The 135,745-nt window shown below is 43.1% G+C and overlaps 2 protein-coding genes across 3 annotated transcripts; both read left to right on the forward strand.

Annotated features, from left to right (window-relative positions):
• Window positions 1–562: 562 nt before the first annotated feature.
• On the forward strand, window positions 563–103,095 carry LOC149284487 (actin filament-associated protein 1-like 1). 2 transcript variants are annotated; one of them, XM_089496680.1, is made up of 19 exons: window positions 563–789; window positions 58,611–58,739; window positions 65,941–66,024; window positions 70,217–70,314; window positions 71,929–72,040; window positions 73,345–73,443; window positions 78,157–78,368; window positions 80,145–80,324; window positions 83,921–84,016; window positions 86,323–86,416; window positions 87,590–87,742; window positions 89,233–89,444; window positions 90,838–90,983; window positions 92,509–92,587; window positions 93,081–93,192; window positions 94,802–94,966; window positions 97,280–97,458; window positions 99,436–99,564; window positions 101,475–103,095. In XM_089496680.1, exons 1-19 carry the CDS (start codon window positions 774–776, stop codon window positions 101,496–101,498), a joined length of 2,319 nt encoding a protein of 772 aa, XP_089352806.1. In that variant the 5' UTR covers window positions 563–773; the 3' UTR covers window positions 101,499–103,095. The 2 variants fall into 2 exon arrangements, with proteins under 2 accessions (XP_089352806.1, XP_089352807.1); XM_089496681.1 differs by lacking the exons at window positions 563–789; window positions 70,217–70,314 and having other exon boundaries at window positions 58,653–58,739.
• An 11,972-nt stretch (window positions 103,096–115,067) lies between these two features.
• LOC149284488 (grpE protein homolog 2, mitochondrial-like) lies at window positions 115,068–128,693 on the forward strand. Its single transcript, XM_089496675.1, has 4 exons — window positions 115,068–115,165; window positions 124,192–124,348; window positions 125,486–125,567; window positions 127,783–128,693. Exons 1-4 carry the CDS (start codon window positions 115,068–115,070, stop codon window positions 128,130–128,132), a joined length of 687 nt encoding a protein of 228 aa, XP_089352801.1. The 3' UTR covers window positions 128,133–128,693.
• The last annotated feature ends 7,052 nt before the right edge of the window (window positions 128,694–135,745 follow it).

The raw sequence follows: 135,745 nt of genomic DNA on the forward strand, positions 1-135,745 counted from the left end.
CACTTGGGCAAAATCACACTCTCTCAGCCTCAGAGCGAGGCAAAGGCAAGCCTCCTCGGAACAAATCTTGCCAAGAAAACCCCGTGGCAGAAGGAATGTAGAAGGCACACAACAACAACAACAACAACAACACACGACTAATCGGCACAGGTATAAACCCCATTGATTCAGTGGACCTGTAGTAGTAGCAGTAATAGTAGTAGGGCCTGGAATGGGGCCCATGGCACTGCAAGGTGGGGGCCAGTCAGGGAAAATGGGGACGGTACCAAATGAAAGCCAAAGCCCTGGCCTCAAGAGGTTTGCTCCACGCTGCTCCTCCTGGGCAAGAGGTGGGGAAGGAGGAGGCCCGGCCTCCTTTTTCTAGGCCCGTCCTCCATCCCACCTGCTGCCCAGGAGGAACCCCCAAGGGCCTGGAGGCCTCCTGTGCCAGGAGGGCTGTGTCCTCCATTGTTCTGCAGCAGGTCCCCCTCCGTTTCGAGAGGGCTTTGTCCTCCTCCTGGGGGCCCCTGGGCGGGACTCCCTCCCTCGGCCCTCCTCCTCCTCCTCCTCGGCCGCACCTGAGCCGGAAGGGAGGCAGCCAGGGAGGCAGGGAAGCCGCCAAAGCCCCGGACCCACAGCAGCAGCCACCAGCCAGCCAGCCAGCCAGCCCCTGGGCTCCGGCGGAGGGAGAGCCAGCCAGCCAGCCAGCCAGGGAAGGAGGGAGAGCCGGCCAGCGGAGCTGCGGGAGAGCGGCCGAGAGGCAGCAGCCCCGAGCATCCCTCCCTTCGCCAGCCATGGACCGCCTCAGCGGTGAGTCCTCCTCGGGCTCCGGAGGGCCTGGCAGCAGACCCCCAAAGCCCAGGCTCTGCCTGCCTCCCTCCCTCCCTCCCTCCTTTCCTTCCTTCCTTCATTTCTTTCTTTCATTTCTTCCTTCCTTCCATCCTCCATTCCTTTTCTCTCTCCCTCTCTCCCTTTATCATTTTATCCCTTCCTTCATTCCTTCCTTCCTCCTTCCTTCCTTTTTCTTTCTTCCCTCTCATTCTTCTTTTCTTCCTCTCTCCCTCCCTCCCTTCCTCCTTTCTTTCTTTCCTTCCTTCCTTCCTTCTTCCTTCATTCCCAGACTATCCATCGCCTGGAGCCGGGGCTCTAGAGGGCGGATGCAGGGACCAGGGAGCGAGACTGGGGCCGGCGGAGGAGGAAGAGAAAGAGAGCGGAGGGGGCCCTCCTGGTCCTGGTCCTGGTCCTGCCTTGTCCTGCCGCCGGGGCTCCTGGCTCGGCCCTTGCTGGTGGGCCACTCGCTCGGGGCCCCTTGGTGTGGCTGGAGGAGAGGAGCCGGTCCTTTTCCCTCGGAGGGAAGGCAGCAGGACCGAGGGAGAGGAGGAGGAGGAGGAGGGTCGCCATCCTGCTCCTGCTCCTGCTCCTGCTCCTGGCATTCCTTCTGGTGCGGGTGCTGGGTGGCCCTTTGGGGCCGTGGGAGGGCCTCTGTGACTGTCGGGGGCTCCCAGCCCAAAGAGGCGCCCCTGAGGCGCCCTGCTCCTTGTGGGGGGAGCCCTCCTTCGGTTCAGCCCTGCTCTGGGTTGTCTCCTGGGCCTCCCCACCAAGGCCCACAGAAAGCCTCCCCCTGATCAGGGCCTACAATCCGTGTTTTTTAGTCATGCTCAACATGGAGGACGTTTGGGCATTTTTCCCGGACAGAAGGTTGAGGAGTAAGGCATGTCCTGGAAAAGGAGGACATGTGGCCACCCTGTTCCATCCTGATAGAAACAAGGAAAGCTGGGGCATGGAATATGCTGCTTTGGTGGTTTCTAAGCAGAGGCTGGATGGCCCCCTCTCACAAGGGCTGCTTTGACTGTGAGTTCCTGCATGGCAGAAGGGGGGTGGGTTGGATGGCCCTTCTTGGCCTCTCTGTGCTTCTCTGTTGTGAGCCCCCTCTAAAGTGAAGAGAGCAGTGGGAAAGCCCCTGTGCCCTTGGCAGGGAAATGAGGAGGGGCAGGATAAAAAGGTAAAGAGGATCAGGTGCACACTGTGCATTCTGGGAATGTTTGAAGGCATCCATGGGAGCATTGGCCATAGGCCAGAGAGGGCTTCTGGCATATCTGTGTGACTAGGATGCCTTGTGTGAAGTTTCTTCAATACTACTTTTGTGGTGCCTGCATAAAGGAGAGCATTGCAGCTGTCAAAGGGTGAAAGCCAGCCTGGGAGACTGGATTTCTGGAACATTGCTCTCGGCTTGGGGTGGCTTCTTGAAGGCTCCTTCACAGTGCTTTGCTAGAAGCCAGTGCCTTATCTGTCCATATATCAGTTTTCACATGTTTCTGTGAGTGTGACAATGTTAGCTGGCCAAAACAGACACTCTGGCTTTTCTCTCTCCCAAAACGCCACAGAACAACCCACAGGTCAGTTTACATTTGTGTCTCTGGCCTGGGGGGAGCAAAGCCAGAGTGCCAGCTCCTGCCACATTTCAAACATCACAATAAATGAATCACAGACCAAAAGTGTGTGTGTGTGCGTGCAGTGTTGTTTGCCTGCTCCCAGTGCAAGTGATCAAACAACACCACTTGCTGCTTATAGACAGCAAAACAGGGCTCCAGAGGCTTCTTGTAACATTCACACACTGAGCCAGTGTGGAAACCAGTGCACTTGTACAAATGGCTGTGGACTCTCATCACCACACTGCAGACAGAGGTCAAGAGGCCGCCTTACTCTCCCATGTAAAAATAATAGGTGACGCTTTGTCAAAAACTAAGAGCTTGTCTACATGAATGGTTTACTCCAAATTCCTCCCGGACTCTCTGCATCCTGTTTACATGTTGTTGTTGTTGTGTGCCTTCAAGTCATTTCTGACTTATAACAACCCTAAGACGACCCTATCATACGGTTTTCTTAATAAGTTTCTTCAGAGAGGGTTTGCCATTGCCATCTTCTGAGGCTGAGAGAGTGTGACTTGTCCAAGATCACCCAGTCAGTTTCCATGGCTGAGTTGGGATTCGAATCAAGATTTCCAGAGTCATAGTCCAGCACTCAAACCATCACACCATACATGACCCAGGGCCAAAATCCTAAATTGGGTCTGGACTGTTTTAAGGATGTCTACACCCCCATTCAGGCTCTCTCCCTCTAACTCACATTTAAATTACTCACCTTTTGTGGCAGGTTTTTGGCTTTCTTCACAGAGGTGGCAGCCTTATGAGCCACCTGGCACCACTGCTGTGGGCACAAGTCACTCTGAGATCAGAATGAGGTGCCCAGCATTGAAAACATGGTTGGTCACCATGTTCTCACCTCAGCAGCAGTACTGCATGATAAATGAGGACCATGTGGGAAGACAGCCACATATCTTGTGTTGTTAGCTGTGAGATCTGAAACATCACAGCAAAAGAGAACAGGCATTGGGTAATTCAGGGCCAGAGTACTCAGGGGACACTGTGGAGTATTCTGGCAAGTGAAGACGGGGCCTAAGGGATATTGTCGTACCCTCACATGTATCTACGCAGTTGTAAGCTATGGACTAGTCAAGGACTGCTCCATTCACAACTCAGCCTGACATATTTACTTATGAGGAGTCTCCCCTGTAAGTGGGAGCCCTTTCCATTGTTTCACAGTTGCTCAAATGTGGCCTGTTTTGCAGAGAGCGTTTCACAAAAGCAAAGTGATTGTGGCTGTGGTCTTTGAAAAAGATTAGTGTCCTGTTGTCCATAATTATGAGAATGATATGAACAGGAAATTTTGCATAGATATTTTCTGGTAAAGAATCCAGGGATTCAATAAGCATAGGTGAGAAATGATATATTTTGGATATCCTGTCACAAGCGAATTTGTTGTAGCCTTGTATCTGTGCAGGCTGCACAAGGGGTCACCTGCATCAATACTGTCCACCCTTCTTTACATCTCTCTCAGGATGAAGTGAAACATTGCCACAGAGTGGAATCTTAACTGTTCATGTCTGGAAATTGTATGTATATCTCCTCTATATACAGTGTGCATTCCAGCAAGAGTCTGAGCAGCTGCTGTGTCTGTTGAGATAAGTTTCTTGCTATGATATGTGGCTATAAATAAATTCTTTTCTGCACTTGACCACACTTGGCTACTGCTGAGGGTTGCACATTTTGGTGGTGGGGGAGAGGGGGGTGGCCAAAGAGGTTTGTCTACTAGACAGAGGAGAGCAAATGCCAGTAGTGCAATCTCCGTCTGATGCCTGCAAGGCAGCAGCACGGAATTTGTGGAAAAACAGGAAGGAAAGGAAACCTCCCTGTTCTGCCCTACAAAATGAATGATGATAGTGTGACTTTTGGACCCTTGAACTTTGAAACAGCTTCAGACACAGGTAGTCAAGAGGTCTTATTTTTCCTCCATACAAAAATGATAGGTGATGCCTCCTCAGAGGAAACGGTGGGATTGTCCCATCTGCACTTACCTCTAACCAGTTGTAAACTATTGAACATTCAGAGACTGACCCATGCACTATTCAGGCCCTGCCTCTGGGTACTCAGCTATCTCTTGGTTTCTATTGTCTCCTGACCACTAGCTCAGCTGGGTGGGACTGATGGGATTTGGAGTCTAGCAGTGTTCCCCACCACTGCCTCTAGGCTCTGGCTAAAGGTTGGCCCTTCTTCATTCTTATTGTTGTGTACCTTCAAATCATTTCCTATGGTGACCCTAAGGTCATCAAACATTGATCAAAATGGTGACAGCAACCAAGAAATCATAGGAAGACTAGGAATGGGAAGGCAGCTAAGAAAGAACGAGACAATATCCTAAAGAATAAACAACTGAGCACTACAGTTAGAATAGTCCAAGTCTCTTTTACCTTTGTAATGAAACTGGCAGGAACAGTAATGAGTTAAGTATTAATTAACAAATTGACAATAAGATTTAAATATAAAGTTGAGACTGGATTTGGGAAGTCAGTTGTTAGAATTATTTTATTTGGTTTATTTAATTGTTGGTTGTCTATGATATGTGTTTTTCCCCTATGTTTTTATGTTTTATATAAGATCAATAAAGATTAAAAAAAAAGAATAGTCCAAGTCATTATATTCTGCACCACCATCTATGGATGTGAGAGCAAGATAGTGAAACAAGTGTATAATAAGAGTGCTGTTGATTCCAAGGACAGCCAAAAAAAAAAAAAAAAAAAAAAAAAGGGTCCTTGAACAGATCAAGTCTGAAATCTCCCTGAAAGCCAAGATGATCAAATTGATGCTGTCATACTTTGAATACATCATGAGAGGGCATGACTCATTAGAAAAGACAATAATCCTAGGAAGAGTAGTATAAAAAGAGGAAGACCAGAGGCCAGATGGATGAACTCAGTCAGGAAGGCCACGGGCCTGAGTTTGCAGGACCTAGGCAGAGCAGTGGCAGATAGTGGGTCTTGGAGAGGTCTCATCCACAGGATTGACTCGAGGGTAGTTACCAACAATAAATAAGGTGATCCTATCATGAGATTTTCTAGGCACAAATTGTTCAGAAAGGGGCCTGCCTTGTTCAGAGAGGGGCCCTCTTGCCTTCCTCTGAGGCTGACAGTGTGATTTATCTAAGATTACCCAATAGGTTTCCCTGGCCAAGCAAGGATTCAAACCCTGATGTCTCAGTATCCTAGTTCAACACTCAAACCACTTCACCACACTGGCTCTTCGTCATTCGTATAAACCTTCCAAAATTCAAAGCAATTATCTTAAAATAAGAAGCACAGTTACAAAACTTTCTACAAAGATCTTGCTTGGGAATTCTGAGCACTGTATTCCCCAGTGGAGGGAACCTGTTGAAGAATGAAAGCCATTTCTGAAATATCATGAGCCCAGTCTGTAGGTAATCTTGTGCAGACATTGCTTGCAGGCAATTAACATAACATTTGCATCTGTTTATTAAGTGCCTGCTATTGAAATGCACATCACAAGAATGTCACACTTAAGTGCCCATGTGTAAAATTACCCCTCAGCATAAAGAAACCAGCCTCTGGGTTAGAGACAACTTTAATTTTGATAAATTTATGTACTTGTATAAATCACAAATTCTGAAGAACAGTTTTCCCCAGCTACACGTCCTCTGAATATGTTAGACTTCAGCTTCCATCATCTCTAGCCAGCATATCATCCAACACACCTGATTGGGGAAAGGCTGCTGAAAGTGATCAAGAATTGAAGTTTCTGTTTGCAAAATAATTATTCACCCCATGGTTTCTCCAGTGAGCTGAAAGTGATATACATGGATCTACTTTTTTCTGCTTAATTTACAGACATGTGAGGAAAGTGAGACTAAGAGAAAGGGACTGGCCTAAAATCACCCAAGTGAGTTTCATGAGCTAGAGTCTACATCTTCCAGATCGCAGTTCAATAGTTATAACAACAACAACAGCAATCTAATTCCACCCTCATTCTCAGTGGTGAGGCAGCATCACTCAATTTATCTGGTGAGGTAACCATTTGCAGATTGAGTCTCCCTTATCTGGAATTCAGAAATTTGAAATACTCTAAAAAACAAAACGTTTTTCATGGGTGGCTGAGATAGTGACGGCTTTGCTTTCTGATGGTTCTGTGCTCACAAACTTTGTTTCATTCACAAAATTATTTTAAAATATTGTTTAAAATTACTTTCAAGCTATGTGTACAAGATGTATATGAAACTTAAATGATTTGTGTGTCTAGACAAAGATATCTTGTCCCATCTCCAAGATATCTCAATATGTATGTATATGCAAATACAACCCCCCCCACATCCAAAATCCAAAACACCTCTAGTTTGAAGCATTTTGGATAAGGAAATACTTTCTTTTCTTCTCTGAAATTAGCTAGCTATTATACTCTGTGTTGGATTAGAGGAGTAAGAATAGCAGACAGTTATAGGAACGTGTGGCATGGGTGCAGAGCTGTGGTACAACTGTGGCAGAAGCACTAGAATCACTTTTTTCCTTCCTTCCCTTTCTTCGCTTCCTCAACCTGTTGCTGTACATTCAAGAAGAAAATTGAAAATGCAGGAAGGAAAGCAGATCTGAGAGAGAAGAAAGTAAGAGAGGACAGAATAGGAGTCAAGATGTGAAAAAAATCATTTTGTTGGATTACAACTCAGGAAGTGGCCAGGGAATTATGGGAGTTACTGCCCAAAATTATAACTATAACACTCACAGCTTTGGTAGGAAATCCTGCATGAGAAACTGGAATGGTATGATCATGTGAGAATACACTCTGGAGAATATGATTTGGTTGTTCCCCTTGCATCCCACCTCTGACAAGTGTGAAATAGAGAACTGTTATTACTTGGATAGCCTCCTGTTTAAGGAGTGCTCTTCCTAGACCTAACAAAATCTTATCTAAACAGTGTAGAAATGCCTCTATTTGGGATTGTTGTGGGATTTTCTTTGATAGCTTCAATGCATAGCACATTTTTTTAAAAATAAAGAGCTTATATTAAACTCTTGGCACCTGGACTGTCTAGACTAATGTAAGAAGTTTATCACACGGGCCCTAAAACGGGCCCATTGCATCCTACAATGGGGGTGTGCATGGAACGGGATGGGGCTAACTGCATTTTACTGCACAAGGGAACGCCGCTGCTGCCACTGGGCATTCCAATCGCGTCCTCCCTCTGTTCCAGAGGGCGCAATTTCTGAGAACACTTTAGAACAGTTCTCAGAAATTGCGCCCTCTGGAACAGAGGGAGGACACAATTGGAATGCCCAGTGGCAGCAGCGGCGTTCCCTTGTGCAGTAAAATGCAGTTCTTAGTCCCATCCCATTTTTAAGTCATGCATGGAAGAGAACTGTCTTATGATATATCCAATGCATTTTGGCCCTGATCAGTAGTCTTTTAGCAGTACATCTTAAAGACCATTCAACTGTAGCTGTGTTTGTGTGTATGTTTCCTCCCCCCGCCCACCCAAAAAAATAAGTAACCATGCTGCTAGCTCATGAGGGGAAAAAACACAAAAACTAGACTTCTAGGTGCTGAAATGGCTGACATTGGCCCGATTTATACGGGCCTTCGAGGTGCCCCCATCATGTGCTAAGGGTTGGCCGAGGACGCACCATCTTGTCCTCACCGCTAGCATGTGATGGGGGCATCAAAATGGTGGTGCCCTATACACACGGGCACCGCCATTTTGACGTGATGAACGTCCCAGAGCCTTTGTGATGCTGCAAGTGCGCCATCGGCACATTGCCACATCACAAAGGCGCCACAAGAAGGACCCCTTTTTGCGGGTTCTTTTTGTTCCACGACGGAGCCACGTGGTTTGGCCGCTGCGGCTCCCTCGCAGAGCAAACCAGGGCAGCGGAAGACCGCCCTTTTTGGGTGGGCTGTATCCCTCCTGAATTTCTTTCATGGGGTTCTGTATGTGTGTGAGAGAGAGTGGCCTAGCATTATCACCAGTCTCAAGACAGGCTCCAACTGGTGATTTATCTCCCCAGACAAGGGGCAAACAACAAGGTCACCCACAAAATTCCGAAAATCTCACCAAATTTGTGGGGACTGTTGCAGTCAGATAGACTGTGGAACAGATTCCACCATCTCATCCCATTGCATGCAAGCCTTAATGGACACTAAAACAGCAACTGTACTTTCTTGCTTTAACTATCTTTATAATAATAATGGGATTTATGGGAAGAAAAGAAATCTTCAGTCTACTTGCTCTGCATTTATATTAGTGGTTGAGATCTTGAGGATTACTGCTAAGAAGTTTTAAGACTATAGACTGGAGTCAGAAAGTTTAATAAATTTGTGAGTAAAAGAAAAAAAATTGTGGATAAAGGACATAGTAATGTGGAATTATTAAGTAAACCCCTAAAGTTGGAATATTAATGTTTTTTTGCAATTGTTGTTGCTTGTCTTCAAGTCATTTGAAGAGGCTTATCGCATGCATGCTAATTCAGCTTATCTTTATCCAGTTTAAAATTTAATTTGGGTGGCATCCTGATCACCTGAATACCGCCCAGGTCCATCCTCACTTCCAGAGCCACTCCTGGCTCTTTTCAGATCCAGGAGTTTTCTGAGTTAAGAAAATGGCCACCAGAGCAGCTCTGGAATTTCAAACTTGAAAGATGTAAGCTGAATTAACATGCATGTGATAAGCCTCTAAGGCAACCCTGTCACAGGGTTGTCTCAGCAAGATTTGTTTGGGGGCAGGGTCCACCATTACCTTTTTCTGAGGCTGAGAGAGTACGACTTGCCCAGTGGGTTTCAGTGACCAAGCAGGAATTCAGACTCTGGTCTCCCAAGTCCTAGTCCAGTGCTCAAACCACTACACTACTCTGGCTTATACTTTCAAATACCTTATAAGTAAAAATGGATTAAAAGAGTGAAGCTGGTTTGTTTTGAGAAAACAGAGTTGTTTTGATGGGAAGAAGCTCTTCATTGATAACAGCTTGAATAACATGAGAGTTTAGTCACTGTGGGCTGTGTCACAAGGTTAACCCTTCACATGCCAAAATCTGGTTTAATAGAAGAAGGGCAAAGATGCAACTCTAGGAAGAGGATCCTGATTCAACAATATGGCAAGAGATTCAGCAGCAAATTATATTGATGATCAATGACTTTAAGAATTATACAATGAGATTTAGACTAAAATTTGATTTGGAGGAAGAAACGGACAATGGGGAAACTGAATTTTTAAAGAAGGAAATGGATGAAGCAAAGAGCCCAGGAATAGAAAAGTGATGGAGAGTTTTCTTGGAATGTGAGGTAAAAATTGTAGTCAAAGGTTTGTGGTCAGAGTGAGGGGTCTTGGAAGACTCAGAGCTGATGCTGAAGGAGAATGAAGGTGACATTCAAAGTGACACAGAACCAAGGAACAACAAGGATCATGAAGAATTTGGGGGATGGGGTGTTGAGATAGACAGATTAAGGATCTTTTCTCCGGAGAAATGTTTTTCCCTCAGGTACTGTGTAATTGGATGAAAGGTGCACACTTTGTTCAACTGAAGAGATTTGGTATGCTGGGGGTGAAATTCAAGTAGGACAAAAAGAAATAAAGGCTGATCTTGCTGGATTTAAGATGTTATGGTTCTTGTTACATGATGTTTTAAGATTTCAATAAGGTTTTTATTATTTGTGGCTGGTTTAACGTAAAGAAATAGGTCATAAAACAAAATCTGTTGATTTAAGAAATTATTTAGAAAGGTTACCTAATTTGATCAATATGGGTTTTGAGGGTTAAGTGCCTAGAAGAGAGGAATTTGAGTGAAGATGGTTCAAAAAGCAAGTAAGGGAAGCCAAACAACAACAACAGGGCAATTTATGTGATTTGTATTAATAATAACCAGTGGTGTGATCAAGTGTTGTACAACAGTTGAATTCAAGCAGCGATATATTCCTGTGCGTTGTATTCTCTCAGCTTTCTTCTGGGCCCTTAGTATCTTGATTTACACATATTGTTTAATATTTTAAAAGAAAAGTAATATTGCACACAGATTTCCCTGTTTCAAAGCTGTGGGTTTGTTTGTTTGTTTGCTTGACCCATAGGGGAGCCTTTAATTACTTTTGTGTGCTTTCTTGGGTTCTGGTCTGCAGCATGTGGGCTTGTCTTACCAAAAGGGTGACATTAGATTGGGTGGGAAGAATCCTGAATCATTCTTGATCTGCTGCCTAAAATCCACTTTGGGAATTCCACCCTCTCCTAAAATGCAGCCAGATTTAAGGGTGTGTGTAGTGAAGGAGGGAGGGGCAGGGATGGAATCACCCCCCAGCTGTTACTGAGCACAGCACATTGCTCTCCCCCACGTTGCTGCAATTCTTTCCTCGGGAAGCTGAGACACTGCAACAGGCAGGGAATTAATGTCATGGCAGCTCTTTATAGAAGCCCATTACAAAGAAGTTGAGGGAACAGACTCTGCCATCTCCCCCATATTTGCTTTCTGCTTTCTGGGTTTGGAGGTTTGTGTCAAGGTGCTAGCATGGACTCTCTGGAAGCAGGTGAGTGTTAAATGGATCCCAGATTTGTGCCTGTTTGCTGGCATCTTCTTGGGTAGGCTGCTCCTTGCCCAACATTACTTTGGTTTTGTGAAACCCTAGAGATCTTCCATTCTCTTGGAATGGTGTTCTGACATTGCCACAAGAACTCAAATACATCAAAGGCTTTCATGACCAGCATCCATAGCTTGTTTTTTGTTTTGTTTTGTTTTTGTGGGTTTTTTGGGCTATGTGGCCATGTTCTAGAAGAGTTTATCCCTGAACTTTCATCAGCATCTGTGGCTGGCATTTTCAGAGAATGTACATCAAGTACATCTGTTTGTGTCTATAATGCTATGTCCACACTTGCAAAGATATGTATAGTCATACCATCAGTGCCTGGTGGGTTTTTTGTCAGTGGGGTGACTAAACCACTCTGGCCTTCAGTCTGAACTATAACAAATCTATCCAAGATGATGAAGCCAACTTCCAAATAGTTTCAGTGCCTTCGGTAGCTCTTTTAAAGCACCAGGAACCAACTCATCACCTCACTAATATTTGAGCCATTTGCTGCCACTGATCCATACTTACATCTGTCTCGTGCAGCTTTCCCCTGACTCAGCATTGCCTGTTTGCTGTCTTCCAGTTATGCTGGAATTGTGCATCAGAGTCTGTAAGGCATATATGGTGTAGCTACCTTGTGTTTATAAGTGAAATATCTTAAACAATTAACAGTGCTGAAGAGGGAAGAAATGATGTGTGAAAATAAACCTAGGCACAAGCCACATCTTTGACAAAAGTTCGAAACAAGCACAAGGATGTGAGCAAGTGCAGTGTTGCTTTCTGTGGATGACTATAACAGTTCTCATTATCAAAGAGGCAAGCTGCTGTTTGAACTATGGTTGGTTTGGTTTGTCTCTTCAGTAGAAACTCCTGAAATGAAACAAGAAAGCAAAGCTCCACTTCATCTTACTTTTTTGTACTAAGGCTGCTATTAAGAAACTCCAGAGACCTGTGCAATGCATTAGGAAAGTGTGTCCACTATCCAGATTTGTGAAACTAGATGTAACAGTTTCTAGACTTATGTAGGCTGCAGTAGGTGACAGAGGCAAGATTTCTTGCTCCTTTCTAGAAGAAAACAGTGTGGTAAACTGATAAGCTGTTACAACAGTGCCCTCAGGCATGTGAAAACATCTAGTGAATGGGATCCTCATATTGTATCCCTGAAGAGTGCAAGCACACAACTTATAGAAAATAAACTGAATGACCAATGTGCCCATAATATCTACATTTCTGTAGCTAAGGGGCTGGAAACATTTTGTCCATCAGCTTGAAGACTGTCTTTGTAAATTATTGTCCATTTGGGACAGAAGGGATGTTCCAACAGTTTTCAACTCCACGGGGAGCAGGTATTTTGTAAAGCTAATGGGTCTTAATTGACCATTCCAGACAAAGAAGATTTTCACACAACATTGCTATATCGTTCCTTTAACGTCTCAAAGTGTAGTGGAATCGTCATAACAGATAGACGATTCCAAAAGATTTTCACATGAGGCTGTTAGTGTTCTTAAATCATTGCTCAAACATTACTGTGTCCAGTGTGTGAATGTAACTGTTTTGAAATCATTTTGTAATCATTTATTGCTGAATTCTGATATATCAACGTTTTAAGAACACTAACAGCCTCATGTGAAAATCTTTTGGAATCATTTATCTGTTATGATGATTCCACTACACTTTAGGACGTTAAAGGAACGATATAGCGATGTCGTGTGAAAATCTTCAAAGTCACTCAAAATACTCTGCATTGCAACAGAAAAATGTACAAAAATATATTGCAGATATGAATACTCTTCCCCATTACCACATGGATTACTGCTCAGTTACCACTCCCATTATGCTGTGGATTGTTGCTCAAAGTAGACCTGGAAACTTGAGGGAAGACACTAATTGAAATTGCCAGCCTTGCTAATTGGTAGTTGTTGTTGTGTGCCTTCAAGTCATTTCTGACTTATAGTGACCCTGTCACAGGGTTTCCTGGGGCTAAGAGCATGTGACTTGCCCAAAGCCACCCATAAATTTCCATGTCCAAGCAGAGATTCAAACCCTGATCTCCAGAGTCCAAGTCCTATGTTCAAACACTATGCCATGCTGTCCAGTGTTTTAATCTCATAAAGCCTGATTCCATGACACCATTGTTGAGCTCCTACTGTAAAAGAAAGATTGGACAAGGAGATGATCCACAATGGGTTACATAGGATAGCTGTTTGATCAAGATCAAAACTTAATCTGGGATACTTTATCTTCACACTGAGAAAATGCTTATAGCCTTATCTGCAAATCTGCATATGATTTTTCTGTGTAGAAGCAATTGATACAGGAAGGTCTGTTAGGAAGTGCTGTCTCAAACTGTGGCCTTGGTGCTGCACCTGATTCTCCAGCAGCATTCACCAGTGGGTGGAAGTAGAAAGGCTAGCCTAAAAATAATAATATGATAAAGCTAACTCTCATCCTGTTCTCAGCTGCGAGAACTACTGGAGAATAAGTCATTTACTTCAGTGGTGCTTCCCATATTCCCATCCTCCATCACAAGTATGGTGAGGCAGTGGAAAGTCTTTGGTTACTTACTGCACAGCTGTTGTGGCCACACAGGTTTCCAGACTGAGCAGATCATGTTACAGACAGCACAGTAGCAACCCATCCATTTTCCAAATTGCTTGACAAAAGGATGATGTGGGAGACTTGTCATCTCTATGGAGTGCTCTGCTCATACTTATAATGAAGCATTGGAAAGCAAAGTTGTATGAGCATGGAAAGGTTGAATCCCCACCCCCAAAATAAATGCATTTATTTTAGAAATTTGAGAAAATAAATCATTTTGAAATTATCTCTTTTTATCTTTTTTGATGCTTTTGTTGTGTAGCATTGGGCAAGATGCAATTAAGCTGCTGCTGTTTCAGAAAAGTGTGTGCATGTGTTTAAATAAAGATCACTTAAGAGAGAATAGTGTTATTCTTTTCAGTCAGTAGGCTCCGCTGAAGAAAATAAAGGTTTTTCAACAGAGGCCTGCAAAATTTCATTGGCCTCCATTGCAAGCTGTTCAGTGGTTACCACTTACTCCTTCTCTCTTTCAAAATTATGGTAGTTCAGTAAAACTAACTACCATGGCTCCACCTCATGGAATCCTGGAATTTGTACTTTTGCGAAGACTTTAAAATTCTCTTCCATAGAGCTTTAGTGCCTCCCCAGACTGCAAACCCTAGGATTCCCAGTCTGCATCCATAGCAATTAAAGTGGTATCAAAGTGCTATAATTGTGTAGTGTGAACGAGACTCCCTCTGACATGGAGGAGGGGAGTCTGTTTCCTGTTGTGCCTCAGAGGCCCTCTTTGAATCAAAGAGGATACTCCACCTTTCTTTTGAGTTCTAGGCTCAAGGAGTGGGGAAAGTGAAATTGATCTCTACACTTTGCTATACATCTGCACTACACAATTATACTACATTGATACCACTTCAGCTGCCATAGCTCCATCGTATAGGATCCTAGGATTAATAGTTTGGTTAAACCCTTGGAATTTTCTTCTAATGTCCTGTAGTGCATCCCACTGAATGACCACACTAGAGCTTTCAAGCAGAAAGTTTTTCCCAAATAAAAAATTCTAGAATTCCTAAGACACAGCCATGAAGTTTAAGCAGCATTAAAGATGGACTGGCTAATGCAAAGTGGCTAATGCATATTGACTGTTTGTGTTGTGCTGTAGAGACTCTGGGGATCTCTAGGTTGAAGTATGAGGATGGGCTGAGAGGAGACACAGATATGGCATGCTGATTGCTGCAATGGCATTTAGGCACACAAGGTTTTGAAAGTACAGTACTCTTCACCACTAACAGGCAGCTGTAAATCAGATGTCCCCAACTTGTAGTCCAACACATCTGGAGGATATCAGTTCCTATTGTCTCCACACAATGCGGGCATTAGAGATGATTAGAGTTGAAGTCCAATACATCTGAAGAAGCCTCAAGTCAGGCAGGCTGCTATAAGCATTGCACTGGCCCAGGATGTTTATGCCCTTTTTACGCCAGGATCCTCCTGCCCAGCTCCTCCTGTGAATTCTCCATTTCCAATTCCTTGACATCCCCTGGAGAGGCTCACCTCCATTGTCTGAGGTCTGGTGCAGGATTACCCCTAAAAAGGTATTTTCCATCCTAGTGCCCTCCCAAAAAATTCCCAGACCAGGGAGACTCACCACCACCATCTCTTTTTCTGGTTTTGGGTGGATGATAATATTTCTTTTTTTTTTTTTTATCCACACACTTTTTGGGGTGAAGTTTTTTATTCCTTCTGTCCCACAATAGTTAGGAGCCATGCATCTCTCCAGATGTTGTTGGACTGCAGGTCCCTGAAGCCCACCCTCACCACTGGTGGTAATAAGTGTTCAGAGTAGCTCTTCAACAACATCTGGAGGTCCACATCATTCTCACCCCTGCCCTATATACAGCACCTCCTAGCTGCTTTTCATTACTTCCCAGTGTGTGGGAATGTGGACTTATAATTGTTGACAGTGCCCTTTATTTGCTTTTGTTGTGTTTCTATTTCATGATGTAAACTGGATTTTTTTTTTTAAAAAAAAATATACAGTTCATACATTTTTAATCAGCTGGTCTGTAAACTGCTTTGGGGGCATGGTTTGGATGGGAAGCAGGATACAAATAGTAAAGAAAACTTCCTCCAGAGATTAAGGGAAGGATTCTGTCCAACAAAAACTGGATTTGGTGACTAATTAAGTTATATCTGCAGATATTGTCTCAGTTTGCGTAATGAATTCTGTATCTAGGACGGACAGAGGTAATAAGCTGTATGAGGCATTGGTGTTTTTCTTCACCAACAGAATTCTCCCTCCAGCCACCCACATACATGCAAAGCTCAGCTCTGAAGATTTCTCTAGACACTGCCCAAATGTTTTCTCACTTCTCTATGCAGTTCTCCTCTGTGCAGATTAGAAGTTTCCTTTTTATTATTTAAATAGATGCTGATGGGATGGTACATGTTCATTAACTCAGGACATATACATGAGTGTGTTTGCATATAGTGCTGCAAAAAAAAAATGTTTGAGCTAACTTCATTAAGGAGTGTTGTTTTACTACTATCTCACTTTCATCTGGCCTTCCTTTTAGCCATAGGTGATGCCATAGGCTTCTGTCTTCTGATAATCTTTGAAGGAAAAGCAGTATCCCCACTTTCACCGAGCATCATCTCCCTACTAAAATATATCTGTAGATATGGGTTAACTTTGCATAGGGATAGAGATCTGTTTGATAATGGACTCTTACTACATTGTATAAATCACTGTACTAAAGACTGCTGCCCATACTCAGGTTGCCAGACTGGTTCAGGGTGAAACACTGAGGCTTTAACATACCTTTTTAGCCTCTTGCATCCAATTTAGTAAAGAACTTGGACGATATGGCCTTGACAATTCAGTCATAAAAGTAGGCCCCAGTGTAATCCTATATTTAATTATCCAGAATCAGTGGGACTTAATTGCAGGCAGAACTTGGAAAAATCTAATGAAAAATAACAAGTTTTACTTGTAATTAATTATTATTTTTGGCAAGAACTAAGACATAGCTAAGTTAGATTACAATTATAATATAGTGAAGACTAATATCACTCCTCCTGCAGTACAGATGGTAATTGTAATTAGTAGCTTGCTACTCTCTGGAGAATAAGAGCTTGGGACAGTAACCAACTACTTTTAAAAGTAACTTCCTGGACTCTTCTTCCAAGGAGTTGAATAAAGACAATTTGCAGCTGAAGTTGGATGGTGCCAAAGTACCCCAATATATGAGTGTTAGAACTCAGCAAGTGGGTACAAGAAGCTGCAAGCTGTGTGTGTTTTCCAGGTTCTTTTGTTGGCACTGTGGCATCTAAGACACCAACTTGGCAACAGCATTTTTGGAGGAGGAGGAGGAGGAGGAGGAGGAGGAGGAGGAGGAGGAAACGATATAGACTGAACAAACATAATCCTTATGAGTTGGGCTGGAACTTTTGCTTAGACGCTGTGAGGAAGCATCAGTGGGAGCAGGATTTCCTGGTATTACATCCAGGTTCTTGCAGTTCCTGTAGAGGAAAGATGTGTCTTGGGAGCTATTGTCATACTTTTCCAGCTCTCTCTAATTCTGATCCAGTGTCTTTTAAGATTTTGCCCTCTATGCATTTTAGACTTCAGTTCCCAGAATTCTTGACTATTAACCATGCTCCGTGGGGTTCCTGTAAGTTGAAATAGGGAGTGCTGCCACAATGTTGAATTAATACAATTTAACACCACTTTGACTGTCATGGCTCCATCCTATGGAATCCTGGGATTTGTCATTTGTTATGGCACTAGACCTCTCTGACAGAGAAGGCAAAACTATAGATCCCAGAATTCCATAGCATTGAGTCATGGCAGTTAAAGAGGTGTCAAACTGCATGAATTCAGCAGTATAGATGTAGTCTTAGAGCACCTTGGCTGTCCAAAACTGCAATAAACCCAAAGTCCATTGTTGAAGAGTCAAACATTTGGAGCTGGGGAGAGGCGCAGGGGATGGTCCCTGACCTCCTGTGGACAGGGTCTTGCAATTCTGTATACGCTTTACTTGGGGATAAGAACCCTTGCATAAAGTGTTCCTTAAGGTTTAAGGAAACATGTGTATAATTTCACTGAAATGGAGTCAGCCAGTGTCCTAATGAGCAAGGAGCTTTTTGCAGCTCAGATCCGGGGTTACTGCAGGTCCAATGATGCAAATTCATGTGAATGTATTATCAGATGAGATTCCTTTCTATGGGCGCTCCTTCTGTGGCGATTCCGCAGTGATTCCAAAGTGACCCCTCATTTTGGTGAAATTGGAAAAAACTTACTTCGATTTCACTTCGATCCTGGCTCCAGTGACCCCCTGCGACCTATCCCATCATCCCCTGACTGCTCCTGCATCCCAATGAAGGATGACAGCTAAGGAGGGGGCAGGGAAGGAGGACAGCATCCAGAGCCCCACTGAGCATGCACAAGGGTGCCGATTCGAATCGTTGAATCCTCCGGTGTGGTAATACAATGTGCACTCACCACACTTTGCTTGAATCCGCATCACGTGACTTGTCTGGAATTGAACCTGGTGTGGTAAAATATCATGTTTTAACGTGAATTTCCATTGCTAGACAGGAGTGACTCCAAATCTGGTGTGAAAAACATCACGTTTCACGTTGCTAGAACAGGAGTGACTGCGGATCTGAGCTCCAAACCCCCCACATGTGATAAGACTCCAAGAGTAACCAAAATAGGTGGATTTCTTTTTCTGGGTATCTTGCCTGGGATTATTCTGTGCCTGTGGATCTGGTGCAAAAGCCCTTGGTTTCAGCTGTGCATCCCTCTAAAGAGCATTTCGTGTTTTCTGGGGTAGAATATGCTTCCTATCTCCAAGTCTAGCTTGGTGTCTCTCTTTTTAGGGCCAGAGAATTGTGATACTAACCTGGGCAGTCTCCCACTCCCACCCCAAGTGTGACCTTCAAACTGTGACCATCTTCTTTTTGTAGGCGGCTACCTCTTCATCTAATTGTACTGTTGTTCCTGTTTTATTTTTCTGTTGATAATAATGCCTCCCCTTTCTGCTGGCCACAATTTCCCAGAGGCTCTTTGAAGCCCCTGCTTGTCTGTGGGTTTTATTCATAAGCTATTTACCCTGTACCATTTCCCAAAACCAATGCCAATCCAGGAAAGAGAGAGCACTCCAGAGCATGAAATTGTCGTTCCCTTGGGCTTGGGGGAGCTGGAAAACAACATCCAAGGAGGGGAAGGTTTTTCTCCCCCATCAGGGTTCTGTCTCTCTGACTTGGTTTTCCTTTCAGCTCTGGGCCAGGCAGCTTTTCTGGGCTTCAGCCTCTATGTTCCCGTGGGCATTCATAGCTTTGTGTCTGTCTCCTATCTATTGGTAGAGTAGGACTCCAAGACCATGCAAATCTGCTGCTTTCTCCACTCTGTAGTGAGTGTTTTGAAGAATCCTACACCACAGATCTTCCTTTTTTGTTTTCTTTTTCTTTTTTAAAAAGTAAGTTTATTTTGGGTGGGTGAGTAATATTAACAATCTCTCCTTTGGTCTTCTAAGTTTGTTTTGATACATAGCTGAGCAGGTCTGGCTGTTTCATTTGAAAAGGACATGATGGCCCTTCTTTAACTTTAAACCCCTTGATGCTGTGTTTGCTGGGCAGAAGACCAATGCCTGTGGTAGGACTGTGTCTGCTACAGTATACACAGAGAGGCCTATCTTAATTGCACTGATTATACATTCCCTTGGCATCAGGCATACACAGCACCCTCCCAGCAACTGGCGTTCAGAGGCAGGCTGGACATGTAAGTGTAGTGATTAGCAGCCACTGATAGCTTATCCTCCACAAGGATTGGTCTAATCCCTTTTCAAAGCTGTCCAAGAGGTTTTCTACTACAACATCATGTGGGAATGAATTCCACAGTTTAACCATATATTGTATGAGGAAGACTGTTGTCATTTCTAAAATTGATGACTCCATGTTCTGATACTGTGAAACACATCTATCTATTGATAGTCACCTGGCATACAGTTACATACATTCTGTTATAGATCCCCAAAATATACCTATTTTTCTAAAGTAATGAGCCCCAAACATCAAAATATTATTATTATTATTATTATTAAACTTTATTTCTATAGCGCTGTAATTATACACAGCGCTGTACAAAGTCGGTAAAATTAGGAGTAAATAAAAGCCTGCCCAAGGCGTACATTCTAAGATAATAACAATTAAAAGATGAATAGATAAAATTACCATATAGAAAAAAGAAAAAAAAAAACAGATTAAAAACATCAAATATCAAACAAATCACATCACATCAAATAGTGTCAGACAGCCAGATGACAATCACAAATTCCCTGAGAACGCTTCCCTAAACAATATGATTTTCAGCTCTGTCTTAAAGCTGGTTAGGAAAGTGATGAGCCGTGCATGCAGAGGAAGAAGGTTCCAGGAATGAGGGGCAGCAAGAGAGAAGGGACGGATCCGGGATGGGGCAGAGAAAATCCTAGGTTGAGAGAGGAGACTTTGGCTACCAGAGCGGAGAGTGCGAGTAGGAATGTAGGAAGAGAGAAGATCGGTTAAATAAAGAGGGGCCAGCCCATGCAGGGCTTTAAAGGTGAGTAGCAGAAGTTTGTACCTGATGCGGAAAGGAAGAGGGAGCCAGTGAAGGGAAGACAACAGAGGGGAGACATGATCATAACGGCGAGCGAGTGAAATAATGCGTGCAGCTGAATGCTGAACAGAAATTAATGGGTGGAGGTGAGAGAGAGGAAGCCCTGCCAGGAGGAGGTTACAGTAGTCTAGTCGTGAGACCACTAGGGCATGGACCAGTGTTTTTGCGGTAGAAGCTGAGAGATATGGGCGGATTTTGGCGATATTATAGAGAAAAAATCTACAGACTTTGGCTGTAGTTTGGATCTGAGGGATAAATGACAAAGAGGAGTCAAAGATGAAACCAAGACTGCGGGCTTCCTGGACAGGCTGGATCGAGATGTTATTGACGGAGATAGCAAAGGAATAGTGAAGGGTGGGCTTAGGAGGGAAAACAAGAAGCTCGGTCTTGGACATATTGAGCTTCAGACGCCGATGGTGCATCCAGTGGGAGACAGCTGTTAAACAGGATGACACTTGCTGCTCTAACTCTGGTGAAAGATTAGGGGTAGAAAGGTACAGCTGGGTATCATCGGCGTAAAGATGGTAGGAGAAACCAAAAGAACTGATAAGTTTGCCAAGGGAGAGTGTGTATAGAGAGAACAGAAGGGGACCCAAAACAGAGCCCTGAGGAACTCCAACAGATAAGGGGACAGAAGACGAGGTCTGACCACCCGAGACCACTGAAAAAGATCGATCTGACAAGTAAGATGTGAACCAATCGAGAACAAGGCCCGAGAAACCAAGGTTAGAGAGTATATCTATCAGGAGACAGTGGTCCACGGTGTCGAAGGCCGCAGACAGATCGAGTAGGACAAGGATAGAATAAAGGCCATTCGCCTTGGCCCGCAAAAGATCATTTGAGATCTTAGTAAGGGCCGTCTCTGTGGAGTGCCGTGGGCGAAAACCAGACTGGAAGGGATCCAGAATGGAGTTGGTTTCAAGAAACTCAAGACAGCGTGAATAGACAACTCGTTCCAACACCTTAGAGAGAAAAGGAAGAAGAGAGATTGGACGATAGCTAGCCAAGGAAGAGGGGTCGAGAGAGGGTTTTTTCAGGATAGGGGAAACTAAGGCATGTTTGAAGACTGAGGGGAAGGAACCCGAAGAGAGAGAGAGATTAAAGATATAGAGGAGGGAGGGTAACAAAGAGGGGGCTATAGAGATTAGAAGACGAGAAGGAAGTGGGTCAAGAGAGCAGGTGGTGGGTTTTGATGAGTTCAACAGCGAAGAGAGTTCTTCCAAAGAAACAGGAGGAAACACGGAGAGTTTATTAGTAGGAGGGGCGAGGAGATTAATGGTGGGAGCCAAATCATGAGGAATTAACTCAGAACGAATGGTAGTGATCTTTGTAATGAAGAAATTGGCGAAGTCGGAGGGAGAAAATAATGGAGAGACGGAGGGAGGGGAGGGTTTTAACAGTGTGTTGAAACAGGAGAACAGGCGCTGCGGGCGCCTCTCGTTGGCGCAGATCAATGATTTGAAGTAGTCTTGTTTTGCCATCGACAGGGCGCGTGAAAAGGATAAAAGAACGAACTTAAAATGGATAAAGTCGGCCCACTCCCTAGACTTTCTCCAGAGACGTTCGGCTGCTCGGGAGCAGGACCGGAGAAATCTAACAATGGGAGTGATCCAGGGCTGAGGCCTAGTCGTAGAGGAAGAGGAGGACACGCGCATAGAAACTGGGGCAAAGCTGTCAAGAGTTGAAGAGAGAGTAGAATTCAGTAAAGACATAGCTGAGTCAGCAGAGTCCCCAAGATTGAGAGAAGCTAAGGATGAATCCAAGGACTGAGTGAGATGGTTAAGGTTCAGAGAATGAAGATCGCGGAACTGGCGGAGGACAGTATGACGGGGAGGAGGGATGTAGGTAAGAGTAAAGGAAAGTAGGTGATGGTCAGATAGTGGGAAATCAGAAGCCAAGTAGTCAGACACGACACACTTGGAGGGGAGAACTAAGTCGAGACAGTGACCAAGGGAATGAGTTGGAGAGTTGGAATGGGGTTGGAGACCGAAGGAAGCTAAGAGAGAGCTAAAGCGAGAGGTTGAGGAATTCTGGGGATCGTCAAGGTGGATCCCCAGAATTCCTCAACCTCTCGCTTTAGCTCTCTCTTAGCTTCCTTCGGTCTCCAACCCCATTCCAACTCTCCAACTCATTCCCTTGGTCACTGTCTCGACTTAGTTCTCCCCTCCAAGTGTGTCGTGTCTGACTACTTGGCTTCTGATTTCCCACTATCTGACCATCACCTACTTTCCTTTACTCTTACCTACATCCCTCCTCCCCGTCATACTGTCCTCCGCCAGTTCCGCGATCTTCATTCTCTGAACCTTAACCATTTGCTGACAGGGGAAATTGCTCCAGTCGCTTAGTCATTTTGGTTGCTTTTTTCTACATCCTTTCTGGCTCTTACATAGCCTTTTAGAGGCGTGATTACCAGAAGCATAGCTATTAATCAACTGACCTGGGAACTAGTTCTTTTTTTATTTGGTGGGAGTTAACCAATCCCCCTAGCAGGTGAGCTGCATGACTCCTTTGACTGTCAAGATAGAAAAAGAGGGCCACAGGATGGTAATAATCACGAGATTTTGTTCCCATTATGTCAGTCCAGGTAATAGGAATCATGGTGCTTGCACATACCTCCAGTGTAACTCACTAGTGGGAGGTTGGCAACCATTTCTCCTAGAGGGTCAGCCCAATGGCAAGCTTTCTTTGGGGCACAAAATCACCAACAGTTCTGTCTCTTCCATGACAATGGCAGAGCAGCAGATCATTTGGGGTTTAGCAGTACATCTCTTCTGAGGGTTTGCCACATGTGGCATGGGTCTCAATGTAATCTCTTCAAAGCACTGGGATTCTGCATGCTGATCACTTGTTGTTTTCAACCGATGGATCAGACACATACATATGCCATGCTTCCTTTGCTGCATTTCTGCCCTTGCATGTCACATCCAGTGGAGTGGTAGCATGATCCTCACTTGACAAAGTGGTTACAGTGCCATGGAGAGAATCCTTGTTGGCGCTACCTTGTGACTAAGAGAGTCATAGTTACTCCTGCATGTGTGAAGGCTAGAGGCTTCTGTGTCCAACAAGCAGTGGGCTTAGTCTGAACTTTAATGGAACTCTCCTGGGTATTATACCCTATGCCCAAAATTAGGACCAGTACATTGGATAGCTCCTTTGCAGTTCAGACCAAAAACCAGGAGAAGATGAACCTTTCTACTGACATGAAGCCACTATGTATGAAAGAACACCTGTAAAGTGTGTCATGGAGAGCTCTCTCTGTGTGTGCACATGCCTTCAAGTTGCCTGTCAACGTATGACAACCTCATGAATTCCACAGTGTTTTCTTAGGCAAGGAATACTCAGAGGTGGGTTTGCCCATTCCTTCCTCTGAAACATAGCCTACAACACCTGGTATTTATTGGCTATTTCCATCCAAGTACTAACCAGGACTGACCCTGCTAAGCTTCCAAGATCAAACAGGATCTCCTGGTGCCTTTATTTAGTGTATTTAGACCTCCATAGAGATCTGCTGAAGGTGAAATCATGGGTGCAGAAAGGGAAGGAAAAGGAGTATTAGGCATGTCAGTTCCCAAGATTAGTTTGTGACAAAATGTTGTAGTAGCGAGCTCTCTGTCTCCTTTGCTTGACTTTTCTGCATAATGCATCTAGAAAGAAGAGTGTGTGTGTTTGTGTAAAAGTGTCTTGTGTCTTCCAGCAATTATAGAGAGGTGCAGTTTCAGCTGTACTGGAAAAGCTTCCACCCACCACCACTCTGAGGACTGTGGAAGTGTGTGAAAGGGGGGGGGGAGTCACATTAATTGATGCTTTGTTCCATTTTCAGGCTCATGTTCCTGGTTGCCACAGCAAATCTGATAGCCCACCTAACCTCTAAGTCATTTATTGAAAGGATCAATATGTATCACTTTTCTACCCACCTGGGCCCTTAGAGCATTGTGCAAAACAAAAATGCCATAGCATAAAAGCTAAAAAACTAAAAAGAAGTATTCCTTTAAAAAAAAAAGTAGGCCAAAGCAATTTCAAAAGCCGAAGTACTGGTGAAACAACAGAATTTTTACTGCCTCGCTAAAGCTCAAGGGGTGTGTGCATGGAACCAGCCTGACCTCTCTTGGAATGGAATTGTACAGTTGGGACTGTTGTGGGGGAAAAAATCAGGAGTGTACACCCACAAACCTTATCTGTCTGGCTGATGGACAGGACCTCTGATGAAAATAATAAATCATGGACAACTCCTATGATAGGTCTTGGAAATAATTCTGGCCTCAAGTTGATTCCATCCTGCCTGCCTCTCAACAAGCTCTAACCTTGAAGAGGGAGAAAATATGGGATAACTCCATGAAATACTTTAAATTGCTTTACCCTGAATAGAGAGAGGGAATGTGGTATTACACCTCCAATGGAAATTATCTAACCTTCCCCTCACAGTGGGAAGCCAACTGTGTGGGATGTGCACAAAATACTACACAGTAACCAGTTTATTTCTGCAGGAATTACATGGGTCAATACAGGGCCAGATCTACTTTCAGGCAGAGTGAGACAAACACTTCAAAATATAGAATAATTACTTAATGTTAGCATTTGTGCCACTTGGGACAGAAGAGAGAACCAGTTGACACTGGACATTTTATAGCTAAGGCAGAAATGGAGAGGTGTGTAGTGTAACTTAGGCCCAGTACAGACGGTCCTTACGTGACGTCATCGTCATGTGCTAGGGTTGCCTCGGGGTGCTCTGCCCACATGCGGCCTAACTCTAACACATGATGGGGGCGTAATCATGGTGGCCTCCCATCCACACGGGGCCGCTATTATTACGTCACACACGCGCTGCGTCCAAATGGCATGGCATATGTGTGACGTTGTCACGCCACCCCAGGCCGCTTATGGCGGCCTGGGCATGGCGCGTGAAGGAGCTCCGTTTTGGAGCTCCTTCTGAGGGTGCGCTTCATTCCCGCAGCCACCAAAGGGCTTCAGGCACAACACTGGGGGGAAGGGGCTGAGTGGCCCCTTTCTCCCCAGGCTGCGGCTCCTGGGCTGTCCTGGGGCATGAAGCCCCAAGGACACCCCTTTTGGGGACCAAGGAGAAGCGGCATTTTGCCGCTTCTTCCTGGTCCTGAAAAGCCTCGGATTGGGGCCTCTGGGCTGCCGGTGTGGCTGCCCTGGCCCTAATCCATAGAGTAAAGGGGCGCGTGCAGACTGCCCCAAAGGGACCATCTCTACCCCGCCAAAGTTACAATAAATATGGTGAAAAATGGTGGCCCAGGCAAAAAAACTTTGGGGCCATTCACACTGCATTTTAAACTGGGTTCCAAACCGGTGTAAATTTGGGGTGTTCACATTTGTGCCGGGTTTTCTTGGGAGTTGTTCACATTCACACTGGGTTTTCTTGACCCAAATTCAGGGAGGCTCGATGCAAATCCTCCCTAACCCAGTTTTTTTTTTTTTACCACAGGGATTTCAGAGGTTCTTTTCAGAAGAACCAGGGGTTTTGTGGGAGCCACCAATGAGAACTTATAATTCGATCCCATTCGGAGCTCTCCTCTTCCTTCTCCTTCCCTCATCTGCCCCCATCTGTGCCTGGATCAGCCTTTCTCCACTTTCCTTTGGCCCCCTCCTCCTCCTCCTCTGCCCCTATCCCTGCCTTCGATCAGCCTTTCTTTGTTTGCCTTTGGCCTCCTCCTCCTCTTCCTCCTCCTCCTCTGCCTCCATTGCCATGACTGCCAGGGTCAGCTCTCTCCATGGCATTTCATGTGAGTGTGGATGGGAATCTGGGATAAAGTGCCATGGAGAGATACGATCGTGGCAAATCAAATGCCATGGAGAGATTCGATCATGGCAAACCCATGAAATAACGTAGGTTATTTCTTTAGTGTGAATGGGTCCTTTGTGAGTTTTGAGAAAAGGGTAAGAGATGGAACTTGCATTGGTTTGAGGGGAAATGCATTCCAGGTGTAACATAGAAAGCAGAGCTGAAAAAGATAGGAAATAACTAAGGTACTTCTACAGCTTCAGATAGTAGGTGGTTATTTTGCCCAGTTGAACAATAAAATCAATCACTTAAGCACATAGACAGTTATCGGCACAGCAACCTCATCAGGTATCTTATGGTGCAGTATATTCAAATTCCTCCCACCCAAGTATCTAGTTGAAAAATGGCCAGGAGGTTAGTGTGCCTAACAGCTGGAAATATTTCAACTTGATTTTGCTCCTTCTTTCTGGTTAACAGACCACAAAAATGTTTCAGAGATTCTTTTAAGCAACCAGGTAATATTTCCTTTCCCTGTTGCTTCCTCCTTTTTACATTTCAAGTCCCCTTTCATAGAAGTTAGCAGTGAAGTAACCATTAAAACCATTGAACATTCTGTGCCGTTATGAAGCTCCCACTGCCCCTAGCTATGTGACTTGATGGTGTTCATCGGACCTACATTGTGTATGCTGTTCTTCATTACTGGAAGGAGTTTGTGTGCTTAAATGTTTTGTTCATTCATCATATGGATACCTTGTGTTGGAGATTTTTCTGCAGCCTCTTTTATGTGGTGTTCACTGCACATTAGAATAATTATATGTGAAAGATTTCAGACCCCCGGTGGCGAGGAAATGGACCATGATACCTAGTGGCTCTTTTCCAGGTATGTTCAGCATTTGTGTGGAGCTGTTTTTAAAGCAGAGTTTGAGATTTTTTCGAAAGCCTATTTGAACTAGCTTCTAAAAGGCAAAATGTTAACGATTTGTTGTGAATGTAGTTGCTGTTCCTTTTTGCCTTTCATTATCAAAAAGCAGGGTTGAAGTTTACATATGTTATTCAGTGAAGTTCTGTTGAAGATTAGGGTCATTGTCATAGCCTGACCAAGGCAGAGGTAGAAACTCTGTTGATAATGATAATAATAATAATAATAATAATAATAATAATACTTATATTTCTACCCCACTTTTTGTAAAAACAATCAAAGCAGCTTACAATAGTAAAAGCATACACCATATATACAAAATATCCCCCACCCCTTAAAAAAAAATTAAACAGTTTAAGGTTGAAATTACATGAACAATTAAAACAATAGCGATAGGCAGAGTAATCAGATATATGTGGGGGTCGCTACATAGCCAAGTGTTTTATTCTGGGAAGGCCTGCCGGAAGAGATCCATCTTAACAGCTTTCTTGAAGCTATCTAGATTGGTGATTAGACGGATCTCATCCGGCAGGCCATTCTACAGTCTGGGTGTAGTTGCAGAAAAAGCTCTCTGGGAGGTCACAGTCAATCTGCTTTTTATAGACTGCAGTAAATTCCTTCCAGAGGACCTGAGAGCACGGGGTGCATTGTATAGAAGTAGGTGATCCTTTAAATAAGTTGGGCCCAAGACATGTAGGGCTTTAAAGGTGATAACCAACACCTTGTACTGTGCCTGAAAAATAATAAGTAGCCAGTGGAGTGATTTTAATATTGGTGTTATATGAACACTCCTAGATGATCCAGTTGCCTTGGCAGGCGTCTGGTACAGCCCTTGGGGTCTCCACTGACACCCTCCAGCACCACTGCCCAAAGTCTATTGGCCAAAATCCAACTCAGAGATGCCCAAACTCTTTTTAAAATATTGTTTCAGGATTCTCCCCAAACAGCAAGGACCAAAAGATAACCAGGAGAAATCATAGAATCCAGTCCAACCCCCTGCCGTGCAGGAGCCCTCCGTCAAAGCATCCCCGACAGATGGCCATCCAACCTCTCTTTAAAGACCTCCAAGGAGGGAGACTCTACCACTCTCCAAGGGAGTGTGTTCCACTGTCAAACTGCCCTTACTGTCAGGAAGTTCCTCCTAATATTGAGGTGGAATCTCTTTTCCTGTAGCTTGCATCCATTGTTCCAGGTCCTGTTCTCTGGAGCAGCAGAAAACAAGCTTGTTCCTCCTCAATATGGCATCCCTTCAAATTTTGGAGATCAACACAAAGAAGTTTTATTTTTTATGAAGACAGGAAGAATTGACGCCAAAAACATCGGGTGGAAATGTTATAAGTTTTCATTTACATTGTACTTTATAAAATCGTGTAAATCAGCATAATTGTGGATGGATGTGATGGTAAAATTTAATAAAGAAATATCTCTATTAAAAAAAAAATTGGTTTGTATGTTTAAAGGGAAAAGTTACAGTCAGTTTACTAACACATCCCTGTCTGGAATTCAGTGCGGGAGAGGCTCTTTGGCCGTTATCATACATGGGATATGTACCCCATTCTGAAGGAAATGCCAAGCAGGGCCAGTTCAAAAATAAGCCAAATTATGTGATTAATTACCACAAGTGAAGAGCGACATTGCGGTCATTCCAAATGCAAAGCGGAGCAAGTGCAAAATAAATTAACACAAAAGTACATACCATGCGGATTCTCCAATTCAAATTGCGATCCTTGCGCATGCCCAGTGGGGCTCTGAATGCATCGTGTTTCGCATGAATGCAAGCTCCACGTGAAATACAGATGTGTGTGTGTGTGTGTGTGTGTGTGTGTGTGTATCTGTGGGTGCAGGCACTGGATCTACATACATTATAAGTGCACTTTATACATATATATCTGCACATATAGATGGACGCACCTATGTATATATGTATATTTATGGTGCATCCATCTATATGTACAGATGTGCCACCAGGAAAAGTGTCAGCAGGTATGGCACTATATGCTCCAAGCACATGTAGTTATAATAGAATGTGTGTGCTTCAGCTCCTCAGAGCGCATATGTGTGTGTGTGTATACACACACACACACACACACACATATACAGATATACAACAATGTATAGATATATGCACACTTATATACATATATACATATGTATACACATTACTTCCCCTATGGGCATGCCATGGGCATGGGTGTGCTTATGTATATATATGCGTACATATATATGTATATACATATTTATATCTATATGTATATGCATGTATGTACATGCATATGCACATGTATATGTGTGTGCATGTGTTGTGTGCACATGCATACATCACTCATATATATATATGTGTGTGTGTGTGTGTGTGCTAATTTTAACGTGAACAGAGCAGTGTATGGTTTGTGCCTCCCACCCTCCCCCCAAGATCTGCAAATTGGGGTTTCCTTTGGGTAGTCATATTCTGATCTCCCCGGGCCGATGTAATGTGGAGGGAGGAATCTTATTTTGCCAACATTGGATTGGGCTCAGAACGACTCCATTATGACAGTGATTGCGTGTCATAATCTCTCGTGCATTAACGTGAATGTCCATGATTGACTCCGGGATGACTTTGGAATAGACTGGAAGTTTTCGTTGTGTGATAACGACCATATAGAATAAGGGACTGCAAGTGAAAACAGAAAGCAAGGTTAAGAAATGAATTATGTTGAAAGTGGTGGTGATGAGGGGCAAAATGGGAAAACTTAGACAATTCTTGAGAATAGAGGTGTTACATAGATGCAAGGGTGACCTGCTTCATCTGGGAAATTAGAAGCTAGCTACACACTTATAGAATGAAAAATGGAGCACCAAAGGACCACACCATGTTTGTGCTTTTTGTGTGTTAAAGCAGTGGAAACAGAGGGAACCTACATTATGAGTTAATTGCTTCAATCCAAGAACTCACAGCCCTGAGTTTACAAGACCTGAGCAGGACAGCTGGTGGCCAGGGTTCATGGATATCTCTCATTTATAGGATCAACATAAGTCAAAGTCAACTTGATGGCAAATACCAACAGCACAATTTTGTATTAATGGCTTGGGAGCTTGTCTAAGAAACTGTTTGTCTTGTTGTAAACCTGTCCAAATGTTGAGATCTTCAGGAGAAGACTTCCTTCTCCTGCACTGATCCCAAGTTATGGAAGGCATCCCTCCCTTGCCACCATCACCTTCTAGTCTTGTTGCTTTTAGGGAGGGTGTGAGACACATGTTTTCACACTGACCCTTGAAACTGTTTTGATATTTATTGATGATTGACATACTGGGGGGAGGAATATTATGTTTGCAATAATGCTTTCATGGTTTATTGTTTAATTTATTTTTAATGATGTTGTGGGCTGCTGTTTCTATCTGTGAAAAGGTGGGATTAAAAGATAATACAATATTTAAAAATAATTAGGGGGAGATGCCTTAATAATGTGAGGAGGGGGGCGGTTTCACATTCTTCTCCCCTCCCACTCATTGAGTATAAAAGAGGTTCACCCCCCTTCCCCCCCCCCCCACTTTGTAACTAAACCAGACAGTGTTTGTCTGAATAGACACACACACTTCTCATCTTCTGGCCCCAAAACAGATAGGTATTGATTTTGAATCTGTTAACATGAGAAAAGCTCCTCTAAGTTAAATTGGGACTTACTTCATTGTGAGTAAATCTAGGGCTCTACCAGTAATGGTTGTTTTTGCATGCTTGCTGAGAGGCCCTTCAAGCATTATCCTAACCACATGGGAACTACTTTTCCAAGTCCAGCTCCTGTGCAGCTGTAATAACACTTCAATGACCCAACTATGTGGACTGATCATTCTGGTCCTCAGCATGGGTTTAGCAATGGTTAGGCATCCTGTCCAATTATAGAAACGTTTTAAAGCCCTATTCTCCACAACCTCCAGAATCCCTTACTCACTATGCTGGCAGGGAAATTCTGGGATTCATAAGTGGAAAAAAGTAACTTTTCCCCAGAGACTTGAGTCTAAGTGGCAAATTAAACATTTGTTTACTGAAGTTTCCTATATGCAATGCCTGGCAATCGAATGTCACTTTTTATCTAGCAATCACAGTTCTGACATGTCTCACTGCAAGATCCCAGTTCCTTTCTAAATTAATTTAGCTAATACTTTCAAAATCCAGTAGACCAAGCTAAAGTCCTTTGCACCTTTGCCAGTTAAGAAATGTGTAGAGTGGAATTTACCAACGGAGCAGAATAACAAAGATTTAAAATGGGCTCAAGCCTTACCACAGGACATTTGGAAATATGATATTCAAGAATGCAAATATAAGCACATCTAGCCTTGTTTTCTTGGCTTTACTTTTGTCATTGCTGTGGTTCAAGTGCAGGGACTTCACAGGGATGAGCCTCAATTCCTTTTTCCTCTTAAGGTTGTCCAAAACTGGCAGGTATGCCATTTACATTTTCTTTGCAGAGTGGGAAGTAAATGTGCATGAGACATTAGTCTCCTGTGGAGCTTTTTTGTCCCAGTGGATAAATAACACTATTTTAAATAACTTCAAAAAAACTTGCTTCCTATATACACCACTGCAACTGAAGAGAGGGAGTAAGAAGAATTTCTTTAAAGATGTGCAAATAGCTGATGTGGAGGGCAGATGATGCAATTTGACCTCTTAGCTAATTCATGGGCCTTTTGTGATTTATATGTATTTTCCCTTTCTCTACTGTATGATGTGTATTCATTCCATTTAACACCATTGGATATTGTTTTTCTTTGAGGTTCTTTCCCTTGATACTTTTAAGGTATAGTGTCAAGTCACATAACCTTAACAGCCATATCTTGATTTCAGTAAGGTCTTTGGCAAGGCCCCCCATGATATTCTTGCAAACAAGTTAGCAAAATGTGGGCTGGAAAATACAACTGTTAGCTGGATTTGTAATTTGTTGACTAGCCAAACCCAAAATGTGCTCAACAATGGCTCCTCTTCATCATGGAGAGAGGTGACTAGTGGGGTGCCACAGGATTCTCTCCTGGGCCCAGTGCTATTCAACATCTTCATCAACGACTTGGATGACAGAATTAGGAGCATACTTATCAAATTTGCAGATGATACCAAATTAGGAGAAGTAGGTAATACACCAGAGGGCAGGATGAAAGCTGGGTCAAAACTAACAAAATGAACTTCAACAGGGAGAAATGTAAAATATTGCACTTAGGTAGAAAAAAATGAAATGTGTAGATATAGGATGGGTGACACCTGGCTTAAGGAGTCTGCATATGAAAGGGATCTAGGAGTCTTAGTAGACCATAAGTTGAACATGAGTCAGCAGCCAATGCTATTTTAGGCTGCATCAATAGAAGTATAGTGTCTAGATCAAGGGAAGGAATAGTGCCACTGTATTCTGCCTTGGTCAGGCTTCACCTGGAATACTTGTCCAGTTCTGAGCACCACAATTCAAAAAGGATGTTGAAAAATTGGAGCATGTCCAAAGGAGGGCGACTGAAATGGTGAAGGGCCTGGAAACCATGCCTTATGAGGTGATATGATAGCCCTGTTTAAGTATTTGAAGGGGTGTCACATTGAGGATGGAGCAAGCTTGTTTTCTGCTGCTCCAGAGACTAGAACACAGAACAGTGGATGCAAGCTGAAGGAAAAGAGATTCCACCTCAACAATAGGAGGAACTTCCTGGCAGTAAATGCTGTTTCACAGTGGAACACACTCCCTCAGAGTATGGTGGAGTCTCCTTCTTTGGAGGTCTTTAAGCAGGGGCTGGATGGCCCTCTGTTGGAGATGCTTTGATTGTGAGTTCCTGCATGGCAGAGGGTTGGACTGGATGGCCCTTGTGATCTCTTCCAACTCTATGATTTTATGATTTCTTTTCTTCTCTCCAAAAACACACTACTTCCCAATTTTCCTGCATGTAATAGTTCTAAATGTGTAAATCAGAAATAATGAAGGCAGGTTAAAAACACACCACACAAACTCTGACATAGTTGGTGTTTTATCAGTCTAAGATCCTCTGCCCTTTATTAGTCAAAATGAGATGGCCACCTCAAGGCAGAGGAATATGAGGGTCTAAGAATATAAACAAATTGTTATTTATGTTGTATTTTTACTGCCAGAAATGGGGAGTAAAATGTCTGCGATTTCTGCCTCCTATGCTCATTTGCCTTGCTTGTGATAGGCTTTTCTATACTTTGACTTGTCTGGTTAGGATTCATCTTTTGCTGCTTCACTGTCTTCTGCCACTAATTTTTTGGAGCAGAGCCCAGAGACCCCCCCCCCTCTCTGAAGTGGATTAAACGATTAGAAGTTCTTTTAGGTGGATTCCCACCAAAACACTGAAATAGCTTCTAAATGATAAAATGTAACTTCTAGTCCATGAAAATAGCAGTTGCAATAGATTGCTGTGACCCCTTAGGGGAGCCCATAATGGCCTATGAATTCCATCCTGGCATAAATAATTGCCCAGACCCAAATTAGTTAATGGTGGTGTGCACCTGCCCATTGCTGCCCATTGACTAATATGGGCTTGGGCTCCCATGTTTTTCCCATCCATGAAGGAGCAGAGCTGGAACTGAACCCATCATGGATGGAAAAGACCTGCTTTACCTTGAACAAATTCTTTGAATTGGTTTCTTCCTTGTATACTTACTGGTATGTTCCTTCAGAAGCTTAATAGTGATGGTAAATGCTAGTTTTGCTCCCCCCCCCCCATGCAAAACATACTTCTCAAATAGCTGGTTATCACATCCACAAAATGACTCTGTGCACAGATTGCAAAATGTCAGATTAAGCACATCTACAAAGTAGTTAGAGAGTAAACAAAGACCAGAAATAGCAATGTCTGTAGAAACACCCTGTCTCTGTTTATATGAGTTGCAGCCCTGTCATTGTACAAAAGTAGGCAGTCATAAAGAAGCTGATTCCCCACCATCAGCCATCAGCTGTGAGACAGACAGAAAAAAACGAGGGAGATCATTTCTTGGTTCCCCACCCTTGCATCATTGGAAAGAGCACTGTATGACCACTTTCAATGGACCACTTCTGGCATGAAATAGAAGTCTACAGCTCAGGCGTGGTCATAACTCTTACTGTCTGTGCACTCTCTTCAGCAGGAATATCCACTCCATATGGGGTATGTTCTTTTGCTTTAGGAAGGGTATCCCTTCATAGCTGTGCAGGTACTTCAGTAACACGTACTGAAGATGCTGGCATCTGACCAAAGGGGCTGTTGACAGCCGTGCTCTCTATAATCCTGCATTTCAAGCCTAAGAGTTCCACTGCTTACAGTCAGCCTGTGGCAACCATGTCAGTAGGGTGGTGATTCCAGTCTTGGGTTTCAGTCCCCTTTGACCTTTAGACCAAACTGTAAATGACTTTCCCAAGGTGCTTAATCTGTTTTAGTAATATAGTTCAGCACCTTGGATAGCTCCTTCAAGATATGGACAAAACCCAAGAGCATAAATGCTCATGAGATTTCATTCCATAGCATGTGGTGGCCCATGGAAGGTGCTGGAGAGATTGTTCTGGCCAGGTGGGCCAGATACTGGCTTGAACATTTGTTGTTTGTCTGTAAGAAGAACAGAGTGTTTTCAGGATATGAATTTGGCCCAGTCCCTCTTCAGTTTCTTCTCCAGATCTTTGTTGATGATGCCTAGTATTCATCTTGATGTGTACGGGTTGGAAAGAGTTCTGTAAGTAAGACAGCCACATCAGCACAAACCATGTAAACAAGGAAGACCAGAGAGGCTTTATGATCCAAAAATGTTCTGAGGGTGTGCTCAAAAGAAAACATCATTTTATAGGCAAAGCAAACTGAATCAACGGCTGGAGTTTTGTTCTTTTTCTTTTCTTTTATGTTCCCCCTTTTAAGTAAAAATGTTTCTAGGGGGTAGAGGGACGTCTGACCAATAACAGAGTCAGAATAATAAGCTGGGATCAAACGGTTTCTACAGCATTCCACTTTTGAAAAAGAATGTTTAATTTCTTTGTGATAATATAGCCCTTCCTGATCCATTCTTGGTCTTTTGAATTCCTGAAGGCACTTCTGCTGTTTATTTTTACTACATATAAAGCTTGTCTCTGTGTTCTTAGCTTTTCTCTTGCAGTGTTCTTCCTTCCCCCTGTTCTCCAGCAACAGTGTTCCATGTCATTCTTCTCAATGGACTGCTCTATTGCCCATTGTTGCTGGACTAGAGGAACCAAGAGTATAGTGGTAAGGGGCATGTCTCAGAAAAGTGACTTTGGGGTATTTCAGCACTCAAATTTTCTAGCCGGCACAGCCACTGTCTTTGCTGGCTAGAGAACTCTGATATTTGTGGTTCAGAAGCATCACTTTCCCAAACTCTAATGTAGAGGGTAGGATTCTGAGTTTTTGTGTTTATCCTTAGGAAGAGGTGGGTGTTGTGGCTCTCAGGATGATTTGGACTGCAGCACCCATAAATCTTCACCATTGGATGTGCTGGCTAGGGCTGATGGGAGCTATAGGCCAAAAATATCTGGAGGCCACAGTTACCCACACCTAGATTGTTTTAAAAAACCTGCAAATGAAACAAGTCTGCTAAACATCACAATGGAAACCTGAGAATGCTTTTCTCGCCCAGTATTTTAATTCCTTTCTTTGAATTGACTGTGGTTTATGCTCATCTTTCAAGGCTGATTTTCCAGGCATATCAGAAAACTACATTAATCATCTCAATCCCACAGTGATAAAAGCCCCAGGAGACACAGGTCTTTCTTTGTTTTACAGTGAGTTCATCATAACAAGGGAGGGGGGGGGGGGTATCCTTCTTTTTAATCCGGGCTCAAGAATGAGGCCTACAGTCTTTTGATCTCCAAGACTGATGCATGGATAGAGTAGGTTAATTTTTCCTTGTGGTAATACTGTGGGGTCAGCAGGTCTAGTTAATTTGTTATGAACTTATTATTGTGAGATGGGCTGGGTGCTCCCACCTCATCTTTCAACCAGAACAGAGCTGTAATATAGCTTGAACTGCAAGTCTGTCAGTCAAGACAAAGGGTTTGTAAATTCACTCAGCGTATATCAACCCAATCATTTTTCTCTGATGACAATGCTACTCTTTTGGTAAATGCAAGTGAGTGGTAACTGAGTTGATCAAAGATAAAATTATTCCCCACTGGGGTTGATGCAACACTGCAGACTTAATAAAGTTTAACACCGCTTTAATTGTCATGGCTCCATCCTATGGAATCCTGGGATTTGTAGTTTGTTGTGGCATCAGAACTCTCTGACAGAAAAGGCTAAATATTTCACAAAACTACAAACCCCAGAATTCCATAGTATTGTGCCATGACAATCAAAGCGGTGTCAAACTGCATTAATTTTGCACTGTAGATGCAGCCAGTGTGTGTTTGTGTGTATGTGTAGGGTAGACGAAGACCTCTGACATATCTGAGGCAGAACAGCCAATGGCAATCTCTCCCCTCCCTCACAGCCTAAGACTAAGTGCATAGTACTTTGCCAGCTAAATTGTTTTGACACCTGAGGCAGAAATTCCTATGGGTTTCTCTCCCCATCCCTGCAAATTAATATACAATAATGGCAAAAAAGAGTAACAGACTCTGAAGAGGCCTATTCTGTTGTGGAGGTAACAATGAAATATTTTCCAGCATTTCACAGATGAAAACTGAGTCATATGTTGTCAAGATGGGGAAATTTATTAAAGTTATTAATAAGGAAGAATGCACAATGTAGGAAAGGATGCACCAGTTTGCTTTTGCCAGAGCTTACTGGGAAGATGCCACCCCTCCTCGCCTCTTCCCTCTGTTGAGTTAAATGATTGCAAACTGCTCTTTCAGTCTGAATGTGGTTTGCAGCAATTGCAGTGTGATGAGGACAAAGGGGGAAGGTGAGAGGAGGAGAGAGAAACCAGGATATTTTTAAAGCAGTAGAGAAAGTGGGATGGTTGATAATTAATCAGGACTGTTCCTGCCGATTCTGGACAGTTGGAGAGTACATGATGGGATCTTGACATTTATGCCAGGAGAGAACAGGCTTTAGCAGCTCTAAACCAAGCTGGTAAACAGCTTTTGCCCAACTTTGTCTGTGTAGATTACCCCACTACACTGCTGTAGTGCTGCTATTCCACTTTTAGTGCTCTGGCTGCCTCCTATTGTATTCTCAGGTTTGTAGTTCAGTGAGGCCTAAGAGCTCCTTGGCTGAGAATTCCAGATGCCCTTTCATAGAATCATAGAATCATAGAATCGTAGAGTTGGAAGAGACCACTAGGGCCATCCAGTCCAACCCCCTGCCATGCAGGAAATCCAAATCAAAGCATCTCTGACAGATGGCCATCCAGCCTCTGTTTAAAGACCTCCAAGGAAGGAGACTCTATCACCCTCTGAGGGAGTGCATTCCACTGTCGAACAGCCCTTACTGTCAAGAAGTTCCTCCTAATGTTCAGGTGGAATCTCTTTTCCTGTAGCTTACATCCATTGTTCCGGGTCCTGTTCGCTGGAGCAGCAGAAAACAAGCTTGCTCCCTCTTCAACGTGACATCCTTTCCTAAACTGCAAATCCCAGAATGCAACAGGAAGCATCAAGAGCAGTTGAAGTGGAATAGCAGCACTATAAGCGTGCAGTGCGGTAATTTCCTGTGTATCAGCCATCCAAGGACTACCCTGCCTAAGCAGAATAAGCTGGCTGTCTCACTCTGCTGATTGCAAGGCTAGTTCTCTGTGTAGATTTGCTTGTCTAATAGGAGGCAGTGTTCATCTCCGTTACTAAACTGAACAACCACCATTGTCTGAAGATGATTCTATGATCATGTGGGTAGCATGACTGCACAGAACACTGTTGACTTCCCACTGAAGTGGTACCTGAAGTAGTACCTATCTATCCACTTGCATTTGCATGCTTTTGAACTGCTAGGTTGGCAGAAGCTGGGACTAGTGATGGGAGCTCACTCCATCATGCGGCACCTGGGTCTCGAACTGCCAACCTTCCAATCTTGCGATTTTCAGAATTGGTAGCTTAACCACTAGTCCACTGCATCCCCTGTGTAATTTTTTATTTGTAGTTTATTATGGCACCGCATCTGGTGCCATAACAACTACAAATCCCAGTATTCCATAGAATGAAGCCCTAACAGTTAAGTGGTGTCAAACTGCATTAATTCAGCAACCTTCGGTGGAATTTATAGGTACAGTTGTGGGTTAATGGCAGAGAGCCCTGAGGTTTAATAGAAACACAGGGTTTAGCAGTCGAAACATAATTCTTGAACAAGGCTGGCTTTTTCCTGCTTTTCCTCTGCTGGAAAGGTCAGTTACTAGAAGCCCTTTGAGCCATACCTGGTCCTGCATAGTGTTGTAATTGGTTTGCCCACCCTCCATAACTGCCAGCTTTCCCACTAGCTGGAATTCCAAACAAGCTTGGAAACTACCAGCACAAAGGAACAATTCTGAGAGAGCTGTGTTTCTCTCCAGTGAAGGACTTCCTGAGCCTATTCTTCAGACTCCCCATTTCCCACCAAAAATAAGAGAGTGAATGGAGCTGGTCTGTGAGGCCTGATAGTAGCAGACAATGCCTGGTGTATGATGGGGTGAGCACCTCACCCCTGCCACTTCAGGATGAAGCCCACACAGATATCCCTCATGTGATTGTAAAGCAGAAAACAAGACCCCAAACTTACAGGTGACAGCAAGCCTGAAGCACAAGATGGCCAAGAAAATAGATGAGAACCCCTTGGAAATGTCTTTATGGCTTTATTTAAACTAAGCTGCTGCAGATAGAGGAAAGAACAGAAATGACAACAGTGCACAGTTCAAATGTGAATCATTTAAAATTTTGTAAAGGAAGACTTCAAACTTTTTCTGCTTCTCATGATCATCCCATCTCTAGACTGCTAACACCTTCAGCACATTTTAAAAATTAGGGCATGTGGCCTAACTGGAGTGGCAAGAGTTCACAAGGAAATCAAAAGGCAGCATTCTTCTTGGGCTTGATAGTACAGTCTCAGCAATTAAAGTTAGGAGTAGTCTTCAACTGATTCTTCTTGGCTCAGATGGAAACCCTAGTCATCTATTTCCTCAGAGATGGTTTGTTCAGGAATCCACTTGCCACAGCTATAGGCTGAAAGACCGTACGGGACTGGCAGAGTACATGTTTTGCATGGAGAAGGTGGCAAGTTCAGCACCTGTTATTTCTGGGGGCAAATATCAGATTACAAATAAAGGGGGAGACATTTGTCTGAGAATTGCACACCCTCCAGCTACCCCAGTTTGTCAGAGACACTCCCAGTTAATCCTTTGTCATGTCATTTTTCCAGCTGCCTTAAAAACACTCCAGTTTTTCTCTCCTCCTTTTCCTTTCCTACTTTGTCCTCACTTATTACAATTGTTGAAAACTGAGGGTGCGTCTACACTGACAGGAAAATATGGTGTACCCTTGGATTACAATGATCTGCAGCATCCAGAAACCTAACTACATGATCACTGAGGCAAGTTCAGGAGAATTGACCATACAGTTCCCCATTTCAGATCCATCCTGGTCCAATAAATCACAGTATGCATAGCCACACAGTTACAGCTACTTAAAGGTTTACCCTTCTCCCCATGCATGCAAATATATGTATTTCTGAACTCTTCCCCCTTCCCCCAAAATGACTGTGTTATGGAGCACAGTACACACACACACACACACACACACACACACACGGATATCCAGATCTTCCACTCAAAACTAGAATATATACCCACATTTCCCCCTCTGGATTAAAACCCTGAGGTGATGCGACGGCTTGGATTTGACCTCAACCGTAATGTACATAGCTTGGAAAGCTTGTTGTGAGAACTAGGTGAAACTGTTTTATTTGGCCCATGTAGACATGCCCAGAGTTCAAAGTGCAAAAGTAGATTCTCAGTTAACTCGAGAGGAGAGGAGAGGGTAGAATCATGTTCTTCCCAGTAGGCTCAGGCAAAAGCATACTGCTACAATCTCTCCTAGCTTGTGTGTATTTCCTCACTTGTAATGCTTGGCATCTTGACAACAGTCTGATATTGCTTGGTTACATGTGTCCTGAAATGTTGGAGGGTATGGGGTTGCTGTCAGTCAACTGATACATATCAATGTCTAAAATGAAGCCAATAAGTGGATCAGTATTCTGTGCAGCACTGGAAGCACTATTGTTCTCTGTTTATCTGCCCGGTATTATCATCATCTTGAAATGCTTCATCTCTTCGCAGGTGACTCAGTATAATGATCTGCCAGAACAGCAGGCATGGAACTATTTAATCTGTGGCCAATTTATCCAAATCTTCCCAAGCTCATTTGAAAGTTCAGTGTATATCTCTTCAATAAATTCCACAGAAAATTTGTTTCCTATTCTGTTTTTAGTATGGAATTGACCGGGGGGGGGGGGGGGCGTTGCATTGCGGAAATGCTTTCCTTCAAGGTTTGTTTTGTTTCTGTCCTCAGAGGGCCTCCATTTTCGGGCAGCTAATTGTCTTGAGACCTGAGCAACAGGAAGCATTTTGTATAAAGCTGCAAACAATGGCTGTTCCCTACCCCCACCCGTTTGGCCTTCACCTGCAAGTGGAAGGAAATGGTTGTAATAAGGAAGGAAACAAAAGGGAGGGAGGATGAGCGTTTGTACAGTTGTAAGATTCTATATCCAGAAGAATCCAAACAGGGAGGCATGGTAGGTGAGGGTACTCTGGATCCATGGAGAGGGAGGATGATTACAAAATAGATTTCTCCCAGTGCAATCTTCTGTACTTCCTTTGTCCAAACTGCAAAGATTAAAAAAGATCTCAGGTTCCTCCTCATTTCAGGGATTTCAGCTGCACTCTTATAATGGGATTTACTTCTGGACAAGTTGCTCGGCCATTTTTCCAGTCATGTCCCAGACGAGGCTAGATTCGGCTCCCCAATGCTTTGTGCCACAGCAGTGTTCATGATTAAAAATGTTTGAATACAGTATGTTCAAATCTGGGGAAATTTAAAGCCCCTGGAAAACTCATGCATTAAGAAAATACATGCCTAACAGGTTACTGAAATGCACTGAGGTGTGAATGTTTAACAATAAGGTCCACACAGCAGCCATAGCATTTACGGAGCTGTTCATTAAAACTACAAGAAAAAGGTGTTTATCACACTATATTCTTATAGTGCTACTATTCCACTTTAACTGCTCTAGCTGCCTCCTGGTGCATTCTGGGATTTGCAGTTTTAAGGAGGGGTATTTAGAATTCTCAGGCAGAGAACTCTGCCTGAGAATTCTAAATACCCCTCCTTAAAACTGCCAATCCCAGAATGCAACAGGAGGCAGCTAGAGCAGTTAAAGTGGAATAGTAGCACTATAAGAGTGTGATAAACACCGAAGAGAAGCCTATGGGGCCACTTCATCTGGGATAATGTTTAATAGGCTAAGATGCCAAGAGGGAGTCCTTTGCTTTACTACATTCACCTGCTCAGAGCCTCCACCCACATCTACTTTGATGTATATTTTAGTTCCTGTAAAGGATGCAAAGATGCCCTTGATGTTTCTGCTTGTTTGAGTTTTCTTTTTCCTTTTGAGGGCTCTGTGGTTTCACGTCCCTATCTCATTGTACTGCTTGGCTTATACTGTTTATTGACAGACATGCTCTTTACATCCTTAAGGGACAACTCAAGCTGGCTTGATTCTTGGAATGTTTACACATCCCCCCCCCCCCCCACACACACACACCAGACCATTTGGTGATCCTTTTAATACTACTTTTCTGTCCCTGGAAAGGCAGCAGTGTCTCGGGTCTAAATTTCAATTTCCTAACCGAAGGTTTTTTTTAAAAAGAATTAGAGAACCATAATCTTACTTAGTGCCTTTTCACAAGATTGGGGTGTGTGTGTGTATGTGAGTATGAGAACTCAAAGGGTGCATATCTATCTATCTATCTATCTATCTATCTATCTATCTATCTATCTATCTATTTGCACACACACACACAGAGAGAATAGTACTGTATCTGTATGTAAAAGCCACACAACTGCATTATTAATTTGATTCAAAAGTACCTTGGTTCATGGGAGTACCTTGGCTCATGGGAGAACTGTTCTCCACCTTGTGCTAGAGTGTTCTGGGAGAAACCTAAACTTGAATTGGGAGAGGAGGTGACATCAACAGCTGCTGTCCCTGAACAGTTGTCACATGCCCAGCAAGCTGGCAGGGCCTACTGCTGAGACATTCCCTGGTCCCTCTCTGTTTAAAAAATCTGGTCTGGCACTCCAAGGAGTGCCGGATGGCTGGATCTTGCCACCCAATGCCCCTTCTCCATTGCCAGGGCAGCCACGAAATGATGCCAAGACTATACTTTTAATGATGTGCTTTTATGCTTTCCTCCATTAATGGACAAATTATTAACATTTATATGAAATTGACATTTATATGAAATGGTCTTACTTTTATGGACAGTTTAATTACTCTTTAACAATAACATTTTATGTGTGTTTACTTATGCTTTTGTAAATGCTTTTGACTGTATTTGTTTTACTTTTTTGAAGCTGCCTTATATCTCATTATTTGAAGGAAGGGGAAGGTTTAAAAAATGTGAACACAGGAATTACTCTTCCCACCAGTTACTCTTATCATTGTGGTGGGAATCTGAAGCAGAAGATGGTGGGTGTATTAGTTGTACAGTGTGCCCATGTCATATGTGACTTTCAGCATGTACTGAGAGCTATGCTGGAAAAAGCCTCGGCACACCCTGGAAGGGGTAATAGAGTGCATTCCCATGGTGTGCGCACTGCACCATGCTGCAGGCACGAGCGGAATACCCCTTATGTGGCAGGCGGTGGGGCGGAACGGATCCCCTGCGTAAGGGAAGGGCCCACTGTATAATCAGTTTAATCAAAATGGAGAAGATCTTAGGTGCCATGCTCTTGGGTTGCCATAATTCTCTACTCAAAAATGGGACAAAATGTAGGACAAAATATAGGACAATTGTAGGATAAAATTTACCCCAAAATGTAGGCCATTTTAAGAAAAATTGAGGACCTTAAATGTCCTACATTTTGGGCTAAATTTTATCCTACAATTGTCGTATATTTTGGTCTAAATTTTGTCCTACATTTTGTCCCAGTTTTTAGTAGAGAATTATGGCAACCCTGTCAGAGTGGTTGGTGACTAGAGCCTAGCAACTGGAAATATTTTCCCATTTCTCTGTAAATGATAATATATGGAGTTCTGTTAAAAACACTTGAATCTGATATCTAGAAATTGTGAAGCACTACTTGGGGAAGGAACTTGCAAAGCCACCTCTGAACATTGCTTGCCTAAGAAAATCCTATGAAATTTACATAAGTTGACAGATGACTTGAAGGTGCATGCACACATACATGGACACACTTGAGCACAGCGACTAAAAAAAGCACTGGCATGTGAACTAGATCACTGGCTCAAGTGCCACCCTACCCATGAACTCCAAGAGGCCACTGTTCCCTTAAACTTGGCACCAACGTAGTCCCATGTGCAATGTGGAAATAAGTACACACCTGCCATACAAAGTTAATTCAGAAGGGATGCTAAACCACAGTTTAAATTCACAGGACAGGGACCTCTTGAGATTCATGTACAAGAATACGTCCCTGTTCATGCTTGAACACAGCAGCAAGAAGAAGAGTAGATGCATAAACTTCCTTGGGCCCTCTCATATCACACACTTACAGTGCTATAACACCACTTTAACTGTTGTGGTTACGTTCTATATAATCCTAGGATTTGCAGTTTAGGGAGGGGTATTTAGAATTCTAAGAGGCCTAAAATATTCTGAGGGCACCAGATTGCATCTGTTCTTGGAAGTTAAGCATCCCATTTTATTAAATTTGCTTTTATTTAGTCTGTATTTGTTTTAACCCCCTATATGAGTTTTAAGTGTGATCTAGTTCTATCTGTGTGTATGTGGATATTTTGATATTTTTTATCTTGTTTTTTATCTTGTATTTTATATATTGTATTTTGTAACTGTATTTTGTATTCCATTGATATGGTCAGCTGACTAATCAATAAACTTGTTGTTGTTGGAAGTTAAGCTGGGTCAACTCTGCATAGTACTTGGACGGGGGATCCACCATGGAATACCAGCATTCCTTTCCTAAAGAAACTTCGTAAGATTCATGGTGTCTCCAGACTTAAATAGACTATATGAAGGGACATACAACACACATTTAGAATTCTCAGCCAAGGAGCTACATTGGTGCTTGTGGCCAAACTACAAACCCCAGGATACCATAGGATATTACAATGGCAGTTAATGTGGAATATAGTGCTATAATTGTGTCATGCAAAAGGGGCTCTGGTTCAAATTAATCTACATCCAATTGGGGCCAAAGTGTTTTTATTATGAAATCCAAAGTATTGAAACAAACTTTCTTAATACTGTAATTTGTCATCTTGGCTTGTTGCAGCAAACCGTTCATTAACCAAGGTATAGGATTTTCTGAGACCTCCAGCTGTTAATAATAATAATAATAAAATTTATTTATGTTTCCCCGCCTCTCCCGGTGGATTGAAGCGGTGTTACTGACTAAAAAAGAACAAAGTGTTTACATAAAAATTCAATTAAAAGCAGCTAAAAACAATAAAATATACAACATCATACAGTAACAATAGCATCAACAAACAAGGCAGGGATCATACACAGATAGGACAAGTCATTCATATCAGGGGGGTATTCATATCAGGTGGAGTATGCTCGGCTAAAAAGCTCAGTTTTAATCACTTTTCTAAATGTTTCTAACGAGGTCGCCAAGCAGATCTCCTCAGGGAGACTGTTCCAAAGTCTCGGAGCTGATGTTAAAAATGCTCTTTGCGAAGTAGCAACATACTTAGAGGTTGCTATCTCCAATAGATTCTTACCTGATGTTCTAAGAGTGCGGGGCGGATTATATAGGGAGATGCGGTCCTGTACGTAACTCGGGCCCCAGCCATGTAGGGCTTTATAGGTAATAACCAACACCTTGTACTGTGCCCAGAAGCAGATAGGGAGCCAGTGAAGATCTTTTAAGATAGGTGTAATATGGTCAAACCTTGATGAACTGGTGACCAATCTGGCTGCCATATTTGGAACTAACTGAAGCTTCCAAACTTGGTACAAGGGTAGCCCCATGTAAAGTGCATTACAGAAATCTAGACGAGAGGTTACCAGAGCGTGTACCATCGTTTCAAGGTCCCTTCGGTCTAGGTAGGGTCGCAGTTGGCGTATCAACTGAAGTTGATAGCAGGCACTTCTGGCCGTCGCATCTACTTGAGATGTCAATTGCAGGGACGAGTCCAGAAGTACTCCTAAACTGCGAACTTCATCCTTCAGGGGAAGTGTGACCCCGTCCAGGACAGGTTGACAAATTTCCTTCCTCAGGCCCGAGGAACCTATCACAAGTACTTCCGTTTTCTCTGGATTCAGTCTGAGTTTGTTTTCCCTCATCCAGCCCATTACCAACTCCAGGCAGGCATTCAGAGGAGAGATGCCATCCTTAGTCACTGAATCAGTCAGAGACATAGAGAAACATATTTGGGTGTCATCAGCATACTGATAACACCGCGCCCCATGTCTCCGGATGATCTCTCCCAGTGGTTTCATGTAAATGTTGAACAGCATGGGGGACAGAATAGCTCCTTGAGGGACACCAGATGTCAGTTCCCTCTTAGAGGAGCAAGTGTCCCCCAGCTTCACCATCTGGAATCTGCCTGAGAGGTAGGATCGGACCCACTGGAGCACAGTGCCCCTGATGCCCAGCTCCCTCAGGCGCTCCAGAAGGATACCGTGGTCAATGGTATCGAAAGCCGCTGAGATGTCCAAGAGCACCAATAAGGTCACACTTCCCCTGTCGATGCCCAGACAGAGATCATTGACTAAGGCGACCATGGCAATCTCAGCTCCATATCCCGCCCTGAAGCCGGTTTGAAATGGGTCCAGATAATCAGTTTCATCCAAGACAGCTTGGAGTTGGAAGGCAACCGCTCTCTCGATCACCTTGCCCAAGAATGGAAACAGGGAGACCGGTCTATAATTGTTTCTCACCAGGGGGTCCAGGGAGGAGGGTTTTTTCAGCAGCGGTTTAACCACTGCTAATTTCAATTTAGATGGAAATTTTCCCTCCTGGAAGGATGCATTGATTATGAATCGTAACAATGTAGTTACGGCATCTCCTCCCTGGGCGGTCAACCACGAGGGGCAGGGATTGAGAGTGCACATTGTCTTCTTTACACATCCAAGGAGCTTGTCCACTTCATCGGTATTAACAATGTTGTTGATTGGCCTACTGGCACACATAATTGCATTAGAAAAACTGCAGATCAGTTTTGCATTCCTTTTTAAATTATTAATAAGAGACAAATGAACAGAAAACTATACATGGAGCTATTAAGGAAATGGATAGGCAATATGACAGAAGAAGGGGGAGGGACAAAACTAATACCTCAGTCATTGTTTGATCTATTGATATGTTCAGCTGTCATTTCAAGTTGTGAAGTCGGGAGGCTGATTACATTGCTACCAAAGGTTCTACTGGAAGACCCATCTTTATATTCCATCCAACTTTCTCTGAGATAATGTATCTGAAGTTACATTCTAGAGTGTAATATAAATGCTAAATATTACTGCATTTAATATTTTTAAATATACTTTTTTCTGGCCAGGCCAGTTTGTATAAGTTGTTACTTCCAAGTATTTGGCTGAAAGAGGTAAACAAAAGAGTATTAGGAGATTATTACCTCTATCATGGTTTTTACATGTTATAAAATACACACACACATATGCACATATATGCTTATGCAAGGGTATGGGGACGGAAATTGGTTCTCTGGGCATGGGGAAGGAATACCAGGGCAAGAGTGCTGTCTTTCTATATATAGATATATTTCCTCATTTGTTAGACTTGGTATTTTCTTAATTAAATGGTATAGTATGTTCATCTGTGGTTGATGCACAACTTACCATGCTTAATGATCTTAGCAGGAGCTGCTCCTTGTAATATTGCCAGAGCCATCTCCCATAATCTCACAAGGGAGTCATCCCTAGATTTTGACCTGAAAGCTCAGGGCCAGAATAATCCTGATTTGGCAACCTTATTTCTTACAGACTTCAGGAGGACAGAAGTTTCTGAAAGTAGCATGCATGTGTATATATAGGTCACCTTAGCATGCAACTTGTAGGATATATTTGGTCATCCTGGACTGTGTTGTGTATATCTTTATGGGGTTCTATCCACTGCATGGATGGATTGCTTGACAGTGCTGGATCATTATGTGCAATTAATAGCCATGCACTTTAGGTACACAGAATGCTTTTGCTGTCAATACTGTTTCCTAGCTTGCCAGATTCTGATCGGCTCCACCTCATCATCCCCCACCCACCCTCCATGCCATGGTCTTAAGACGAAAAGTAGGCAACTCCTAGGTGTAACCCCTCATTAGAAGTGCCAGATCCCTTTGCTGGGGTCTGCTTTCTTTATAATCCCCCCCCCCCTTAAGCTGACAATCTCCTATTTAGCTTGGCCCTGGTGAGGGAGGAGGAAACAGAAGGCTGGTGGAGATAAAAGTGCATCAGTGGAGGCAGCAGGAAAAGGCTTACGATGGTTGCATCCTGAATATGCTGTGAACTGGGCTTTAAAAACCTGTTCCCAGCAACAGGAGACCAGAAATCTTTGGCTCCCAGTTGTGAGGAGGGGGATAAGACAAAACGAATAGGGAGTAGCTGAATATGTATTGGGTCTTCCTGTGAATATTAGCTCAAGTTTTGAACAGCAGTGGTATATTCTTTAAATCTCTCTCTCTCTCTCTCTCTCTATCTCTTTTTCACACACACACTGGATGCAGTCTCATGGTTGAGGGAGGCAACGTCTGGACCATGTGAACAGCCTCACTCTGATGGGAAAAGCCATATAGAAGGAAATCTCAGAGTGAGGAGTGAGGCTTACTTGAAGACTATAGTGTGTGTGTGTTTTACTTTAAAAAAAAACTATAGATAGTGGACTGTTTTGTTGCTGTCTTTAATTGCAGTCAAGACAAAGTCAACTTATAGCAACCCTCCAAGTCACCCTGTTATTAATAGCTCTGCTCAGGTCCTGCAAATTCAGAGCCATGGTTTCCTTGGTTGAGTCAATCCACCTGTAACACAATCTTCCTCTTTTCCTACTGCCTTCTACCTTGTTGTTGTTAACTGCCATCAAGCTGATTTCAGTGTATGGTGACCCCATGAATGAGAGACCTCCATGTAACTCAATCAATGCCCCTACTCAGGTCTTGCAGACTCGGGGCTGTAGCTTCCTTGATTGGGTCTATAATTCAGAATGCAGTCTTCCTCTTTTCCTACTGCCTTCTATCTTGCCAAGCATTATTATCTTTTGATTCATGACTTCTCATGATATGGCCTAAGTGCAACAGTCTCAATTTAGTCATTTTGGCTTCTGGGGGCAGTTTAGGCCTGATTTGCTCTAGGACCCATTTATTTGTCTTTTTAGTCTGTGGTATCTGTAGAGCTCTTCTTCAGCACTACATTTCAAATGAGTTGATTTCTTTCTTATCAGATTTCTTCACTGTCCAGCATTTGCAACCATACATATGTATATACCCTCCATCCCAACTGCCACTACCCTAGCAGTGGAGGGACAGAAGAATAAAGAGGAGGAGGAGGCACAGTTCCACCATACCTATGCCCAGAAGCAGATGAAAGTACCCAGATTGTTGGGGGCAATTCGCTTACAGTTGTAAACCACTTCAGTATGAAGCGGTATATAAATGAAGCTGTTTGTTTTGTTTTGAAAGGGCTTCCTGCCATCCCAACTGCTGCTACCCTGGTCTGGGAGGGACAAAAGAACTGGCAGTATCTGCTGGATTTAATCACCACCACCAGTGCCATTTCTTTGTCCTTGTGTTTCATGTCCTATTTAGACTGTATGCATGAAGGCTGGGAACTGTCAAATTAACAGGTATAAATACTCTCTATAAAAAGTAATAAATACATAGAGATAGTATATATGATGGCATAGACAATCCTAACCAGTATTCAGGGATATATCTTGACACTTCAGGATCTTGTCTTGTTCCTTCATAGCTACCTTTCCAAGTCCTGCTCCTTGTCTTCTGGTTTCCTAACTGTAGTCTCCATTCTATTAATGACTGAGCCAAAGTATGGAAAATCTTGAACTATTTCAATGTCTTCATCATCAACTACAGATTTAGGGCCATATTTTGTGTCTTAAAAAGCCACTTCTGTCTCTCTGCATCTCATCTTTCTTTTGTAATGCACTAAGACCCTGAGGCCTCAAACAGATGGTTCAAAATGGCCACGGTCGTGCCAATCCAGGGGCAGGGCGTGCACATGATGCACACCCCTGGATCACTCAGAGGTTGTGCTGAGGCCGCACCGGGGCCACCAAATGTGGCCCAAAACCTGCCACAAAAGAAGCAGTTTCTTATCGCTCTTTTTTGCAGCCCATTCAGGACCGCAGCAGTGGGCACCTTGGGACTGTGGCATCTGGTTGCCACGATCTTGGGGCAGTTGGAGCGGGAGCAGCTTCTGGTCACTCCTTTGGCCCTTTCAACTTCACCACTGAGTCTAGCTCCTCAGCAAATGCCTGTCTGACATGGGATACCCTATGAGCAGTACTGCTGCTGCTAGCATAGTCTCTTGCACGATCATGCAATCCCACCACCACATAAAGGAAGTGTTGTTAGCTACCTTACCAAGCATTATTATCCTTTCTTATGAATCATGTTATCTCATGTTATCCTAGGTTTTGTGTAATCCCAAAACTATACAAGGCCTTCTGTTAGGGTGCCTTGAAGTTGTCTGTTGTCTTATGGTGACCTCTGCAAGTTTTATAGGGTTTTCTTAGGCAAGGAATACTCAGGTGTGGTTTTGCTAGCTCCTTCTTCTAAAATATAGTACATAGTACCTAGAATCCATTGACAGTCTCCAAGTTCTAACCAGGGCTGACCCCTCTTAGCTTCCAAGATTATATGAGATCAGGATTTAGGCCCTCTGTTATTCCTTATACAAATTTGCTCAGGAATGATATAGAAAGATGCAGCTACAACCCATTATTATTTGTGTTCCTCTTCTCTCCTCATGAGGACAAACACATTTGTCGTCCTCCAACAAAGCAGGTACACCTGTTTTATAGAGGTTGCTCTGTCCCTTAAATTCCTAAAGTGGTCTATTTTAGATCCCAAGAGAGGCCACACTCTGGGGGAGACACATGAGCATCGCTGTAAAGATGCCTGTATCTTATGAATCAGCATGGGTGAATAGCTTTGTAGGGTGTCTGTTCACTTGCTTCTCACCAAACGTATTCAGAGGACTGAAATCCTTCTGTTCTTGCAGTTCTTGTGTAGGAATGTGTGGTTGTAGTCCAAGAATCTTCATTATTGCCATAAGTCAGTGCTTTGGAATTCCCATTGTGGTCAGCACTGCTGAGAGCTTACTCCCTGTGGTGAGATTTCCCCTTGTTCAAACCCAGACCTTGGTAGGGGACTTACCTTAGTCAGGTTGTGACTCACAGCAAAAGGCTACCTGGTTAATGTTTCAGTCTGATTTGAGATCAGTAAGCAGAGCATTGAAGTTACTTTTTTTACAGCATTGTCTGCACAGTTATTGGCTGAGGAATTCTGGGAGCTAGTCCAAAAAAGTAATTTTTCTAGTGCTGTACCAGAGACAACCAGTGTGCTGTAGCAAATTGAGAGTTATACTGCAACTTTGGAGACCAGTATTCAAATACCCACTCAACCATGAAAACCCACAGGATTACCTTAGGGAAAGTTATACTTTCTCAGCCTCAGAGAAAGGCAAGAACAAATCCCTGCTGTACAAATTCTGCCAAGAAACCCCCATGATAGTTTCATTTTAGGGTCACCCTAAGTTGGAAACAACTTGAAGGCACACAGCAACACCTTCTGGATTCAAGCAGATCAGCACTTCCAGAGTATGCTGAATGATCTGTTCTTGTTTCTGCCTTGGGATATGGTGGCCAGAGCTGTCTTAGATCTATCTGTGTTTAACAATCAGCTAAAATGTGATGCATTTAAATTGTCCTTGCATCCAGGAGGTCTCTTTTGGGATCTTTCCTTGTGAGTCTTTTTTAATGTTTTGGTGGTATGTGGCAGTGGTAGTATTGTGAGATCCATGCAGAACATTGCATCCTACACCTGGTGAGTGATGACTGCAAGGAACACATCATAGAGAGTTATGAGGCTAGCGCTTCAGTGCAGGTTTTTCTAGTTCTCCTTATCATGTTGGCACATATGTGGTGGTGGCTTGCATCATTTTTTTAAAGTTTGATTCCCTTCTGTTCTGTACTTTTAGAAGCTGACCGGCTTCCTTATTCTATCCTTTGAGAGTTCCTAAGGCGGGATACAGACGGGCAAAAAGGGGTGTGTTCATGACGTCATGAAGGTAGAGCCTTCAGACGGCCCTTACCTGAATGCCGCCATGAACACGCCGCCCACACGCCCCAAGCGGGAAGAAGCGGCATTAAAAAGGTGCTGCTTTTCCCCGCTTCTTTTCTGTATGATGCGCAGCTGCGCAGCTCCGTCTGTAAGCTGCTGCACCGGTACACCAGAATTGCTACGCTGCTAATTTAAATTGCCCATTTAAAAGCTCCGTGTCTGCTGCGTCACATAATGAGTCGGGGTCTTGGAACATGCGCAGTTTGCAGTCAGGCTTTAATTGCAGCGTCAGCTGCCATGCAGGTATGGAAGCTGCAGCACAGCTGCAGCGCATTTTAAGACTCCTAACCCTAACCCTAACCCTAACCCTAACCCTAACCCTAGAGCAACATGTACGCATGCGCTGCTAGAATCGGGGAAAGTTTGGAATTTAAAGTGAACCCCTACACACATTCCTGTGCCATTTTCACCTAACAATAAAAAACCCCTAAAACTTTAAATATTTACATATGTACAAGGGAGGTGATGGGGGATGGCAGGGGGACAGCGGTGGCAGCGGCGACAGCTGTGGCTGCGCATTGCAGATTCAGCAAGAGCGTGGGGACCAAAGGAGAGGAGGCATCCATGATGCTGGTGACATTGGCAACGTGCAAGCGGACAAGGATGCCAACACCAGCTGATCACCAGCTGGCAGGAGACCACCATTGTTCTTGGGCAGGGCGAGGGAAAAAGTTTTAAAGGGGCTTGGGCGCTTTAAATGTGCACATAAGCTTTCTGCCGCCGCTGCTGAGTGCCGCAGCTGCGCATCCGCCAGCCGGCAAAAGAAAAAAAAAGCCCCGTTTTTGGCCGCCCGTGAGGAAGCTGCCTCTCTCTTTGCAGCGTCCTCCGAGGCGGCGGTTTGGAAACTGCGGGTCAGAAACGGCCCCAGGTGAGGTGTCTTCACTGCCCCCCATGTGGAAGCCCCATACACCTGAGCCACGCCCCCGGAGCGGGCGGTCTGGAGGCTCCGTATTCAGCAGAATACACCTCCAAGACGTCTTCCCCTGCCCGTCTGTATCCCGCGTACAATTTAACTTCAGTATGTAGAACATTAACAATGCAGCCCTAAGTTGACAATAACACTTTCAGTGAATCCACCTGCTTTAGCTCTTAGTCTTTAAGTGTTCCACCACAGATCCAAACAGAGCCTCTGTATGTGTGATGCATAGACTATCTTTCATGAACCTGGAATCCTCCAGATCTGTCAGACAGCCTGAAGAAAATAGGGATTGTAATCCAACACATCTGAAGGGCCCGAGGTTGGCAAAAGCTAGTAGAGATGTAGGCCCTCTGGCAATGAACAAAGACGTATAGGTTCCCACTTCTATGTTGTTCTTTATCTGTGCAGTTTGTACATGCATATACTCTTTTGTGGTTTGTGTATTAATGAAAGGTCAGAAGAAGTGTCCCACCCCACCTCCATTCATTCATGTGAAGGTGAAAACAGAGTTTGGATATTTATTTGAGGTGCTGTGCTTCTGTAACTTAAATGAGCATAGTGAGGTTAGAATTGCATTTCCTGAGTCCTGTGGCTTATTTGGACTGTGTGGCACTTAAGACTCAATTATCGATGGCTTTGGAATGAAGGAGCAGATTACATATCTTCCAATTGTTCTGAATTGGCAGGGACAATCTTGATCAAGCTTCTGTCATCCCATCTTTTCAACTGCTTTTACAATGTTCTAGTTTCTCTGTCCTCTTCCCACTTTTCCTCTTTGCTCTGAGCTTACTTCAGTTGCTACAAACTGAGTACAATGTGCAAAAGTGCTTTGCATTCATTTAATTTGGCAATGGGGAAAGGAAAGACAATAGCTAAACTGCTGCATCCTCTCCTATCTTGCTTGCACTTCCACATTAATAACTTTGGTTATCTTGACCACACTCTGATGTTGCTTGGCTACATGTGCCCAAGTTTGCATCTTTGAAATGGGAAGGGTATGAAATGGCCAAATATGGGTAGGGAAATGGGCCAGTGCAGCTCCATGATTTCCCTTTCGAAATAAGGGGTAGTTTGGGTTGTACACTACAAACATGCTTCCCCAAGATACTGGCTTTCATACTACCCTCAAGTGTAATGTGAGAAATCATGTCACAATGGCTTGGGGAATTTTATTTATTTATTTTTTACTAGAACTCACAGAATCTACTTGACATGAGAAATAAAATTTCTTGGATCTGATTGGATGGCAAGTGCTACTTTGGTGTATCTCTGAGTGCTCAGAGATTCTTTCTGTTCCATATGCTGATCCCCTGCCCCTTAGAACAATCACATATACAGTACTGCCTTGTGTTGCAGTTAGTAGCGATTGAAAATGCAATGCATCCTTGTTATCAAAAGCTTCTGTTATAAATAATGGTGAATACTGGCTTCCTAAGTGTTAGGCTGGGCACTTAAAGCAGAAATAGCCTCCGAAAAGTCATGAAAAAGGAACTTTAGAGCAGAGCTACTCAAAGTGTTGGTCTGTGGACTGGTGGTTGTCTGTGAGTCATCATCTACTAGTCTATGGCAAGTTGGCAGGAATCTGCACTAATAAGATAATAATATGGCACAGATATGATACTGGTCCATCACACATTGGGGGGGGGGAGTCACCAGCTGATCTGATCTGCTTGCAAAGCACTGCTTTAGAATATTAGGACATGACTGAATCCATAGGAGAAAACTTAATTGCACTATATAACTTTTTATTAATAATTAAAACAATGATTTACAAAACAAGAATATACAATAGTTGTGATCATTTGTACAAGTACAAATAACCCCGTTTAGACATGTCCACATAATATGAGTTCCATAAAGTTCAATTTGTGTCCACTCCCTCAGCTCCCTTATTCTTCTAGAGTCCTTTTCATTATTTTTTCTTCAAACAAAATTCTATACTGTCCTAAATTTGCCCACAATTCATATTTACATACTCCTGCTTATTTATTCCCATCTTTTTTTTTTTACAATATTCCACTATTGGAGACCATTCCTCCTCCCTATCTTCAATATCGTTATTATTTAAGTAACCAGTTAGTTTATCCATTTTTCCTATGTCATTAACTTTTAATATCCACTCATCTATCTTTGGTACTTCCTGATTTTTCCAATTCTGTGCTAAAGTCAGCCTGCCCATTGTAACCAAATACAACATAACTCTTCCATATTTCCTTTCTATCTGAGAAGGTAAATTATTTAACATGTTTAGTAAATAAACTTCCAGTTCCATTTTGAACTTTATATTTAACATCTTTTCAATTGTTATATGTACCTTCTTCCAGTATTTCGCAAGTTTTGGACATTATCACCCAACATGGAAATTGCACTGTATAACTTTTATAAATATGCCTCAAGGCTTCAGGAACCTGAGCGAATGATTTTGCTTTACTTATTCTAGCACCCTTGTGTTCTAAGCTTCTGCTATTTGAAATTAAAATCAGGGCTGTCAAAGGCTTTCATGGCTGGCATCCATAGTTTTTTGTGGGTTTTGCGAGCTATGAGGCCATGTTTTATAAGAGTTTATTCCTTACGTTTCGCCAGCATCTGTGGCTGGCATCTTCAAATGCCAGCCACAGATGCTGGCGAAACATCATGAATAAACTCTTATAGAACATGGCCTCATAGCTCGCAAAACCCACAAAAAACTATAAAAATCAGGGCTGTTGTCTTTTGCAGTGCCAGAAAGAAAGAAAGGTTGGATAGAATGGTCCATGGATGCAGAAACTGATTATTAGAAGAAAGTGCACTATATTGTGCTGTAGATGATGATGTCATCAATGATATGTTCATTTCCATTTTTAGCCAGAGTTAAGCAATACCATTAGGCTTGTACTTGGCTCTCTCTTGTTTAAATAAGTGAGACCTGAAATGCTAATTTCATAATGGTCCTTGTCAGTCCCATTTCATAAAATGCATGTAGCAATTCCATTAGAAGGCTTGTATTTCACAAGAAATAACTCCCCCTCCCTCTCTCAGTGTTAACAGTTTGCCTGCATTCATATCTGTGGTGTGAAATAGTGTCTGATGCTCAGCCATTATGGCTGCATCTAAGAGTCCTGAACATGTCAACACTAAAAACTGAATAAGGACAAAAGAAAGCAATACTGAAGGGAAAATATACAGTTAGGAAGAGCCTCTTATACATTACCAAAATTTCATGAAAACTGGCCAGTGCTAAATCTTTTAAGACTTCAACGTTAGGGTAATATTACATTTGAGTGCATCCAAATGCATCTGAGGAAGTAGACTTTAGGTCCAAAACACACTGCAGAAATAATCCAGTTTTTGAGACAGCTTTAACTGCCCCAGCTCAATGCTAGTGAATCCTGGGAAGTGTAGTTTTGTGAGACATTTAGTGTTCTCTATCAGAAAATGCTCTGGGTCCATAATAAACTACAGTTCCCATATTTCCCTAGCATTGAGACAGGGCAGTTAAAGCAGTCTCAAACTGGATTATTTCTGCAGTGTGTTTGGGATCTTTAGGCGGGTTACAAACTGCCAAAAAATACGTATGGAATACGTATTAGGGTTAGGAAGGGGCGGTGCTTCCGCACCCCCCTAACCCTAGTACGTATTCCATACGTACAACATGGCGGTGCCCCTTCCACATGGGGGCCGCCATGTTTACGTATCGGACGCTGTGCGTCCGCACGTGTCGCGGCGTCTATGACGTCGCGAGTCCGCTCCTGGCGCCTCGCGACGTCATAGAGGCGCCGCTTAAAGAAGCTCCATTTTGGAGCTTCTTTTTCGGTCCGTGCGGGAGCCGCGCGGTGTGGCTGCTGCAGCTCCCGCACAGAGCAAACGGCGGCGGCGGCAGACCGCCTCAAAGCGGCGGTTTATAACCCGCCTTAGTCTACAAAACCTCATGCTGCCAATTTCTTTCTTTCAGTTAGTCTCAAAAGTGCTACAAGATCTCTCTACATCCAAATGCCATATTCCTGATAGTTTCAGCCTTCTCTCCTGGCTCATGGATTGCTTCTCCTGTTTTCATTTCATTCAGTTACTGAGCGCCTTTCTTCAGCACGTTTAGTAAGATCTGTTTGGCTAATCTCTGTTAAAAAAATAGTGTATCTGGACAATGCTTTTGTTCAAAATAAAAAACTCTGAAAGAAAGAGATGACTATCTTGTTGTTAATTCAGATATTCAAGAATGGATTAAGTAAAGGGCCAATTATTAATGAAGTTATATTGGAGCATATATTATATGTAATACCACCCATTTGAATAGATGGGATAACTGAGAACTGAGCCCAGTTGGCAAGAGAGGTCATATCATACTCTGGAAAAATTCCACTGTTTCTTCCTGAATAGTTTCTTTTAAGATCATAGTCCAAAGAGGTAACTTGTATACAATCAGTGAATGGGTACCTGCAAAAATAAAACATGGGAGTAGACTAGGGAGGATAAAGAAGCTGACTTAGAGGTAGAAAGGTATTTATAAACAATGACAGGAAAGACCAGCTTTGAGCATGAATCCTCCCGTCAGTCAATTCCCCTGTGTGCAGCAGAATGTCAAGTTAAAACGGGCTGAGCTGGGATTCAAGAAATTAATTGTAGCCTCTCTTCTCCATTTATAGTTTGCCAGAAATGACTTCTCTCCCTCACCTGCCACCACAGAACATTTTAACAAAATGTGTCATTTATTTTTGGGTGGATGGATTGTGCTCTAGCCTGTGTATTTTTCCCATGGGATGTGCAAAAGTGCAAGCAGACCTTGCCCAGTGCTTATGCTGTGACCTCTGTTTTTCCTAGCCAGTCAACTGAAGATTTTTGTCCATGTTGAGATGTGGAAAAATAAATATTGGGAAGAGCCTTTTAAAGAAGACATAATAATTGAAGGATGCAAGATGTTAAAGTGGTGAAGTAGGCGTGGGGCAGGAAAATGTGTCAGGGCATGTTAACTGGCAGTGTTACAGAATTATTTTTGGGAGATCCCTTCCTGCTTCTCTTCTTCAGAGGTTGTGATAAAATAGATGTTGGCTTTGAGTCCAGAGCATGTAAAAGTAATCCTCCAGGAGAACTGGTTTGTGTAAAGCAGGGATAGGCAACTGGTGGCCCTTAGAGCTTGGAAACATTACTGTTTCAATTACAACTCCCAAAATCCTTCAGCAAACATGGCCAGTGGGAGTTTTGATCCAAAAACCTAACTTTTCCAAGCTCTTCTCCAGATGTCATTAGACTGCAACTCACTTTAACACTAGTAGTAAACATCACAAGTATGTAAGATTGGTAGAAGCTTTAGTTCAGCAATACCTAGAAGTTTTTTGTGGGTTTTTCGGGCTACGTGGCCATGTTCTAGCAGAGTTTCTTTCTGATGTTTCGCCAGCATCTGTGGCTGGCATCTTCTCAATTCTCTGAAGATGCCAGCCACAGATGCTGGCAAAACGTCAGAAAGAAACTCTGCTAGAACATGGCCACATAGCCCGAAAAACCCACAAAAAACTATGGATGCCGGCCATGAAAGCCTTCGACTTTACAATACCCAGAAGGCCCATGGTTGCTAGATCCTGGTATACAACTTCCAAAAGCAATGCTGTTGGAGCTTTTAATCAAGTTCTGATTAGACACTGTATCTCCATCTAGTTGGAGGTGGCATTTCTGGGGGAGCACAAAGACACAAGGCATATATTAAGGGGGACTTGCCACTGAATTTTGATATACGTATTCATAATTAATCAGAACAAAATGATACCCACTCTTGCCTTACAGACCATGAAGCAACCAGCTACAAGTCCCTGATGTGTGTTTTATTTTGTGATAAAATAGACTTAGAACTGCATCCTTTAAGAGAATATACACATTAGAAGTCCATATTTTTTGAGGAAAAATGCATATTTAAAGCAGCTTGCTTTAGAAATAGAGCAAATAACACAGATTAGTTTTGAAATGGGACAGTATGGACACATATGGATATACAAAGGTAAAACTGATATATTCTGGAAATAGGCAGGCCTGTTCATCCCCAATGTCCAGATATAGTGTTATTAGATCTTTTCCTAAAGACAATGCCAGTGTTTAAAGTACTGAGTGAAGTTATGGTAGTTGTGCCTCCTGTTCCTTCATCCATTTCTTCAACTAACTTCCTCTTTGGCTGGTATATGACCAATTCAGATTCTGGCTAAGTGGAGCAAGAAGAAGAGGCACAACGAGAGAACTAACTGGGGCGATGGCGTCAGAGGTTGTGGTCCATGCATTTAAAACAGGAGTAGGAAACATGGCCCTCCATATATTGTTGGTCTATAATTCCCATCAATCCTAGCCAACATAGCCACCAGTGGGGGGTGATGAGAGTTACAGCCCAGCAACATCTGGAGAGTCCCACTTGCCACCCATGATATAAGGGATAGACAGACAAGCAATTTATCTGGAAAACTGGGATGTGGTCACTTCACCAACATCTTAGGAAGCTTGTCACCTGTCCCCCTCAACTCTGTGCTTTTCTTTTCTGCCCATAGTGTTGGATCAACTCCTGCCTGAGCTGAATGTACTGCTAAAGCTCTTGGACCATGAATACTTGAGCTCAACCACGATGGAGAAGAAAACAGCTGTCTCAAACATCTTACAGAAGCTGCAGCCCCCCACAGGTCAGGAAACCTTCTCTACTACTATTTGTCCTTTCACATCCATGATGGGCATAATGGCACCCTCAAGATGTTGTTGGGAATACAAGTCCCAGCAGCCCCAGACAGTAGGAATATTGGGAGTTGTCATCCAACAGTTACTGAGGGGGCAGATGACTCCCATCCCCACTGCACATCATTTTCCTCCTCCTCCTCCTCCTCCTCCTCCTCCTCCTCCTCCTCCTCCTCCTCCTCCTCCTCCTCCTCTTTTTCTTCTCCTTCTTCTTGTATATCTGTTTTGTCTTTTTCCTAAGGTTTAGGCAATGTGATGAACAAGGAAACACTCTGCATCCCATTCTTGTGACAACTTTACAGCTTTTAACATGCTAGTACAAGCATCTGTCTCTGCAGGACTCTTCTGCTTTAAGAATGACATGGGTGGGCCACTGAAGTTTCTTGGCTATTTGCCTCCACTGTGACAGGTACATGCAGTGCAACTAGCAGGGCCTGTTTCTTGCCCTGTTAAAAACAACAGCTCTACCATTAGGATCCAAAAGGCTTCAAAGAAGCAAAAGGTTTCTTAAGGCTACCCAGTCAGACACCCACCATAATGTAAAAGTGGCTAGAATAGTATGGAAACAGTGTTAGTGCAAATGCATTAATAGTACATTGTCAAAGTAAAAATAATTTGCCATTGTTGAATTATTAAAAAGGCTTTAAAAATAAATCTAACAGTTAATTCATTAAATTGTTATTTTTGAAAAACAAATCTTTTTTTTTAGATGACCTTTTTGGCCCCTTCCAACTCTAGGAACCTTATCACACGGAGGCACTTACGTGGGCGAAATATAGTAGAACTGTTTCAGAAGCATGAAGGTGGGATCGTCCGTCGTACTTCTAAAATGTAATTAAGGCTTCCCGCTTTCCTTCCATCTACGAAGCATTCATGGAGAAGCCAGGAGAAGACATTTTTTGAATAACAGGATCTTCCATTATTCAAAAAATGGCTTCTCTGCAAACACTTCATCGAAGGAAGGAAAACGGGAAGCCACAATTACGTTTTAGAAGCATGACAGATGATGCCACCTTCATGCTTCTGAAACAGTTCTGCAACGTAAGTGCCTCCATGTGATAATCCCCTAGGACTGTATGGATGTTATCACATGGAGGATGGGACATTATTGTCCCATCTATGTTCTGTGCTTATCAAGGAAGGAGTTTCACACAAAATCACCCTGATCAGGACATTGTTCCATCCAGAAAGTGCAATTGAACGTGATCACAGAAAAGTCTTTCTCATTAAATCGTGCTGATCCTGTGAATGTGCCCTGAATGAAGTGGAATTGTCCCCTCATTTCCTCTAATTTTGTATTATTGGAAGATAATGGTAATACAATTCCACTTGGCTGACAAGGCATTTGTGGGATAAGCATGATATGGTGAGAAAGCCTTTCAGGCAATCACGTTAAATTGTACTTTCTGGATGGGATAAAAATGCCTGTCCCCATGTGATAAATCCTATGATTCTGTGATTCAAAATTAATTAGATTAATAAGAAGTGTTAACCATTACTAAAAAAGCAATCCTGTTGCCATTTAATGATTAAAATAGCAAATGTAACAATGTTGTTTCAAAAACCATTAACAAATACAGTGTGCCTGCGCCATGCGCGAATGCATTTTATGCAGCTTCCAGCTTACGCAGAAGCCGCGCGGGGAGAATAACAATGTTGCATGCACACCACATGCACATGTCCCATTATTTCCTATGGGGCTCGAGCATAGGTGGATTTTCCCTTATGCAGGAGGATCTGGAACTGCTACAATCCTAGTCCAATTTGACTTCCGTGCTTCAAGGCTCCACCTTCCAGTCTTGTGGGTGTTCATTTTCTCAGGGCTCACACTGTCTCTAGTGTGAACTGAGCATTAGTGCTCAGTGCTTGGGCCTGTCAGTTTCATACGACCTATCATTTTGCCTCCTTCCAGTAAGAAAGAAAAAGAAAGCTACTGTGCTTTCAAAAAGATAACAGATTCTTCTCTTTCCACTCTCTCTTGTCTTCCTCCTCTTTATCCTTTGCACCTTTTGTCCTCTAGCAGGTCCTGCAGCTCCCACTTCATGTCTACAGTGTCATGCCATCATTATTCATAAGGCATGATGTGGTGGTTTGAGTGTTGGACTAGGACTTTGGAGACTGGGGTTCCATTCCCAGCTTGGCCATGAAACCCACTGGGTGACCTTGAGCAAGTCGCATACTCTCATCCTCAGGGAAAGGCAATAGCAAATCTCTTCTGAACAAATCTTGCCAAGAAAACCCCAGGATAGGTTCACCATAAGTTGGAAATGACTTGAAGACACACAACAACAAAGGGTACATGGCTGCTCCTTGTGGAGGTAGGTGACTCCCTCTGGTGGAAGGTTCCACACCAGTGGAGTCCCTCAATCAAGGAACAAAGATAAACAAGCATTAAACAATAGCTGGTTGATTTGGATATGGTACTTGATACCAGTAAGATTATATAATATAATAAGAACAACTAAAGAAACTGTTGAAGAGGTTGTCAAGAAATAGGGTCATATATGCATATGTGGTGGCAATGTAAATATGTACAAAAATTTTGGGAAAAAGTGATTTTAGAAATGGAAAATATTATGAATATAAAAATAGATAGAAAACCAAATATAGTTTTGTTATCGTTATATAATAATAATAATAATAATAATAATAATAATAATAAATAAAATTTTTATTTATATGCCGCCCTTCCTACGATCAGGGCGGCTTACAACAGATTAAAATGTATTACAGAAATACACAGATTACAAATTACATAGTTAAAACCAGGCAACAAACAAAAAGACCCCATAGCCCAACCTCTTGGCCACGGAAGAGGAGGGAGGCCCACAGGATATTTATTCGGGGAATGCCTGTTGGAATAGGAAGGTTTTGAGATCCTTCCTAAATTGGGCCAGGGTAGTAGATGTTGAAGAATGGAAAAAAGAGGAAAAGGAATTGGTAACAAACCTACTTACAGCAGCGAGATTAATCATTGTAAGACTTTGGAAAACAAAAATAAAGGTAGAACTGGAGGACTGGTATAAAGAAGTATGGAAATTAGCAATTAATGACAAATTAATATGCAAATTGAAAGTAAGGAAAGGACTATGGAAAAGAAATGATTTTGATGGGTTATGGAGAAAATTTATTGAAAAAACATTAAGAAAAGAAGATGGAAAATTACCTCCATGAGATGAAATGAAATACAACAATGGTAATGGCTCCAGGGAAGGGGAGCCCTGAGAATGTAAGAATATATCTATCTGTCTCTAAGGAAAATGTTATGGATTGTATATATTTAAAATATGAACTAAAATAAAAAACATTTTTAAAAAACCAATAGCTGGCAAGAGCAAACTTTTCTGGTCTTTGATTTATTGGAACCTTGTGGCTATGCATGCTCCTTCTCAATATTTGTGATAGCTCCCTGCACATGGCAAGTGAAATGGCAAGCTTTTGACAGCTTCTCCACATTGAGCTATCTAAGATGGCTGCTGCACCTTTCCTTTTAAGGGAAAATGCTTAATTCTCCACCAGCATCCCTGAGAGATGAAGCAAGTCCAACTGTTAAATGCGACGGGGTGTGTATGTTTGTCTCTGTTTGAGAGATAGATGAGCAAAGTGCTGCAGCAATTGAATCCCCAGACGTGGTAACTGGTGATATTTGATCATGTTGTAGCTGGATAGGAAGTGCTCTGTGTTTCCTGTGGAAATGTGTTCCCAGTAGCTTTCCTGTTGGCTAATTTTGCTGAGAGAGAGGATTTCCATGAAAATAGCAAATGGCTTGTATTCCCTCATCTCCTGTAACACACAGAGTACTTGCATGCTACTTGAAACGACCCAGGCTATATCTATACTGCAGAATAAATGAAGTTTGACACTGCTATAATTGCTATGCTTAATTCTGTGGATTTCTAGAATTTGTAGTTTTGTGAGATATTTAGCCTTCTCTCTCAGAGAACTCTGGTGTTACAACACATTACATATCCCAGAAGTCCATAAGATGGAGCCATGACCATTAAAGTAATGTCAAAGTGCATCAGTTCTGCAGTGTGATAGCAGTCTGAGAGCCTTATCACATGGAGGTTTTTGTAGCTCTGATCTGAAGCCACTGCAGGTCCAACGATGTGAATTCACATAACATGATGTATTATCTCACGTGATTGCTTTCTATGGGGGGGGGGTCATTCCGGGCGCATCCACAGTGAATCCGGAGTGACTCCTCATTTTGGGGAATTAGGTAACAAGCGAATTCAAAAACATTGCTCCTAAGCTCACTTTGATTTTACTCTGAATTGGTCTGGTGTGGAATACAACTTTGTTCCATCCCAGTACGCCCCCCCAAACCTCCAAGGTCCCACATTTCCCATGATGCTGTGCTGAAATTTTGCCCCATTTGCTTCTGGTGCTCGGAAGGGTAGACTTAGATGTAGATGACAGGGATGAAGGGAATGAAACAAGAGGCTGGGGGAGAGATGGGAACAGCAGAGGGGTCCATCAGAGACTGGGGGGGAGCAACAAACTCCAACTTCCACAATTCCATAGCCTTGAGCCAAAGACCCCACAACAAACTCCAATTCCCAGAATTCCATAGCCAGGATAGTTAAAGTGGAGTCAAACTGGATTATTTCCTCAGTGCAGATGCACCTAAGAGAAGGTAACTGTTACAAAGGGAAGGAGAGCATGGAGAATAATTATAATTATTATAATAAAAAACAAAAAATGTTTTAATAATAATAATAATAATAATAATAATAGTTTTTTGTGAGTTTTTCGGGCTATGTGGCCATGTTCTAGAAGATTTTCTTCCTGACGAAAATCTTCTAGAACATGGCCGCATAGCCCGAAAAAACCACAAAAAACTATGGATGCCGGCCATGAAAGCCTTTGACTTCACAATAATAATAATGTTATTACTTTGCTGAGGCACCAGAGCTCTCTGGCAGAGAAGGCTCAATGTCTCACGACACTACGGTTCCCAGAATTTCATAGCACTGAGCCAGGACAGTTAAAGTAGAGTCAAACCCCAGTGCGGATGCAACCTAAGAGAAGGCAACTGTTACAAAGGGAAGGAGAGTGGATTGGATTCAGGGAAGTGGTATTTTAGGGAGCATGGAGAATAAGGGAAACTGGATCATTTCTGCACTCCTCCAAAATGGCTCTCCTTCAGATCCAAAGGATTTACTTCCAAGTAAACCTGCAGCTTCTACACTGATTATTTTGCAGTGAAAGAATTTATTAATAAATAATAATAATAATAATAATTATTATTATTATTATTATTATTCAATAATAATAATAATAATAATAATAATAATAATAATACAGTGGAACCTCGGGATACGAAATACCCGGGTTACGAATTTTTCGGGACCCGAAAAAATCCAATTGGAAATAATTGTTCCGGGTTACGAACGTTTTTTCGGGTCCCGAAAAAACTTTTGGTGCTTTTTGCCGCGATTTTACACCAAATCGCGGCTTTTCCCCATTAGCGGCTATGGGGATTCGGCTTGCGAAAGCCGTTCGGGTTACGAAAGCGGCCGCGGAACGAATTATTTTCGTAACCCGAGGCTCCACTGTAATAATAATAAATAGATGGGGGCTCTGACACGGAGGATAGATGTAGATGTAGCTGAAATAGATGAGGAGAATGACAGGAGGATAGATGTAGATGTAGCTGAAATAGATGTGGGCTCTGACATGGAGGACCCATTTGGATTTGGCTGCCAGAGATGGGAAAATAGAAGGGAGGAAGAAACGTGAAGCCATCATTCACTTGAGGCTAGCATTCACGTGAAACTGGAACCAGGAAGTGGCCCTCTTCTTCACCCTGGAAGTGCAAAGGTTCACGATCCATTCAGAGCCCCACTGAGCATGTGCAAGGGTCCCAATTCGAATTGTTGAATCCTCATGGTATGTACCGGTGTGATAATTTAATGTGCACTCACTCTGCTTTGACTCAGGAATCGCCACAATTTCATTCTTCATGTGTAATAATTCATCACATGAATTGCCTTGGATTCGAATTGACACTGCTTCTCCTTCAATTCAAATTAGGTTCTTTGGAAGCTGATCAGGCTTCATCCATAAAAAAAAGAAGTGATAACCAGGACCACTCCTACTTTTAGGCCAAGTAAGCAGATAGGGAGGCATAGGTTTGAGAGGCAACAATAAAGTGAAATGACCTTACATAAGCACTAGCATCCTCCAACACATTGTTAGCAGAAGAATAACATAGGAGGCCCAGGGCAGACTGGGAATATCCTGACTCTCCAACTGCCCCATCCCCCCCCCTTTACCTTGGTCTCCCTTCCTGCTGGGCTACCACTGCCATGGGTCACTTGTTTCTGAAGTCAGAATGAGGTAGCCAGTGACAGTCAGATTCTGACCTGAGAATGTGTGACCCATGGCAGCAGCAGACACACCAGACAATTCAGTGGGATGACTGTGTAAACAGCTACCACAGCATGGGGTCAGAGGGCTCTGGATCTTCCCGATCTGGAGCAAGAGGTAAGTTTTTTACTCCATTGTAACCTTGTTATCGCCCTGGTTTAAGTGCAGGAAGTGCTGGACATTGTCTGGACTCCCCATATCAGAACCAGGGTTTGGGCTGTGTATTGTCCAAACAGGACAATGCCAGAATGGGGGGGGGGGCTTTTGGCCTGTACAGACAAGGCCCATATCTTCCAGGTTGGCCTGCTGCCTTCAAATACACCAGAGGAAGTTATCCCTTTGCCAGTACTGAACTAAGGTTCAATTGCAAGGAGGTGATGCCTTGCCCCCAAAAGGTCTTGGGCTGCCCAGGGTGATAGCAGGTTTCCATTTTGTTCCTAATGTTGAGCTGGGATTTCCTGAGAAATGGTTATCTCATTGCTACTGATGACCTCCCAAAAACATACAGCTTTGAAAGGACACTGAGTGTGTTGTTGGGCTCTTTGTTCAGAGCAATGGTGAGGCCCAGAAGGCTTGGCCAGCACAATGCCACAAGTTGATTGAGTTATAGAACACTTCCCAGAATCCTTTATACCACGTGAGAGGGTCAATTCCAGATATATTGATATAGCAAGAATTTCCGGAAGTGAAAAATTTGAAAGGCATTGGTCTAGAGTATTTTTATTTATTTTTTTGATCTGATGATCCCTGTTGTTGACATGTTTTTCTGTGTTGCAGGGAAAGATGTGAACGACATGTATATGAATACAGAAACACTGCATAATGGCACTAGCTTTGTGGAGTCACTCTTTGAAGGCTTTGGTATGTATTTTCACCCTCTCCAACCTGTTTATGTATCTCTTGCTGAGAGACTTCTTGCTGTTTGGTTTTATCTGACCTTCATCTGCTAGAGTTAGCTGATTACAAATTGAAGGCCTGCACAACAAATTTACAGTATGCAGCATTGTCCTTTTTTCTTGCAGTGTCAGAATTGTTACTTGTAAACATTTGATGAAAACAAAGTTAGTATTGTAATTTTTGTACAGTGAACAATGTTCATTATTGCAAAAACATTACATTGGGGGGTTGATCATTTTTGTTGCTTTTTGTAAAAATTACAGTAAAATTGAAAGTGCCATGTTAATCACAGTGAACTAATTGCTGATGACCAGTAACCATTAACACAGTATTTGTTTTTAAAATTATAATAACGATCAGTCTGTAACACATTGGAGTTTGTGTTACAGACTCTGCTGTTTCTTTCCATCTGTCCTCCTAAGTAATCCCCACAGGGCAAAATAATTTTTAAAAATGAAGCTGGTGAGCCATTGTATCCCACTACTAATACTCAGTGATGTCTATTCTTGAATTCAGATATTCCTGTTTGCTCAAAATAAGTGTCTGCCCCATTTGGTGAGGACACAAGAGAAAGCCTTCCCAATGGCTGCTTCCAGGTGCAGAATTCCTTCCCATGAGAGGCTCATTTGGTCCCCTCTCTGTTCTCTTTCCCCTGGAAGGCAAAAACCTTTTGACTTAGGCAGGTCTTTGGCTCTTAACTTATGGTGCAGAAGTGGCTTTTAATGGTGTATGCTGTGCTTTTAGGACACTGTTTATCAGGGTTCAATTCCTCACTTAAGCACAGAAACCCAAGTCACAGTCTCTCAGCCTCAGAGGATGGCAATGGCAAATCCCCTCTGAAAAAACTTGCCAAGAAAACCCAATGATAGTGTTATGCCCAAGATTGTAAGGGCAACCTGTTTATCCTGAGAGCGTGTAATGAGAATCTTCCTCTCCATGAACTTATTCACAGTAGGGCTGACACAGACATTAAGATACCAAATTTGGTTTTAAACACCATGCATGTAACATTTATTGAATCACAAAGTAATACAACCATTGATTATCAAGAGTTCTTTCACTCACACATTCATACAATACTCACACACACTTTCCTTCCGCCGAACATTGATCAGTTGTTCTCGAAGGCTGGGGATGACACCGTTGCCGCGGTAGATGCCAACAAAATGGAGATGAAAGTCCAGGGTCTTTATACTTCTTCTTCTCTCTGGCTCTTGGCTGCTGAAGTCTTGCAATATTGCAGCCCATTACTCAACTTCCTCTTTTGGGAGGACACACAGGTTGTTCAGATCAGTCCATGTTCAAAGCAACTCGTTCTGTTCAAAGTTCTCCATTGTCCTGTCAGTTCCTCATCATGGCGACTCAGGAGGTAAGGTTCTTCCCGGTCATGGTTCATCACACCTGGACGGCACCCCGCTTCAGCTTCCAAGTTTTCAGACTTTCCTCGCCTCGGTTGCCAAATACCTTTGTCACATCAATGCTCTGCATGGAACCATCTTGTTTGGTCCTTTAGCTATGTTTAAAGCACAATTCCTTGGTTCTTCGGTTCTTCAGCTCTGGGTTTAAGTCAGAACTCACTCATTCGTCTTACTATAGGTTTACCTTAAGATCAACATAAATCAAAAATGACTTAGTGGTACACAACAACAAATGTGTTTTAAACTGTTTTTGCTTTATGTCTTTTAATAGAATTGCTGTTAGTTTTCTAATTGTTATACTAATAGTTGGGGTTTTTTGCTCTACTTCATTCTGATTTGTTGTCAGCTAGCTTGGGTAGCTTTCCTCATACCCCTAGTCTGTGTTGTAGTGGATTGGGAGTTGTGAGATCTGGGTTCTGGTCCCCATTGAATCATGTTCAATGGATGACTTAGAGTGACCTGCCATACTTGCCATAACTTTCAGGGTTGTTGTAGGGATAAAGAGGGGAAGAAAGGAAACTTGTATGCTGCCCTGAGCTCATTAGAAGAAAGGCGGGCAATAAATTTTACTGTCAAAGAAAAAAAGATTAAATGAATGAATGTATATCTTGGTGTGTACAATCTTTTGTACTATGGATCTTGTTGCACTTTTGAGACTAACTAAGCAAAAGAAGTTGTAGCAGATTCCTCAGATTCACCAAGTCTACAAAAGCTTATGCAACAACTTCTATTGCTCAAACAGTCTCAAAAATACTACAAGATCCCTTTGGATACTGATATTCTGGACTAGCACGAATGTGCGGCTGAACAGACTGCCCCCGCCTCTTTCTTCTCCAGATCAGGGCCGTGCCCCCAATCTGGCCTTTTCATGCCTCAAAAAGGAGCCGCGAAAAGCGATTCCATTTTGCGCCATGGAAAGAGTGCAATAGCTGCTGGCGCTGCGGCTTTTTGACACTCTTTTGGTGTTGCATATGGACGCAGCACCAAAGGAGCACCATGATGCCACTCGCCATGTGGTGGAACATGCAGCATCACGCTGGCATGGAGGCAGAGTTGGGGTATGTGTTGTGCGGATGCCACACCCCACTCCACCCCTGTACAGTCTCTGTATCTCTGAATTCTACCCCTTTTGAACTATGTCGCCTGATCAAAAAAATCACCACACTTTTTTTTTTTTTACAAAAATGTTCAGTAGGGATTTAGACACCCTTACCAATATCCAATAATTCCTAAACCTGTTTACATCCTCTGCAGTAGTTCCCTTTTTTGCTTACTGAGGTTGAAGGCTCAGCTAGAAGTGGGTATGAGATATGTCATTGCATTTAATATGTGCATTTTTAAAAAAATCAAATGGCAGCTCCTTGGTGTAAAATTGCAGTGGGGGGATTAACCCTTTCGTCTCCAACTTTAGTCCTAAATGATTATCAGCCCTTTGAAGCTCCTATTTCCACTGTGTATTTACTCGGTGTATTTGAGTGTTATTGTAGAGACTGCACCAAGCATAATATCCCTAAATTATAAGTATCCTAAATATCTAGATACAGGGAGCATCTTGATATATGATCATCTTTGAACTCATGTAAGCTGATTTCAGAATGTTTCCATTCTTATATTAAGCCAAAACTAGGAAATTACATTTAAAAGTAGTTACAGGCCTGTTACAGACAGCCAAAATAAAGCTGCTTTGAGTCACAGTGGAGGTATGGTGTTTCAATGATGCATGCGTCCTAAGAGTCCAGAAGTCGCACCAAAGCCACGCTCCAGCCCTAAGTGGCTTTTGCGTGGCTTCTGGACTCTTAGGACGCATGCATCATTGAAACACCATACCTCCACTGTGACTCAAAGCAGCTTTATTTTGGCTGTCTGTAACAGGCCACAGTTATTAAGAATTAAGGTAAATTATTTTGGATTACTTTTTTAAAAAACACATCAGGATGATTTAAACCATTGGCCTGCCATCCAATATGTCCTCTTCTTCTGATCACTTAAGTAGCATAGTGGTGAAATGCCTGTACTGCAGCCACTCATTCATAAATCACAAGGCTGTGACTTCAGTACCAGCCAGGGGCTCAGGGTCAACTCAGCCTGACATCCTTCCGAGGTCACTAAAATGAGTACCCAGCTTGTTGGGGGCAATTACCTTATACATTGTAAACCACTTAGGGAGTGCTTAATGCACTAATAAGAGGTATAGAAATGTACTTGTTTGCTATTGCTACTAGTACAAAGCATAGCACAAACCAGATCTTGAACCAAGTACTGTTCCTCCTCAATCATTTCGTGATGCCACAGCCCCATAACCATAAAAGCAGTGTTAGAAACTTACAGTTATGCTGCAAACGGGGTGAAGTTATTCCTTGTTAAGTTACCATTGTCATGTGATTTAGATCTACATTTGTTATTGTAAAAATGAATTAATTACAAATTACCAATTATTTGTACCTCATTATTTCTGAGTTCTGAAACAGGAGTGCTGCCCCTCACTTTCTATTCCCCTTCCCCTCACATCTCCCCCCTTTCTGCACTCTCCAAGTTGTTGAGTTGTAAAGGATTGAGCAAATCCAGTGCCCTGTGCTCTTCTAGGCACAAGCATTTGGATTTGCAATTCTTAGAAGGGAGCCCTACGTGTAGCATTAAGAAGGAAAGATGGAAGGCTGTGTGATGCAAGAGGGAAAATGCATGTTCGGATTTCAACACTACCACATTGTTCAGTGCCTGGTTTCTAACCTTCTTCCCAGACTGTGACTTGAGCAATCTTCAGGACATGCAAGAGGATGATGGAGATGCCAAAGAAGGCATCAGCTTGGAGCTTTCAAGGAGTCAGTTGGCTAAAAGTGTAAGTCCTGTTAATTCCCCAGTTCTCCATAACTGAGCTTTTTAACAGGCTCGCCAGACTTTTGGACAGAACTCTTTCTCAGACCATCTTGGAAAGAGCAGTGCTAATAATAAAGACAGTATGTGCAGGAAACCTCATTTAGTTATTTCCCCATGTGACCAGCTGATCCTTTAAGGCCCATCTGGATCTATCAAAATTGACAATAGTGAGGACAATGTTCTCCTCCCAAAAAAACCCCCACAACAGCCCTGGAATGGCCATGTGACTAAAACATGCTTCAAATTTATTCTGCTTTGGCCATCCAGGCTTTTGCATGCAGCCATGAAACCAAGCCAATACCATATTAAAACATAATTAAGATAAAATAATTGAATTGATAATAAAAACATGCAAAATAGGTCTGAGATTATATCTTCTTATATCTTGTTCCTCTCTCTATCAAGGGCTAACTTGACATGCTTGGAACACTTAATAGTCAGTTCCTGCTAATAAAAACATTGTTTTTTCTGTGATGGGATAGCATCTCTACTATGAACAATAAGTGAGTCAAGGTACTGAGTTCTTAAACCTAAATACAAAGGTCATTCAGGGGAAAAAGACATAAGTCTTCCATCTTTCTATAGGCATATGAGGGTTGTCTATCTGTGTTGGGTCTGCCATCATATCACATTTTGATTTCCATTAGATATGACATATTCAGTCTGCGCTTAGTTAAAAGGATCTTAAGGACACATGGGCAAGTAAAAACTAAATAAAGGGGCAATTTTCAAAGATATAATATAACAGGGCTATAGTTAAACACTAGTGCAGCATTTTCCCAAAGGTCAGTGTCTGCTGAACTTCTGTTTGGGCAACATTATAACTTTTTCCAACCAAATAGCTCACTGAGAATCTCAAATTAGATACAAGATGACAGAATTTTGTAGCCCATGATTCTGGGTTCATTTCTTCATATGCCATGAAATCTGAAGGGGAAACTGGCTGAAAAATTATTTTGAGCCAATATTGAATGGCTGCTTTCTAGGCCAAAGTTTTAACTCAGCAGCATGGAGACTCTATATGTACAACTGCCTTGGGGAAAGATTTGGAATTCCCTGAACTCTTGTTACAAATCTATGTTGTACTGAGTCCAATACTACCATATCTGAGAGGACCCACACTGCAGCTTCATATAGCAGCTGTGTCAATATCTTAATCTTATGAATTGCAAGGCAGGCACCACAAACTGGCCATGAAAATTGTCCAGTTCACATTGACCTTGCAATTAGGGTTGTCAGAGTGAAAACTGTAGATTGCTCCAGTACCTGTAGTGGTTGTGCAAAAGAGGGAATTTCAGCAAGTCCTGCTTGTTACCTAGTTGCATGGCAAGCCACATCTGCTGACATTCCTCCTTCTAGACAACTATTAATGGTCCAGGAGTCCTCTCCAGTTTTCACTGGCAACCCTAACTGCAGTTGATCTTTATTCATACACAGACATGGTTAGAATCAGGTGGATCAAGTTGCTCTACATGAACATACCTACTTGAGAGTTATGTGCTGGGGCAAATAGCAAGAGCGTGGGACTTCCTGATTTGCCATTCATGCTAGTTCCCTCATTTTGCTTTTCCTACAGGTTTCGGGGGAGCCACCTCCACCATTGCCTACCACTCCTCCTCCTGAAGATTATTATGAGGAGGCACTGCCACTGGGCCCAGGCAAAGCCCCAGAATACATTACCTCCCACAGTAAGTCTAATTGGGACTTGGAGAGTGAGAAAAACAGACAGCAGTCTGAGTCTCGAAACTGCTTTTTCCCCCTTGGCACTCCCATATCAGCTTAGGAAAACAAAGGTTCCTCCCAGGTGTCTGACAAGTGAACAGCCCTATAATTTATAGGCCCCTGGAAGGAAATGGTGCTTGTATTGGGGGGAGGGGGGCTGTCACACTCCTTTTCCTGCTTCTTTGTGCTCTCCCAGTCTTTTCAGATGTCACAAGTAGTTGTTTACTCAGGCTTGCCTGGATACATACCAGTAAACCCTGAGTGGCAGAAATGCAAAGCGTCTTAACAATTCCCCCCCACCCCCAAATTTGACTGCAAGATTAAGCAAAGGTGGAGACACCTGCTCTGGTTTATTTTTACAGGCATAAATCCTGAGACCTGGTGACCCTCAGAAACAACTTTAAATAGACCAACACATAAGGAAAAACCTATAAGATTTCTCAGTGAACTAAGTGTTTCTCCTGGTATTTATGCCATGGGCAGTATCAGGAACGGGGAGGGGGGTGATATGGTGGCAACAGACTTCCCTCAGTAAAGTCCAGAAGATGATATGAAGGAGAGACTGTGGGGAACACAGGAGAGAGATAGGTTTTGACTCAGGTCCAGGAGGGTCAGCCCATCATATGGTTTGAGTTCTGATAGAATGTGTTAAAGAAGCAAAACAAAGGGGCTGGAGTGCAATGCTTGTTGTAAGCCCTGTGCCAGTATGTGCTTTCTAATAATGACTGTGACCTGGAGGGTAGTATCAGGAAAGGTGTCGAGAAACAGCCAGCTTTTTTGCAGGGAGAAATAATGAAATGTGCCAGACAGCAATCTCTATGTTATCCCTTTTTCTGAGGGCTGTGGTATCTGCTAACCATTTAAGAACTGGTGGGGAGATTGACTGGAAGAGGGCCAGAGCTTGGAATCATTACTTGAGGGGATTACAACTTCTGAAATCTCCACTGATCCTAGCCAGGATCACGAGTGGGAGTTGTACTCTTAAGAGATAACTTTTTCAAATGCTAGAGAATACTTTGCGGGTTTACCTTCTTTTGAGCTGTGCCATCCCAGCTGCTTGTTTCCTTTTTTTACTTCATTACCAGTCAGCAGCACTTCATTGTGTAATTCTTTGTGCCTGGCCTGGCAAGAAAGTTGATTTCAATACCTCTTTCTACTGAAATATTCCCCCTCCGGCCTCAGATTTTGTGCCACAGGGAAAATCATCCACATACTGAGTGACCTGATGTGGGGCAGGGGTCTGAGCATATCCCATCTGCTTTTTCAACAGATAGCTCCAGTCCCCCCAACTCAATAGAGGATGGATATTATGAGGATGCAGATAGCAACTACCCTGTCACCAGAATAAATGGAGAACAGAAGAACTCTTGTAAGTAGCGCTGCAAAAATGCATGTTGTGAAACCACAGGAGGAATGGAATCCTCTGACTGTTAAATACTGAACTATTGGCCCCAAGAATGCATACAGTCAAAGGATATCTGAAAGTCCTAGACTATCATATGCCTGTTGCACTGTGGTGCGGTTTGTGTTTTTCACAGAGAATAGAAAATGAGGAATGTTGAATCCTCATCTTCACATGCTGTAACAGACAAGAAAGTTCTTTGTTAGCTAATGGTAGGATTGAGCAACATAATAAATAATAAATAATAAAATTTTTATTTTTATAACGCCCTTCTTACAATCAGGGCAGTGCACAACATATCAACAATTACAAATTCAATAAAAATACAATTAAAACCCACATTAAAAACCCATTCTGGCCAGCTTGCCACTGCTGTCAGAGGGGGGGGGGGGGGGGAGACTAACTGGAACTTGTGTCCGGGAATGCTAACTGGAACAGGAAGGTCTTTAATTCCTTCCTGAACTGGGCCAGGGAGGTGGCCGAGCAGAGCTCTATGGGCAGCGTGTTCCAGAGGGTCGGGGCGATGATGGTAAACGACCTCCTCGATGTGGAGGCTAACCTAGCCCCTGGGACCCTCAGTAGTTGCTGCCCAGATGTTCTGAGGGTGCGGGGCAGATTGTATGGGGAGAGGCGGTCCTCTAGGTATCCTGGGCCCAAGCCATGTAGGGCTTTATAGGTTATAACCAACACCTTGTATTGCGCCCAGAAGCGAATAGGCAGCCAGTGCAGATCTTTAAGTACAGGTGTAATATGACTGGCTCTGGATGTACCAGTGACCAGTCTGGCTGCCATGTTCTGTACCATTTGTAGCTTCCGGGTATGGTACAAAGGTTGCCCCATGTAGAGCGCATTGCAGAAATCCAACCGAGAGGTTACCAGAGCATGTACTACCGTTTCAAGGTCCCTCTGGCCCAGGTATGGGCGCAGCTGGCGGATGAGCTGAAGCTGATAACAGGTGCTCCTGACCGTCGCATCCACCTGAGATGTAAGGTGGAGCAACGAATCCAGGAGCACCCCCAGACTGCGCACGGAGTCCTTCACAGGAAGCGTGATCCCGTTCAGGACAGGTGGAACCACCGCCATTCCCGGGCCAGGAGAACCTATCACGAGTACCTCCGTTTTCTCTGGATTCAGACTGAGTCGGTTTTCCCTCATCCAGCCCGTTACTGACTCCAGGCAGGCCACAAGAGGAGAGATGCCATCCTCGGTCACTGCATCAGTCGGAGACATAGAGAAGACTATTTGGGTGTCATCAGCGTACTGATAACCCCACACCCCATGTCTCCGGATGATCTCTCCCAGCGGTTTCATGTAAATGTTAAAAAGCATGGGAGACAGAATGGCTCCTTGAGGGTCTCCCAGCTGCACCATCTGGAACCTCCCGGAGAGGTAGGACCAGAACCACTGGAGCGCAGTGCCCCCGATTCCCACCTCTGCCAGGCGCTCCAGAAGGATACCATGGTCTATGGTATCGAAAGCCGCTGAGATGTCCAAGAGCACCAACAGGGACACGCTTCCCCTGTCGATGCCCAGACGGAGATCATCGACCAAGGCGACCATGGCCGTCTCAACCCCGTAACCCGCCCGAAAGCCAGTTTGAAATGGGTCCAGATAATCCGTTTCATCCAAGATCGATTGAAGCTGGATTGCAACCGCCTTCTCGATCACCTTCCCCAAGAATGGCAGCAGTGAGACTGCCCGATAATTACTATGTATCAGGGGATCGAGGGAGGGCTTTTTTAACAGCGGTTTTATAGTGGCCAGTTTCGAGCTGGATGGAAATTGCCCATCCCTCAGAGATGTATTAATAATCTGGTGTAACATCGAAGTTACCACCGGTCCCCCCTTAGCCGCTAGCCATGAGGGACAGGGATCGAGGGAGCAGGTTGTCTTCCGAACGCTTTGAAGGATCTTGTCCACATCCTCGGTACTAACCGGCTCAAACTGATCCAGTTTAATGGAGTCCACGGAGGCTCTGGATGCCTCTACTATAGGTTCTGCCCTAATGCCGGCGTTAAGACCTTCGCTTATCCGAGAGGTTTTATCCGCGAAGAAGTTGTTAAATTGGTCACAGCAGGCCTTAGAAGGTTCAAGGATCTGGTTCAGGGTGGGAGGGAGCTGAGTTAGCTCCCTGACCACCCTGAACGACTCTGCGTATATAGAGACAGCAGTTGCTAATGTGCAGGCTTTTCCAGATACAATTCCCAACATTTTTGTTCATCAAATATTGCCTGCACAATCTTGTAGCATAGAAGAGCCTGTCCCTTAAATGTTAAGCCTAAAACAAGATCAACTAAGGAGTTGTATGTGGCCAATAGAGCCAATATTTGAATTGCCTACGCTTAAGAGCATTGGCCAAAACTTATATCTCATGTTATTTGCAATCGGGCTACACCTTGCAAAAATCTCTGTTGTTTCTTTTGAGAGACACCACAATAACCCAGCCTTTTCCTACATCCATGTAAAAATACTCCAACTGGAGACTTTCTTAATTTGTGGGTAAATTTAGAAAATGGTTATAGCTAGCTTGAACTTTGAAAATTATAGAAATAATCTGAAATGGTATATTTACTCTAGTCTGAACTGCAGTGTTGTTTGTTTATTAAACCAGACTGTAACTGGGAAATCCCAGTGAAAAGTCCAACACTTTGTAAAGTCAAAGCAGAGCTTATAAGAAAAAGCAAACTATGGGACATTGAGACAGTGAGACATGATAGCAAGAATGTGTCTATTTGTTTTAGAAAAATCTGGCTTCAGCTGAGGCAGAATGCATACCTGAAATTACTTCTCCACAGAGAAGGCTTCTTCACTAGCCATACTGACTGGGGATGCTGGTTGTTGCAGTCCAACAAATCTGTAGAGCATCAAGTTGGAGACGGCTGCCATAGATAAACTCCTTGCAGACATGGTTCTGAATCTCCTATCTTTCCATGTTCCAACCTGGCAAGTTCCAGGTAGAACATATCTGAACTGGTAAGACCCATAAAACACCAGTACAGAAGCCATTGCACGCAGGTTTTGGAACCTAGCCTGCAAGCCATAGGTGAACTTGCAACAAAAGAAAAGAAATGCAGACAATTACTTCTTCTATAAAATGCCCAGTGGGCCCCACTAACTTTAAACACAAAAGAACAGCTTGTAGAAGCAATCCTTTAAGCAGGTTACTGGATTCTTCCATATATAAAGTATACATTAGTGGTGTTTGTCATGCAGCTGTTTTGAGATAGAACTAAAATGATTTCTTCTAGAAACTCAGGAGGTCCACTGCCACTCACTCTAAATGATACTGATGATACATCCACACTGTAGAATAATTCAGTTTGACACCACATTAATTGTCATTGCCCCATCCTAGAGAATCCTGGAATTTGTAGTTTTGCAAAGCACCAGCACTTTTTGGCAGAGCAGGCTAAAGACCTTGTAAAACTACAAATCTCAAGATTACATAGGATGGAGCTACAGCCTTAAAGTGGTGTCGAAGTGCATTATTTCTACAGTATAGATGCACCATGAAATACTGCTGTGGATGGTCTAATTTTGTACAAAATAGCTTCCTCCTGTGATGTTGGCAAGCTCTATCATTAGGCAGAGTGAAATAGCGATTGCCTTAGGAAGCAAATTTGGGCGAGAATCCTGCTGGTCACTTATAATGGTATAAAAATCTGCTATGCCAGTCTAAGGCACTTTTTCAATTAGTGTATAGCTGCTGCTTCTGCAGCAGCAGCAGCAGCAGCAGCAACAGGTGTGTGTGTATGTGGCAAAAGCTCTCTTGGGCCCGGGAGAGACAGGCCCAAAGCGGTGTGGAGCCGCCAATACTAAGGTTCAGAAACGCACAGTAACCACATGCTCCCAAGGCCTAGCATGTCATGCGGCAGTATCATGGTGGCGTCTGGTCCACATGGGAGTATGCATCATGATGATGTAAGCGATGTGCAGCATATAGATGTTGCTGCATGTCGCTTATGTCACGAATGCACCATGTGTGTGCGCCATCCTAAAAAGAACCCGGTTTTTCCAGGTTCTCTTTGGGACGGAGGGACACCTGGCGGGTTGGCTGCTGCGGTGTCCCTCCACAGGTAAACAGGCCGCCACCAGTCTGCTCTTTGGGGGCGGTTTGTACTGGGCCTTGGTCAGAAGAGAAAGACCACCTCCTTACTCCTGAGCTGCTCAGAAGTTGGCAAGGCAGCTTTTTCGCTCAGAGGAGATGGTTTCCACTGCCACCTTCCCACTGTTGTAGCTATTTTACTTCAGCCACCATAGCATCTATGCCAACATGACCTCTTCCACTGGTATAATTGTACTAGTCAAGAGAACTGTGTCCTTTGAATGTCCTGAAACAGCAGCAAATTATGGCCTAAGTCCTATTGTTAGTTCTAACTGAAGTACACCATTGAGTCAGTGAGATTATTATTATTATTATTCAGCAGTTGATTCAGTAGGTCTACTCTAGTTGAGACTAGCCAGTAGGATTCAGGCCTGTTAGTTATTTAATTTGCTATTAGTGTGCTTTTACTGTATGTAAAGGGAGAAGTACCTGTTGAATTTCTACCTCATGGGCCAAAATAAATTTTCTGCCTTTGAGGGATGGGTTCTCACTGGCTGTTCCACACACAAAGTCCTAGGCCAGCCTTAATTGGCAGCAGCATCCTGGGCGACCACCATTTACCTCTTTCTTTGCAGACAATGACTCTGATGCAATGAGTAGCTCCTATGAGTCTTACGATGAGGATGAGGAGGATGGGAAAGGCCAGAGGTTAACACACCAGTGGCCATCAGAGGAAGCTTCCATGAACCTGGTGAAAGACTGCAGGATTTGTGCTTTCCTGTTGCGTAAGAAGCGCTTCGGGCAATGGGCCAAGCAGCTGACGGTCATCAAGGACAACAAACTCTTGGTGAGTCAGTGGTGTGTGTGTGTTTGAGAGAGAGAGAGAGAGAGAGAGCACTAAAAATGTTCTAGGGAGGGAAAAGATCCTACTAATGAGCCATAGATGTCTTAGAAACAATTTCTTGTGTATACAGGAACATGACTGGAGAAGGTCCATTCTTCTGGGGAGTGATGCTATCTGAGTTGGCTACTGCGGGGTGGGGAACAGGGGGGACTTTTAGGGGGAAAACTGGCTAATATAGCTTCTCACTGGCTAAGAAGCTGAAAGTTTTCTGCCCCAAAAGTGGCCCTTTGACAGATGTCTGTAAAAAAAATTAAGTTGAAGCAAATGAGGCCAGCTGACTTACCGGGCCAACCCAGTTACTGTGGGCGGGAGAGGGGCAGCCCTGGCTGGCGGTCCTCCGTGGTGGAGCAGGTATACTGGACCCTGTGTACTGGCAGGCAGGCCAGCACTACAGCTGGGGCCAGACTCCAACTCCCAGGTGCCCTGGGAGCGGAAGTGCCGCGCAATTGGGTGGCCGGGCCACTTCCTATTCAGTTGGACTACAACTCCCAGGATCCACTGGGAGCGGAAGTGGCTGCTATTGGCTGGTGTCGGGGGCTGTGAGCCCCGTGATTGGCTGGGAGGCTGGGGGGGGGGGCATCCCACTGGCTTCCTGACTGCTGATTGGCCAAGCGGCCTTTATAGGGCCATGCGCTGCTGGTTATTGGTGCCATTTTGATTCGGCTCTGGAAGAGACAGCATGTGGCTGACTCTCCAAAGCAATCGTCGACCTCTGTCAGCAGCAGTTAGGCTGCAGCAGGGGCAGCGTCGGCATGGGCGAGTTTGCACTACAGAGTTTCCTCTGGTCTTTGTGTGGCGGTTGAGGCCATGTTCCCAGTACTTGCTTCTCCTTTTGTTTTTCTCTTTGTTTTTTGGCAGTGGCAGTTGCTTTCTGTAGCAGTAGCATAGGTCTCGGATCTGATAAGTGTGGTTTCTTGTGCTGCGGAGCACTGTATCAGGAGTCCATCAGGGACCCAGGGGTGCCGAGGGAGTAGCGATGTTGCCAGTGCAGGGCCAACGTCGATTCAGCATTTCCCAGTGACAAGGGTGGAGATGCTCATATGCTCATTACCAGCACCCATTGTGGCAACACACGTTAAGTCGGTTACCCCTCTGTTATCCCAAAGCCTAGCTGTGACCAGGCACAATGCAGTTTATTGACCAACATGGGCTGGTGGATGACAGATCCGGACTTTTTGCTTTTCAGGCCAATCCTCTCGCTTGCTTATTCAATAAAGTTGTGGCCTTTTCCTGCCAATTGTGTGTCCTTGTTGTTATTCACTCCCACCCCACCCCCACAGCAAACATTGTTAAAAATTCAGTCACAATTCTCCAGTTTCTATTAATTCCCCAGAGTTTATTTGGAAAGGGGAAAGTGGCCAGGGCTCATAAGAGAGAACATAATTTCCTGCTTCATATTCCCCCAGACCCATGGAATCCCAGTGGCAGACACTTGGCACCTCATTTTGGGTGGGTAGAAAGTGCTAGAACAATGATTTGGAGTTGGGGGAAATAGAGATCATCTGTTGTTGTTTTGTTCTTGTTGTTCCCTGTCCCAACATTTTGGGATAGTTTTATGGCTATGCATTTGATTCTATGTCAGCTTTTGCCACCACCTTCAAAATCCCAGTATTGTTCTGCTTGTTCTAACCAGCCTGAGAAGACCCGGAGGTTGGTGAGGATGTGCTGAATTAATTTGGCTGAATGAATGATGAACTCTCTCTTTCTTTCCAACATTAGTGTTACAAAAGCTCCAAGCACCGGCAGCCACACCTCGAGGTCCCCCTGGGTGTCTGCAATGTTGTCTACGTGCCAAAGGATGGACGCCGTAAGAAGCATGAGCTACGCTTTTCCTTGCCAGGAGCAGAGGCCTTGGTGCTGGCTGTGCAGAGCAAAGAACAGGCTGAGGAGTGGCTAAAGGTACATCTCTGAGCACCTCTCATGGGAGCACAACTTGAGGAAAAGTAGTTCTCCCTCCCTCCACCCCAGCTCTCTTTTGGGCCACACTGACTGAGACATTCTGGGAGTTGCAGCCTCTCAAAAAGAACTTCAATCTGTGTCCAGGAGAGCATAACCCCTTCTTTCCAACTCCACTTTCTATGCAGCTCATCCCACCTTCACCTCCAATCTCTTGCTTTAAAACACCCTCAATATTCCTTTTATGACCAGGTTTTCTGGCTATGATCACTCTCTGAGGTGGGCAAGAGCAGCCAGGTCCTGTGGGGGGCAAGGCGGGGAAAGAAAACACTGTTATCTCTTTTCTAGGGAGGGGACTTTCTTATCTGTGTCTGCCGAACTGAAGCACCAGCTGTGAGGGGGAAGAGGGGGAAGCCAGCCAGTAGGGCAGATCTATACCATTTGCCACTCCTGCTAGTCTGAAATTGTACAGTGATGGGGCAGGGAGAGGAACTGTTTGCTTACCCACCCACCCCTACATTTTCCTGCTTTTGTTCTAAAGTAGCACAAGATCAGTAGGAAGCCCTATAAGATTAAGTCACCCATTCAGTGGTGGCTGGGAGAGGTGGAACTATAATGCATCACTTAATAGCATTTGTCTCCTTTCTCTACCCCACCCAACTCTGATTAGTTCCCCCCACCTGTTCTAGAAACAGGGGTTTATAAGTGCCATTTATTTTTACAGGTTTGATGTCTGACTTCTCTATATTTCTCTCTGTTTCTCTTTCTTTCCACACATTTTTGGGGGGTGACAATGTGGAGCATCCCAAATACAAAGTGCTGGGGGGGGGGGGTTGTCTCTCTGGAATGTGAGATCTGTCTTCTTTCTCTTGTGGGAGCAGTGAATTTGGCACTTCCTTGTGTTGCGAATAGGGTTAAGGACGATGTAGGCTCCTCATTACCAGTCTAGTGCAGTGGTTACACTTGTGTCAAAATAGGACTGGGTGGTTGTTGTTGTTGGTGGTGGTGGTGGTGTGTGTCTTCAAGTATTTTCCAACTTACAGCAACCTTAAGGCGGCCCTATCATGGCTTTTCTTGGCAAGATTTGTTCAGAGGAGGTTTGCCACTGTCTTTTCCTGAGACTGAGAGTGTGTGACTTGCCCAAGGTCAGTGAATGGGTTTAATGCCCAAGTGGGGAATCAAACCTTGCTCTCCAGAGTCATACTCCATCACTCAAACTACAATGCCATGCTGGTGTTACCCCCAGTCTAATCTAGTTGATATGATTGTTGGGAAGATGACAGCATGGGGAGGTAGGTAATTCCATACACTATCTTGAATGTCTTAGGAGAAAAACAAGACATGAATTTAACCACTGTGGTTTGAGCATTGGACTACAGCTCTGGAGACCAAGGTTTGGTTCCTAGCTCAGCCATGAAACCCTCTGGGTGACCTTGGGCAAATCACACTCTCTAAGCCTCAGGGGAAGGCAATGGCAAACCTCCTTTGAACAAATTTTGCCAAGAAGACCCCACAACAGGGTCACTTTAGGGTTTCCATAAGTTAGAAACGACTTGAAGGTACAACACACACACACACACACACACACACGAACACAATCCCATTTCAGCATATCTTTTTTATCTATCCATTCATTCCATTTATTTCCCACTCTTTTTCCATGTAGTGGTATAGAGGGTTTTCTCTCTCCCATTTTATCTTCACAGTAACCCTGTGTGGTAAGCACAGTCACCTCATAGATGGGGGGGGGGGTTGAGGATGGATCTCCATGGTCTTCCTCTGATACTCTAACAGTGAAAACCAAAGCCAAAATGACAGAGACATCATTCACAGGTCAGCCCTCTTAACAGATAAGATAAGCAGTTGAGGGGGCATGGATAATGAGAGGGAGATGTTAACAGGAGTTCTGTGGAAGGAGTTTTATGGGTCTTATCCTGCTCAGCTTTGCGACACAAATGAGAGCATTGTGGCAATATGGCTTTTCTGTCCACAACTTCCCAGGTTTAAGGTTGACATTCTGGCTGAGCTAGTTCAAAAAAAGTAGCTGTTTCACGCTTGATGATGTTTAAGTGACTGAGCTGGATGAAACATAATGATATGTGCAATGTAGGTAACATTTATTAGACTTTGGAGCACAGGGACTGAAGAAGTTTCATTTCATGTATTTTGTAGTTTAGTTTATTTTCGCTCTTGGCAGAACAATCATTCTTTGACTTTAGTACTGTTGAGAACATTTGCATTTACCGTAAATGTCTCTGTTCTTAGGTGTTTTCGGAGTTTTCAGCTCTTGCATATATCATGCATATATCATTCATACATATATCACTGATTCTAAGCACTCCCACACCTTTGGCCTGGGATCCAGCTGAACTCCTTTCCTCAGAAAGTTAAATACAAAGTTGGTACCCTTCCAATTGACACAGTGGTGTTTTGGCTAAACCCAACCATGTCTCTGAGAACTCACCTCCCCTGAAATAATACACCTGGGCAGAGAACATTAATTCATGTTAACTTGTTATAAGGCCTGACAGTAACCTAGTTGTGAACGTGACAGGGTAGGAAATGAGTGTGCTGAAGAAATTAAGGAGAGGCTATTGTCCCATACTTCTGGTCTTGACCGGAATCTCCTTTAAAACAAAGCTTGTGTCAGCATCCTCCACTGAAATGTTACAGAAACTAAAGAGAAGAGGAGCAAAAAGTATAGACATCCAGCCAGTGAACTGGTGAGATACTAATGGGCCTTTGTGATTTTTCTCACTTCTTCTTGTGCTGGCTGAGGTAAATTAGGACAAAATTCACCTTATATAGGACAGGAATAGTTGATTTCTGTATTCTCAGACATTGCTTTTATTCATCATACAGCAATCTAAGAAGGTTTATTTATTGTGCAAATTGACCTTGCCATAAGTGAGCAGGCTCCATAAAGTTGGAGTGGAGGATTTCACAGTTATGGAGGATATATACTCTGGAACTTCTGGGAACCATTTATTAAAAAAAAAACAGGGAGAGAGAGGGAGAGGGGGAGAAACTGAGAGAGAAAGAGAGGGAGATCTGCCACATTACAAAAATACAGAGGTTTGACATTACTTTAACTGTCATGGCTCCATCCTGTGGAATCCTAGGATCTAGTTCAGTGGAGATTCAGCCTGGTCTGTTAGACAGCTCTGGTGCCTCACCAAACGACACATCTCGAGATGCTGAAAGATAGAGTCATGGCAGTTAAAGTGATGTCAAACTACTTTATTTCTCCAATGTGGATACATCCAGAGAGGGAGAGAAAAAGAGAATGTTGGTGTGGATTAACTTCATCCATTCCAAATTGAGAACATCTTCTCTTCTTTTCCTGATGAGAGGAAGTATGGGCAAACATTTCACCAGAGCCTTTACTATAATTTGGAAGGTTGGGTCACTAGGGGAGACAGATCCAGGAGGCAGATCTAGCTCTTCAGTTGCTAAATGTTAAAGGAAAGCAGGTACTTAACAAGAGAGGGATGTAATGTGCCTTGGGAAATATGATTTGAGATAAAGTGAGCCTGGTTATAGCAGAGGGATGTTTCAATGTTATCATTGTCTTGGCACTCAGCATTGTCCTCCCACAGGTGATAAAGGAACTCAGCAGTCCCATTGGAAGTGGACAAAGTGGAACCGAAGTTCCCACATCTCCATTGCTTACATGCAAGATGGACCATGACAAGGTAGTGTATTTCGTTTACATACTCTTATGACTTTATCACACTAGAAAAATTGGAAGATTAAAGTGGTTCCAATGCAGGGTCATCCAGAGTATTAGGAACAATTTCAGAGCTTCTTATCACATGACGCTGCATGCAATCCAGACAGAATCCAGGGAGAATGTGAGGTGAATCAAGAAATGAGCAAATTTGCAAAACTACCATATTTGCATGTCCATTTTGCTTGCAAATTCACTCCCTTCACATAATGCCAGCCGTCTGGAAATGCAAGCCTCCGGATGCATTCGTTTCCCAGGGTGCTTTGCTGTGCCAAAGAGGGAAAATGCTCTTTTCTTAAAGGGATAGACACACACACACTCCCCTCTTTAGCCTCGCCCAGCTACTTTTTCTCCTCTTTACAGCCTCTAATTAAGAGCACAGCTCCTGGGAGAAGGCAGAGAGAGGACGATTTGGAAGTCCTCCTGGACAGGAGGGAGAAATGGAGGACATGCCCTGGAAAAGGAGGGCATCGGGGAGAATCAGCCCTCTATGGAATCATACAGGCTTATGGACCCACCCCCCTCCTTTCTCTCTCTCTCTCTCTCTTGGGTGTGTGTGTCTTTGTGGTTTTATGGAGTTTGCAAAAGGGAAACCTAATTCTGTCTTCATCTGAAACAGTTTCTGGGGCTTTTGGGGCAAAGAGGATCCCCCTGGTTCCCCCTTCCTCCCTGGGGCATGTGGGGGGGAGGCGCCTGTGGAAATGACAGTTTGGAGCATGTGCAGGAAAGATATTTCTGCACTGGCAATGAGGATTTGTTTGTCTCCTTTTGAAATCCAAATTCAAATCTGACCCTAAGTAATGTGCTTTTAACCCCTTGTTGTGCTCTTGGGCTTGCTATTCTGGGTTGCCACCACTTTTGGGATGGATGCACATAGGTCCCCATGTGGAAAAGTCCTCAGAGACAAACTAGGTATAATCTCTCACCCCCTGCAGCATAGTCCCCAAAAATCTGCTATCTGTTAGGAAGAAAGCCCAAATCCTGATACAAATAGCAGATGGTGGTGGTGGGTGGGGATTTTCTTTAGGATTGTAGCAGGGAAGAAAGGGTTAAAACACTTTTGTCTTATCTGTATCATATGTTCCTGATGCTCAACTACTGCTGCTATTTACTTAAAGGGGGAAATGTGCACACTGAAGTCATGTCTAGTTTGATCATTATTAGTTCTGCTGTTAGGGATTTGGCCAAAGGATTCTGATACCAGAACCAGAATTACATTGGGCTAAGAGTATATGAAATTCCATAATGAAAAAGGGGCAAGTAGACACACCATGATCCTCCAACATAGTGTGGGTTTTTTTTTTTTTTGGGGGGGGGGGGGAGGGAGATTCATCCATGGAATCAGAGTTTAGAAATGTTACTTTTTGGACTTCAACTCCTGGAGTCCTGTGTTAGATAAATTATGGTATGGTTATTTGACAGTTTAGCAACAGCAGCAACAAAAACAAACATGTACTCCACAGGTATTTGGTAAAAACAACAAGATCTGAGCTTCTGGTATAATAAACAGGATAAATTGGTAGGTAAAAAGAAACTTACTTTATTGCTACATCTACATTTTCTACAAAAATAACTAGTCAGTAGAGAAAACTATACTTGGTAGAAGAGTCCCTCATGTGTGTAAATAAGAAGAAACAACATCTTTAGTAGCACAACCTGGTTTCTGCTTCCATGCTTGGTGAGAGAGAAAGAGGAGAACAAAGGGTAATAAACTTTACTGACCCCCCAGAAAGGAAAGGGTATGGGAAGTGACCTCTTTACAAGCACACAGACCAAATGACCATAGAGATATACATCAGTGTTCCTGCATAGAAGACAATTCCCTTCTCAAGGAAAGAAACATAGATCTACAAAACAAGCATTGATGCTAATACTCCAACATCCTGCACCAAGCATAAACAAAAAATAGCTTCATTTATATACCGATTCATACTGAACTAACAGTGTCTAAGTGGTTTACAACTGTAAACCTACCCATTGTCTGAGGGATAATGGGCATTGTCGTACAAAAAAGGAACTTTCCTAAGCTCTGCTCAAATGCTGGATAACATATTTTAGCATTTAAGTACGAGATGGCCCAGCATCTGAGCCAACATTCTTTTTGGAAGCAAAGAGCACACAGAGCTATGAAGGGGGCTTGTTTGGATATTGGTTCTTCTATAACACTCTTGGTTCAATTAAAGGTTAAAAGCAACTGAAGCTGGAAAAGAGATTGTAGGAAAAAGAGAATCAGTAAAATACTGGAATCTTTCTTTTTCTTCCTTTACTCAGAGATCCTCTCAGGACAAGCATACTTCTGATTCTGACAGTGTGGCAACAGCAGAAAATTGCTCTTCTGTGGCTCGGAGGGAGACCCATGAGCAAGGTGAGTCCCCAGCACGTTCACACCTTTCTAGGAACCTTATGTGGTGGTTTAGGCAGCAAGAAATGAAACGCTGCAAGTAGGAACCAGTGTGGTGTAATGGTGAGAGTGTAGGCCTGGAGCCCAAGAGACCTGAGCTTAAATTGCTTCTAAACCTCAAAACATGCTGGGTGGTATGGAGCCAGCCATTTGCCACCATCTTATTACTGACACAAGCAAGTATAAGTTCAATATACGCCTGTGTATGGCTTCTTTTGATAATTGCAGATGCTGATATTCTTTTTTTTTCCTTTGCCATAACCAAAGACCCCCTCTAGATTCACTGTTTGTCCAGTGCAGCCCCCATGGTCATTCAGTGACAGATGAAGAGCAGGAGGAAGTAGAGAAGTGTCTGACTATGTCCTTATATCCAGCTGCAGATTGGTTATATCATCCATTGGGGCCCAGGATCTCAGTGGATGATGTCTCTGATTCCCTCACACCACACCACTCTGCACCAGCCACTGCATGGCTTTTGCTGGGGCTGTACCAGTTAAATTGTGAGTTGGGGGTTGAGAGAAGAGACAGAACATATTTCCACCTACAGAACATTTACACTACTCTCTGCATTACAGGATCTTAGCCACTGTCTCTTGGAAAACACTATCTTAGCCCAAGCTACCTGACAGGGATGTTGCAAAGATAAAGATGAAGGGCCAACAACACCAAATAACCATTCTAAGCTCTTTGAGGAAGCATGTGATGTAAATGTAATTAAGAGGCTCTATACATGGGAGCAAAGCAAGAGGCAGTTAGAATGGTACCAGCATCAGTGGGCCTGTTGTCCCATGTTTTTCTTCAAGACTGCTATGTCATGAGGAGCATACTAGTTCTGTAAAGGTTGTACCATAAGAAACAGTCTTCTTCTGGATCTGCCATGTTGTCTTCTGTTAACCAAATTTTAATATGCCCAAGTGAAGATTCCAGAACTGTCATTTCTGGCTGCATCATAGCCCAATAAATATTTTCCACAACATTCTCTATCAGTCTGACATTTCAGATTTTGTGATTATATATTCTAGGGTTAGATTTTTGGAGGGGGGTGGTTGGGAGGAGATCCGTATGATGTTTGGATAGGTCTTTTCAGGGTCATAGAAACCATATTCTGATTTTAAGTTCTGCTCCTTCTCCTCTTAGGGAAAGGCAAAAAAAGTGGTTTGGCTGAGTTAAAAGGCTCTGTAAGTCGAGCAGCTGGGAGAAAAATCACCAGAATTATCAGCTTCTCCAAGAAGAAGCCATCTCCTGAGGACACCCAGACATCCTCTACAGAAGAAGACATTCCATGCTGTGGTTTGTACCAGGAACCAGGAAGGGATGAGGGAGACAACTGGGTTTTAGGTAGCCAGGTAAAAAAGAAAGGGAGAATCCTGCTCCTTTAATATTCACATAATAAACTATGCTGGGATTTCCTCTTCCATACAACTATTAAAAGTGCAGGAGCTCTGCCTTGCACTGGACTACCATGGGTGAGATGGAAACTGTTCATTACTTGGCTTCATAAATGATGGCACCTGGAACTCCTAGTCTTACTCTTCCTGTGCACAGCAAGTTGATAATAAAGGTACTTTAGTGCAGGGACACCCCACTTTCCAAAACCTTACAGCTGATCAAAGAATGCCTTCACTGTTGATGATGCACCCATTTTCCCTCCCCCTTTCCACCATAAGACAAAGAGGCTCTATACACAGGTGTTTATTTCTACATTATGTTTCCCTCCACTGATATCCATATATTGGAAAAGATTCACTGTTAATTATTTTTCTCATTTAAAGGCATGATACAACTATTTTCTAACCAAGATAGAGAAGTATTATTCATAATCTATTTTAAGTAATTATGAGGGACAAGATAGTTTAGGGGTTCTTTCAGATAAGACTCTGGGGTTTTACTGTGCAGTTGCCTTTCTTTAGTCATTCCACTTTACAGGCAAGTCCAGACAACACTGTCTTTCATTTGCAACATCTTATATTTTCTTACTGCTGATTCTATCTTTTTTCATTCCCAATAAAATATTTGAAGGGGAGAAAGACAGAATAGCTGCATAGAGCTTTTTGTTAACCAGCACTAAGAGCCCTCTGTCTGTAAGACCCTTTAGTGACCTCACTGATACTAGTTCAGGCAGACATGCCATCAGTCTTCACCAGGCAATACATGGCTCCCACATCTTGCTCAACTCCAGCTCTAATTAGCCCCAGCTAGCACTGCCAGTAATCACGGATGTTGGGAGTTATCCTAGGAACCTCTTGAGGGCCAACATTCCCTAGCCCTGAGCTAAACTAAGAAGGTACCTCAATAATACATTGTGAGAGGAGAGAAGCCATTGGGTAATTAGCAATACAGAGGTCAAGAAGCTGAGGAATCAGCCAGTCTCTGGGAAAACCAAGACTGGCAAGGATGCTTGCAAAAGAGTAGCCAGGGTTCAGTTCGAAGGGTTAAGAAAGCCAGAGTCTCTGAGCTGGCTTGGGTGCCTTTTCAACTGAATGGGAGATAGACGTTGCTTCTGGTGGCTGATGAGTTTTTGCTACTAATCTAGGCAGGCCTATTGTTCACTGAGAATAACTGAGGCATCATTACCTGGTCTGTACGTAAACATGCTTGCACTGCTGATATCCCAGAGGAAGGCACAACAGGCTCCAGAAACTGATTTCAAAGCTGTTCTGCCTAAGCTATATACTTTCTAGGTTCCTAGGAAACAACCTTTAGGCTTTTGATATCTTCCTTTCACTTCTCAAGTGTTGGTCATTGCACCGTTGTCAGATGCTTTTTCTTTTTTCCTAAAGGCTACCTGAATGTTCTGATCAACCAGTGCTGGAAGGAACGTTGGTGTCGTTTGAAAGGCAACACACTTTATTTCCACAAGGACCGCACAGACTTGAGGACACATGTGAATGCCATTGCCTTACGAGGTTGTGAGGTGGCACCAGGCCTGGGCCCCAAGCACCCCTTTGCTTTTCGCATCCTCCGCAGTGGACAAGAGGTCTCTGCCTTGGAGGTGAGTGTTCATTCTTGATGGCTTTTCTGAGAAATCAGAATACTTCTCAGTGAAGTCCTATGCATGTCTACTGAGACAGAAGTGCCACTGAGGTCACTAGAACTTGTTCCTATGCATGTCTGCATTGGATTGCAATTTATGCTGCCCTGGCAGCAGACATGACCAGGCATTCTGCAAAACGTAAATGAGTTTCATGGCAATGCCTTGGATACAGGAAGAACTCATAGTCCTTTCCTGTGTTTAATTAAGATTTGAACTCCAGCTGCCTGGAGTGATATTTCTGACAAGGGCATGCATTAAAACAAGATGAATAATATCACCACAGACTGCTAGATAAGCCTGATGCATTTGTTTTGAATACCAGGTGATCTCTTAACACTGACATTTCCTTATTAGTCCCACATAGTGTTTGTTTTTACTGAAAAGGAGTAATTTATCTTTCATCATCTATGAAGAATACATGTACTTCATACTACTTGTATCATAAATTATGATGAATACATGAATATGTCTAGTAACACACTCTTCTGCATGCAATGTAACTTGCCCTAGAACTTAGCATGATCTGAGCAGATATTCAGACATGTGAAAACAAGCAGAAAAAAATTACAGGATCAGATAAAGGATCAACGGCAAGAAGAAGACAATAACCCATAATGTTTCCAAGCAGGCCAAAAACATAAACCTACTGGTAATATAGTGTAGCAATTGTCTTCTTCAGGCAATTGTTGAATGCTGAGTCAACAGGTAGATAAATCTTATGGATTCCATTGGCCTTTTCTAGTTGGAACTAGAAGCAGGGTCCAGGTCTTTGACCACTTGCCTACCTTAATTTCTTCCCTTCTTTTAGTATAAGCTGATATTTTCTAACACTATTACAAAAGCTTCCACAGCAGTAGCATAGTGGGAAGTTGCATATGATGAAGGAATGATGGGCCTGCTTCTAACTCTTTCATGTATGATCACTGGGAAGGGATGATGGGGACTGTAGTACATCTGGAAGTCCAGTGGTTGCCCTCTCCTGAAGTAAGTCTTCACCATCTTCTTTAGGGGAACCTAAATAGCTATGTGAGTTTTGTATATCGTTAAGAGCTTAAAAAGGTTACCCATGGGGCTACAATTCCCAATTTTGTTGGCTGGGAGATTCTAAGAACTGTGGCACAAACAATAACTCTTCTAAGCTTTGCATCAAGGATGTCTTGTATAGGGTTCTCTGGTGAATAGATGGTGAGCTGTAAATTTGAAAAAACAAGGATGGGAGGGAGAGGTTAAAGGTCAATGGCTGCTGTAAAGCCATGGACTTGACCATGCTTACTTGTCAGAAGATTATTTTTACTGCTCCTCAGAGAAATATGTGTTACTTTTCCCTCTTAACAACTGTCTAACCCTTCAGGCAAGCAGCTATGAAGATCTAGGGCGCTGGCTTGGGCTGCTGCTAGTTGAAACTGGTTCCCAGACAACCCCAGAGGCTTTGCACTATGATTATGTGGATGTGGAGAAAATAGCCAACATCATCAATGCTGTGAGGCACTCATACATGTAAGGGCTAGTGTTTTGTGATCTAGTGGGATAGCAAAAGATGTAGACTGCCTGGCTGATCTTTTCTCCTTATACCTGAAAGACCCTCAGATAATTTGTGAAGCCCATCTGTACCAGCCGCCAATCTGCCAAGACATTTTTCTACAGTGTAATCAAATCAAACTGACAACCTACAAAATTTGTATTTCAAAGGTGAAAGAGTAGGCCATCAAGGGTGCGAAAGTAATGAAAAGGAGGTTGTTGATCTAAGACAGAGGAAATCTGTGTTATGATTTCTGATTTTATTATGGGTGTGAATGTGCTGCAGTGTTAGTCCATCTTTCTAAAAATAACTGAGCATGTACACATCATCCTCTATCCTATTTGCTTAATTGCCCTTTTGTATGTCTAGAAAATGTAAGTACCTAGTGAAACATCTTTTAATGCATGGAGTGGAGTTTGTAAATCCTAAATTAGGAAGTTCACAATAGAACAGAACAGAACAGAATAGAATAGAATAGAATAGAATAGAATAGAATAGAAATTTTATTTTTACTTTGCCTCTCCCGTAGGATCGAGGCGGCTTACAATATAGTAAAATATGACAATAAAACAGTAAAATACAGCAATGAAATATGATACAATAAAAGGGTTAGTAAATGTTTTAAAGTGTGCACTATTGTCTGTGTAACCCAGGGTTTCTGCTGGACCCTCCAGAAACTCCATCGCTCCTCCAGATTGGCAACTTTTAAAAAATTGAAATTCTTGGAACTTTCATGAATAGCAAATTGCCTTCAAACAAATTACAACCTCCCCTCAAACTTTTTAAATCATTAAAGCCCAGTTTCCCTTCCAAATCAGAAATTGCCTTCTTGCAATTTTCCATTTTGGAATTTTTTCATGGAATTTGGGGTCCCTCCATTTTCGGGTGCCCAGCAAAATCCACAGTTTGCCTTGGGAATGGGAAACTGGCACCAGACAGTAGAAAATTGCCCATCTCTGGTATGTTGTTGTATTGTTTCTGACTTATGGTTACCCTGTCATAGTGTTTTCTTGACAAGTTTCTTCAGAGGGGGTTTGCCATTGCCATCCGTTGAGGCTGAGATAGGGTGACTTGTCCAAAATCACCCAGTGGGTTCCCATGGCTGGGCCAGTATTTCAACCCTAATTTCCCAGTATCCTAGTCTAACACTCATACCATTACACGAAACTGGCCCTGTACTTCTGGTATAAAGGGTAATTTCACACACAATGCAGCAGGAAACCCAGATTTGTCACAGATACAGGACTCTTTCAGGCAGTCTAGCTCCTTGACAAGTGTTATCCAAAATGCCAGGATTGGCTGTGTATTTAGACGATAATGAGACAACATCTATCAGCCAACAAAGGATGTGTATGTGTTTTTATTCATTTTGTAAATGCACTGGTAGACAGATACGTACAATTTTTGTTGCTTAGAAAAGTCTTCAGAGTTTGGGTTTTTTGTTTTGTTTTTTGTTTTTTTGCAAAAACAAGTACAGTTTTGTCTGCTTCTTTGTCTCTTCAGGTGGGCCAGCTCCTCCCCTGAGAACCAAACAGACTCTTCCCGTGTGTTATATGATGAAGTCCCCTATGAGAAAGTGGAGGTATATAAAACGCACAGATGTCATAATTCTAGGATTTTTCTTTTTTGCTTTGTTCTTTCCCTGATCCCACTGTTCTCCCTGATGACATCTGATCCTGCTGTGCCTGCCAACTTCTTGGCAACTAGTATGGAACAATTTCCTGGGCAGAGGAAGTTTGATGAGCTGCTTCCATTTACCAAGAAGATGATGGATTGAGGGTTTTTTGGGCTATGTGGCCATGTTCTAGAAGAATTTATTCCGGACATTTCACTGGCATTTGTGGCTGGCCTCTTCAGGCAATGCATTCTCTGAAGATGCCAGCCACAGATGCCAGGAAAACATCAGGAATAAATTCTTCTAGAACATGGCCACATAGCCTGAAAAATCAACTAAAAACTATGGATGCCGGCTGTGAAAGCCTTCGACTTCACAGATGGTGGGTTACTTGCACTGTACTTTGTGATCTCATCTGAAACATCAACTTCCTTCTGCCTTTCTTGTTCCCAATGAACAGTTGGAAAAGTCAGAGTGGCCCTCGGGATCCCAGGTAAAGCGCCATGGCTCCTCCTGCAGTGAGAAATCCCGCCGTGTAGATCCACAAGTGAAAGTTAAACGCCATGCTTCAAGTAAGTTGGGATATGCTCCAGCCACTTGTCATGGCTCCCTTATCAAACTGGTATGAGGGGAGCCAGATAGACACAGAGCTGCCATTGGCAGGAGATGGCATTTGCTCTTGTTTAGCAAATACTTCACTTTAATTTGTTCTTGCTTGCTCATCTTTTGCATTCCACTTCCTAACGAACAAAGATTATTTACACCTATGACTGAACAGGAAATGTAGGCCACGAGAGAGGGTTTACCTATCATATATTTATGCCAGCTAGTTGCCACTGGTATTATTAGCCCTGCTACCACTGCTGTTGTCTGTGCTAATCTGACAAAGCAAGCTTGCTTGAAGTTCATAGTTTTCCAAGTTGATTTGAAATGAAGACTTATTCTATAATAAATTAAAATGACTATAAATAATTTATTCTACGTCAAATTATTTTAACCCTTATTTATTTATTCAATATCCCACATTTCTCCTGGCACAGGACCCTTCCCCATGTACAGACTGAGTCTCCCTTATCCAGAATTCCCTCTTGTGTTTTGGATTTCCAAAATCCAAAATATTCCAAAACCCAGAACTTTTTTCATGGGTGGTTGAGATACTGACATCTTTGTTTTCTGATGGTTCAGTGTACACAAACTTTGTTTCATGCACATAAGTATCATAAATATTGTCTAAAATTTTTTCTTTAAGCTGTGTGTATAAGGTGTATATGAAACATAAAATGAATTTTGTGTTTGGACTTGGATCTCATCTCCAAGATATCTCATTATGTACATATATGCAAATAGAGGTATTGCAAAATCCCCAAAAAATCAGAAATCCAAAACACTTCCAGTCCCAAGCATTTTAGATAAGGGAGACTCAACTTGTAATTATAATCAGTGCAATATTATTTAATGCATTAAAAGAAAATCAAACATTTCAAATAACTATTAATTAATTCTTAAATAGTGGGGGATATCATTTCATAACAGTAACCTTTTGCTATAATAAAGTAACATATTTTACATTTTCATAAATTATTGCATTTGCATAAATTTTAGCTAGCTTTGTTGGGGTAAAATACCAGCAGTATTGCATTTTATAATAGTTTCTCTTAGTTGGTAGCTAGTTGTATTTTTTTTATTCTTCTTGTCCAATTTAATTCCCATTGACTTAGTGGAATATTTTGGTGAATATTCTGCACCACTTTAGGTTTTCAGTTTGATAAAGGAACTGAAAATTTGGGGAAAATAATGTACTAGAGCAAGGAACCATGATAATGAGGAGAAATAATTAGAAAAAGGAAGTTTTGTGGTGTTACTTTTTATTGTGTGCAATTTATGGTTTTTTTTCCTTTTTTACTAAGATATAGATATGTACAACCCTATTTTCTATTATCTATTGTGAAGTCTAGTACAAAAAACGTATCAAGGGACAATTATGGTACAATTTGCATTCTTCATAAATACAAGAACAGAAGGAAGTTACGACAAGGGTCATGAAATGATATCATGAAGCGAAGATAACATTTTTGATTACAAAATGAATTTTATTTTCATTCACTTTTGTATTGCATGATATTACTAATAAAGATCATTAGGAAAAAAAGTTATCTTTTGTGTGTATGTGTGTGCCCACAGATGCCAATAACTACAAGTATGGCAAGAACCGGGCTGAGGAAGATGCCAGGAGGTTCCTGACTGAAAAGGACAAACTGGAGAAGGAGAAAGCATCTATTAGGAATGAGCTTATGGGTCTGCGTAAGGAAAAGCGGGAGCTGCGGGAAGCCATGAAGAGCAGCTCAGGTAGGGCCCTGCTGTACAGATGGTGGGATTATCCTCTGTCAAGCTCCTCAGCATAACCTTCCGGGCCCCACAATCCATCTGTGGATGTGGCTGGATGCAGAAGCATATGAGACCCAGGGGCTGGTCCTACTATTCAGCAGTGAGACAACTACCTCAGGCAGCAAATACTTTATGGCTAAAGAGCAGGGTATAAATATTCCAAATAATTAAATAAATAAGAGACAGCTATGTCTGCCACTCCAGCTGTTCCTCTCAAACCACTTTCTTTGCTCTTGAAAGAATGGTAGGTGCCATTAAGTATATCCTGCCCCTCCAAATTAGACCACCCCTCAGGTCTGTCAGGTCAGATATCCCACTGCCAGTCCTGAAGTAAGATTCAACTGCTGCTGATCCAGTTGGCTTCTATACATGGAATGGAAAGGGTTCCCATGTCCTTTGTCTCAGGCAGCAAAGTTTCTTGGGCTGTCGATGTGACCAGAGTCAAAAGTGGACAGGGCTAAGCATTATTTCTCTTGATTTATGCTTTATACAATGGGGTGAGAAAGACATTTTCATTCATGCTTTGCCCATGCCTAACTCGTGCAAAGTTCCCTCTTTCAGCTTTGTAACTGGAGCAATAGACAGAACAGAATAAATAATCTCAATAATTTTGACTAGTGTGGGAGTTGGCTTGGGAAGAGTCCAGGGATTCAGAAATTACCCTTTTGCAAAGGCCATGGCTTACTCTCCCCCCCCCCCCCCCCCCCACTTCCAGGATGAGTTGCACAAACATCTCAGTTTGGAGTTGTATTTACCTATAAAGTCCAATACAGCACTGAGCCTGTAGTGGCATCTGCTGAAATCCCTGCTCTCTTCTTCCACAATTCCTCACTGTGAAAGGGTATGAGTAATAATAATGGCTAAGATATGAGCCATTTGTTGCAAAATGTTTACCTTCACAGCTATGTCACATCTGCTGTTTGGCTTTGCCTCAGCCTCAGCACTTACTGTTTTGTGCTGGATGTGCACCTCATATCTACCAGGCATTGCCAACTCAGCATAAATTCAGATTGGTCACAGAAACAGTAATTAGGCTTCCACACAAGAGGGAAACCCAAGAGCACCATCTAGTGGAAGAAAAAAATCTTGTGAAAATTACATGGTTGATTACTGGGAAAATCTAGGTCTATTCAACCTCGCTGGTTTGATTACATATGGATAATAAGCAGATTGTGAGCGTTATTCTAGTTCACAGGCATTTCTGTTTCACAGAAAGAGGCTGAAACCATACAGAGCATTTGCCCAATTTCTGATTCCTACCACTTTCATCATTGTGGAAGGGGATAAAATATACATTTTTTCTCCCTCGCTCTGGGAAACTCACAGTTGTTTTCTAAGCTTCTCAGTTGTTGTTCTTCTTGCACCTATGCTCTGAGTTTAGAACAACATGGTAGGTCCTGGTTAACTTAGGAAAATAAAAGTTGGAGAGGGTCATGCAGGCCATCTAGACTTAACTTCCTGCTTTGTGCTGGAAATCCTGATCTAAAGCCTCTCCAACAGATGAACCCAGCCTCTTCTTTTTAGTGAGGGAGAGTCTACTACTCCCTTAGGTAACTAGTTTCATTCCTAAACTACACTTGCTAGCTAGAATAGTTGTTCTTTAAAAAATTTGAGTCACAGGCTCCTTTGAGAATCTGAGGAAAGCTATGGATCCCTTCATAGATTAGTGGGCAAAACCCTGCAGACAAATTACCTCCACAAACACAGTTTTCAAAGTAAGAGGAAGTTAATCAAAGGGGATAAAATGATAGTTTACACTTAGTTCATGGACTCCCTGAAGTCCATCTCTGGAGTCAGTGTTAAGATCTCCTGATCCAGAACAGTGGTTCCTAAACATGGATCTCCAGATATCATTGGATTACTATTCTCTAATTTTTATCCATACTGGCTAGGAATTCTGGGAACTGAAGTCTGACGGCATTTGGGCACCCACATTTGGAAACAGTGATCTACTTCACCTAATATTCAACTTAAACCTACCCTGTTAAAACATCAGCTCAAGTGATGTTGTTCTGCCTTCTTCAGCAGCAGACAAGAAATCTTTGCTCTCACCTGAAGAAATCTGTGATCTCAAATTAGAGCCACTTCAAAGTGCAATTATTTTCTTCATAATATGGCTTTGGAATTATTCTGGTATTTTGCTATGTTTTCTGAGCTTGGGGCAACATCTTAGAAAACTGCCCTGGGTTTTGGTTCCTACATGGATGCAAGGAATTCAGGGGTTACTGAGGATTTAATTCAAGCTTTTTTCTCTTTGCCCATGCTGAAAAACAGGAAAAGACCTCAAAGACCTGGAACATCGCATTGCAACCCTGGAGGAGCAATGCAAAGCCAATGAAGCACGGCGCGTGGACCTAGAGCTCAAGCTGACAGAGGTGAAAGATAGGCTGAAGCAGTCTCTGGCAGGAGGACCAGCTTTGGGGCTAACTGTGACAACAAAACCTGAAAACAAGGTAAGAATAAAAAGAAGAGCTCCACAGTACTTCCTCTTCTGTCTTCACATGAGTGTCATTGCAATATAAACATAAGTACAAAACAACAGTGCGTAGATAGCCATGAATATATAGACCTCAACAGGCCACATTGTGAAGAGATAATAGGGAGTAGCAGCTCCAGGGCTTAGCACCCTGCTTGAGAGCAGAAGTCAGCAAAAATAGAGCTGGAACAAGTGAAACTGTCTGAAGTACACTGGATTGAGAAGCCAAGTGTCCTGTTTTGTCCATGGGAAGCAAACCAGAAGTTTCAGCATCCCAGAGATTTTAAGCAGAGACAGAGAGTGGCCAAGCTCACCCAAACATCTGCTGAGAAACAGAGGTAGTCCAGTCTGATCCAAGTCATTTATAGGTCAGTCTTAAGTCCAGGCATGCAGTCCAAAGTGTTGTCCAGAAGAGTAGTCGGAACCCCAGGCAGAGTTAAGGCAAACTCACAACCAGTCACAGAACATGGCACCAGTGTAGCTTTCACCCAAGGTAAAGGTTGGGTTTTGGCTATGTTTGTCAGAGGGAGGCATTGGGTTATTTATAGCCCCCGCTAGTCTTGTAGATGCTTCCTAACTGCAGTGTGTTTTCCTATATAAATGCTGTGAGCTTCTGCGTTTTTCTCTGTCCTGACATCTGTCTGTGTGGATGAGTATTGGTAAGTCTGTCTCTTCCTCTGGGGGGGGGGGGGGGTGGCTGCTGGAAACCCTGCTCCTGTGGCTGCTGGGAACTCTATTTCTGTGGTTGTTGGAGGCTCTTCTCTTGTGACTGTAGACCTGGCATGTCCTCTGGGCTCTCTACCTCTATATCAGAGCCTTCATTCTCAGACTCAAAATCTATCCCAAGGTCCTTGAGGTAGGGTATGACACCAAGGTATTTAAGGAGTACAAATGCAGATGAGAACACCACAGACCTGCTTAAAAATGGAGCAGAAGCCAAGCTCCAAACTGAATGTTGTTCAAGTGATGGCTATGTGCTGCAAATGATCTGATTGATCCCTTGCTGTTTTAGTGCTCTATTTGGACAGAGAAGGGTGTTGCTATTTGAACTAATGGAAGTAGTCAAACTATTCCAAGAGGTTTAGAAGGAAGTGCTTATATTTATAAATGGTCTCTCTGTCTCCACAGAATTTATAATATGTAAAAAATATATTCAAGCCATGGATGGGTGAATTCATAGATAAAAAAAATCAATGGATATGGAGGGGTGACTGTAGTATCTCATCCTACTAGAAGATCTGTTATGGTTACTAGAGCACTGCCCTGGATTCAATTGAGCAACCATATTAAAAGAGGTGGAGGAAATAATAAAATCTTAGTAACAGAACCATAAAATCATTTAGCAAATGGTTTTGAAAAGGCTTGGGAGAATAAAGAGGTTTTTCCTACTGCTAAAAAGGCTCTGCATAGAGTGTTCCAAGGGGAGGGCACCACAACCGTTGAGACCTTCCTCTCGCTTCCCCCTAACCTAGCTTTCTAAGGTAGAAATGTCTTTAGGAGGGAGTCCACAGACAATTTTCATCTGCAAGAAGATACATGCATGAGAAGATAGCATTATTCGTAAAGCTTTCCCTTTCCCCCATGTTGCTAATACAGTCAGCCCTCTGTATCCATGGATTCTGCATCCACAGATTCAACCAACCACAGATTCAACCAACCACAATTCGGAAAAAAATATTCAGTAAATTTCAAAAAGCAAAACTTGATGTTGCTGTTTTATATAAGAGGTGCCATTTTACTACTTCATTGTATATAATGGGACTTGAGCATTCATGGATTTTGGTATCCACAAGGGGTCCTGGAACTAAACCCCAGTGGGTACCAAGGACCCAATGAACACAGAATTATCTCCATGTGTTAATAATTGGTAATTTGGTACCTCAAGATATCCTCCCCCCCCCCCCCCCATCCAGTCTCTATACACTTATTGCTTTCTTATACTTCCTCTTTACAGGATGTGGCAATCCAGCCAAATGGAACTCTCCCAGAGCACTTGGTGCCAGTTAACTGTGCAGCAGAAATGAGAAAGCGGAGTCCTTCCTTACTCCCTGCCAACAAAGGGAATGTGCTTCAGAAGGCCAAGGTACATTAACCCCTTCCTAGACCAACACCAGCAGCTGCCTCTCTCCATCTACCTTGATTATGTGCAAAATCTCCTACTCCCTGGGTGATTTTCATTTGCATTTTGCTAGATCTTGCTTTTAGTGTTTTTCAGGACTGGTAGCCTAACTTTGGCACGGTACAGACTGCTCCAAAGGGGTGGGTCTGTGGCACCCCTTTTTGCTCCTTTTCATGTGGAAAAGGGGTGTCCTTGGGGCTTCATGCCCCTGGACACCCTGGGAGCCAGAGCCATGGGAGAAAGGGGTCACCCGGTGCCTTTCTCCCTGGCATTGTTCCCGCAGCTGTTGCGCGTGCCCAAAATGGAGCTCCTTCCTGCGCCATATCCAGGCCATCATAAGCGGCCTGGGGCGGCACGGAGATGTCACACACGCACTGTGCCATTTGGACGTAGCACATGCATGACGTCATCATGGCGGCCCCCGGAGGCTGCCATTATTATGCCGCAGCCACATACTAGGGTTGTGGGGCACTGGTCTGGACCATGCCCTTGCTAACTGTAAGGGTTTCTTCTTTCCTGTTGAAGTTGTCTTGGATTTTGTGGATTTCAATGGCTTCCTTGTGCATTATGACCTGACAGCTGTTGGCTTGGTCCAGAATTTCAAGGTTTTCAAATAGCATTTTATGCCTAATATGGTTTGTTACAAGTTCTGATACTGCAGATTTTTCTGGCTGACCCAATCTGCAGTGTCAAGGAACATGAGAGAAATGGGCATAAAATCTATTTGAAAACACCTAAACAGGGACTGGCATTCTGACCTGATAGTTGTTAGCATGGTCCAGAATTTCAGTGTTTTCAAACAGCATTTTATGCCCAGGGTGGTTTATAACGTGTTCTGCTACTGCTGATTTTTCTGGCTGACCCAGTCTGCAGTGTCTCTCATGTTTCTTCATTCGTGTTTGAACATTGCATTTGGTGATCCCTATGTAGACTTGTCCACAGCTGCATGGTATGCGGTAAACTCCTGCAACCGTGAGAGGGTCTTTCCTGTTTTTTGCTAAGCGTAGCATTTGAACACAGTATTCAAACACAAATCAAGGAATATGAGAGACACCCAGGATCAGGGTTTCCCCATCAGACAATTGATCTCTAATTAAACAGACACAAATCCTCTTTGTATATCCCCCACCCTGAGGCCTTGCCATTCAAAAACAGAACAATACACAGATGGAAATCACTCCTCTCAGCTCATGGTCACACAGTGTGTGTGTGTGTGTGCGTGCGTGCGTGTGCATGTGTACACACACACACGCACACACACACACACCATTCATTTCCATGCCAGCATTCTCTGAAGATGCCAGCCACAGATGTTGGTGAAACATCAGGAACAAACTCTTCTAGAACATGGCCACATAAGCCATAAAACCCACAAAAATTATGGATGCCGGCCATGAAAGCCTTCAACTTTACAAGTACAATGTGCTTGCAAAGGAAAGGAGGAAATTTAAAAAGCAGCATGAGACAACCAATGTGGAGCAAAGTAGCATCCAAAGGAAATGTAAGGAGCAACATTTACCTATCAAACAATGGCCTTTGCACAGTGTTTCACCAGGCTTCCCATCACATACCATGAAGCTTCAACTTGCCCATAAGTGCAGAATTTGGGGCTCTTCAGATGTTATTGGATCACAGCTCTCATTCTCTCTGTCCAACAATAGCCAGTAATGAAGGGTGGTGGGAGTTGGAATCCAACATCTGGAGATTCACACATCACCCTCCCACCCCAATATGATCCCAAGAAATGTACTCTGAGTTCAGGATACCCCCACTTTCCTCACTACCTTCCAAAATGAATCAACAGCTTCACTGCATGTCCTTTGCATTTCTGGAAGGTACTGAGGATCAGTATTGTTTTATTTCGTTCTGTCTAGGAATGGGAAATGAAGAAAACATAAAGTGTCATTGGACCCCATCCCTGAGGAGGACTCCCCCGAAGCAATGGGACACATTTACGAAAGGGTTGAGACAACACAAACGCCTTTTCATGCCTCAAGCAAACTGCAGAAGGATATTGAGGGAACCTGGTTCTTCAGCAGGAACCCACCCTCCAGTGAACAAAGGATTAACAAACAGATGAGCTTTTGAGAACTGGTTTGGGTAAACTGGGGAGGGGGGACTTTGGGAAAGAGGGTGGGCAAGGGAAATCCTTTCAAGGATTTTTTTTTTAAAAAAAAACTGTGTTCTTAGAATACCCTTCTTTGAATGGCCCAGCAGGAGCATTTCAAATAGGTCTGGCATGCCAGCTATCTGGACTTTATCAATTTTGCTCTTTGGTAATGAAGCTACAGGAGAATGCCTACTTTGGTTTAACAGGAGTGATGGGAGGGATGATGAGGTGGTTCAGAGATCCTCACTCAAGCTAACCAATGACTTTGAGGAAGCCATCTTTTAAACTTCCTTGTGGAAGTACCTCTCATACTTGAGAGCAGGTGAGCATCCCTCACTTCTACGAAATGAGGCATGGCACAGAGATGCATTGCAGTCAGTTCTCTGGAAAGATGCTGTTTACAGCATGTTTTGCTGTTCTGCTCTGCAGCCAAACTCTATCAGAGCAGGTATTGTTGATTAAACAGGGGCACAATGAAGGATCCATGAGAAAGACAACACTATCAACATGGTGCTTTGTTTTAGCTCAGGACTGCCAGTACTGACCTAGGTGAGGAGTCAGCTTTCACTGTTTCTCTCAGGCTGCTATGTAACATTTTTAATGTGTCAGATAAAATCAATAGCTACAGAAGGTCATGAAGTATTCATTTCCCCCACTCCATAAGAAAGTCTGTGAAGTTCTCCTGCCTTACTGTTGTTACAGTCCATTTGTCCACTCTCCTGCTTTTTGCTGTGCAGCAAAGCTGGACTCCCCTTACAATAACAGGTGAGACAGAACAGCGAACAAATAAACTGAAAATGCAAGAAATCAGCTTCTACAAAATGTTTCCCACCTCCAGAGTTATTTTTAAAAGGACACTGAGGTCAATAGGACTGCTCCTGAAGGCTTTTTCCTCTGTTAAATATCTCTGGAAGACACTTGAAGCAAACTTGATCAATGTTAGGTTCCTATCATCCCAAGTGATATACACAATAACAGGGACTTTACTGCCTTTTCTGTTTTATAAAACCCTTCTCTGATAAGGGCTATGGTTGCACATTTTTTTACATTGTAAGGTGTCTGTCTCCGTGCGCATATGGTCTCTGGTCAATTGCAGATCTGTCTGATTAAGAGAATGTGAAGAGAAAACCTGAGAGAGGCCTGAAGAGGCCCCAAGGTAAAAGCCATAATAAACACCTGCAATTATCCTCCTGCTGTGCCAATTTCCAAAAGACCAGAAGCTGTAGTGACCTAGTTTCCTTTTATAAGGGGAGGTGGGTGGGGTGCTTGTATCTCTCCGGAAGCATATTGTGGCATACTTTTTATTATTTAAGAATTGTCTGCACTTTAAGATCTGGATCCTTTCCCTTTACCACCCCCAAATAAAAGATGATCTTTGTAGTGAACTGTGTGTGTTCTTCTCTTCTTATTTTTTGTAACATCTAAAGCAAGGTTTCCTGAGATGGAATTTCAAAGAGTGTGACAAAGGGTGGCTTGTGTCCTTGAGTGAGGAATCACAAGTCATCACTCAGCGAGCTAAAAGTGTGCCTTGAGAAGTGGTATAAGGTGGTTGTGTTGCATAGATAGTAGTCTTGCTGTTTATTTAATCAAAAGTAAAGAATAACAGAATTAACATATAAAAACATAACTCTGATTGTCAGAGTATTGTTTTTAAAATCGTTATAACACAACATCTAACATAATCATTGTATATTATTTCACTCATAAATTAATCATTGCAAATGTTCATTGAATATTTCACATCTCAGGGCCTCTCAGCTTGCCTTTTACCTCTGCTCACATGCACCATGTCTCCCTCTGTCGCTTAAATTCTCTCAGCCAACTTATCACCACTGTCCAGATAATCAAATGCCTCCCTTGTTGCCACTGACTTCCTCGTATATAATGCAGAGGAGCATGGAGAAGACAGCAAGTAACATTTGTCACAAGCACACTCCAGTCTCCCTCTGCCTGAGTTGAGAAAGACATAAACTTGTTTGTGCATTTCTCTGTATTCTGGTAGCCCAATCGATTCATTCAAATCACATTCATTCACACTGGTGTGAGCTTATTGGCAGTGAAATTGACCAACTACACAGTGATATACACTTGCGCAAAAATTACTCCCATGTAAATTTTGGCATTGACTGAGTATGCTGTGACACAGCATTCATCACAGGAATTCCCCCAAACACTGGCTGACATTTTCACTTGCATGAATGGCCAGAGTGTTTCTCTTCAAGGAAAAGAGTTGTGAAAAGTTGAATGCCTTCAAAGAAAAGTTACATCTTTGGCACTGAAGGATGGAAACAAGCCGTCTCTCAAATTTTCCTTCACTAGAAAATATGGTTGTTGATGCTGGATCCATAACTCTTACTATGCATGAAGAACTTGTGGCTCATTTGGAAATGCTGTCAAACCCGTTTGAAGGCTATTTTGCTCCTGGAGAACTGAAGATTTCAGACTGGATCATGAATCCATATTCTGACATTTTGGAGAAAATGTCAGATGACGAAGAGCTGAATGAAGTCCATAATGATTTGAGGATAAATCAAATCTTAAAATTTGAAAGCAAGACTTTGGAGGAGTTTTGGTGTACAGCACTGGATATATTCACAAAACTTGACAGCAAAGCATCAAATATACAGCAACATACTTGTGTGAATCTGAATTCACACTCAATCAAGACAAAATCTAGGAATCGCCTGAATCCACTGGCAGACCTGCAGGTTGCAGTCAGCAAGAAAGTTCTACGTTTTGACAAAATCACGAATGAAAAGCTGGACCAAAGAAGTCAATGGGCTAAAAATTATTTTCAGTTCAGGTTTTTTTCACCTGTAGTATTGCATGTGGTTTAATTGGTAGTTCAAAAAATAGAAATTAGACTTCTTCATTTTCAAATGTGATGCTACTTTTGTAGGGGGGGGGGGCGGACATTAATCAAACATTTCCTAGAGGTGTAGGGCATAGAAAAGGTCTGGAATCATGATCTAAAGCCTTTCAACTGCTAAGTATATCAACTCCTTAATAATGTGGTGCTAGAAAAGAGTTCTATGGATACTGTGGACTGTCAAAAAGACAAATAAATGAATCTGAACTCTCCCTAAAGTCAGGATGATATAACTTAAACTGTCATACTTTGGATGTATCATGACAAGGCATGACTCACTAGAAAAGACAATAATATTTGGTACGGTAGAAGGCAGTAGGAAAAGAGAAAGACTGCATTATGGGTGGATAGACACAATCAGGGAAGCCACAGCTCTCTCTGGAACTGCTGGGCAGGGCTTTGATGATAGGGGGAATCTGAGGTCTCTCATTCATAGGATAGCTATAAATCACAGTAAATTTGATGGCATTTAACAACTGCTGTGCAGTCACAGTGATGATCTGTAGCATTGTGTCTCCACCGAGCTCTTTGTCCTAGCACTGGCATAGGTTGGTGCTAGTATGCCAGCTACAGATCCCAGTGCCAGAGAACAGTGGTGTGCCCAAAAGCTGTTTATATGTCACAAGGAGAGATAAATTGCCAGTTGCTTTTGTTAGCAAATATTGGCCACCTACATGGAGCTGGGCAGAGCCTGCTGAAACCAAAAGACGAGTAAAAAATCGAATCTTTCAAACCAGTGTTGATATTTTACTGGCTTTTTGGGCAACATTACTGGATGTGCCAGTAAATAGAATAATTTTTAGCAACCTAAGACAGTGTAGTGAGATTATAAAAAGCCATACATGCCACCCATAGGATAGAATCATAGAGCTGGAAGAGACCGCAAGGGCCATCCTTTCCAACCCCCTGCCATGCAGGAAATCTCAATCAAAGCATCCTCGACAGATGGCCATCCAGCCTCTGTTTAAAGACCCCCATAGAAGGAGACTCCACTACACTACAAGGGAGTGCATTCCACTGTCGAACAGTCCTTACTGTCAGGAGGTTTCTTCTAATGTTGAGGTAGAATCTCTTTTCCTGTAGCAGTTCCGTGTTCTAGTCTCTGGAGCAGCAGAAAACAAGCTTGCTCCATCCTCAGTGTGACACCCCTTCAAATACTTAAACAGGTCTATCATATCACATCTTAACCAACTCTTTTCTAGACTAAACATACCCAGGTCCCTAAGTCTTTCCTCATATGGCATGGTTTCCAGGCTCTTCACCATTTTGGTGGCCCTCCTCTGGACAAGTTCCAGCTTCTCAACATCTTTTGAAATGTGGCACCCAGAACTGGACACAATATTCCAGGTGAGGCCTGACCAAAGTGGAAGAGGGTGGCACTATTACTTCCCTTGATCTAGATGCTATATGTCTATTGATGCAGCCTAAAATAGCATTGGCCTTTTTAGAGGCCACATCACACTGTTGACTCATGTTCAACTTGGGGTCTACTAGGACTCCTTGATCCCTTTCACACCTAGTCTCCCTAAGCCAGGTGTCCCCCATCAGTTTTCCACAGCATCTATGGATTTCATTTTTCTACCTAAGTGCAGTATCTTACATTTCTCCATGTTGAAGTTCATTTTTTTTTTAGTTTTGCCCCAGCTTTCTAACTATTAAGGTCATTTTGAATTTTGATCCTGTCCTTTGGGGCATTAGCTACTCCTCCTAATTTGGTGTCATCTGCAAATCTGATAAGCATGCCCTCTTTTATCTTTTAGTCCTTTCCGGTGCCTTTTACAAGTAGTAATTCCATACCAGCAGCTAGCCACTGAGCAATGTTACAGCTGGCCCCCAGCTGGCCGCCAGGATTGGGAGAGAGGATTTGCAATGTGTATAGTCATAACAGTAGAACTTGCTAAAACCAGAGGGCTGTTCTAGTACTGAGTCAATTGATTACCATGAATAGCTAGCCATTTCCTCCTAAAATCATGGCATCCCTCCTCCCTCCGTGTCTCTATTTCCTTTGCCCTAAAAAATTTGTGTAGATTTTTGAAGGTTTATACTGATATAAACCACCTTGCATACTGTAACGGAGAGCACTCCCAGCTGTCCAATCAGAAGGCAGCTGAGGGCCAGCCAATAGCCTGTAGGCTGGAACTTTTGAAGATTCCGAACTGACAGTTGGGGAGTCAGTTGGAACCGGGACAGTTTAGAACGGCAGTTAGGGTTTAGAATCTTGGGGAGAGAGGACTGAGGTCCAGGAGTTCCTGAGGGAATGTGTTAGTTAGGGGCTGGAATCCGGAGAGGGAGGGTTCCAGGGCTCGAGAAGGACGGTTAGGGGTAGAGTCTGTGTAGAAAGGGCTCCCTACCGTTGCACTGCCAGACCTCTAGGAGAGGGAGGGACTGGAGTGTAATATCCTGCGGGATATGGCTAGCCTTGGTGGCTGAGTTAAGAAAACGAACTGTATAAAGAGAGGCAGGAAAGTCTCTAGGTGATAGAGGGATATCTAAGGAAAAGTAAAGTGACAGTAGCCGAGTCAAATAATACAAATGTAACTAAGTAACCTGTGCCTGAACTAGCTGTGACATCATATCATTCAGTTCAAGGGAGAGTTGTTCAACCGTTTTGTTTAATAAAGTTTATATTTTGGTTTACATAAAAGCTTGTCAGTCATACATCTCAGCTCCACGCTACTATATAAAGAAACGACCCTACCGCCAGCCCTTAAAAAGAGGGTAGTCATTACAAAATTGGTGGTAGCAATAAGGAAAGAAGGGTAACCGTTACACATACCTTTCACAAAGACATTCACGAGGGCATTTTCAGATGGAGGATTTCTCACAGTAGCAATGTGATGACCCTGTGACAGCTCTTCTACCCTACTGAATGAGCTTTCCCATAGTAATTTAAAAAGATAGAAATAGAGAGGTTTACAAGTGTAGGATGTTGTCACCTCCATGAAATTCAGTGAATGAAGCAGATGATATGATGATGATGATGATTGATGATGATGTTTTTCTACAATCACCCTTAATAATAATAATAATAATAATAATAATAATAATAATAATGTTTATTTATATTTCCCGCCTCTCCCAAGGATTGAGGCAGGATTACATCAATAAAATAATACAATAATACAAATACAATTGATAAAACACTAATACTGAATTTACCACATTCCTATTAATTCTTTAAAAAACAGTTCATAATTCCTATAACATGTATTACAAAAGAAAATTATTTGTACCTCAAGATCTTACTGGCCTCTGAGATGTTTGATAAAAGAAAAGCTGTCTTTTAACATCTGTATCAAGCAATTCCTATATTAAGACACAATAAAATGTCACAACACAGTGAGTAAGCTTTTGGTTTATTCTCATGAGAATGTAAAGGAATGATGCTGTAGCCACAAAGCCTAAATTTGGTCATAGTATTACAATGGACTGTAGAAGCTAGGTAACAATTCTAGAAATAGCTCCTTTACGGGTTTCAGGGTGCAACTTCAAATGATGAAGGAAAGAATGTACAAAGAGTGATTTCTACACCAAGGGCCATGAACAAACTCTCCCTCACATCATGATGTTACCACTGTCCATTTGATTATTTTGTTCACTAATAGTTTAATAGGTAACTTTTAATTCTAAATGTGTTTAATTCTTTTACAGGGAATATGGAGATATTATATGTACTATGTACTGTATATTGGATTGATTTTAAAAATGTTACCGCTTTGATTGTGTTTTGTAACAGAAAAGCGGGGTATAAAGTTGTTGTTGTTGTTGTTATTACTATTAGACAAAGTGAAGCAACCGCCTCAAGAGCAGCTGCAGAGGAGCCTAATACACAAAAGATGTGGGGCTCTTAGAGCCTGCACTGACAGTTGCAATCTATCTTTAATGTTTAGGGGAATGTTTAGCTTGACTTTGCAAGAGGGGGTAACATGCAGGAAGTGAGCACCAACCATACCAGTAATAACTGACAGAGACTCCAGGCATGGTGAACTACATGTCCTTTTATTGGGAGAAATTTACAAACACACACATTAGAGCAACTCACTCATTCACACAGCCTACAGATATAACCAAAAGTGAAAGGGGATAAAAGCGTTTGAGGGTTGGATAAGGAGATATATGTAGTGATCCTAAAGGGATGGCCCATAGAAAGCAAGAACTCAACTGTCATCTTGGCCTCAGAGGGAGCGATCAGGCAGACCCAGCAACATCAGGGATTGTCTGAAGGAAGAGGCCCCTCCCTCCTCAACTGTCATCTTGGCCTCAGAGGGAGCGATCAGGCAGACCCAGCAACATCAGGGACTGTCTGAAGGAAGAGGCCCCTCCCTCCTCAACTGTCATCTTGGCCTCAGAGGGAGTCATCAGGCAGACCCAGCAACATCAGGGACTGTCTGAAGGAAGAGGCCCCTCCCTCCTAAACTGTCATCTTGGCCTCAGAGGGAGCGATCAGGCAGACCCAGCAACATCAGGGACTGTCTGAAGGAAGAGGCCCCTCCCTCCTCAACTGTCATCTTGGCCTCAGAGGGAGTCATCAGGCAGACCCAGCAACATCAGGGACTGTCTGAAGGAAGAGGCCCCTCCCTCCTCAACTGCCATCTTGGCCTCAGAGGGAGCGATCAGGCAGACCCAGCAACATCAGGGACTGTCTGAAGGAAGAGGCCCCTCCCTCCTCAACTGTCATCTTGGCCTCAGAGGGAGCGATCAGGCAGACCCAGCAACATCAGGGACTGTCTGAAGGAAGAGGCCCCTCCCTCCTCAACTGTCATCTTGGCCTCAGAGGGAGCGATCAGGCAGACCCAGCAACATCAGGGACTGTCTGAAGGAAGAGGCCCCTCCCTCCTCAACTGTCATCTCGGCCTCAGAGGGAGCCATCAGGCAGACCCAGCAACATCAGGGACTGTCTGAAGGAAGAGGCCCCTCCCTCCTCAACTGTCATCTCGGCCTCAGAGGGAGCCATCAGGCAGACCCAGCAACATCAGGGACTGTCTGAAGGAAGAGGCCCCTCCCTCCTCAACTGTCATCTCGGCCTCAGAGGGAGTCATCAGGCAGACCCAGCAACATCAGGGACTGTCTGAAGGAAGAGGCCCCTCCCTCCTCAACTGTCATCTCGGCCTCAGAGGGAGTCATCAGGCAGACCCAGCAACATCTTGGACTGCCTGAAGGAAGAGGCCCCTCCCTCCTCAACTGTCATCTCGGCCTCAGAGGGAGTCATCAGGCAGACCCAGCAACATCAGGGACTGTCTGAAGGAAGAGGCCCCTCCCTCCTCAACTGTCATCTTGGCCTCAGAGGGAGCGATCAGGCAGACCCAGCAACATCAGGGACTGTCTGAAGGAAGAGGCCCCTCCCTCCTCAACTGTCATCTTGGCCTCAGAGGGAGCGATCAGGCAGACCCAGCAACATCAGGGACTGCCTGAAGGACGAGACTTCTCCCTCCTTTGTCACCTTGTATTTTGTATTGCATTAAGATTTTTACTGTACACCGCTATGATCATTGCGGAATAGCGGTCTATAAATAAAACATATTATTATTATTATTATTATTAAGAGCAGCTTAAACTGCAAGGCTCAAGTATGCAGGTTTAGGGAAGCAGACAGGAAAAGAAAAAAGAAATAATAACTTAAACTGAAGCTTAAGGGCAACAGACACCAGAAAAGCAGTAGGACTGCCTGCAGCAAAAAGGCTAAGTTTGGGGGTGCTATTTATACCTTAAAATCCAAAACAAAAGCTTGATTGCCCCTCAACAGAACCTGAGAAGGTTTCCTAACTGCAAAGTTTGTTTTGATATTCGGGAGATGAGAAGGACTGATTTTGATTTATGATACTTCATGGACATTACATCACCAAGACAAGATCTGGAGTCCCCAGGAATGGAAAGGATTTTTTAGGCATACACAAAAGATGAAAGGGAGATTCCGGTCTTGTTTGATCAGGCAGAACTAATATTTTGGCTTTCAATTTCCATGAGAAATGCGGAATGGGTTGGTAGTCTAATCCATCCTCATGACTTTCCATATGACTGGGTCTACGTATCATTCACACTACCTATTCCATTGCTATGTATGCTATTGCAATTGTATCCGCTCATGCTGGCACCTAATGTTCGATCACACTATGGCTGAATTAATAAATATTTTTGCCTATGTTGGGAGACTTACAAGCCATAGTAGCAGTCCCTAGCTGTTCTGAATCTCCTGGTGATATTCCCCCTGGGAGGGCAGAGCTATCTTACATCAGGTAGCTTACTAGATTGCTGTCCACAAGTGTGGTGGACAATGATCTACTGCCACAGTTAAAGTAAGATTCAACTACTACTCTCACTTCTGTATGTGAGTTGGTGGGATTGTGAGTGGCATTTTCCCTTTATCCTATCAGCCATGGCCTCAACCCATTTTTAAAAATATGAAATCCAGAAGTTATAAGCATCTGGCTTGAGTCTTAAAAGAAAAACACAGGCTCATTGTTAGGTAAAGAGCAACACAGCATACTAACAAAGCTGGATATTAATTTTAGAAAGCAATACGTAGATTGCTACCTCCTTGAAAGAGCTACTGACACATTATTTTCTTCATATTGTTAATCAGTTTCTACATTAATTGTTCACAGCCTTTAGTCCTCCAGATGTTTTGAACTTCAACTCTTTTAATCCCTGACCATTGACCATGCTAGCTGGGATTTCTGGAATATAAAGTCCAAAACATCTAGAGAACCAAAGTTCAAGAACCACTGTTTTATAGATAGTCTTATTAGACATCTCTCCATTCTAAATGATGTAAAATAATTAAAAATTTACATATTCTTAAATCCTTAAAAAAGATTTGGATTTTGGAATACCTATATTTGCATATATGTACATAATGTGATATCTTGGAGATGAGACCCAAGCCTAACCACAAAACTCATTTATGTTTCATATACACATTGTACATATAGTCCAAAAGTAAGTCAATACAATAGTCTGTTACCGTTTTGTGTCGAGCTAGTAGAGCCTCCACTAGCAATTACAATCTATCTTTAATTAATTTTGGGGAAATACTCAACTTGGCTATATGAGAGGGTGTAACACAACATGCAGGGTCCAGCACCAATGATACCCATACTCATTAGGGAGATCCAGGCATGGGGAAATACATATTTATTAAGAAAAATAGAGAGTAGCACACACACAAAGGTAACTCATTCAAATATACAGCATGCAGAGCTAACCTGAACACAGAAATCTGAGCGGGAATAACAGAGACTAAAGGCTGAATGAGTCAGTAGCTACCTGTTCTTGAAGACAAAAGTCCACGGAAAGCCAAGAAGTATGCTGATGACACCCAAATATGCTTCTCTGTGCCCCTGACTGATTCAATGACTAAGGATGGCGTCTCTCCTCTGAACACCTGCCTGGAGTCGGTAATGGGTTGGATGAGGGTAAACAAACTCAGTTTTAATCCAGAGAAAACGGAAGTACTGGTGATAGGTTTCCCAGGCCCAGGGAAGGAAATTTATCCACCTGTCCTGAATGGGGTCACACTTCCCCTGAAGGACGAAGTTCGCAGTTTAGGAGTACTTCTGGACTCATCTCTGCAGTTGACATCTCAAGTAGATGCGACAGTCAGAAGTGCTTGCTATCAACTTCGGTTGATACGCCAGCTGCAACCCTACCTGGGCCAAAGGGACCTTGAAACTGTGGTACATGCTCTGGTAACCTCTCACTTAGATTTCTGTAATGCGCTCTATATGGGGCAACCCTTGTACCAAGCCTGGAAGCTTCAGCTAGTATAAAACATGGCAGCCAGATTGGTCACTGGTGTTTCCAGGTCTGACCATATAACACCTATTTTGAAAGATGTGCACTGGCTACCTATTCGCTTCCGAGCACAATACAAGGTGTTGGTTATTACCTATAAAGCCCTACATGGCTAGGGCCCGAGTTACTTGAGGGACCGCATCTCCCCATATAATCCCCCCCACACACTCAGAACAACCGGGAAGAACTTGCTAGAAATTCCATCATCTAAATATGCAACTACATCCCAGAGGGCCTTCTCAGTAGCAGCCCCAAAAATCTGGAACAGTCTTCCTGAAGAACTCTGCCTGATCTACCCTCTAGAAACATTCAAAAAGAGGCTAAAAACTTTCCTCTTCTGTCAAGCCTTCCCCTCTGGAAAATGAACTAGTGTACTTTGATCCCATCAACTTTCTGCCTCACTCTTTTGAATGATTGTTTTAGATTTGTATATTGTATATTGTGTTATTGGTTTAAGGAAAGTCAGGGAAGAAAGTACAAAAGCAGGTTTATTGTTGTATGTAAAGAAAACAAAAGGCAATCACCATGGGGGATCTACCTAAATTCAGTCTAGATAATGAGGAAATGTAAACAGTTAATGATTTCCCATACTTTGGATCAAACACTGATCAGAACGGAGAACTAAGAAGACTAGGAATGGGAAGAGCAGCTAAGGAAGAGCTAGATAAAATCCTAAGGGGTAAAGTTATACAACTGAGCACTAAAGTTATTATCGTACAAGCCACTGTACCATGTACACCAGGGGTAGGCAACCTGCGGCCCGCGGGCCGGATGCGGCCTGGCGAGGCCTTGGGACCGGCCCCAGCCCGGTCCTGCTGCCGATTGCCGCAGGGGCAAGGGGGGCAATTGTTTATAGACGCCTCAGAAACATGCACTTATATTAACATTTTAAAAAAAAATCAGAAAATTTTTTTTGTGTGTCCTCCACTTTTTTTAAAAAAGTGTCCACCATTTGAAAATGTCCTACATTTGGCCCGGTTTATTTATTTATTTAAAAATTATTTATTTATTTATTTTTTGGCTTCGGCCCCCCAGTTGTCTGAGGGACAGCAACCCGGCCCCCGGCTCAAAAAGGTTGCCTACCCCTGATGTACACCATGCGCAGATGGATGTAGGAGCTGGAGAGTAAAGAAAGCAGATAGGAAGAAAATAAATTCATTCAAGGTGTGGAGAATAGTGCTGAGGTTTCCACGAACAGCCAAAAAGACAAACAAATAGGTCCTAGAACAGACCAAGCCTGAAACCTCCCTGGAATCTGAGATGATAAAGCTGAGGAGGCTGTCGTACTTTGGGCACACCATCATGAGAAGGAAGGAGGAGCCCTGGTGGCGCAGTGGTTAAATGCCTGTACTGCAGCCATTCACTCAAAACCACAAGGTTGCGAGTTCAAGACCAGCAAAAGGGCCCAAGCTCGACTCAGGCATGCATCCTTCCGAGGTCGCTAAAATGAGTACCCAGACTGTTGGGGGCAAATTAGCTTACTTGCTAATTAGCTTACTTGCTGTTCACTGCTATGATCTTTGGAATAGCGGTATATAAATTAAAAAAACCCCCCAAAAAAACCCCAAGGACTCAGTGGAAAAGGCAATGATGCTAGGAAAGGGAGAAGGCAGTAGAAAGGGAGGAAGGCCGCACCTGAGAGACAGAGGGATTGAGTCAATGTCATAGCCCTGAATAATCTGCGGAACCAGAGGCTTGTATTTTTAACCTGTTATACTTATTACTGTTTTAACTTTTGAAGCTTTTTGGTTTTTTAATTTTATATTTATAGTTTTTAATTTTGTATTGTTTTTTAAATGAGGCGCTTTGAATCCCTATATTGGGAGAAAGGTGGGATATAAGAAAACAACAGCAGTCAAGGATAGGGAGGCTTGGGCCCAAAACACACTGCAGAAACAATCCACTCTGGGACTGTGTTAACTGCCCTGGCTCAGGGCTTGGGAATCATGGGAACTGTAGTTTATTGTGACCCCAGAACTCTCTCTAACAGAGTTCCCAGGATCCCATTGAACCACAGCCATCAAAGCGGTCTTAAAGTAGATTACACTCATCCCTCCATGTTTGCGGATTGGATTAATGTGGTCTCTCTAGGAATGTCCAGGTCCTCCAGCGAAACTCTATGGTCGCCTTTAACCAACAAGTCGCGCAGAAAGACAGGCTGGAGATTCCTAGAGCGGACTCCCACTCGGCCTTTGTAGCTCCTCCAGAGCAGTTCTATGGACGTTGGCCACAGAGTTTTGCTGGAGGACCTAGAGATGCCCAGAGAGGCGTCCTGCGGTGTGTCCATATTCAGGGGTCCTTGTGCCCCTGGCCCCAGAGAAGGTGGGGGAGCGGTGTGTTTGTGTCCCTCCCAGGGGTGCTGTGATTGTGAGTTCCTGCATGGCAGGATGGGGCTGGACAGGAAGGCCCTGTCTATGTTGTCTCCTCATGAGTCGGGGTCCTCTCGAAGGAAGTTAGCAGCGCCAGCAGTGGACCTTGGACCATTCCTCCCTCCTCGCTGCCTGGGCTGAACGTATGTAGCTCCGTCCTACAGGGCTTTACTTTTGCTTTCCTTACGTTCAGCAGCAGCCCTTCCCCTTCCCGGTTGTGAGCGCGGGGGCCGACGGGAGTCGTAGTCCGGAGCCCCTCCGGCGCGCGGTGCCTGACGGGAGCTGTAGTCTCCGCAAGCCCTTCCTCCTCTGTCTTCCTGAGGGCCCCATGGCAGCAGCAGCAGCGGCGGCAGCAGGAGGCTCTTCTGTGCGGGCGGCGAGGCATTGCCTCAGCCCCCTGCTCCGGCTCAAGCCCCGCTGCCACAGGTAGGGCGCCTCCGTCCTGCCTTACCCCCCTTGTACCCCCCTCCCGTGGCTGGACTGCGCCGGGGTCCAGCGCCCCTCCTCCCGCGGTGCATCCGCACTGCTTCTCGGTGCCACGGCTCCGGGATGCTGTGGGAGTCTGGGAAGCGTGGTTTCTGGAGGCGCCCCAGGGTTCCCTAGCATGGAGCTGTGGCACTCAAGGGCGGGCTGGGTCTGCGGGGAGGAGGCAGCCTCCTCTCTCCGGAATTGTCCCCGTCCTTCCTTCTTTCTTTCTTTGGTCCAAAAAGCACACTGCAGAAACAATCCACTTTGAGGCCGCTTTAACTGCCCTGGCTCAGCGCTAGGGAATCCTGGGATCTGTGGTTCTGTCAGAGTGACATTGAGCCTCTGGTGCCACAAGGAACTGCAATTCCCAGGAATTCCCCAGCATTGGACCATGGCAGTTAAATCGGTCTCAGAGTGGGTTGTTTATGCAGTGGACCTTTCTCTCTCTCTCTCTCTCTAATAACAATTATATGTATGTGTGTGTGTGTGTGTGTGTATATATATATATATCCTAGACTGAGGAGGGAGGTTCTGTGCATCTTCTGAGGGGGGCATTTTGACTAGAGATATGTTGTTGTTGTTGTTGTGTGCCTTCAATTCGTTTCCGACTCATGGCGACCCTATCCTTGGCAATATTTGCACAGAGGGGCTTTGCCATTGCCTTCTGCTGAGGAGGCTGAGAGAGCGTGGCTCCCGCCCAAGGTCACCCAGTGGGCTTCCATGGCTGGCCAGTATTCAGTCCCTGATCTCCCAGTATAACACTCATACCATTACACCACACTGGCCCTGTACCCCTGGTATAGATAAAGGACAGTTTCACACACAATGCAGCAGGAAGCCCACATTTGCCCCAAGACACCGGACTCTCTCAGGCAGCCCAGCTCCTTGACTGTGGGGATTAGGACCCTGGTCTCCAGAGCCCTAGTGGCCCAACATTCAAGCCAGGGCTCCCAGGCTGGCTAGGTGAGGCACCCCCAGGCCTCCCTGTCCTCACTGCTCTGCTCAAACTCATGCTCCTGTCTCAATGCAGTCCATCCATCCAGCATGTGCTCTTCTTCCTCTCTCTCTGCTCCCCTCCACCTTCCCTTGCATCATTGTCTTTTCAGTGAGTCTTTCCTTCCCATGATGTGGCCAAAATGCAACAGCCTCAATTTAACCATCTTGGCTTCCAGGGAGTATTTAGGCTTAATCTGTTCAAGGCCCCACCTGTTGGCCTTTTTGGCCATCCATGGCATCCTCAGTACTCTTCTCCAGCACCACATCTCAGATGGATTAATTTTCTCCCTATCAGTTTTCTTCACTGTTCTACTCTCACATCCATACATGGTGATGGGGAATACAATGACTTAGAATAGATGATCCTCGCTTTAGCCTTCAGCTGTATATCTTTGTTGTTGTGTGCCTTCAAGTCATTTCCAACTTATGGCTACCCTAAGGCTATAACCTATCATGGGGTTTTCTTGGCAAGTTTCTTCACAGGAGGTTGTCATTGCCTTCCTCTGAGGCTGAGAGAGTGTGACTGGCTCAAGGTCACCCAGTGGGTTTTATGGCCAAGCTGGGAATCGAACCCTAGTTTACAGAGTACTAGTCCAACGCTCAAACCGCTACACCACACCAACTCTCTATATATCTAAGACTGGGAAGGGCAGCTATGAAAGAACTAGACAAGATCCTAAAGTGTATATCTTTGGTCTTTAGGATCTTGTCTAGTTCTTTCATAGCTCCCTCCCAGTCCTAGACTTCTGCTGCTGCTGCTGCACAGACAGTTAAAAGATGCTCTAGTTTTTTTGTTCTCATCTCAGACCAAAGGCCCACTGAAGCCAGATGTGGGCTTCTGTTTTCAGCCCAAGGACTCCATTCATTTCTGCCTAACCCCTCAAGAGCAGAAGTGGGTGAGGCAAGGCAGTACTTATTTCCCTTTCCTCCCCACCCCATCTTTCCCCTTTTCACTTTTACTATCTTATCTAACCCTGTGTCATGTGAGAGTGGAAATAAGAAGAGAAGGGGAGAGAGAGAAAGTCAGAGGGAGGAGGAGAAGGTTGTGAGTGTGTGTATTTTCATATACTGAAGTTTTCTATTCTATTCAAAACCTTGGGCCTTGAAATACAAATCTGGGAATACTTCCACAGCTGACTTCCCCTTCTTTCTCATTTTTCCCCTTATCTTGTATATGAAGATAGTTGCTTTTTTTGGTATAACTTCTTATCAAAAGCAAACTGCTTAACAAGGTTTGTCCTAGGATTGCTGACCTAAAAGTTGGTTGGTTTGTGTTGGTTAATAATTGAATTTATTACAGACTTCGTGCTTTATTCATTTCCTTTTTCATTCCTACTGATAAATCTATTCAGTTTTACGAAAACTGGCACCGGCGGAACTGACTCTTCCCCCACCACCCGAATTCCCCATGTTGATCAAAATATCTGATGAGAAACTGAATTGGTTACTGTGCTCCAAACAAAGTTGGGAATCCTGTGCAGTTGGGGTTGCTGCTCACAAAGAGCATTACAGCTAAATTCGAACAAAAATGGTTACACTTTTCTTCCCATCGGCATGGATTGGGATGCTGGTCCTCACATCCCCTTCACAATGTACAGTCATGCCCCCAAAAGGAAGCAATCAACCTGTAGATGTATTGCTGAATACTATTTTAGTTCAGGAAAATTCATTTATGAGTCAAATATTCACTAGACCCATTGAATCAATTTTTGAATCATAAATTAACAGTTCTACAGATCTCATTAGGTACTCTGGGACGCTGGGACTGGAAATTGGACTTAGGTCTTAATATTTAAGAGGTGGATGGAAATGTTCAACTATTTAGGCCTTACTAATTACAGTAATGATCTACCTGTTGCAGGAGAAAAACATATTTTTATGAATGTTCTCTCTGTACTGAACATCTAGCCCAGAAAAGGACACTTGTTTTTGTGCCATAAAAACAAAACAAAACACCCTGGTTTCTTCACAAGAAACAGATTTCCTGTACAGAAAATGTATCTTATGTGCAGAAAGCACAGATTTTGTGGAGAAAAATAAATAAATGTGTATTTCTTCACAGAATAATTCCTTCAGGGCATTAAAGAATAGGAGAAAATTGTGCAAGATTCTTGTTGGTCTATTCTTCTAATGGATGGGGCTTCCTGACTTTCAGGAAACATGTTTATCCACCTGGAAATAAATAATTATGAATAAATAATTCCTGTGTCTGTTGTCATTCAGGCAAGTCCCTTCCAAACCTTCTTCCTTCCTCATGCTGCTCATGAATCAGAGGACAAGGCTCTCGAATTTCAGCCTCCTCTAACACTTCCCTGATGTGTATGACACTTTTAAAAGGCAAAAATGCTGCACAGTTTTTTTGTATTCCCAGTTCCAGATTATATCTTTTCAGCATTTGATCTGTACAGCTAAAGGCAATGTATGTCAGGAGGGAGAACTATTAAATGATGTGTTTGTGCTATGGTTTAGACTTAGGTGGCAAACACAGGTTGGCTTAACATAGATAGTTGACAAAGGCTTATTCAGTCCCATATATATATGTGTGTGTGTGTGTGTGTGTGTGTCTTTCTCTCACCTATATGAGTGCACACATGTGCCAAACGTTATTGGAAAAATATAAGTCAACAGTTATAGAACCTAAAACAACACTTCCCTTAGAGTGCTGCAGATTTGGAGGCTGCTAAGAAACTGTGCAAATAGCTTTTAAGGTTGTGCTCTTCAGGTTATTCTTGAAGCCCAATAATGTAGGTTGGTGATGTTTTGTGTTACATCTTTTATATTATGTCAATCATTTCCCATGCAGGGCTGCAAGTTTAGGCTTGTTTTATCCTAGGTATAAGATAGGGATGACAACAAGCAAAAATTTCAGATTCTTGAAAGATCCTAGTGTTCAGGCTGCTTAAGCAAAAGTTTATGTGCTTCCATAGCTCAGAATGAACAGAAAGAGAAACATTGCTCTACTCCTATCCAGATCCAGGTCCATGAATCACTTCTGCTAGCCTATTTGTGCATACCACCTCCAGTCTGTACGTGCAAGTGTATGTAGGAAGAGAAAGCCAAGGAGAGAGGGGGAAGATTAGGGACCTACTTTTAATAATAATAATAATAATAATAGGTTTTATTTATATACCGCCCAATCACTGGGAATCTGAGCGGTTTACAATAGAGGGGATAACAGACAGTTCCCTGCCCACAAGCTTACAATCTAAAAGACACGACACAAAAGGAGAAGGGAATGGTGAGGGGGGAGGGAATCAGGTCCAGCATTCTTCTCTCCCTCTGAGGCCTGGACCAAGGCAGATGGACTGGAGGGAGGGCTCTTCTTCTTCAGGCTAGCCCCTGGTGGAACTGGGCCAGCCTACTCTCTCCCTCAGAGGCCGAAAGATGACAGGGAGGGAGGAGCCTCTTTCTTCAGGCCAGCCCCTGATGGTACTGGGCCAGCCTTCTCTCTCCCTCAAAGGCCGAAAGATGACAGTTAGGGAGGGAGGAGCCTCTTTCTTCAGGCCAGCCCCTGATGGTACTGGGCCAGCCTTCTCTCTCCCTCAGAGGCCGAAAGATGACAGTTAGGGAGGGAGGAGCCTCTTTCTTCAGGCCAGCCCCTGATGGTACTGGGCCAGCCTTCTCTCTCCCTCAGAGGCCGAAAGATGACAGTTAGGGAGGGAGGAGCCTCTTTCTTCAGGCTAGCCCCTGATGGAACTGGGCCAGCCTTCTCTCTCCCTCAGAGGCCGAAAGATGACAGTTAGGGAGGGAGGAGCCTCTTTCTTCAGGCTAGCCCCTGGTGGAACTGGGCCAGCCTTCTCTCTCCCTCAGAGGCCGAAAGATGACAGTTAGGGAGGGAGGAGCCTCTTTCTTCAGGCTAGCCCCTGATGGTACTGGACCAGCCTTCTCTCTCCCTCAGAGGCCAAAAGATGACAGGGAGGGAGGAGCCTCTTTCTTCAGGCCAGCCCCTGATGGAACTGGGCCAGCCTTCCCTCTCCCTCAGAGGCCGAAAGATGACAGGGAGGGAGGAGCCTCTTTCTTCAGGCCAGCCCCTGATGGAACTGGGCCAGCCTTCTCTCTCCCTCAGAGGCCGAAAGATGACAGGGAGGGAGGAGCCTCTTTCTTCAGGCTAGCCCCTGATGGAACTGGGCCAGCCTTCTCTCTCCCTCAGAGGCCGAAAGATGACAGGGAGGGAGGAGCCTCTTTCTTCAGGCCAGCCCCTGATGGAACTGGGCCAGCCTTCTCTCTCCCTCAGAGGCCGAAAGATGACAGTTAGGGAGGGAGGAGCCTCTTTCTTCAGGCTAGCCCCTGATGGAACTGGGCCAGCCTTCTCTCTCTGCCTCAGAGGCCGAAAGATGACAGTTAGGGAGGGTGGAGCCTCTTTCTTCAGGCTAGCCCCTGATGGTACTGGACTATTTTCTATACTTCTTTTCATGTATGCTAGTCAGTGGTTATATATGGGGGGGACTCCTATAAATTTGATAATTGTGTGGAAGAAGAAATTTCAGCAGGTGTTTTTACATGACAAATGCCACTCCAATATTCCCTCTATTAAAATTCCAGTAGCCTTCACCCCATCTTGACGTGGCCATCCTTGATACTAGTAAAGAGGAATGCCCTCGCTTGTTCTCTAGAGTCCCTGAAACCAGTTTAAATAACTTAATGTTATCTTGCTGCTTTGTTTTCACAAGGACTTCATCTGGTTAAGTCTGAGGTTTGGGTTAATTTTTCAGAAGACATTGTCTTGATTAAGCTTTGACATTGTTTGAGTACGGAAGAAAGGCATTCAAGAGCAACCTTTGTGGGTATAGTGTCTCAAATGTGACCTACTCCCAGAGCTGGCACTATGGCCTGGAACAGATGGGCCTTTGCGGCGCCCTTGTCACGTGCGAGGGTTGCCTGGTGGGCAGAGCGCCCACATGCCCAGCAACCTTCACTTTGCAGCGTTGCAGCAGCACTGCAGAAAGGAGCCGCTTCGAGGTGCTCCTTTTTTGCTCCGCAGCAGTACTGCACAATTTGGCGCTCTGTACCGCGCCTATAAGCCAGTACTTCCCACGCTAACATGGGTCTAAAAATCTTAAAGGCACTAGACCCTGTCTAATATTGGAAGCTAAGAAAGGTCAGCCCAGGTTAGTACTTGGATGAGAGACCACCAACGAATTACAGGTGCTTTAGGAAACTTGCCATGGACTGGCACTGATCTGCAGACCACCACTTTCACTACCAGTGCTATATAGTCTGTGTAGAAATGATACGCAGATCTGACAAGAGGGTGAGGAAGATGTGTTTGGTGTTCCTGATGTTAAGGGACATCTGTTCTGGCAGTCCAAAAGCATTCATAGATTTTTCTAAAACTGGTGAGAAGAGCAACCAAATGAACTGAATAAAATTAGCAGTAATGGTTGGTCTCAGGCAGATGTGAAAATATCAATTCTTACATCAGCCAGCCATTTTAAAGGAGCCTTAAATGTTGTATTGTTTATATATTTCAATGTTGCCTTGGGAACAGAACAGGTATGATGTACTAGATGAGCCTGAACTGATATTGGAACAGGTCAATATGTTTAGAGAAGATCTGGTATGAATTTTCTCATCTCTGAAACCCTAAATGTTCTTCCTAACAATTTGCAGTGCAGCCATCTGTATGGTTAGTGAAAAGCAAGTTCGTTTATCCCATGAGATATGCTCCCTAATAAGTATGTTCGGGATTACTGCCTTAATATAAATAAACTTGCCATTGTTGAGTGATAGGGTGTAAAGCCCTTTCCAGACCCACCCTCCCTCTGGACTCTAGAAATCCTGGAAGTCACAAATGAAAAGTGACTTCTAGTTCAGCTTACACCTAGCCTAAGACTGAAAATAGGATGGCTTGGTCTGATATGGAGGCCAAAACTGGCCATCTCTATAGTTGCCCTCTCAGCTGTAAAAAGTAATTGTAGAGTTAAGACTGAATTCCAGTATGCATTTTCAACTTCTATTAATCTGAATCCTTTCTTCTGTGTCAGTCCGTCTTGTACTTTTATTTGACACTTGTTTGGTGCAGATTACTTGTCTCAGAGTCTTTCAATGAATACCAAAGTCTTCTTCTCAGACTGTACTAGGAATTGCCTGGTAAAATGCCTCCAGAGCTTGACTTGATTGCTTATGAAAATGTTGGTAAAGTTTTGAGCTCTGTAGACTTGAGGCAAAATAGTGGAATCTGGGGAATTTTATTCCTTGATTCAAAGTACCCAGGTTTGTATGTTGAAAAAAAGCACAGGTTTGAGTTTTATCTTCTGGGCAAAAACAAACTAGTGTTTCTGCGAACTGCCCCCAGATTGTTTGCTGATGAGTGAATTCTGCCCGACTAAATAATAGACAGTATAGAGCCTATTTGTTGCAAACTTCAAATGACTTGGGGATTTCAGTGCATCTGTTCTGCCAAGCTAGAATTAACACGGAGATTAAATGTTTGCCCTGGGCTTGCATTCTGTTAAACACAGTGACTAACCAATGTCTGGTTCACCAAGCTTACTGGGCAGTTGTGGAAATGATACTGTGTGCTATAAATCAGGGATTCTTAACCTGTAGTCTGTGGACCTCCTAAGGCTTCAGTGGGTGGAGTCCATGAATTAGGTATGAAAAAAGAAAAGATTTTTTCCCTTTCAATTTAAGTGTAGTTTTCCAGAAATGGAATCAATAGCTTTCATCTGTTACTCAAAAGGCTCTGTGACCTTTAAAAGGTTAAGAACCATTGTGGTAAATGCTAAAAGTTGTGCACAAATCAGGCTCCCACCTTCTTTACAGTCAGCTTTCCATATCCACAGATTCTTTACATACAGATTCAGTTATCCACAGCTTGAAAATATTTGTGTGTGTGTGTGTAAATTCTAGAAAGCAAACCTTGATTTTGCCATTTTTAAAAGAACACCACTTTACTATGTCATTGTATATAATGGGACTTGAACAGCCATGGATTTTGGTATCCATGGGGGTCCTGGAACCAAACCCCATCATATAGCATGGGGCCCATTGTACTTACCATTCAGCACTGGCTTCCATTCAGCATGGAGCAGTTTTTATTTTTATCAACATGGGAACCTCTGGTTTCTTTGCACTGTAGCTCCCATGACCACCATCAAATGCCAGGATGTTTTGGAAGTCTTGAGAGCCAGTGTGGCATAGTGGTTTGAGCATTGGACTATGACTCTGGAGAGCAGGGTTCATTTCCCTGCTCAGCCATGAATCCCACTGGGTGACCTTGGGCAAGTCACATTCTCTCAGACTCGGAGGAAGGCAATGGCAAACCTCCTCTGAACAAATCTTGCTAAGGAAATCCCATGCTAGGGTCGAAAACAACTTGAAGACACACAACAACAACAACAACAATGATGGGAGCTTGATTTCAAAACATGGAAAACATCAGATAAGGAAGACTGTGCTAAAGTAACTGGTTCTTTGTTTTAAACCCTTATTTACAAATTAGTGATTATTTTGTACCTTCAAGTCATTGCTGACTTATGGCAAGTTGACAAACCTGTCACAGGGTTTACTCTGCAAGATTTCTTGAGAAGGATTTTGCCATGGACTTCCTCTGAAGCTGAGAGATCATGACTTGCCCAAGGTTACCCAATGGGTTCCCATGACCTTACTGTTGTTAAGTCAAGTTGACTTAGACTCATGGTAATCCTATGAATGAGAGACTGCCAAGTCACTCTGTCATCAGTGGCGCTGCTCAGATCCTGCAAACTCAGGTTGATGATAGCTGATTTTAATTTCCAAGCTGTATGTGAAAGGCTCTCATTTTGCAGCCTTGTTTTGAAAGACTTGTAAACTCATTCTTTCTGTGCTAGAAAAAAAACATATAAATAGAAATCCCTGTCTAGTTAGCACCGTGCTGAGGTACTTCCCTTGACACAAACCTGAACAATTCCAGCCATCCCAGTCCAGTAGCTGATTTATTATTTAAAAATAAATAGTTGCCTTGCTCTTGTATTTATTTTTATCTCATTTTCATTGTACCGTTTTAGAGGTTTTCTGTCTGCCTTCAGCACTGCTGCACAGCAGAGGAGCACGGGAGATGACTGTGGTCCAGAAGAACCAAATGATGAACCAAGACACCTCCAGATGGAAAACAGTTTAGAACACAAAGCTATCAAACTAGAAGAACAAGTTCGTATCTTAACAGTAAGTACCTTTATTGAACTGGATATTTCCTCTAAGACACCTGTGTTTCTAGGTTTCAGTGAGTGACCTAAATACCCAGTTTCATCATCTACAATGTGCAGTATTGTCAAAATATGAGATGTGAAGAATCAGATAAAGGTGTTGAAAGATATACTAATGAGTAGAGAGAGATGTGAGTAGTGAAACTTGTTTTCTTATAAGAAGTCACAGAAGTTTATAAGTTACATTTGAACGAGAAAATAATTTAGAAATGCACCTAAAACAAATGGAGATCAGACAAGAAAATCTTCAAGGGTTCAAGGGTAAAGAAGATTAAGAGGAATGTGGAAACCCTTAGAAATAATAAAGAGAATAAAACTTTGAAGAGAAGTTTGAAATTTGTCTTATCCTGGCCAAGTGATGATCACTTCATACAAGAGGATTGCAGTTAGCTGACCTCATGGAGACTGGCTAATGGCTTGTACTGCATGTAATCCTATGATACAGTATGTTCACCAATAGTTTGGTTGGCAGCTGTTGGGAATTATGGGAAGACACATACATATTTCTGTCTAGAATTACAGATTTAACTATATCTTGTGCTGAATTTAGCTTTCTAACCTTTTGTAGCCATTGTGTCTACACCATTTTAATGTACACCTGTCAATATATGTAAGTATTAGGGAATGGCTGGATATTTATCAAGTGGCTGCTCTAGCTGCACCTGCCAGATATTTATCTCATTCTTTTAAACTTGACAGGTAGCAGGAATGCCTCAGAGTTGTTTATTTTTTTCAGTGTACGAAAAAACAGTGATAGCAGTTCCCTTCTGTCTCTCTGCCCTCTGCTAGATTATGCATGGGGGGGAGGGGGGAGCTGCATTTACTTTTTGTTATTATTCAGCAGGCATGATGGCAGATTAAGCCCAGAAATGATGCCAAGTCACCATTTTTCTTAAATGACCTATCCAATTGCAGTAATTTCTACAGCTAGTAAAAAAACTTGTTCTTCTCTCAAAACAGTAGCAGAAGATTGTATTTGTCCAACAGACTGTATCATTTTCTCTTTCTCAGTGTTTGTCACTTTATAGAACTTTCATTGCTCTGTTGCTTTGGATAATGACCATGTGTCTGACCCTGATTCTTGCTCTGTGTGCAGGAACAATATCAGAAAGCAATAACAGATTCTGAAAATGTCAGGCGGAGAACACAAAAGTTTGTAGAGGATGCTAAGATTTTTGGTAAGTAAAAGGGTGTCTATGTCATACATAACTAGCTGGCTATGTAGAGTGTTTAAGGCATTAAAATGCTGGCCTTTCAACATTTTTATTTCATGGCACTTTCTAGTGTAAATAAAATAAAACAACAAAGTATACAACAAAGGAAAACTTCAAAATTAGCTTTAAGAGATATGAGTTAGTAATTTTTGAGTACGGTAGCTTTTCTACCAACTTCAGCAAGGCTGAAATGAACTACAGTCGGCCCTCCTTATACGCGGATTTGCCATGCGCGGATTTGAGCATACATGCATGGCAAATCCGGGGAAATTGTCCCCAATGGCGGCGCGCGTGCACACGCACCGCCATTGGGGACAAAAGTCCCTCTCCTCCCCTCCTCTTTCCCTCTTTCCCTCCCTCCCTCCCTCCCCCTCCCCCTTCCCGCTTACCTGCTCCGTCGCTGCGCCACCGCCTCCTCCTTCGCCGCCGTGGTTCAAGGGCCGGGTGCTGCTCGTGGAGGCCAAGAGGCCTCCAGACTGCACCCTGCTCTTTCGTGGTGGCGGCGGCGAGGAGGACGAAGCTAGGCCCCGTCCTCCCCGCCGCTGCGGAAGAAGGGCCGGGGGCAGCCTGGAGGCCTCTGGGCCTCCAAGCTGCCCCCGGCCCTTGAACCACGGCAGCAGAGGAGGAGGACGAAGCTAGGCCTCGTCCTCCTCGCCGCCGCCACGGAACAAGGGCCAGCTGCAGCCTGGAAGCCTCTGGGCCTCCAAGCTGCCCCCGACCCTTAAACCGTGGCAGCGGCAAGGAGGACGAGCCTTGGCCCCATACTCCTCCCCGCCGCTGCAGAAGAAGGGCCGGGGGCAGCCTGGAGGCCTCTTGGCCTCCAAGCTGCCCCTGACCCTTAAACTGCAGAGGTGGTGAGGATGCGGGAGGCAGCGGCGCGGTGATGGAGCAGGTAAGCGGGAAGGGGGAGGGGGGAGGGTAGGCAGATAGGTAGATAGGTAGGAGGGAGGGAGGGAAAGAGGAACGGGAGGAGAGGGACAAATGAGACTTGAGCATATGCGGATTTTGGCATACACGGGGGGGGGTCCGGAACGGATCCCCCGCGTATACCAAGGGCCCACTGTATTATGTTAAAATACAAGTTAGCCATGGGCGTTGATCACATGAAGGAGATTGGGAGTTTAACCCGTGAATATCCCAGAAAAGGTGCATAACTACGTGAAACGATTTCACACGACATCGCACAAAACCTGCCATTAAAGTGGTCACAAAGAAGCATTAACACACATCTCTTTACTTTCGGGATTTCAGCGACAATGCATTTCCAATATTACTTTATTTGCGCAATTGCTTGTGATAATCATTCGCACAATTATTTGTCATTTTTGCTTTATTTGTGGGATCCAATAAAACCTGGCCAGTTTGTCCTCTAAACACATTCACTGATTGAATTGTTCCAACTTCATTGTACAACTTCATTGTATGTATGAACAATTTTCAGATTGTTCATATGTAGAACTCATAATACATTTGAACAATTTTATCCACATGTTTTGTGAGTATGTCACAGTGAACCTACAAGGGCTCATGTGGCCAGAGTGAAGTAGTTTCATTCCATTAGAAAAAGCTTCCCCAGAAGATACTCTGAGGGAACAACGTCAATGGTACAATTCTGTTTCTTCACCACAATTACAATATCTGTAATAGATATTGAGAAAGTCCCAAAATGTGTTCTTCAGTCATACTTCTTCAAGTTTTCGGTCATTCAGGTTCTAGCCATCTTCTTCTCTCAACCCCCTGTTTCATTGCACTAAATTTCCTGGTAAATCATGTTTGCAAGGAGGCTTGATTTAAAAGAAAAAAGCAACAGTACATTGCTTTAAGAAGTAGTTCTCATTTGAAAGTGAGAGCCTAGAAGACAATGAGCATCCTTTGAAACTTTTCTTAGCAACGATATTTACTGATGATCCTAACCAGTAAGGCTCTATATTGCTACCTGTTTGGTATCCTGGATTAGCTCATCTCTGTACACTGCAGAAGACCAGTTATGGCATATTCAGAAATCTGAAAGCAACTCTAAGGAAACTAAGCATTCACAGCTGTTCTTGAAGATGGGCAGTATTTGCTGGGCTCTGAGTAACAGAGAGTATTACAAGAACTGTCACTGTTGCTATTTGTCTTCTGAATTGTTACTGTCTTCTGAATTGTTACTTTTCTTGATTTTTTTATGTATCTACAGGCATCCAGAGTTTCTGCAGAGACCTGGTAGAGGTAGCAGATATCCTAGAGAAGACAACTGAGTGTGCTGAGTGTGAACATAATGACCCAACTCTGACTCTGAAGAAGATCTATGAAGGCTTGTCTCTCATAGAGTCCAAACTGCAAAATATATTTGCTAAGCATGGCCTGCAAAAAATGAATCCAATTGGTGGCAAATATGATCCATATGATCATGAAATAGTGTGTCATATCCCAGCAGAGAAAATGCAACCGGGCACTGTGGCATTAGTGACTCTGGATGGCTATAAACTCCATGGCCGTACTATTAGACATGCACACGTGGGTGTGGCAGTAGAAGCACATGAATGAGTTAGACTTGACAGGTAGCAGATCTGTCCACATGACTATTGCTGCTATGGCATGTCCTCTCATTATTTATTAAGCTAAGTTTGTATTATATGTTGGTCTCAGGATGGATGCCTTAACCTGGCCTTTATTTCCAAGATGTACAGTTATTTAATGTCACATTTCCTATGTTATAAATATTTTTTCAGATGTTTCTAAAATGTAATTAATCTCACCTTTTCTGTTGTCATTCTCAGGTCTGCATTAAATTCTGCAATGGGTTTGAGAGGGGAAAGGATTCTAGGACATCGTTATTCATTATAATATTAGGGATTGTATCCCCTGGACTGTCAAGTAGCAGAACATACAACACTAGTAGAATGTTTTCTACTACCCCCCTCCCCTGTATTCCTCTGCACAATTCCCCAAATTTGTTTCAGAGAATCCCCTAATCTTCTGAATAGATTTAGAGGCTTGCAGATGAAAAACGGAAAACATTCTACTAGTGTTGTATGTTCTGCTACTTGACAGTCCAGGGGATACAACCCCTAATATTTCAAGCTGGGGAAGGCTGATGCTCTGCTGCACAGTTTGATTGCACAAGATTTCATGTTTAATCCCTGGTATTTCTGAATGGGGTGCAAAAGACTCTTTAACAGTTTCCAGAAAGCAGTTACAAGTCAATACGGACAGTACTGAGCTCGTTGAACTCTATATAAGGCAGTTTCCTGTACTCCCAGGAAGAAGTTGGAAAGGTTGAGCTTAGTTTAACAATGTAAGAGGAGTCCAAAATCCTATGTAGTTCAGCATCCCATCTTCAGCTGTAACCAACTTGATGGGCCAGAAGAAGCACTGAAGCACTAAATAGCTTGAGACACTATTTGCTAAAATGTGCTAAATAGCTTCAAACCGTTCTTCTTCTTAGAAGAGTTGTTTCAGTTCACTGACCATTTTGGTTTCTCCTTTCTGCTCCTATTGTAGTGCTAAATACCATTTTTGAATGTTGCAACCAGAACTGTATATAGTTTTACAAATGTGGTTGCAGCACAGATTTGTATAAAGACGTTGGGATATTGGAAGGTTATATTTTTTGTGTCTGTTTTTTTTAAAAAAATCTTTTCCTAATGATCCCCCAACAGGGATGTCACCATTTTCATACCTCCTGTATACTGGGGAATGAAGTGGATTGCTCCCATCCTTAACCCGTCCTGATCACACAAAAGTGTATCACAAATGTCACGCTTAACCAGTCATTATCCCATCAATGAAGTGGAATTGATCTGTCATTTTTCAATAATGGAAACTTCTGTTAATGAAAAATGACAGGACAGTTTCTCTTCACTGACAGAATAATGATGGGATAAGCGTGATGTTGGATGATAGCCTTTCATGCAATTGCAGACAATTACACTTCACTGACAAGATAATGACCAAATAAGCACAACATTGTCTGATAATCTTCATGCAATCGTGTGATAAGGACAGGAAAAGGATGTCCTTTTCCCCATGTGATAATCTCCAGTGTTAAGATTCCTTTCCTGAGTATTTGCCAGCCCAAACTTCATTGGTTTATGTATGGTTAGGGCTTTTGCCTCAGTGGGAATTGTTTTATACTTATGTACACTTAATTTCATTTGCCAATTAATGTCAGTTTTATTGGTTTAAAGATAAACCTTTGGCTCCCTTAATCTCCAGAATCATAGTTGGAAGAGACCACAAGGGCTGTCCATTCCAACCCCCTGTCATTCAGGAAGACACAAAGCACTCCCAACAGATGGCCATCTTGCCTCTGTTTAAAAATCTCCAATGATTGAGCCTCCACCACATTCCAAGGCAGTATATTCCACTCTCAAACAGCTCTTACTGTCAGGATGTTCTTCCTAATGTTAAGGTGGACTCTCTTTTCCTGTAATTTGAATCCATTGCTCTGTCTCCTAGTTGAAGCAGTAGAAAACAAGCTTGTTCCATTCTCAATATGACATCCCTTCAAATATTTAAACATGGCTATCATATCACCTCTTAACCTTCTCTTCCCTAGGCTGAATATTCCCAGCTCCCTAAGTCACTTCTCATAGGGCATGGCCTCCAGTTAATGACCTTGAGTAATTCAGTGTCATCTGCAAATTTGCTCAACTACTGGTTATTTATTTAAAAAAAGTTAAAATGCACTGGTTCTAATACAAATCCCTGAAGGACCCAGCTGTTCACATCCCTAGTATTCTACAAACTGTCCATTTATTCCTACTCTGTACTTTCTATTCTTTAAGCAGTAACTGAATGACAAAGACCCATCTTCTTATGTCATGACTGCTAAATTGACTCAAGAGACTTTGATAAGGGGCTTCATAAATGCTCAGGTACATAATGTCTGCTAGACCACCCCATCCATATATTTGTTGACACTCTCAAAAAATTTAAAAGATAATTGAAAAAGGATTTATGTTAGCAGACATTATGGGTGTTTCTTTTTTCTTTAGCAAGATTTGGGCTGCATCCACATTGTAGAAGTAATCCAGGTTGACACCACTTTAACTGCCATGGCTCAATGCTGTGGAATTCTGGGAAGTTTAGTTTTGTGAGATATTTAGCCTTCTCTGTCAGAGAGTTCTGGTGCCACAACAAACTACAAATCCCAGGATGCCATAGCATTGAGCCATGACAGTTAAAGTGGTGTCAGCCTAGATGATTTCTACAGTGTGGATACAGCCTTGGCCTTCTTTGTCAGGCATGGTTAAAGTCTGTCCTTCCAGATATTGTTGGGCTGTAACTCCCAGCAATCCTCATCATTGGTTGTGCTGAACGTTGGCATCCAACATCTGAAAGGCTGCACTTTGGCCACTTTCCACAAATGTACCTGGAACAGATGTTAAGATGACCAACCTGTAGTTTTCTTGATTCACTCCTACCAGGATCCTTTTTTGAAACTGATACCCTTGGGAATGGGAACAGCCTTATGGACACATGACATATTTTTGTTAGGCTAACATTTTCATGTCTGATTTTTTTAACAACCATTAATAGATCCCAACTTCATGAAAAAAGTTTAGTCCTTCATCTCATCCCCATGATTTGCCTCAGGTATTCAAGCCTTTCCAAAACTCTTGTCTGCTCTCCTTCCTACAGTGAAGACGTGCACAAATAATTTATTCTCTGCATTCTCCTTTTTCTCCTTTATAGCACAAAAGGCCAGTCATTTTTCTAGCCAGGTTCCTGCTTTGGATATGTTCAAATATTTTCTTTCATTGTTGACGTTAATGTTTTTAGAGTTTGGCTCCTCAAGTTTCTTTACTTTTTTATTGTCTGATTGCAGTGTCTATTTGCACATTCAAATTTGTTTTCCTTTTTTCCTTCTAATTTGAGCAACATTTCTATGTTCAGAAGGCAGCCTCCTTGCCTCAGAGAGCTTCCTTGACTCCTGCTTGTCAATGGCAGTGGTGTCCTTTCATTGATTTAGTGGTAGCTTTCCTCATCTGTGTTACATCTAGCAGAGCTTCTTTTGTGGCTTTGAATCATTCTCAGTATTCTAGAAGAATCAGACCTTGACTTTTCCATTCAACTTCTGTCTCTGTCTCCTTCCTTTTAAAAAAAAAAGGTTTCTTGTTTTGGAAGTAGATTTATTTATTTATTTATTTTTATCCCGCCTTTCTCTCAAAGTGGGACCCAAGGTGGCTTACATACAGTATGTGGCTATATTGGCAACTTACATACAGATTGAATTCAATGGCCCTCTGATCACTTTCCAGTATGTTCCACAGTAATTGTGTCTCACATCAAATCCAAGGGACCACTTAAAATGCACCTTCTGATTGGTTTCATAACCCCAACTATGGTAGGGTGCAATCATTTAGGATATCTAGAAATCTCATTTCTTTGTCATGCTTTGAAGGTGCATTACCCTATATGTAAGGGTAATTGAACACCCATTGCTACAATGCTCTCATCTGGATGCTTCTCTGATTTTTTTTCCCTTCATGTGAAGATCACTCTGACCATTTGGATCTTATGGTAGGGGAAAAACTGTGTCCCCAGAACTAAATTAATTTTGCAAAGTAGCATTTTAAATGAACATGAACCAATGGATTCAAATAACAAGCAAAGAGATTTTACCTAAATGTTAGGAAGAACATCTTGGCTGTTTGACAGTGGAACAGACTGCCTCAGAGGGTGGTGGACTCTTCTTCTTTGGATGTCTTTATACAGAGGTTAGTTGGCCATTTTTTGGGAATGTGTATTCCTGATAGCAGAGGGTTGAACTAGGTGCCTTTGTAGTGCTTTCCAGCTGCATGATTATATGAACTTTCCTTTAAGTCTTGACCAAGATGTTCTGACTTGTATTTTTCTACATGTAAAATGAGGAAAACAGCAAGATTTAACAGTTATAAAACACTAGGACTGCATCACACTGTATGGAACTAATCCAGTTTGACATCATTTGAACTGCCATGGCCTAATGCTGTGGAATCCTGGGATTTGCACAGTGGGCCATTGGTATCCACTGAGGTTTGGTTCCAGGACCCCCCTCCCCCCCCCCCCATGGATACTAAAATCTGTGGATGCTCAAGTCTCAAGTTAAATACATTGGCATGGTGAAATGGTATATAAAATGTCAAAATCAAGGTCTGGTTTTTGGAATGTATATATTTTTAGATGATTTTCAAGTTGTGGACAGTTAAATCCATGGATAAAGAATCTGTCAATACAGAGAGCCAACTGTAGATTGTTATGGCACCAGAGCTCTCTGATGGTGAAGGCTAAGTGTCTCACAAAACTACAGTACCCAGAATTCCATAGCACTGAACAATGGCAGTTAAAATGATATCAAACTGGATTATTTCTGCAGTATGGATGCAGCCTAAGAAGATGAGAATCTTGTTGGCTGCTGAGAAACCTAGCAGAAAGGTTTCTAAAACTGTTCGTCTGTGAATTCCTATTGAAAGTGAAGTTTTCCCCCTCTCCCAACTCCTACCTGTCTTCCCAAAACTAAACTTGCCACAACGGTACATGTAGGGATCTGGGTTACTTTCCTTGTAAGTCTTGTAACTGCATGGTTAAAAATGAAAGAGCCCAAATTCATATTCCTTGTTTGAAAAAGCTCCAGTTCCCAGCATCCTTAAGATGAACCATCTTTTCAGGAAATAGGGCTGGGAGAGACAGCCAGACTGGTCTTATTACTTTCTTTTAGAATATATATACTGTACAGAACTGGACTGTGTAGATGATTTTGACTTGTTGGCCAAAATTTCTCACTGAAATTATTTACTTGAAGATTTGTGATTTGATCATTATCAGTTCCTGGAAAAGACTGAAAATAAAATAGGACATAGTCTTGTTGAACTGTCAGGTAACTGGCATCCAAAACCATGAAAAATCTTGAAGCAGAAATGAAATTTCTGCATCTTTTTTATTTAGTATTTTTTTACAAAAAAATCTGGGTAAACATTTGAAGTGTTCTTAAATTAAGCAGAAATTTATGCAGTTGAATGCTGATCTTCTTAATGCAAAGATTTTTGTTGGATGGGAGTGAAACAAAAACCATGTTGTTTAGAATATACTGTTGTTTGCCACTCACCCTGCATTATGTTCTTCCAGGACTTCTGTCTTCCCAAACAGGTGATGTGTGCTCTGAATATTTTCTGAATAAAATACAACTAATCAGAAATCTAGAAATGTTTTATTTCTCACTGTTTCAAAATCAAAAGGAATCCTGAAAGGGGGAGGATTTATTTACCTTTGTGTCTTGAAAAAGCCAGCATGTACTTTTATACTTTCACATAGTCATGCCAGTGGCTATGCACTAGACTGTGGCTCAGTAACAACAGCCACAGTCCAGTGCATAGTTTTCTTCAGTACTAAACTGCAACATCAAATCCACTGTTTGGCTGAATACTTTGACCTTGTATTTTTTTTCCTAGACCATGAAAGTGTATGCTACTATAAATGGCACAGGGATACTTTATTTTATTGTGTTTTTGACCGAACAGACTGCTAACACAGCTAATCTTGTGGAGGCTGGTTTTATCCTGGTCTCTTGAATGTTCTCTTGCTCTGTTCTGCAGCTGTGCCCAGAGTATGCATTGTGCAGATTTTACACAAGCCAGAGATACAGTTGGGTCTCCCTTATCTGGAATTCTGAAATACTTCAACATTGTCCACATGCATGGCTGAGATAGTGACACCTTTGCTTTCTGATGTTTCAATGTATACAAACTTTCATGAACAAAATGATAAAATAATATTCTCTATAAAATTACTTTCAGTCTCTGTGTATAAGGTGTATACAAAACATAAATGAATTTAACATTTAGACTTGGTTCCCATCTCCAAGATATCTTGATATGTATAAGCAAATATTCCAAAATCCAAAGAAATCCAAAACACTTCTAGCCCAAAGCATTTCAGATAAGGGAGATTCAATCTGGACTGGAAAAGAAAATGGTAAACAACTAAGATAGTGGCACCAGTGAACTTATTTCTATTTGATGGAGTTGTAAAGGAGTAGAGGAACTGGTATGGCCCACTGGCTAACAGATTGATGTGATATATATGTGTGTGTGTGTGTGTGTGTGTGTGGTCATAACACACACACACACACACACACACACACACACGGTCATAAGAACATAGGAAGAGTTCTGTTAGACCAGACGAAGGTCCCATTCAACAGTATGGTGTTTACCACAATTAGTAGAGTCTGAAGGCCATTTCCCACTCTCCCTCAAGTTCTCATAACTAGTTCTCAGAGAGAGACATCATACACACTGTTTGGTATTCCCTCTACCTTTCCAGTTTGAAGACTTGTAGCATTGTCAGTTTGTGGTATGTACATATGTATGTATGTATTTAAAACTCATGAAACAAAGGGCAATTTTTATAGTTTTTGTGGGTTTTTCTGGCTATGTGGCCATGTTCTAGAAGAGATTATTCTTGACGTTTCACCAGCATCTGTGGCTGGTGTCTTCAGAAGATGCCAGCCACGAATGCTGGTGAAACGTCAGCAATACACTCTTCTAGAACATGGCCACATAGCCCGAAAAACCCACAAAAAAACTATGGGTGCCGGCCATGAAAGCCAACTTCCCAAAGGGCAATTTGTTTGTCTGATGTATGCCTCACTTTTCTCCCCAAACTGGGACTCATGGTAGGTTAGCAGAAGGAGTTATGATGAGATTTTTATCGTCAAGGACTGGAGGGGGCTTGGTTAATCTTCATTTAAAAATCAAGATGAGCTGGACAGTAAGGAAAGGGATTTCAGCCTATTTAAAAAATACCTAATTTTATTCAAGAAAGTATCAGATCATATGTTGATGATACTGAATGAAGTAAAACAATCAAATAAACATGTAAGATTACCAGTTCTCCAAAAATCTACACTTAAAGAAGGATTAGGCCCAGAAGTCCACATTATGGTGGACTTATGGTGACCCTAAAGCGAAGTTATCATGGGATTTTCTGGAGCTGAGTGTGACTCGTCCATGCCTGAGAGAACTTGAACCCTGATCTCAAGAGTTGTAGTCCAATGCTCAAACCGCTACACCACAGGTATGGTATATCTATTGTTGCAACATTCAGAGAATCAGTGAGTTGCCAAGTATGTGAAGTGAATATGGACATGTACTTTTATTGTTGTTAACTGCCCT

This window comes from Sceloporus occidentalis, unplaced genomic scaffold (genome assembly GCF_023333645.1).
Source record: "Sceloporus occidentalis isolate IW3139 unplaced genomic scaffold, rSceOcc1.0.p SCAF_92, whole genome shotgun sequence".
NCBI lineage: Eukaryota > Metazoa > Chordata > Lepidosauria > Squamata > Phrynosomatidae > Sceloporus > Sceloporus occidentalis.

Bases quoted from the DNA above. Each gene is read 5' to 3' on its own strand.
- LOC149284487 (XM_089496680.1), top strand. The intron at 73,444-78,156 runs GTAAGTAGCGCT...CTTTCTTTGCAG, and splicing joins TGGAGAACAGAAGAACTCTT to ACAATGACTCTGATGCAATG. The intron at 80,325-83,920 runs GTACATCTCTGA...GTCCTCCCACAG, and splicing joins AGGCTGAGGAGTGGCTAAAG to GTGATAAAGGAACTCAGCAG.
- LOC149284488 (XM_089496675.1), top strand. From the start codon at position 115,068: ATGGCAGCAGCAGCAGCGGCGGCAGCAGGAGGCTCTTCTGTGCGGGCG. The intron at 115,166-124,191 runs GTAGGGCGCCTC...GTACCGTTTTAG, and splicing joins CTCAAGCCCCGCTGCCACAG to AGGTTTTCTGTCTGCCTTCA. The intron at 125,568-127,782 runs GTAAGTAAAAGG...ATGTATCTACAG, and splicing joins AGAGGATGCTAAGATTTTTG to GCATCCAGAGTTTCTGCAGA.